This window comes from Myotis nattereri, assembly GCF_964212035.1.
Source record: "Myotis nattereri genome assembly, chromosome: 2".
Lineage (NCBI taxonomy): Eukaryota > Metazoa > Chordata > Mammalia > Chiroptera > Vespertilionidae > Myotis > Myotis nattereri.
In genome coordinates this window covers 196898520-197014167 of record NC_138076.1, presented here as the reverse complement: position 1 = coordinate 197014167, position 115648 = coordinate 196898520, and the positions used below count along the sequence as shown (strand labels likewise).

General features: G+C 47.1%; 1 protein-coding gene across 1 annotated transcript; it reads right to left on the bottom strand.

Moving 5' to 3' along the window:
- Positions 1 to 2483: 2483 nt before the first annotated feature.
- On the bottom strand, positions 2484 to 63768 carry ELK3 (ETS transcription factor ELK3). The gene is made up of 5 exons (XM_081084458.1): positions 63505 to 63768; positions 38402 to 38610; positions 17543 to 18322; positions 9435 to 9557; positions 2484 to 3236 (listed from the first exon to the last, which is right to left on the bottom strand). Exons 2-5 carry the CDS (start codon positions 38606 to 38608, stop codon positions 3138 to 3140), a joined length of 1209 nt encoding a protein of 402 aa, XP_080940584.1. The 5' UTR covers positions 38609 to 38610; positions 63505 to 63768; the 3' UTR covers positions 2484 to 3137.
- Between the last annotated feature and the right edge of the window lie 51880 nt (positions 63769 to 115648).

Here is a 115648-nt window from a genome sequence, read left to right as displayed (position 1 = left end):
GTGTGACAGTCAATTTGCATATTACCTCTTTATTATATAGGATATTGTAGCTAGAATGGTTTTCTTAAATTTTTCAGGTTTTTTGTTGCTAGTATGTAGAAATACAAATTATTTTTACATGTTTTGTATCCTACAATTTTGCTCAGTTTATCAGCTCTAACTTTTCTTTGGTAGATTCTTTAGGGTTTTTTACATATAAGATATCTACAAATAGTTTTATTTCTTCCTTTCTCATTTGGATGTTTTTGTGTGTTTTTTTTCTTTCTCTCCCCTCTTCCTCCCTTCAGGCTAGGACTTGCAGTACTGTGTTGAATAGAAACAGCAACAGAGGATATCCTTATCTTGTTCCTAATATTAGGGGAAAAGAGTTCAGTCTTTAACCATTGAGTATGATACAAGTTGTAGCTACAAGAATAAAGGGTAATTTTTCCCCCTTCTCCATCTCAATATAGAACAGTTGCTAGAACTTAAGATTTTAAAGACCAGGGGACATTTTTTAAACCCATTTCCTTCTCTCCAATTCATTTTCAATAATTTTGTTTCCTTAAGTATCTGTTCAAAGCAGATTACATATACATAGCATGTTTTGATAATATACCTTATTTTAAGTCTAGATGACAACTCATTTTCTAAAGTGTACTCATATGGAAAAGTGAAATTTGAATTATCCCAAATAAATGGAAGTAAACTGACCCACCTGCCTTTTATCACAAAGTATTTATTGAACAAAAATAATATAACAGTAAAAATGATACATATATGAAAGGGAATGAAGATTTGCAGTCAGAGAAATGATGTGTACAAAGAGACCAATGTTTAGATTATAGTTCTATAAAACTTGAGCCTTAGCAATTTAACACTGATCAAGCAGACATATAAAAAGGAAGAAAAAATTTAATATGTTCTTTGAAACCTATTGTCTAAAATAGTTGATTAAAAAAAAACAAACCACACACATACACACACATGTAGAATGAGGCAGAGCTTTAAGGGTTATACTTCAATACCTCTAGTTCTCTATTCGTGTTATAGTGAGTTTTTGAATTACGGTATTTTTCCATTTCCAATAAATGAAGCTAGGTTGTATGTTATAGTATTTGGAGGAAGGGAATACAAGAATCAGAGATAGTCATTTGAATTTTCCAGTCAGTATTTACATTTAAAAATATTTTGGTTGTGATATTTGTACATAGGACTTCCTTTTTAATTAGTTTCTCTAAGACTCTTGCATTTGGAGTGCATCCTTCTCTTATCTGACAGTTTTTTAATGCTGTTTTTTTTTGCCTAACATACAGTTTTGGATTGGTAGTTACAGCTGAGATGGGGAAGCAGAACTGGTCTGGGCTCTGGGCACTGTTACCTCCGGTGAGCTATGTGGTCTTACGCAGCTTCTCCTGTGCAGCTGTCCGCATCTGGAAACCTGGGTAGGACGCATTCTCAGTAAATATCAGCTGGACCAGCTATTTTGTACAGAATTATCCTTAGCCCATGACAGTCTGTTTGTGGATTCTGGAATCAACCCCATTATTTTATTTTCAAAGGTGCATACTGAAATGTTTGGGGTTTTCCTCCAAATAAGGGCATACATCCCTCACATAGAGATGCTCAATTCCAATTGAAAATCTCAACATTTATATCATAACAGAATTTTAGATATTTTTGAAAATCCAAGGAATGTGTTTTTACAAGCTTTGTTTTATTTATCCCTGCTATTTAATGCCTGGTTTGGAGCAATGAATTATTTAGCCACATGTTAAATTGGTTTCTGTTACTTATAGTTAAGGATGATAATTAATCTGATCTTGAATTGCAAGCACTCGGCACTTTCCAGTTCTCTTACCATTAGAACTTTCATAATGTACAGAAAGATGCCTTAGATGGGTGCCTGCTGATTTTTTGAAGGAACAGAAAATACATTCCTATTGTCCCTGCTCTCCACTACACAAAAGAATTAGTTTAGTGTTCCACATTGTTACATAATCAATTCAACACTGATGAGGTTTCTGAAGAATCTTACATTTGTTGCATCAGGTTTCCTTCATTCTCACCCTAAATTTAGCAATAACCTCTCAGGTTTCCACAAGCAAGGCCATACCCATACACATGAAGATACCTGGTATTACAAGATTGTTGCTTCATTTTTTGTTTTCATCACGAGTCTGTGAGCGTCTTTCAAAGGATAGGCTTTTTAAATGTTAATAGTTCAGGGGGTTTAGAGAAACCTTACCTCATAACGATATAGGAAATGTATTGGAGGGGTGTGATTCTTTATGGAAAACTGGAAGAACCAGGGCTAATTTCTTGAACTAAGGATATGCTAACCTCGGAAATACTCCAGGGGTATGGATAGAATAAACTTGTAGCTTTTCCATCAGGTGGTTTTGTTTGGGAGGAGTCTAAAAGATTGTAAACAGCTGGTAAACAGCTGGGAGGCTAGCCTTTCAAAGTTCCTTTCTTTAAAAATGCACTTTCGAACATTTTCTGTCATGAATGTTTATTGTCTAAATATGGCTTAGTTTTTTCTTATAAAAACATTACTTGGACATTACATTTATTGAATTTCAGTTCAAAAGAGGCTCTAAGGCAATTCTTATAATTGAAAGCAAAAGAGAAAAAGTAATATGAATATGCTTTCATATTGCCTACTTGTGAAAAATAATGAAATTCTACTAGAGAGCTGTTTGATACTAATCTTTGTCTTTCAAACATTTTATCTAAAAAATATATAAATCATTTACATTAAACTAAATGCAAGGGAAGGCACAGCTGGTTATAGTGTATAAGCACAGTTCAGCATATGCAGAATTAAAGCGAAAAAACTTCACATCCTTATTAGTTACACTGAAAGCCATTAAGAAAAGTTCTTCACTGTCAACAGTGTTCAACACTTAAGAGCTAAGAAGATATAAAAACAAAAACATTAAAATTCACTTAATGCAAAACAGATTTTCATATATACTTGAATATAAAAAAAAAGTTTTAAAAATGCTAACATATATCTAGACCATCCATGTTATGAAAAGTGCAAACCAAATTAACAGGGTTTCACAAAGTCCTTCTCATGACACAGGTAAACTAGCCCATGGGGACAAATTTGCTTCATCAGTGAATGAGTCTTTCATTGTGGCCAGATGTCATCAGGACTTCTGAGAGGTCGAAGAAAGCAGTACTGGAGAAGCAGCTCTGTCCAGGCTGGGGATTGGCACTGGCATGTGGCCATTGAGCAGTGTTGGGAACTGGTGGGGACAAAAGATTTTCAACAATTACAAATCTATTGGGAAGAACTTGAGTTCTTTACATTCCTAGATAGACTACAGTGGCTCAGTTCTGTCATCACCGTTGTGATAAAGGTAAGTTGCAAATGAGTAACTGGAAGAGGACAATGAGATCAGGATTATGTACAGCAAACAGAAGGGCACAGAAAATTATTTTTTCATAGTAGCCTAGGTATATAAAATACGTACTTCATTTGTTGAAGTATGTTCTAACACTATTTTTTAAAGACTCCAAGCTACTGCTCTAGCCAGTTTTGCTCAGTGGTTGGAGCGCTAGCCCGTGGACTGAAGGGTCCTGGGTTCGATTCTGATCAAGGGCTTGTACTTCAGTTGCAGGCTCAATACCCATCCCTGGTTGGGGTGCGTGTGGGAGGCAACCAATCAATGTGTCTCTCTCTCTCTCTCTCTCTCTGTCCCTCCCTCCCATTCTGTCTAAAAGTCAATGGGAAAATAATCCTTGGATGAGGATTAACAACAAAAAGATTCCAAGCTACATAGAATGTTTTGTTTTAATATTTAAAAAATTAATTTTGAAAACCACAACTGACTCTTTACATATAAAGCAGTAATTTCTAATACTGTAATTTGAAATTAGCCATAAACTTTCCAGAATACTACAAAGTTGCTTCCCTGTAACTGTTAAAAATGAGGAATGTTTTTATCTTAAAAGATTTAGAGCCGAAACTGGTTTGGCTCAGTGGATAGAGCATTGGCCTGCGGACTGAAAGGTCCCAGGTTCGATTCCGGTCAAGGGCATGTACCTGGGTTGCGGGCACATCCCCAGTAGGAGATGTGCAGGAGGCAGCTGATCGATGATCGATGTTTCTAACTATCTCTCTCCCTTCCTCTCTGTAAAAAAAATCAATAAAAAAAATGTAAAAAAAAAAAAAGATTTAGAGAGCAAGAATCTCTTTATTTGGGGGCTGAGAAAGTATTCTTTCTAATTAAAAGCATAATATCAAACTTCACAGCGAGGTCACCCATACATGATGAAACTTAAAGAATAAAGTTTGCCGAAACCGGTTTGGCTCAGTGGATAGAGCGTTGGCCTGCGGACTGAAAGGTCCCAGGTTCGATTCCGGTCAGGGGCATGTGCCTGGGTTGCGGGCACATCCCCAGTGGGAGATGTGCAGGAGGCAGCTGATCGATGTTCCTCTCTCATCGATGTTTCTAACTCTCTCTCTCCCTTCCTCTCTGTAAAAAATCAATAAAATATATTTTTTTAAAAAAACAATAAAGTTAATTTCAGTATTACTGGTAACTAAGATGACAAACAGGATAAAGGTATATATGCTTTGATAACTTTCAGGTCTGAAAGAAGTACAACAGCTATATTCCAACTGAGCAAGAAGAATTAAAGGCCTCAACTAGATGTTCATTGTCTCTAGGATGACATGTGTCAGAATGATCTCCCGGGGCCCTCTTCTAGTTTAATTTATCAGGACTTAATAGGAAATTAATATTAAGCTTCATTTCAACAGTAAATATCAAACTACAGAGTCCGGTACACATTACAAGTACAATAAATATTTGTAGAAGAAGTAAATGTACTATCGTAATTTTCAAGCTACTTTTGTGACAATGTGTCTGGTGCCTTACAGTTTATCAAAGGTTGTCATTTCATTTGCTATCTAGAGCCTGTAAAGTTAAGTTTGGTTTTCCCCATTTTAGGGAGAAAACAAAGAATTCAGAAAAGTTCGGAATTGTCTAAAGGTCATAGGTAATAATCAGTAAAGCTAAGTTTTAAACTGCTTTCTGTGCCAAACTGCCCAATTTGTTTTTTGTAGGGCTTGAGGAGGGGAGTGTTGTCTAATTACTGTTTCAGTTTCTTCAATGGTTATTGGCATATATAGGTTTTTGTTTTCTGATTTTAGGTTTTTTATAGAATTTGATCCATTTCAACTGGGTTATAAAATCTACTTGCAAATCTGTGTTCCTAACCACTGATCCCACCTAGAGTAGTGATTTTCAACCTTTATCATCTCATGACATACATAAACTATCTTAATTAGTAAAATCCTGAGGTACTCCAAAAAAAGATACAATTTTGATTCATTCACACCGGACAGCTACTGTTGTATTGGCTCTCTTCATTTTATTGGACAACCTAAGGGAAAAGGGGTCAGTGCCTGCCCCTCACTAGCCACATCTTGATGCTTTAAAAATTCTTGCATCATACTGGTTGAAAATCGCTGACTCAGGTAAACATTGGAAAAAAGAGGTTTTGAATTTTCATTCTCTTAATTTATTTGTACCTCTTAGTGGTTCTGTCCATCTTAATGGTGTTTGCAAAAGAGTCAGCTTTTGGGTTAGTCTTTGTTTTTAAAAATATATTCGTGATTTCTGCCCTTTTTTCTTTATTTCTATATGCTCAGTTGTCACAGTTTCTCTTGGTTAGCCTGCCTTTTCTGGCATGTGTCATAGCCATCTTTATTGGCACTAAACCTACCCCCTTGTCCCTTTTCTTAAATTTGTAACATTCCTCAAACTTTTCTCTTATACTGGACTTAGCAATCATTTCCTGTTGTTAGAAGTACCACCAATGTCTCTTCCCCACAAAACCTGCTCTTCTGTGTGTGCTTTTAAGTCAGTGAGGATGGTGGTTATGAGTAGTACAACCCTAAATTTAACTTAGAGCTTTGCCACTTAATAACATGTGATCTAGGTAAATGGAAGCAACATCTCTGGGCCTTAATTTCTTTAAATATTACTATTTTGAGTATTAAATGAGAAGCCACAAAAAGTGCTTATGTCTGTTATTAATAGCACTTTTTAATCACTTAGTGATCTTTCTAGAGATTGTCTTACTACCTCCAGCTTTAAAAGACTTCCATTATCACTTAAGAAATTAAGGTAGGAACTCCGGAGCATACTATTCAAGTCCCACAGCTACTTTTCCAATCTTGACTCCTACTACCCAGTACTTTCCTGAACAGACTGTGTACTTCCATATTGAAAAGCTCTATTCATCTAAAATGTGCTTTACTCTTTGATAAAATCCTATCCCTTCTTAGCTTAGCTCAGGTACACCTCCTTGGAGCATTTGTCCACTACCCAGCAGAAAAGAGCTATTATTGTTGGGTTCTTATAGAACTTTGTTTACACATCTATTATTCACATACTATATAAACCCTAAGTCCCTGCCTCAGAGCATTACAAATATTTGCTGGATTATATTTATTGAATTTAAAATTATAGAAAACAATCTCAGTGAAAAGTTAATTAGCTTCACCTTGTCTCAAGATCTAGTTGTACTTGGTCGACTTACTCCAAATTTGATCAACATCTATTTCAAAAGTGGAACAGACATCCTACAGACAAACATAAAATGCTCAACTGTCCAGCTGAAACTGATGTCACTTTATTTGTACATCAGGGTTGTATTTTTAGATTTAACACAACATGTCTTTGTCCTCTCTCTCCAAGACATGTCTCGATTACAAAGCATGCCTCTCCCAGGAAGGGAGATACCTTCTCTCCTTCCCCTCAGTTCTTCAGTATCTGCTATAACAGTTCTATCAGGGGACCTTCTGTGCAAAGACTTACAGCTCTGTCATCTGTCACTCTACGGATTCTGATCTACTTTTCTAATCATCACAGCAGGAAACTTTCCAGCGCCATTTAAGACTTAACTTCCTCCCACGCATTTTCTTCTTCCTCCCACGCATTTATAGCATATGTGAAAGAGGCTTGTTATTTTTTAAAGAAAATTATTTCCAATAGTTGAAAAGAGACACTGTTGATACTCATGGGAATTTTGAAAATCTATCATTTGAAGTGTCTAATTTTAAAAATCAAAGTATAGGGAGCATTTGAGATCTTGCTCCCTGGCATATGTCATGTTTGGCTCAAACTCTTATAAAAATTCTCCCCCCAAAAAGTATTATTCCTCTCACTATGTTTTGTTCTTTACTATATTCAAAACTGCTAATGTCAACTTTTATCTGCTTAGATACTAAACCTTTTCTAGCCCATACTCAACTGCTCTTATTATAGGAAGAGTAATAATATTTGAAAAGATTTTTCCTTAGTCTCATGGACCCAAACCAAAAAGAGGGTCCAAGGCCCTGTCAGCAATCCAATCATGGTTGCATGGGTTGTACAGGGTGGGCAAAAGTAGGTTTACCATTTATATGGAAAATAATACAGTAAATAATAATACAAGAACAAACTTTTGTGTATGCACAACTGTAAATGTACTTTTGCCCAATGCAGTTTGAACAGCTGCAGAAGAGGGGGCAGGTGCATTTTGTAAAATTGAAATTGTGACCAGGTAGCCTTAAAATGCAGCAGTTTCTTCTGCAGAATTCTAAATGTAAATAGGGAATGACTGGTCTGCAGCGGTTCTCCAAGTGTGGTTCCTGGAGCAGTAGATATGCTGATTGATAATGCACAAAATCACTGAGGACACGACCCATTGTTCCTGTGGGGAGTATGGGCTAGAAAAGGTTTAGTATCTAAGGAGGCAAGATATGCCAAACAACTTCCAAGTAATAGTTTCCCATGGCTTCCCTGGGAGGTCACCACACCCTACACCAACCAGGTGGCAGACTTTCCAGTAAGGAGGAAAGTCTACTGAGACATCTACTGAGTCCCACAGAGGCCCTACGTCGGAGTCTCAGGTTAGAGTAGTACTGCAGCCCATGCTGCTGTGGAGGGCACTACACAGACCACACAGCTCCTTTCTGCTTTACTCCAGAGCTCTGACCCGAGACACTGCTGCTCCAACTGCTTGCAGGAAGCAAGGTCTTAGCTTTCCATCAAGTTGCTCATCTAAACTTACTGAAACTATATTTGCTCACTGCTGTTTGCTTGCTTTTTCTAGTTTGTTTCCCTGCCTGAGGTAAAATGGCTATGAATCAACCTGTTGGCAAAACCATAGCTCAATTTCATGTAACGGGAAGAAGGGCCAGGAAGAGAAACCTTATTACTCCAGGGATACGGTGTCATCGTGACACTCTACCTCCTCCCAACTAGGAAACCAGAGAAGCGAGATAGCAATCAAAACCACCCTAGCTCCACCTTTCCTCAAAGAACACCCTAAATCCCACTATGTACAGCTCCTTGCACCGAGGAGGTAACTATTAACCCTGACAAGCAAAATGACCCACTCGACAAAGCAGGGAGACCAGAACTTTTTAACACTTACTTTCTTAACAAATTCTTAGACATCCATCCAGTCAGTCAACAATACTTACTGAGCATCGTTTGTGCGCCAAGCAATGTCCTAGATGCTGGTGGCACACCACAGTGAGCAAGGTACAGTTATGGCCTCCTGAGGGCCCACAGTCTATCATAGTACAAACCGGCGAGTGCCAGATGCAACAGGATCAGAAGAGCTGTAAGTGACGTTGGGTGAGCCACACTAGGGGCAGGTATGGGGTGCAGGGTGGATGAGACAGGTGAGGCTAGAATTAGGTAAAGAGGGAGCTAGCACTTTGTCCAGTTTGCTCCATTCCTGTCCCTGTCACGTATTCAAACAGTAATATCTTGGTCAGTGAGAAACAGCCTGGATCTCAAAGAGGAAATAGTGATTTCCACTTGATAACAAGTGATGCTACTGCAAGATCCTAGTTTGTTAATGAATAATGAATGTGCTTACCTAGTTCAGGGAGTTTCACAAGATAAAGCCCTAAGACTTAGTTTTAATCAAATGCCCTGCATACTCCTTTTTTTTTTTTTTTTTTTTTACTATGGAACAAGGAGAACTTGATTATGTATCATGGAATTATACAGGTAACTTTTCTATTGTAGCATGGAAAAAAACTGTTCACTATTTTTTATTTTAAGTGATCTCACTGTTGACTAATACAGTAATATTTTTAAGTATGAGATTTTTATAAGATATAATTTTTAAAGTTTTGCCTTTTCCTTAATAAATTTCCAGTTTTCCTAGTCAATGAAAATTCCAGAACCCTGCGCGAAGGCGTTGTTCCTTCCATTTATGGCTGTCGGGCCTGAGGACTCCATTTCTGCCCCAAAGGAAACGCCTGCCTTTGAAGGTTGTCTTTTGCGTGCAGCCCCATTAACGAAACTCCCTTTGGAAACTTAACCTTTTAACGAAACACAGAGCAGAACTCACGGCTACCTCTGCAGGGTTTATTGGGGAGCATAGCTCTTAGACGTGCATTGTGTATAAGTTCTTTTCCAAACACTCACCTGGAACAGCGTGTTTGGCCCTTGCAGCCGGGCAGGGCTCAGTGGAGCAACTGGACTAAGGCTGCTCCAGAAATGTATGCTGGAGAGCAGTGGACTCGGGGTCAGGAGCAATCCATTTGGTGTCTGAGAAAGAAAGCAGAGACAGTTTTTGATACAGGTGTCACCTGACTTCTTCCAGCGGGGTGGCTAGGTGCGCTCGCCACGAACCAAGAAGCCAGCCTCACCACCTTAGGAAAACCTGACAACTCTTATTTCTGCACGGCTGCGCACTGTTTACTTGTAATTTTCTTTAATGCTAATAGTATTAGCAATTTTTAAAAGGAGAGAGGTATGGACAAGTTACTTCCACTTAAACATTCTAGTGGAAAACTCAAGTTTGTAGCAACTTTTGTCCTAATTCAATTTGCCCCTCCCCCCCCCCTTCCCACACCACCGCCCAAACATTAAACTAGACTTAAGTGTACAACAAAACAGGATCCCATTTCAGGCTCTATTTTTTTCTTATCTATATTTTTGTAGTTTTCTGTAGTGGACATCCATTACTTGGGTTACAAACGTATTTTTGAAAGGGCCTCCCGAGCGTCCTTTTCCCTATCCATGGCCCTTAATACTTTAGAATTTGCTGCTAAAATACCCCTGACCAGCTTCTTCAAAAGCTCTGAACTGGGTTTTCCAGATTCCACTCCGGATGTGAGGCTGATGAGAATTCGTCTCCCTGGCAATGGCTTGAGGGGGTAGAGGGGGGATCCTTTCTTGTCAGATTGGGTGTAAAGCCAAAACTCTGGGTTTCCCGGGAGAGTGCCAAGGGCTGCATTTGCTTGCACACAGGCAGCAGGAGTCCCGCCTGCCCGCCAGCCCGCCAGCCAGAGGGCAGAGAAACCTGCCGAGCTGTAAGTGCCTGGCTTGGATTCTCGCGAGGGCGAACTCCCTTGCCCAGGGTGGTTCTGCACCCTGGGTGACTGTGATGTCAGTAGGTGCTTTGTGTAAGAACCACAGCAAAGGCAGCCGCGGCTCAGATTGCATCATGCTGGATGCTACAGTGTTGTTTTTTCCTAGAACTGGCCTAAGCAGCTTTGTTAATTATCTCGAGCATTTGGCTTAAACCGAAGTTCAAGTTCTGCTCTGCTCAGTGCACTGGATTCAGACAAAGGTTCTCAAACGGAAGCTGCTGAAAGGCAAACTAATTTATACCAAATTATTTGATTCTTTGGTTCCACGGCACGTCTACAGACTGCATGAGCCGCCAGGTCACTGGGATAAATACCTGTGTTTGGATACGCTTCCCATTTGTTCTAATCCGAGGCAATGTCAGGAGGGCGCCAGGCCATCTGGCCTAACGGTAGACTGAACAATTCAGCATGAGTTCTGCGAGGCCTCCCGCCTCAGGACCACCCCCTATGAGCCAGGCCAACTGCTCTCCACCTCCAGTTCCTACGCTTAAAAGTGGGGAGGAAACATGCCTGCGCTACAGGATAGTGGGGAGGATAATGTGTACCTGGCACAGCAAAAGCGCAACAGGCATTTAAAGACTGCTGTCGGTGATTAATTAAAAGTCTACCTGACACACTAAATGTATTTCACCTTTTCCTGGGAGACATTCAGCTGTATATAGAAAAGGACTTCATGTTCTACAACAGACAAGCCACTCTTGGCGGCGGGTCCTTGACGGCTCGGCTCCTCTCAGACCTGAGACTCCAGTCCGCAGGCTCAGGTGGCCTGAGAACTGATATTTGCATGTCACTCAGGAGCCAGGTTCCAGCCACATTAACATTTAATAACCGGTATGTCCAAGCCTCCTCATTTACCCACCAGTGACGATCTCTTAAGTTCTAAAGAGACCATGAGTCTTCTAAACTACAAAGTCTAGCCATCTTTCATCTGTGGCCATAAATATATACCCATCCATTTTTAATCCTTTGGACTATATATTTTCATAGTCCAAAATGTGTACCGATGTCAGGATTTGAGATGTTTGCACATACGTTTTCTAAGTGTTACAAAATGATTCAGAATACAGTAGCTAGCCCTCTGTTTCTCATGCTTAATGTTTGAAATGCCTTTCATAATACATGCAAATAAATATTGTAAAATGACTTCCATCCCTCCCATCTCTGATCTCCCTAAAGACTCTGCGGCCTTAAGGAAAACACTATTTGGTTGCTCTTTTTTTTAATCCTCACCCAAGTAGATGTTTATTGATTTGAAAAACATCAATGGGATTGCCTCCCGCACCCCGGCTGGGGCTATCCGACTGCTCTGTTGAGGAAAGTTTCTGAAGCCTGCTCTGGGTTATCTCAAGTACAGTGTGAGCTTTCAGAGCCTCTCTCCTCAGGCTCCAGGAGTCAGGCAGGGAGGGCTGCGCCCGAGGACTAAGGGCTCACGAGAGAAGTTGCAGACGGATGCATGCTTCCTCTTCCGGGCCTTTCTGAATGGCAGAGTTCCCAAGGCTGCCAGGGAGGGAGAGGCCCTAAGGCCCAAGGGCAATGAGCACTCATTTTCCTCCATCCTCCCAGCTTAGCTCTTCCACTTAACAGTGTGTTTCCTAGACAGCTAACACCTCTGAGCTAAGCCTGGTGAGCTGTGTCCAGACATGCCACACCTGCGTGTCCTCTATGCATGGCCCTCCACCTGGGTCATGCCCTCAGATCTCCTCCTTCCTACCCCTCTCTGCCCATCGAAGTGCCAGCACCTCGTGGGAGACTCTCCTGCTCTCCCCTCGATCAGGTGGCACTTCTCTTGTTTCTGAATCCTTGGAACACTTTATATCCACCTTTTTTAAATTCCTAGAGTTGCCTGAATTCAAATAAAAATGTGGTTTTAAAGCCTGTAAAAGAGAAGCAGAATCACACAGCAGAGTGTGTGGTACTGAATGAGTGGTACTCATCGTAAGGAAAGGGGGTCAAGATGGAGAATTCCGTGGGGGGCTAGGGCAGGTAGAGTAAGTGGTAAGGGAACCAAAGGAGTGAGGGCAGGAGCGGGAAGAGGTAGGAGAACCATGAAGGAGAAGGGAGAGGGTATAGGTCTCAAGGGGAAAGAGGGAGAGATGGGTCCTAGGTGGGAAGAGGGTGAGGAGATGGGTCCCAGGTAGAAAGGGAGAGAGGATGGGTCCCAGGTGGAAAGAGGGAACCCAGAGCCTGGGGAAGCAACGTTCAACAAGCATGTCAAGTCACACAAAACTCCCGGTGACATCTGCCAATGGGAAGCTCCTGGAAGGACAATCTCTGCACTCAGGTCAGTGTGACAAGGCAGCAGGCTGGGCAGAAGTGTTAAGAGAGAGAGAAGAACCCCTTTTATGCTTCTGTGATAATGGCAAGATAGACAATAAGATGAGAAACCCCCCAGGGCTGGGCTAGGATGTACTACACCTGATCTCTCCTCAAACACACACATCCATTTTACTCAATTCCCACCTTATGACTTGAGCTCAAAGTTGTTACACCCACCAGTAAATGCAGGAAGAGGGTTTCAGCATTTCAGTCCTCAGCCAACTGGCTCCACTCAGTTGGTGCTAATCCAGGTCTGAAGCTAACAAACAGCCTGGGGCATGCACGCTCAGATTCAGGGTGAGTTCAAGCCCTAGTGCCTGCACATATCTGAGCTGAGCATCTTAAACATCACACGTGAGAGGAACAGCGGTCTGGGCATACCAGAAGAGCAATGCAATGTGCCGGCCTCTGATTCTGAACCAACTTCACACTGTTAGATGGAGAGAGCAAACAGAAGAGGGGAATGGAAGGAAGAGGGGCAGGCGCCACAAGGTGCAGAGGATACAGAGGATCAGAAGCTCCTGCTGGCACCGCTTGGGCTTGCATGGTGCCTGGCTAGGAGCCAGGAGGGTTTCACAGCCTGGCTGCTCCCCGTCTCCGTCTGTGGCTCATGCCATCTGAGATAACACTCTTGCTCCTCTAGCCACAGTCCAATATGACCTTGATACTCTGGCAGCCATTCCCCTTGGCAGCTAAGCTCCTTGGTGCCCAGCTGGCTTTTGAATTCCCTTTTTTCAGTCCCCCATAGTCCATGCTTAAAGTGCCTTTGGGGGATCATCATGTCTGTCTACATTATTAATCTGGTTTCTTCAACACTCATACAAGAGTCATCTCAACTGTACTTCGTACAGGTCCCAGCAGATGCCCCACAAGTATTTTCAATGGGAAGGGAGGTGATGGTGTTGAGGAGGTTATGGTGTTGGGGAGGCAATGGTGTTGAGGGAGGTAATGGTGTTAAGGGTGGTTATGATGTTGGGTGAGGCGATGGTGTTGGGGGAAGTTATGGTGTTGGGGAAGGCGGTGGTGTTGGGGAAGGCGATGGTGTTGGGGAAGGCGATGGTGTTGAGGGAGGTGATGGTGTTGAGGGAGGTGATGGTGTTAAGGGTGGTTATGATGTTGGGTGAGGCGATGGTGTTGGGGGAAGTTATGGTGTTGGGGAAGGCGGTGGTGTTGGGGAAGGCGATGGTGTTGGGGAAGGCGATGGTGTTGAGGGAGGTGATGGTGTTGAGGGAGGTGATGGTGTTAAGGGTAGTTATGATGTTGGGGGAGGCGATGGTGTTGGGGGAGGTGATGGTGTTGAGGGAGGTGATGGTGTTAAGGGTGGTTATGATGTTGGGGAAGGCGATGGTGTTGAGGGAGGCAATGGCGTTGGGGGGTCGGCTGATGATTTTCACGCACATCATTTTGCAGATGAAATTTCAAATCTGAATTGAAGCTTATACAAGGTATGTGGTTTAATAAGGTCCACAGAGGGCACTGTAACTACAAGACCCAAGTCATGCCAGGACTCTCCTAATCCTAACCCTTCCTCCTAATCCTACCTCCCCGCATCCTCCCATGTTTCCAGCTGAAAATAATTGGGAATTATTCTTAGAATAAAGAAGGAATATATAAATAATAAATAAATAAAAATAAGCAAGTAGTTCTTGGAATACACTAAATTCTTGGGGATTTCACTTTCAGGGTATGAAATTGTTACAGCACAGCTTTCACCTCTTCTAAGGCCAACTGTTAAAAGTTTATAGGAGGTTCCTATAGGTGAGCAAACTGTCACGCTGCACAGCCCACAGAGGGGAGCAGGGTTTCGGGGAGGCAAAGTGCTCAAGTTCCTATCTGAGCTGTGGGAGTGAGACGTCACTGTGCCTGTGGGAGGAAGGCTCCAAGCCCCCCTCAGGTGGAGAGGGAACCCCCAGAGCAGCCCGAGAGCAAAGCGAAGTCTCACTCCTGCCCCAGGAAAATGGGTCCTCCCCGGGCTGTGGCCGGTAGCCTTCTGCAGCACCTGGGCTCCTCAGAGCAGATGCTGCTCTATCCAATGGGGCGCACACAGCAGTTCCTGGGGTGGGTCCTCAGGATCCAAATCCTGCACTGACTCAGCCCCCCGCCCCCAAATCCTCAAAGCCCTGAAGCTTGTCAAGACAGAAGCTCATGATTGTCTAACCACATTCCCTACAGCTGCAACTAATACAAAATAAGATTCAATGTAAACTAATGGGGGGGTGGGTGGTATTTTTTTAGCTAAAATTCCATGACAGTCCCGGCTGATCTCAGAGAAACCAGCTGGGTGGACGCCCCCAATGCTGGAGCCCCACCCTTTCTCTGCTCTGTTTTTCTCTCCCTCCTGGCAGCCACTCTTGGCCACATACACCCATGCCAGGGGCAGAGCTGACCCTGCTGGAAGGTGAGGGGTTGTCAAGTCCTCAGATGTGCCATCACCCAAAGGCAGCCCTTGACTCCCCTGACCCTGTTCAGAGCACTATGTGCTGTGCTTTCTTCACACCCCACCCCATCCACAGGCCCTTTTCTGCCCAGGCCCCACTTCCACTCCTGTCCTGTCCTGGTTCAGACCTGGCCCTTTGCCTCCATCCTTCAGGAAGCCCGGGTCCCACTTCTGGGACTCCTGCTGCTCACTCACAGGTTGGCTGAGGACTTCACTCCCATCTGCCCTAGATACAGGTCATCTGGCTTTCCTACGCTTTCCTGCCCTGGTTTTAGGCCATTTCTAGAAGGATCTCTCTGCCCATCCTGAGCTTTGCATCCACCGTCTGCTCCCTCTCAAGTCGAGGCCCCCTCCTCCTCTCACCAGCCCAGCCAGACCATCCTTCATCCCACTGAGTGGAGCCCCCCTACATTCAGTGTCCAGGCCCAAAACCACAGGACTCGCCTGAGCCGATTGCCTCCGAGATGACTGCAGGGCTGGCAACCGTCCCAGTCTGTTCGGAGACAGTGAACGGGCGCTCAGGAAAGCAGATACCGAAATCAGAGTTGGCCTTGGCCTGGCTGGAGGCCTCTCTAAACCTTACATTGTAAACACAAAGTCGGCCAGGGGAGGGGATCTCTAGAATGTCCACCCTGCCCCGCTTCTCACGTTACTTCTCAGAGCTACTTCTCAGAGCTACTTCAGGCCACTGTTTCCGAGGCATTTACTCGGCCGTTCTTGCTTGGTTGGAAAATGCCCGATTGAAGAGCACAATTCTGCCCAGTAACTGCCTTAGCTCTCCCCTCCAAGGGGGCAGCCTCCTTAGCACCAGCTCACAAGCCTGAGCTGACACCAAATCCCTGGCCCCCAATGTGGCGGGGAGAAGCCATGGAGGGGAGAATGGAAAGAGCTGCTTGCAGATGCTCTGCAGACTGTTATGATCAAGGACAACTGGGCGTTTTCCCGGTGAGCACCAATGTCCGGAGCACGGATTCCGGAGCAGATGAACAGGGTTCAAATTCGCTTCCACCACCTATTAGCTGTGCAGCCTTGGACAAATTACTCCAGCCCTGTGCCTCAGGTACCTCAGCCGGGAAAACGGGGCAATAACAGTGTCTACTTCATGGGGCTGAAAAACAGCCAAGACAGCGCATGCGAAGTGTTAGTGCCTGGCCCACGAGAAAACTCCAATATAGGATGCTGCTGCTGCTGCTGCTGCTCACGCCAGCAAGGACATCACCGCGATGAGTAGAGGCAGGAGACAGAGTTCCTGCTCCCACCTGGTGCCACAAAGCTCCATGATGACAGCACCTGCCAGCTGTAGCGAGCTCTCGTACACGCCGCTCTCCCATCCAGTCCTCACAGTAACGCATTTCACAGGCGTGCAAACAGGCTCCAGGGCAAGTGCCCAGTCACATTCCACCACGCGGCCCCGCCAGGAACGCAGCCCAGGTCTGTGACCCCGAAGCCAAAACGCACCCAGTTACCCAGAGGAAGCAGAAAACACCAGGCACCTGCTTTGCCTTTGCCCGGCAACTGCCAGCGGGACAAGAAAGAGCATCTGCCTTCTCCTTCGAGTTACTCGCGCCGCAGACGTCCCAGCTCCACACGTCTGCTGTCTTCTCCCTCCGGACACGGACCTGGGCTTCCTCACGGTAGCTCTGCTCTCCCCGACTCTTCCTCTCAGTGCTGGGCTGGCCCTTGTCATCCTGACTGTTAGTACTTATAAGGGACCACAGGACCCACAGCTCCACGTTGACCATCGCAAGGGCCGCAACAGTTAATATATATGTATTTTTTAAATCCTCACCTGAGGATATTTTTCTATTGATTTAGATACAGTGGAAGAGAGAGGGAAAGACAGAGAGAAATATGAGAAATATCGATGTGAAAGAAATGCATCGATTGCTTGCCTCCTGCACACGCCCTGACCAGGGCACAGGCCAGGGAGGAGCCTGCAACCTCGGTACGTGCCCTTGACTGGAATTGAACCCGGGACCCTTCGGTCCGCAGGCCGGCGCTCTATGCACTGAGGCTAACTGGCTAGGGCTACATCTATTTTCTCATCAACAGAGAACAAACGGCTCCTTATCAAGTTCCCCACCAGAGAGGACGCTGGCATCAAAATCTCACAAAGCCCCAATGCCATCTCAAGTGACACTTGGCCCGTTCCACCTTCCCCAGGACATCACTGGACCTGCTCTAAGGGCCACAAATAGCAAGAAACCAACCAAGCATCCCCTGTAGCCCATCTCCCGCCTTTTCTCCTGTGGATACCTTGATCTGGGGGTGGGAAAGTAACTTCCCTTCACGTTCGCACAGGACTTTGTCCCACGGGCCCTCGGATTATTCCTTGAAGGCAGAAGGAAGGTGGTCTGGTGGCCCTTCCTTCCCGTCTGCTGAGCCGAGTCTGGCGGGGCTCTTACCTGTGCGGTGAAGAAGGCTGGGGTGAGGGATCCTGAGGGCAGGGCCGGGCTGTTGAGGGCGATGGAGCCAATATCGGTGCCGGAGAGCAACAGCGGAGGCGCGGAGATCTCCAAGCCTTTGGGTTTTTTGGCTTTGGGGGGGAGAGACGGAGACCTGGTCTTGGAGCCCGATGACAGGTTCAAGGGCTCCAGGGAATCCGAGTCATGGCAGGCGGCCTCCAGGAAGAGGCTTCTGTGTTCAGAGGGGAGGGGCGAGTTGGGGGACAGGGACGGGGACCGGGAGGAGGAGGGCGAGGCGGACGAGATGCTGGCGGCGTTTGGCAGCATTAAAGAGGAGATCTTGGCGGAGACGGACGAGGCCAGGAAGGCCTCGGACGTGGAGGGCAGGGACACTACGGGCCTGCTGATGTGCTTGTCGGTTTTATTGGTGACAAACCTGATGACAGTCCTGACTTCTTCCACGGGAGGGCTGTCCTCCGGCGGCTCCTCCAGCTTCTCCGTCTTGATGGCCTTGAAGGGCTCGGGTGGGTTCTGCAGGGAGTTGATGGTGAAGGACGAGTACAGGCCTGAGTGGATGTACTCGTTGCGGCTGGTGCTCTTGAGGGCTGAGAGGCCGTGTCTGTGCGCCTCGCGGCCCTCGGGCGGCGCCTTGCAGTCCCGGTCCTGCAGCAGCAGGCTCTCCCGGCTGATCTCCACGGCGTGGGGGTCCATTTTCAGGATCTCCGGGAAGGAGACAAACTTGTACACAAACTTCTGCCCAATCACCTTCTTGATGATGTTCTGTGGATCACACAAAAGAAGACATCGGAAAGGTCAGTGCCCCAGCGAAATGGAGGAAGGGCCTCCTCAGAATGGGACTGTGCTGGCCCTGGCTGGTTTGGCTCAGTGGATTGAGCAGTGGCCTGTGGACTGTAGGGTTCCAGGTTCGATTCCGGACACGGGCACATGCCCAGGTTGTGGCCTCTATCCCCAGTGGGGGGCATGCAGGAGGCAGCCAATCAATGATTCTCTCTCATTGACGTTTCTTTCTCTCTCTCTCCCTCTCCCTTCCTCTCTGAAATCAATAAAAATATATTTTAAAAAAAAGAAAGAAAAAAGAATGGGATTATGCTGAATACTCTCATTCCCACAGCCTGGCTACGGTGTCCTGCAGAGAGGACTAACGTTGGGGACAGAATCAGGTTTGCATTGAAGTTTGGCCGGTTACTAATGGTGTGATCGTCGGCAAACTGATTGTCTCCTCACCTGTGTTGCCTCGACCTAAATGCAACAACAGCTGCCACTTACTGAGCACTTGCTCTGCAGCTGGCACTGCTCATGCATTATCTCCTATATCTCCACAGCACTCCTCAGAGGACGGTATTATTAAACTCCCATTTAAAACTTAGGAAAGTAAGCTCAGAGCGCTTACATAACCCACACAGCCACGTGGTAGGTACGTGGTAGAGACAGGGTTTCCTCCACCATAATACAGTATTGTCTTACCTACCTCTGGGACTCGTGAGAATTCAATGCAATAATAATGGGAAAGCATTCCGTACGCTGGGAGGCATTATGGAAACGTAAGTTATTATCACCAAACCCCACAATGTTTTCTTAAATCATGCAGCCATTTCTTCCTTTTTAAATTTTCTGCCAGGAGAGCCGCTGGGGGGGAAGCAAATTGTCTGCTTTGATATTTGCGGCATTCATCCTGTATTCTAAGTTGCTAGTACCTGCTTCTGGCTCTTCGGTGTATGGCTCCCGTCCAAACACACGAGGGTTTAAATGTAAACCAATAATTACTGCGAACGTCTTCCTGCCCCCTTTGGGCGAACCGACTTCATATTAAAAGCTGTGCTAAATCGGAACAGTAGCAAACCTCTCTCAAATGCTCACGGGGGTCCGAGGTGCTCAAGGGAGACGGAGGTGGTCTCCCTCCAGCACTGGGAGCTAGCAGCGCCATCCCATGGGAAAGGACTCGGTTTCCTTACAAATGGTTCCTCCTAAAACTTGGGTATGAGTGAAGGTTAAAAAGAACCATTTGGGGGAGAAGAGCTTTAGAAGGAGCTCCTGTGGGTGCCCCCTCTGTCCCGGTGTTGGACACACGCTACCTCAGTTGCTCTCACACTGACCCTCTTGTAGGGTGGAAGGCCTCATCCCTATCACCTGAGCTGAGAGGTGGGGCGTTCTCTGCCCAAGAACCACCAAGGTCTACTCATGCCAAAGCCCAGGCTATTTCACATTCCCACACACATTTGGGGGAATCAAAGAACCCCTCCGTAGAGATAAATCTTGTTTTAAATTGAGCTATAGCTGACATATAACATACAAATCACCACTTCCTTTCTGTGGGGAGAACATTTCAGACGTACTTACTGCCAGGGGCACAACATGATCTGATATCTGCACATAGTGCTGAGTGATCACCACAAGACTAGTTAACAGCCGCGTGTAGTCACAAAACTAGTTATCCTGGTGATGAGAACTTGTAAGATCTGCTCTCTCAGCAACTTTCCAAGATACAAGAGAGGTGAAATTCAATTAAATTTTGATGTTCCTTTTACAGTCCTCGTTTGGTACATAACTCTTTTTTTCCTTCCCTGTGGTTACATTAGGGCATGCTAACTTGCCTGCTCTTAACTGGACCCTACGTCTCAGAAGAGAATTTAGCGAGCAGTCAGGAGGGAAGGGCATCTATACCACGCTACAGAGATTTCCAGAAGGAATGCCTCAGGGCAGGCATTTAAGGAAGCGACACATGAGTCAGCACTGGAAACCCCAACAACACAGATCCCGGCAAAATCACTCCTCACCGCACGCCGGAGGCTCACCGCCTGGCACGCCAGAGTCAAAGCTGAACAATTCATCCCAGCACCGGGGCCTGCCCTTGACCCCACCGCATCCCGCCTATTCCCTCTGACCTCATCCTACACGCAACACCAGAGACCCTGAAAACCACTGACAAACCTTCAGAGACATTTGCGAACTTAGTTCCACCGGGGCCTAACTGGCAGCATCTCCATGGGCGATGCACCAGGCCTGGGAGAAACCAGCCTCCAGCAGGAAAGGGTAAAATGAGGGCAACCTCCTTAAGTGCCACCGGATCCTCGCCTGGTGTGCTCCTCTGCTAAAATTCTAACGTATTTTTGTTCTTCGCTCATAACATTCTTCCTCCTGAGGGAAAACTTTACTTTATCCTCAGCCGGGGGAGCACTCATCTAAACTGAGCGAATTGTTAGAGCCTAAATAATTACACAGAAGAAAAAAGAAACCACAGTCGGAATCATTTCTTCTGGCAGGTCTTGTAGACTGTTTTGTGTGTGTGTTTAATACCAGCCCTTAATTTTATTATGGGATTCAGAACACAATGTCTGAGCAGGTGTTACCTTCACAAGCAAACCAGGAAGTAATTTGGGGCTGAGAGAGAAACGACACAAATGCCTCTCCTCCTCAAAAAATGGTTGGGAATGGAAAGGCATCGCAGGCAGAGAGCCAGGACTTGGTGCATCAAAAAGTACGTACAGAGGCCCAGCCGGTGTGGCTCAGTTGGTTGAGCAAGAGGTCACCAGTTCGATTCCCCATCACTGCACATGCTCTGGTTGCGGCCTCAATCCCCAGGAGGGGGCGTGCAGGAGGCAGCGGATGGATGATTCTCTTTCATTGATATTTCTCCCTCTCCCTTCAGCTCTCTCTCTAAACATTCGTAACAACAGGTTAAAAAAAAATAAAGAACAACCCCTAAGACTGTCAACTGACAAGTGGACAAACAAAATGGGGTATAGTCACATAATAGATTCTCCAGTCTTCAAAGGAATGAAGTTCTGACACCTGTTACGACTCGGACGCTCCCTGTGTGCCAAGTGAAGAGCCAGACACAGAAGGCCACATGTTATACGGTTGATTCTGTTTCTATAAAATATCCAGAAGAGCCCTAACTGGTTTGGCTCAGTGGATAGAGCATCGGCCTGAGGACCGAAGTGTCCCGGCTTCGATTCCGGTCAAGGGCCCTGGTCAGGGGAGAAGCCTGCATTGATTTCTCTCTGTCTTTCCCTCTCTCTTCCACTCTCTCTAAAAATCAATGGAAAAATATCCTCGGGTGAGGATTAAAAAAATAATAAAATTAAATAAAATATCCAGAACAGACGGATCTATAGGCAGAAAGTAGGTTAGTCTTCTCCTGGGTTTTGGGGGTGTGATGGGGGCATTGAGGGAGTAGTGGAAATGTTCTAATATTGTGATGCCGGGCACACAACTCTGTGGATATACCCAAAGCCCCTGCATCGTGTACCTTGAATGGGCGAACTGGGAGATATCTGAATCATACTCCAATGAAGCTGTTCTGAAAACAGGACATGAGGAATCTGCCCCCCACACACACAGCTTTATTAAGATATAAATTGACATATAACATTGTGTGCACTTAAGCTGTACAGTGTGATCATCTGATGCACTTATATATTGCAAAATGACTCCCACAGCTGGGTTAGTTAACACCTCCATCACCTCACATAGTCACCACTTCCTTTTTGTGGGGAGAACATTTTAGATGTACTTACTGCCTTAGCAACTTTCAAGTATATTACGGTATATTGTTAACTGGTCACCATGCTGCACATTAGATGCCTGGAACTTATTCACTGTATCGCTGGAAGTCTGGACCCTTTGACCAACCACTCCCCCAGCCCTCCAGTCCCTGGAAACCATCAATCTATTCCCTGTTTCTATGAGTTTTGGTTTTTTAAATTCCACATACAGTATGCGTAACATTATACAGTATCTGTCCTTCTCTGACTGACTCAGTTCACTTAGCATAATGCCCTCAGGGTCCATCCAGAACATGAGAAATCGTAAGAACATTACAGGTTTACATGAAAGACGTGCGAACCTTCCATGGCTGGGTGGTGACTGCCTTAACAAGCCAAACCTCCTCTGTGTGCAAAATAAGGAGATGCCTCAAACGGCACTGAACTCGGCCACAGCAAGAAGGGCCCGTCAGTAGCCGGGGCCTCCGCCAAGAGAGCTTTTTAGGGAATGGTTACAGTGACAAGATGGGGACAACTTACAGAGCTGACCCAGAGGAGGAAGAAAGGGGGGCGGGTGCCCAGTAGGGTTACCACTGTGAGTACGCAAAAGACAGAGTTTATTCTTGTGATTGGGAATTGAACCGTGACCTCCTGGTTCATAGGTCAACACTCAACCACTGAGCCATGCTGGCCAGGCTTTTGTCCCCACTTTAGAGAGGAGCAAATTGAGGCTTGAGGGGGGGGGGGTATAAATTACCGATGGCCACACACTAGCTAGCACTTGGGCAGCCTGACCCCAGAGCACTTGGCCACAATGGAAAGCGATACAAGACTCAGGCCAAGTGAGATAGCTCAGGATACGAGAGCACATGGGAATGGGCTCTTATGATGGAAAGTGATGAGGATGTTTAGGAAAAGTCTGATTTGCTCACCCCTTCCTCCCAGACTCACAAGTATTTGTTGCCTACAGTTGCCTGGTAACCTGATACAACGCTGTCTGTCTGACGAGCTGAGTGGCTCTCTCCAGCGTGGTTTCAGGGGGACAGCTGCACATCTGCTTCCCTTCACACACACAGGACCAGCTCTTTGGTCATCATTTCCCAGGAAGTGCGTATTCACAACCAGTGTGGACTGCTGACCCGCATTCGTGTTGCGGTTACAGGCGGCGAGGACGGGCCACCTTCGGTGGGGGCGACAGTAACAGCTACTGTGCAGGCCCAGGCGTCAGTGGAAGCTCGGGTCCGGAACTGCTCCCGCCATCCCCATGTCCCAGTGGGTGCTCTGAGGATGCAGGAGCTTAAAGGGGAAGCAGTCCGTGTGAGCAGGACGGTGGGCGGACTTAGGCAAAGGAATCCTGCCCGACTCACCAGCTACCTGTGGCAGTGGGAGGATCTCCCTGTGTTACTTCGCCCGAATGGAATGCAGGACACTGGGAGCACGGGTCCCCTTTCCATCCCCCCCGATGCCAGTCACAGACCTAGGGATAAAAACCGATGCGTCCTGGGGTGTGCTCCAATACATGTACACACACTGACTGCCTCCTCCCACTGCCTTCTCCTGTCCAGCAATCCCATGCAGTGGATACATCAGAAATGTCTGTTAACTACTGTGATTTAAAAAAAAAAAATTGTATACAGTACTAGGTAATGAGAGATGCTTATGGAATTGAATTTACCTTTTAATTTTGACGTCATTGAGGATCATGTTAGCTGCATGTTTGTTGGGTGAGTGACTCCCCCCGGGGAGAGAACTGACCCGGGCAGGAAGCCAGTGGCTTCACCTCTCGAGGGCCCCGATTTTCTGTGGCTAATCCCCAGGCTGGTCACAACCCCATGTGACTGCGTCCTGTTCGTACACCTGCGTGTGCTATTTTGCTGGCCTTTAAAAAATGAAAACCCCCATTCAGACAGCGGGGCCATATGCAAACCCCTATCACCTCACACCTGCTACAAGAGCTTAACAAACTGTAATTCCACATCGGCTCTGGCCTGGCACTGGTTTTGATCTAAGGCAGCGTTTCTCAACCTGTGGGTCGCGACTCCTTTGGGGGTCGAACGACCCTTTCACAGGGGTTGCCTAAGACCATTGGAAAACACATATATAATTACATATTGTTTTGTGATTAATCACCATACTTTAATTATGTTCAATTTGTAACAATAAAATTGGGGGTCACCACAACATGAGGAACTGTATTAAAGGGTCGGGCATTAGGAAGGTTGAGAACCACTGATCTAAGGTCACGAGTGGGCCTTCCTGTGCTCAGACTTCTTATCCCAGCTCTCATTTCCACCAGTGCTCCATGCCCCCAGGCTGCACCTGCCCCAGGAGGAGCTGGACCAGTCATGGGTCCCTACCAGTACCGCTACAGCCCCCCTGAATTTTCCACCTTTGAGGGCTCCCAGGAGCTGAAGGACTCCTTTTCTCTGATTTTGCATCTTTCCTATCTTGTTCTCCAAGCTGAGAAATGTCAGCAGCTCACTAGGCAGGCAGGAAAGGACATGCAGAAGATGATTCCAAGCAAACAGCCCAGCCCTTTCCTAACCCAGCACCCACTGCAGGGCTCGATACAGGGGACAGGGGGGTGGATCTTTCCATAAATACCCGCTGGACCCTGTCACAAGAGCGGCCACTGCCTGAGTCACTGCCTGGGTGCAAATGCCACCCCTGTCTCTTAGCAGCTAAGTGCCTCAGTTTCCTCATCTACAGAATGGGTACTGACCTACCACCTGCCTCATGGGAGATAATTCATAGGACGCTTACAGCAGAAGGCCTAAGACAGCCACGCACGATAAGCCCACAATATTTATTTGCTCTTAGTAGTAGTATAATTATTTCTATTCTCCCCTGTAAACAAAAGCAAAACAAACCACCCTCTATCAGCTCCAATGACAACTGACTGCTCAAAACCAAACCTCCCAGAAGGCTGTGCAGCCCTCTCCCGCTTTATCCAGTTCTGGGTGATGAGATGGGCCCATGGCAGGCACAATTACATCTGGTTTACAGGTCTCGACCAAGCAGGGGAAACATGATGTTTTATTTAGTTGGGTTCAGACAAGGCTTACAGTATGACATGCCTGGCGTGGCCAGCGCTTGACATCCACTGTGAAGAAAACCTCACACATTCCAATTCATTCAGGGGTGGGGGCCGCAGATGTGAACAATCGCGGGATCCATGTGCCCCCCGTCCAGCCCGACAAGTGGTGCAGACACTCACCAGACACCGGCTGATGTCCACATTCCCGGTGCTCGGAGCAGGAAACGCCTGCCCAGACGGGAGGAGCACCCCAGCTCTGTGGTGTCGGCAGTGGCCCAGTCGGGCTCAGCCTCGGGGGAGTGCCATGCGGGCTGCTGCCCTGATTGCCTGCCACCGAGATCCTGGGGTGGGGAAGTGGGATGGAGTTATTTTGGGCACATTCATTTTCCTACATGAAAGGAACCAGCGGCCAGAAAGGGCAAAGGAAAGAAGCATTTACGGGGGCCTGGATGTACTGTACACACACATTGCCGCATGGGCACTATGATCCCATTTTAAAGATGAAGAAGTTGAGGTTCTTGGTTGGAAGTGAGGTTATGCCCAATTCTCCACCCCATAGAGCTGGGTTAACTACTGGGTGGGCCCTCCAATGGAATACCTTGCAGCTACGTTAGAGGCTAGTGCATTGTTAACATGTGCCCATGTCTTTAAATATACATTAGGTTAAAAAAAAAAACATGCATGGGATCTTCTATTATTTTAATGAAATAAGTATACAGGGTGGGGCAAAAGTAGGTTTACCATTGTGAGTACACAAAACACAGAGTTTATTCTTTTTTGTATTTTTTTATTTTTTTAAATATATTTTATTGATTTTTTACAGAGAGGAAGGGAGAGGGAGATGGAAAGAGAGTTAGAAACATTGATGAGAGGGAAACATCGATCAGCTGCCTCCTGCACACTCCCTACTGGGGATGTGCCCGCAACCAAGGTACATGCCCTTGACCGGAATCGAACCTGGGACCCTTCAGTCTGCAGGCCAACGCTCTATCTACTGAGCCAAACTGGTTAGGGCTTTTTGTAATTTTTAAAAAATCATTCTTTATTGTTGAAAGTATGACATATATTCCCTTTCCCCCCCATATATGCATGGCCTCGTCCACAGAGTTTATTCTTGTATTATTGTTTAATTATTGTATTTTCCATATGAACAACTGTAAACCTACTTTTGCCCTACCGTGTATATTAAATACAAGGAGAAAGAAAAATTAATCTCAAAAGATGTGTAATAAAATTTAATGGTGGTAGGTTTACCATTGACTTGTAATTTCTTTTTTTGCTTATCTGCATTTTCACATTTTTAAATATATGTGTAATACATGTATTACTTATCAAATTCAGACTATATATTTTCATTTCTTGGCAATGTCAGCTTTACTTTTAAATATTTTTTAAATTGATTTTTAGAGAGAGAGGAAAGGAGAGGGAGAGATGGAAACATCGAGAGAGGAACTTCATCCACCGGCTGCCTCCTGCACACCCCCTACTGGGGATTGAGCCTGCAACCCGGGCATATGCCCTGACCGGGAATCGCACCAGCGACCTCCTGGTGCATGGGTCAACGCTCAATGGCTGGGCCACACCAGCTGAGAATGACTTTTATTTTTTTAAAGAAAAAGAATCAGTCACTGGTGGAGCTGAAGTCTGAACTCAATCCTATCCAGAGCCAAAACCGAGCCCTCCTGTTCCGCCATCACACCCTCTCCCAGAAAGCAGCTGCTGCTGGCTCAGAGGCTGCTGCTAACTCAACCCGTCAGAACTCATGGGCGCTGCATGCCAGAGCACTCGTGGGGTAGCCCAGGGTGCCTGGGAAACCAGTGTTGGGTGTAGGAAGCATGGTCCTTGTCATTCGGGTATTTCTAGCTCCTGGGAAGGAAGGCCGGCTTCCCTGAGGCCTGTTCTTTCACCAGGAATAGAACTGCCTCTGCCCACCCTCAGGTAAAGGAGGTGCCTGCTTTGATGGGGTACCCTGCACGAGGTACCAGGAACCTGGTGGTCCCACGCCAGAAGACTGAACATCGAAAGCCCACCTCTAAGTGGGTGACCTCCAAGAGGCAAGGACGACGTGAAAACGACCGGAAGCTAATGTCCACACACACACAGCCTGGTGATGGCCCCCAGGAGCGGCAGAGGTGCTCGCAGGAGCTCAGGGAAGCGCTGACCGGCTCCTCTGAGCATCCACCTGAGAGCTGCTCGCAAAGGGCACAGGCCCAGATGTGATGTGCACTGACCTGGGTTCAAATCCCAGCTTCTCTACTTCCTATGACCTTGGGAAGGGTACTGAACTTCGCAGGCCTCGGTCTGCTCACTTCTAAAAGGGAAATAAAGAAGCCTCACTGGGTACTTTTTTCTAAAAGAACAACATACGTCAGTGCCCAATTCGTGCAGGTCCTCAAAACGTGGCCCAGGGGAACTTCCCTTAGCAAGCGATGATGTCACTGCAGAGCACCCTCACTATGTCACACTGTCTGTCCATTTCATTTGGCCTTCAAGTCATCTCAGTTCCTGCCATGGGACCTGGCTTTGCCATTTACCGAAGGTTATGCACTATCTCCCGTAAGCCCTCACCACTCCGATGCCCACTTTCCAGAGGAGGGACCCTGGGCTCCAAGCTGCGTTCACAAACGAGTAAGTGAGCTCAGGCTGCCAGCTTCCCAGCCAACACCCTGTCTTCAGCGCCTCCTTTGGTTTCCCTCCCAGACCACGGTCTGACTCACCCTTTCCCGACACAAACCCCGACTGTCCTCTCTCCAAAGTCAGAACAAGAACTCACTGTAGGAGTCATGCTCAGCGTCCCTCCTCCCTAACAGGCCAACATTCTCTCAGCAAACACGGAAGATGCTCTCCTGGTGAGGCTCAGAGGAACAGGAGAGGAAGTGAATCCGGCCTCTGTCCCCGGAGCGTCCGACGGGTGCTGGCCCGGGCAGTGGCAGCCCCTGCCTCCTGTCATCCCCAGCCTTCTGGGCCTGAGGGGGCACGGAGCGGCTGGCTGGCAGCATTGGGCTCTGCTAGGAATTGGCTGTGGGCAAGGCTCACCCCACACCTGCCGCCCGACAGAGCAGCTCTGAAAGGGCTCCGGGGCCCATTACTGGAGCGGCCTCTCCCTGGGGCTGCCTCTTCCCGGGCAGTGAAGTGAATGTGCGTGCCCTCCCAAAATCCACACCCACCACATCCTCAGAATGCGACCTCATTTGGAAATAGGGTCTTTGCACATGTGATCAGTTAAGGATGTTGAGATGGATCTGACTGCAGTGAGAGTGGCACTCAATTCCATGATTGGCATCTTTCTAAGAGGAAAGGACACAGACTCAGTGAGGAGGCCTCGTTAAGACAGAGGCAGGACCCACCAGAAGCCAGAGAGGCCAGGAAGGACCCGCCCCAGAGCCTTCAGAGGGTACACGGCCCTGCCCACACTTTGACTTCAGACTTCTGACCTCCAGGACTGAGAATAAATGTGTGTTGTTTTGTTTTGTTTTTTAATACACTTTTATTGATTTCAGAGAGGAAGGCAGAGGGAGAGACAGAAACATCAATGATGATAGAATCATTGATTGGCTGCCTCCTGCACGCCCCCTACTGGGGATCGAGCCCACAATCCGGGCATGTGCCCTTGACTGGAATCGAACTTGGACCCTTCGGTCCACAAACTGACACTCTATCCACTCAGCCAAGCTGGCCAGGGCTAACGTCTGTTGTTTTGAGCCATCGTGTATGTGGGGCTTCGTTATAGCAGCCCCAGAAAACCTACGCCCTCAAACCTACTTGTTAAAGTCTCCGTCGACTGGGGCGGGAGGCACAGTGTCCTGAGGGCTCAGCCTGCTGTCACGTTGCCAGAGGCCCTGGGTTGGGCAAAGCCTGGGCTTCAGGTTTAATTTTGGAGCGTGCACACTCGCACACGCACACACACCCACTCACCCCACTTCCAACTTCTAAGAATAGCGAGCCGCAATAAAGGGCTCCAGCTCTGGCTCGGAACTGGCCAGCTCCCGGGGGAGGTTTCCTTGTGGTTTGAGTTGGGAAGTCTGTCTCCCCTGGCACCACAGGCTGCAGCGGGAGCCCGCCTCCACACCCCCTGGCGTGAAATCGCCGATGTTGACAGGCGCCTGGCGGGACTCACGGCCCAGGGGGGCTCGGGATGAACGTTAGCAGCATTTTTTTACCCTCACTGAACACTCCCGACTCTCTTTCAACATCCAAGGGTATTTTTATTAAAGGCCTCTGGAGTGTTAATAAATAAAACCGAAAACTGCTCCCCCAGTACGTCCTCCTCTGCTTTCCCTGCCAGGCAGGGAGCTGCCAGCAGCCAGCTTCCAGTTTGGAGTGGCCACCTGCCACCTGGCAGATGGCTGGGGGAGTCAGAGCCACAGGTGATCGGGGAGTGTGCTCTCATCCCCGCGGCTTTGCCACCAATTTTCTTGAAAATCACCTTCCATCTGGGTCCTCACTCACTCAAAGAGGGGCAGGCGGGCAGGATGGTTGGTTAGGTGCTGCCAGTCATGACATTCTAAGATGACAGACTTCCTTCTGTGCCACGGAGCAGCATGTCTGCTCATCCCCAGGCTCACTCACCTGCCTCCTCCACCTTCACTGGGCACCGCAGGCCCCAGGCTGCAGAGATGCTGGGCATGATAAGAAAGAAGGGCGCCGGTCAGTGAGTGCAGGCACCAGCGGGAGGAGTGGAGCAGAGAGGAGTGTGAGGATGAGTGGGGTGGCCGGCAGGAGAGGCAGAGGGACCGGTCAGGCAAGGATGAGGTCCCAGTAGATGCGGGTGAGGGTTGCAGGGCAGGTGGGACCCAGATGGTGCAAGGAGTTTGGAGTCTTTCCCAGAGGCCACAGGGAGCTAAGCTCCGGTCTGGTTTTCTTTAGGAAACGTCATCTGGATACATGGAAGTCTGGGGGGTTCGGAGGCCCCCAGAACCATCGCCTCCTGTTTTCAGCTGGCTCTGAGAGTGCTGCCAGGAGGTGTTCTCTTGTCACTTTGAACAACATATACTGGGGGGCTGGCCTCCTCTCTCTGCCTGCCCTGGGGTAATAATCAGCACTATTGGGAATATGGGGTTCAGGTTTGGGCCCATGGCTCTCTACCTATGTGATTCTCCTGCTTCATAATCCTGAGCATGGACTCGGGGTTCAAGGCTCCTAGGTGGAAAGCTCTGCCGCTTACCAGCTACTTCGTCTTGGGTCAGTTACTTAACTTCTCTGAGACTCAGTATTCCCACCTCTAAAATGGGCCCATTACCAACCATGATGACAGGCCTGTGAGCTCCCCTCCTTACGTCACAGACCTGGGGCAGGAACTGAGATAACTGTGTCTGGAGCCCAGGCAGGCGGCGGGGAGGAGCAGCTGGGCCAGTGGGCAGATGGTGGGTGGAGGGTGGTAAGATGTGAAGGTTAGTGTTGTCAGTGTGTTGACACAATCACTAAAATGTCCTGCAGCAAGAAGCCCAGAAAGAAGCAGGAACGCTCGTGCCAGCACGCCGGTGTGGGCTTGGGCCGCAGCCTGACGTCACTGGAGTTGGCCAGGCTGCCCGAGCGCTGGCATCTGAGCGCTGAGCACGGCAGCCTTATCAACCGTGTGGAAGGTACTCCCAAGACTCGGGGTGTTTCTTAGCAACTGCCTATTTGGGGGGAACACTGGGTGCCACAGGGAGGCTGGCTTGGAAGACTGTGCAAGGCAGGCAGCACCCTCCACCAACATGCCGGGCCCCCTGCAGCCCCGCCCCCTTGGGCCTGCTGCTCTCCCCCAGGCCACGTGATGAGACCGGAAGACCTCCATGCGGCCGCCAGCTCCCCGACAGGTCTCCAGGCAGCTCCCAGGGCCAAAGGCTTGCAGACAGGCCCTGGTTCTCGCCTCAGCCCCCAGGCAGAGCCCAGTTGCCATCTGTTGTGCTTCAGACCATCTGAGCTGCTGACAGGACATGGGGGACAGGGGGGAGAAGACACCCAGCAAAGCACAGCAGGGCCCCCCACATGTACACCCAGGGCTGGGCACACACAAGGCATCCTGAATGGAGTCCAGAAGAGATGGGTCTCCTTGGCAAACAACACAGGTGTTCTAGAAGGTTCCAGGATACAAACGCTTACCGGATTTGGGTTCTTTCTCCACTCTGGCAGCCAATACATCATTCTGTCTTTGCAAAATTTATTTTGGGGAATTAAAAAATTCTGCCCGGGTCCGGCTTCCTGGCACGGGCGGTCGCTATCAGGTATGTACTAGTCATGCGAACATCCTCCTGTCGCGACTGCACACCCCATTTTAAATGAATTATCCAATTCGGCTAAGAAGGGGATGCGTTCCACTTCCAGGAATCTGCTGCCAGTGGCTCTGTCTTGATTGCTCTCCCCCTAAACCCCTTCCAATTAAAACCAAGACTGTTTGGTACAGTGTGAGAAGGAGCAGGGACGTTGCTGTGGAGACGGGAGGATTTCTCATCATATCAACATTTCGATCTCCCGATGGGAGGGGAGCTGGCAACACTTGCCGCCTCCCGCCGGGATGAGTGTTCGCTGCCAACAAGAAGGACAAAAGCTCTGCTGGACGTTGGACCGAAAAAGGATGAGGGATGGTGTAAGCTTCCAGGTCTCCTTCTGCAGCAACCCGAGAGTCCTGGCTTCAGCTTCTATGAGCACAAGACAGTAGCTGGGCATATGCAAGAGGCAGGCAGACTCCCCCGTTTTCCTTCTCTGCCGCCCCCGCCCCCCCCCCCCAGGCAGTGCTAGAGAGGGGCTTGCCGGCCCTGATACTGGGTGGCGCCAACTCAGCCAGCAGACAGAGATCCATTTGTGGGAATTGGCCAGAAAGATCAGGGACACGATCGATGCCGAGAAGAGTAAGAGGAGGTAAAGATCTTTGTTTCTAAAATGCAGATCTGGTCATGGCATTCCCTTGCTTAGAGCCCTTCATTAGCTCTCCGTTGCCCTCGCCATAAAGTTCCAACTCTTTGGCATGAGGCACCTCATGCTCCATTTCCCACCCACTCTTCCACACCCCTCTCTCCCTCGTTCCCTAAATAAATCCTCCGTGGCTGAAAAGTCACACACCTGCCTGCCTCAGCACATGCTGTTCGCTGGCCTGGTAGATCCTTTCCCAGCTTTTGTCAGCCTGGTACAGTCACCCTCATTCCTCCAGATCTGGTTCCTGAGCTCCCGGTGGCCTTCTCTCCGCCTCCCCGTCTCTCCTGGAAGATGCTGGAATCACGACCCAGCTAGCGTCTGCTACCTCGCGCTCTATTATGGCTGGTTGGCATGTCTGCCTCCCGACCAGGAGCTGAGCCGCTCAAGGGGAGTGGGTATGTTTTAGAAGGAATGGCTGAACGATGGAGGAGAAGGCAGAGGTGAAGGAAAGGGGCCACGCCAGCTGGAGACGGGTGTGTAACTAAAACCACCCAGAGCTCATCTGGAAGCCAATGAATGCCTTGCACCCAGCAGTTCCTCGTGCCCCTCTGACCTGGGCCGCGAGGCGTGTGGGCAGCCAACGGGGCCAGTTCCAGGTGTGCTGTGGGCACCGACCCCTCTCCTCTCCACCTGAGCACCCCCGGGATGAGAGACTGAAGCACCCAGTCTGTCCGATGTGGTTAAGGAGCGAAAAGGGTTGTTAACATGTTCATAAATAAACCCTCTGAAAGAGATCAATACCGGGTTATAGAAGTACCTTCTGGAAGAGTCAGTTTAAACTTCAGGAAAAAAAATAAACCCTACCCCCAAATTCAACCGGTCAGAACCACAACGAACAAACCCACCTCCGAAGGCGCGAGGCTGAGACGGCTGCCTGGGAAGGAGGAACGGGAATGCTCAGGCACAAACTACATGACCCGTTAGGTCTCTACCAGCTCAGGCGTCTGCCCCTCGTGGACTCAGACACAGGCGTCCTCCCATTAACCTGCATGTTTCCAAGCTAAACAGGGACCTTCAGTCCATGCCCGGGCATAAAGCAAGGGGCATCCAGGGCTGGGAAGCACTCCTTTGCTGCCATTTATTTGGGTTTGCCCAGCAGCCTCTTCAAAAACGAAGTGGGAGAAGCAGTCCTTGGCGATGCTCGGCTGCAAACCCCAGGCCCTCCAGCCTTCCCTGTGCCCGGGAAATGAGCAAGCCACAGACACACAGGCTGGGTGGGGAACCTCAGAGGCCAGCACCAGGTCTCCGCCATGGCTAACCGGGGGCTGCAGCCACCAGGCTCAGCTCTGCTTCCCATCTAAGTCCTTTACCGCTGAGATCCCAGAGAGTCTGAATCCCTCCCAGGCAGGTCTCGGTGTCTTCACCTGTTTCCTCCCTGAGGACCCAGCACGGTGCCTGGCACACGGTAGGCACACTGGAACGTGCCTGTCACAGAATCTAGTTCCGTCCCTGCTGCTGAATCTAGCTGCTGCCTCTGTCATGGGGAGCAATTTTCCCCGAGGATTTGCTGGATCAAGCCATCATCTCCAAGGATCCCCCTCTGTGTGTACTCCTGAAAAGCTAAACGAAAACCCAGCAGTATGTGAACTAGAGGTATGTGTTATGGTTAGAAGGATACCCCCCAAAAAGAAATGGAGAAGTCCTAACTCCCATACCTGTGACTGTGACCTTCTTTGGAAGAAGGGTCTTTGCTGATGCAAACAATTTAAGATGAGGTCATTAGGCCAGGCCCTAGTCCAACAGACCTGGTGTCCTTATAGGAGGGAAATTTGAAGAGAGAGACACACAGGAAGAATACCATGTGAGGACAGAGGCGGAGACTAGAGCGATGCAGCTACTGGCCAAGCTAGACCGCCAGGAGCCAGGGAGAGGCAAGGAGGGGTTCTACCCAGAATCTCAGAGCATGGCCCTGCCGAGACCTGGATTTCAGGCTTCTGGCCTCCAGGTCTGAGACAAGAAATATCTGTTGCTGCAAGCCACACATTTTGTGGTCACTTGTTACAGCAGCCCTCGGAAATTAATACTGTACAATGCGTGTGTTTAACTGTAACACTTACTTAACGTCAACATTTATCTGAGTGATTTGTGTTTGGGTAGTGTCCACCACATTATGTGGTCCGCTGGCTCATTCATTTAACATGAACTGAGCAACTAATGCATGCGAGAGCCTGCGCAAGGTCCCAGAGCCGTAAAAGTGGGTGAGCCAGGAGACCACGTGAGGACAGCTTTGTGCGGGAGCCAGCTATATACACAGCCACGTGAAGGCCACGCAGCACGTTAATAAGCACGGATAGCAGACATGAGGAGCATTTATTGTGTGCCACCAAGTGCCTGGCAGTGCTGAGCGCCTCTTGTCACATTTAATCCTACACAAACCGACGAGGGAAGGTGCTGTTACGATGGCCGCTTTCCGATGGGTGAACTTCGGCTCAGAGACCTGGGGACAGCGGGGCTCCAGCCTGGACCACGCCGGCCACTCAGGAGAGATGGAGACTCGCTCCTACTGGGGTGTGCAGAACAGTGTGCGCTTTGGTTCAGAGGGGCGAGGAAGAGTCACTTAAATAGGAAAACATCTTCGTAGTTGAATTTTCAGAACAGCCAACACAGACAAAAATAGGCCACTGGGCCCGGCCAGTGTGACTCAACAGTTAAGCATCGACCCAGGAACCAAGAGGTCGCCAGTTCAATTCCAGGTCAGGGCACATGCCTGGGTTGAGGGCTCGATCCCCAGTGGGGGACGTGCAGGAGCAGCCGATCAATGATGTTCCTCTCTCATTGATGTTTCTCTCTCTCTCTCTCCCTTCCTCGCTCTCTAAAAATCAATAAAAAATATATTTAAAAAAAATAGGCTATTGGGTAAAGAACCTGTGGCCATCCCTCTTCAGTCATTAACAAGCACAACCCAGCGCTCCCGATGGCTCACAGGGACGCGAGCTGTCCTCTCTGTGTGGCCCGTGCCGGAAGGCAGGACAAAGGTCCCCATTTCCTCCCTTGCACCTGCCTGAGCTTTTCCGATGAGCGATAAGGAACAGAGCATCTCTGTCATTACTCTGGTTCATCTTTGTGGCACCTGATGTGTCTGGGGCACTGTTCTCAGCTAATGTGTGAACTCGGCTAATCCCCAGCACAGGCCCACAGTGCAGACTCTATTACACCCATTTTACCAAAAAGGACGCTGAGACCCAGCGAGATTAGGCGAAGCACCGAGTCAGAGCTGGATTCAAACCCGGACACGCCAGCCCAGAGTTCCTGCTGTCACAGCCTTGCTGGAGGAGGGTGGGGAGGTTTTGGGAGGAACGATGATTCAAGTGCCTCAGCCCAGCCTGACGCTATCAGCCCATCCGTTACCCTCCTCCGATGCCTTCAGCCAAGTCCTGCCCGTATTTTCCACTCCTTTTCTCTACCCACCTCTAGTATTCCGGAATGAGCTAAAAATATAACGTATACCATATAAAAATAATGGCACGCTCATGCTCGTCTACTGTGGCAGGGAAACTTCCCTATTAGGACAAACCCAGGGATGTGCAATTTCAGCCAAGAGTGAAGAGACGGTGGCTCGCAAATGACAGGGAAAAAAAACAGGAAGGAAGAACACAGCCGTCAAGGTAGGAAGTTACCTAATTTACAACCAGTGCAGAGCAGGTTTGGAATAAGTGTCAGGGGAGGGGGAGGGGGAGGGGGGAGGAGGGAGGAGGGCGAAGGAAGAGGAGAGGGAGTTGAAGGGGGAGGGGGACGTGGGGGAGGGGGAGGAGGACAGTAAATGGCAAACAAGGTCATGCCAGAGTGTTGGGAAACTGAAACACATGTGTGCTGCAGAGTGGGGCACACCAGGTGGCCAGGGCCCTCACATTCACAAAGACCCTCCTCAAGCCCATCTCTTAGGGGAGAGCCTGGATCACTTAAGATCGCCATTTTTGTGGGTCAAAAATGGCCAGATGTTGGCAATTTCATATGGTTCCATTTACACACAGAGTAACTTTGGCAAAACTGAAAGGTATTCACCTAAAACGTAAAATGCAGGGTACTTTTTGTAACCTTCTTTTGCCATTTCTTCTTCTCCTCCTCCTCCTTTCCCTCCTCCTCTTCCTCCTCCTCTTCTCTCCTCCTTCCCCACTCAGCCTGTCCTCTCTCCTCCTTCATCCTCCTCCCCCTCCTCCCTCTTCATCTCACTTTAAACTACGTCAGGTGTCTAACCATCACGCTTATTCATCACTTGAGAACATTTCAGGAGGAAGATGAAAACAGCCGTGTGTACATATGTGTAGACACATTCTTGTACTGTGTACCCGCACACATGCACGCAGGTCCATGGCTGGATGCAGGGCACCTTCTCCAGGGCCAAGCCTGCGACACACAGGACGAGAGCTGCCCCTGCACTCACTGTCAGCACCAGCTGCTGCTCAGAGGTCACGAGGCCAGACCTCCAGCTCAGCCCCAGCAGGACAGGAAAGGGGCAATTTCAGGGAGCAGGCCTCTCTGGCCACTGGGATCCCCAGCCTGGGTGCAGCCTGACACCCCGTGTGCAATGGATTTTTCAGTGCTGAAGTGCTTGATAATCAACAAAGAACGTCTAAGGTTGCAATACACTTTGCGCTGCCTGACGGGGCACCTGGAACTCAGGTGATTCAGAGTAAAAAAGGAGAGGCCCCGAAGGCGGGGCGTGGGCCTTTGGCCTGGAACGTGGGCATCCCAGCTCCTGGCTTCCTGGCTGCAGGACCATGGGCACGTTTCTCACCAAAGCCCCGCATCCTCACCCGAGAAAGGAGACGATGCCAGAGGGGCTGTCTTGGAGGTGTTGTAGTTTTAGGATAGGGAGCCCTCAGCCCAGTGCCGGTGACTGCGGCCTCTGAAATGGCTTTCCTTAGAGATTAAAAACATCTGCTCAGGGGAGACCAGGTGTGGTCTCAGCAGCAATAGCTTTGCCCGTCTCTTCGTGTCATTTCCAGCCCACGGTCTCCCTTCCTGCTGACGACCCGGGGTCCTCAGCCCCAGCGTCCAGAGGTGAAACGGAGGCCCAGACGCGGAGGCAGGACTCCTTTCCTTTGACACCTTATCTTAAAACAATGATTTCTTTTTAAAGCCTCAGGCTTTCGGGCACCCTGCCAGCCGGCGAGACGACTGTTTTCCTTCAGAGGGTCCCAATTCCCATCGTGCAACCTAGGACCTGGGTAAAAACCCCAAACAATAGACCGTCTGCCAGGCTTGCAGGCAGCGAGCGCCATTTGCAAGACGTGCTTTCACATCTTAGTAGGACCCTGCACTGAGCCGGGACTAATTAGTTGCCACACTAAAGGAAAGCACCTCGAACGTTTCAATGCCACAATCATGTGCCATTATGATTGCATGAAGGAACCTTTATAATTAACGAGGCCTCCACTTCCTGAAACGTGTAATCCTTCTGTCCTGAATTCCAAAGAGGCTGGCAGGAGGAATCGTTAAATATAGATCGGGAACTAATACTTAAGCCACTTTTTAATCCACCTTTCGATATGACCAGTAAAACCAGAACAGAAGCTCTCCCTCATTACGACCAAGTCTTTCTGTCGATGAGGCTACATGGTCAGCAACAACAGAGCCACACAGAAATGGTCAACAATCCCAGGCCTGAAGCGATTGCCCCTAAAGAGCAATGTTGTTGTTGTTTGTTTGCCCTAGTAGGCACACTGACTGCTTTTTCCAGAAATGATTAAAATGCACAACTGTCCTGGCTCTGGCAACGATGCTGTGACTTAAAAAGGAACATCGTTTTTCTTTGGATTAGGGAAGTGTCGAACTCCATGTACCGAGCACTGTTTTAAGCAAGCATGTCAAACTCGCGGGCAGTGGGCCTCAGGACTCCTGTAAATAAATGAGGTTTGTGGCCCATTGGCCGCGAGTTTGACATGCTTGGTTTTAAGTAACACTGACCACATGACACTTGCTGCGTCTTCACAGGGATCCTGAGCCAGGACTGGTAGGATCCTGGTTTATCAATGACGACCCAGAGGCACTAAACAAAACGCCCAAGCTACCATCCCCCCAGGAAAGGCCCAGGTGTGGGAACTACAAACCAGATGAGATCAACAGACTTTCTAGAGTTTAACATTCATCCTGTCACCCCAGCAGCCGTGAGGGAAGCCCCACAACCTACCCACATCTAATTTCTGTTGCCCACAGAGGCCTGCAGCTATGACAGGTGAAAATGCAGAAGGCATAGAATTGGACCTGCAGTCATACCCAAAGGGCTTCCGGAAAAAAAAAAAATCTCCATAGCCATTTTTCTCAAAAAAAACCACCCAAAACTGCATACATCGCTTCTATTTGATTTTCTAACTTGCTTCACAGTACATGGTTATGTGCTTTCAACCATGGACTATGGAGGCCCCCCCACCCCCCACCCCGCTCCAGCTCCCCACCACAGCCTCCAGTCCGGCAAGGGCCTACCTTGTCATAATAGTAGCGCAGGGCTCTGCTCAGCTTGTCGTAGTTCATGTTCGTCTTGTTTTTGCGGAGTCCCCACAGCTTGGCCACTTCTTCTGCTTTGAGGAGCTTGAACTCACCATCGTTGGAGGTCCAGCAGATCAGATGCTCATGTTTCTGGTCCAGCAGCAACTGCAACAGGAACTGCCACAGCGTGATTGCACTCTCCATACCTGGGGAGGGAGGGAGGGGTGGGTCAGAGCCGAGCACACGGCAAGTCTGGGGGGCAGGGGTGCCGGTGAACCCTCAGTGCCCCCTCTCCCCTCCCCGGGAACCCAATACCCTCACATTTATGTCCAGCCCACCAGGCCACTCTGAATCGGGTGCCTTGGGCTGCATTTTGGAAACAGCTAGGATTCAGAAATACAGGGCAGCCCTGTGGTCCTCGTATTCACAACACATCCCCACAGGTGACAGGGTTGCGTTGGAAATAAAGTGAAAAATGATGCCCGAACTGCCCACCTGCAGCGTTAGACCCCAAACGATTCTCCACTTAACACCCCCTGCCTCAACTAGTGTCTGTGTCCACCCATCCTATCAACTCCTTTGCTGGTCTGTCTCTAGTCCGTTCATTGCTATGGATGCCGGACCCCTTGATACGTGCATCTGCGTGGGGGCCTGGGATCATGAGGTTGGGGGTATCAGTCGGGGTGACTATAGGCTGAGCTTCGCGAGGAAGGGTCTTCGTGGGCTCACTCTGTCCTCCCAGCACTCTGACAACCCAGCACAGTGCCCGGATGCAGCATGCGCCAGCCGGCAGGTGTCTGCCACTGGAAGAGGCTTCCGCACTTTGCCAGGCATTTGCCAGCTTGCAGGTCAAACCCCACCGTCACTCGTGCGGAGGCGGGAACAGCACTTTTTTTTCTCCGCCATGAGAGGAAAACCTAGAAAATGTTATCTTTTCCCTTCGACTCGGGTGTGGACTTCGTAAGTGCTGTTCCTTCGGCCTAAAATGCTGTTCCCTGGCTTGGGAGGCTGGTGAATGCCTACTCGCTCACCGGGACCCCGTTCAAAGAGGGCCTTCTCGAGGACAGTTCCCCCCACTCCCTCGGTGCTTCCCCACCTTCAGGCGTTTGAGGACTTTCGTGGCAACGGGTACTGATTCTAAACCCGACAATAACCATGACAATATCCACTTCTCTTATCGACACTCATCAAACCAGAAAAGAAGAGGTGGTTGGGCTGCACTCAAACGCTTCACCTCAGATGAGCTGCGGGGACTGGACACAGGACGTGCGCTGGGTTCCCATGTGGGCAGGAGGGGGTGACCGTCGGTGCTGGGCCGAGGAGGCCAGGGACTAACAGAGGGTGGGAAATGAGCTTCGGGCAGGAAGAGAGGCGTTATGGGCAAGCTGAGAGCTGGGGACAAAGCCAGCAAGAACTGAGACAGCCACGAGGGGACAGTGACGTCCTAGGAGGTGTGACTGGACCCCAGGATCAGTGAGGGTTCCCGCCCTGGGAGGCCTGGGAGCCAGAATCATTGCTTCACACTGTGGCCATCTCCACAACTCCTCTCGTGCAACCCTCTTAAAGGGGCAGCTTTCAGGCTGGCCACTTGTTTTTCTCCCTTTCCACGTGGCCAGGGATGTGAAAACACCTAGCGATCCAACAAGTAGTCATTTCCTCATTGCCTGTCACATGTTTAGCCAAAGGAACACATTTCATTGTTTCTCTAAGCAACCTGGGTTTCTCAGTTGAAGGAAAGCAGATGAGGAGTGTTCTCAAATACCCACACGGCATTCTATGTATGGCCCTCTAAAGGGGAAATCAACCCTCCGCACAATGGCCACTCCGTCTGCGAGACTGCGATTCATTGTCTTGTGGGATCAAAACCCCCGTTGCCTCTCACGAGTCTTGTAAGCACAGCTGCTGTGATACGCAGCAGCTCATAGGCTCCAGCTCCTGACAAGAACCACCCTCCAGTTATCAGAGGACTAGAGGCCCAGCGCACGAAATCACGCAAGACCCATCAGTGCACCTCCTGGTGACCGGTCGGTTGGTCATTATGGCGTTACGGCCACTGGCCTTTTATTGTAGATGAGCCACAGGCGTTCCTCTCATCATTGGCACTAAGAATTGCTAGCAGTTGTCTCAAATTCTTTGGTGTGTTTTTAGCTACGTACTTCAGAATGTCACTTTTAAAATATCTTTGAAACTTGAAGGGGATGCTCAGAGGAACCTGCTCCAAAGGGCAGGGGGCTGCCAGGAGGTTTGAAGGTGAGGGCGCAGGGGGCCAGGGGAAAGTGGTTGGCCCCCTGCCCTTCCCCTCCTGCAATGGACATGAACCACTGTGTTCCAGATGGGACAGGAGGGCCATGGAAACGCCTCTCTGCATTTTACACTCGGTGCTCCTCCCACGCAGGCCTCCTCAGAGCTCCTTGAGCTTCCTGGAATCCCTTCTCATGGCGTTGCCACGGTGTGCATGGGAGCTATGGAGAAGGCTGGGTAAATGCCTTCCCTCCTTTCCCTGTTCACATAATTGTGCAATAGTGCCCTACACAGGCTGGGGTACTTTTCCCCATCCCACTGAAATTTGGGCGTGGCCAAGTGCTTTGATGTGGCCAATGGAATGGGGGTAGAAGCTACAACGTGATGACTCTGAGCTGAGTTTGCAGGGGCTTCCCATGTTTTTCCTCCTGTGCTCCTATCACCACTGTGAAGCTGCTGCTCCAAGATGTGGCACATGGGCCCAACCTGAGCTCAACCCAAAGCCTAGAGCCAAGCCTCAGGTCCCACAGTCTGAAGCAGCATCCCTGAAGCCAACCCAGGAGAAAAAGAAATGCTGTTGTAAGCCAGCAAGTCTAAGGGCAGTTTGTTACACGGCACCTTTGCAGCAAAAGCTGACTATTACAATGCCCGATGTCTTTGCTTTAAAAATTCTCTTTACTGGGGTGCAATGTCTTTACACTATAGTGCCTACATTTACAATCACCAGCACTTTACAAAAAGTATTCTACGAGATGCAAAGGGATTGGCTGACCATGTCTTTACTCAAAGGGCTCTTTTGGGCTCAGTATGACCACATGCACAATGGCCGTGGCCTAAGACAAGCAAGTGGTGGAGATGGGGACCTCCAGATCAGGGCCCCCCCTCCCCAGATTTCTGGAATGCAGGAACTGGGCCGAGGGGAGGCATGGAGCTGTGAACCAAGAACCACAGAGCTGCCCGCAAACTCTCACACGCCAGTAGAGCTTGGTTGGTGGCTGGGCGGGCTGTGGAACGTTCCTTTCCCTTCCCCTGGGTTCTCCCAGGCCGACATGTCACAGCCGGGCCACCACTGAAGGCTGGAGGCTTCCTCAGAAGAGTTAAATGTGAGTAACACGGTTCCACCGGAGGTGACTAAGGCATCAAGCCATTCCTGCCTAAGGAGGCTCATTCTGGCTTCCCCTGCTCTCTCCAGCCACCCCTCTGGCCTGGTTGGTCCACCAGTTTCGAGGACTGCACAGCACACAAATCTTCACTGTTGAAAATCCCCGTCACACATGACTCAGAGATGAGTCTCAGAAATATTTCCCAGTGAGCTAATAATCACATCTAGAAACATCTGTCACTCCCTTCAACACTTGGCAGAAGTAATCCTGGGATAGAGTGGGCCCCAAAGACAGCTGTGGACCCTCCCACACCCTCTGGCCAGAGCCCTAGGGGGGATTAAAATGTGAGAGTGTATGGGGGGGGGGAGCAGGGGCAGGGCGGTGGGGGTGTGTGACAGCAGGGCAGGGGCCACCAGCTGACGTCACCGCTGTGCTCTCCATGCAAGAGCACTCGCTGTGTTTCTTTGATTTTAATTCAAACCTTAACTCATTTTAATCGTGATTAAGTGTCATCATTTGCACAGTTGTTTTTGCATACAATCACGCTTCGCACTCTATCACGCCCCTGCCAGCTACAGATTTTGTTCCCTCTGGGACACTGCAAAAGGAAGAATCCAACATCGTGACTGGGGAGCATGCTCTTCCAACAACCGCCAGCACAGAACACATTAGCAAATTCATCCAAATGAAGCTCTCTCTCACCAGGAAAAAAAAAAATCTGTTTGTTTTTTTTGTGTGTGTGTGTTTTTTTTCCCCAGATTAATTCCTCAATGAAGCCCCGTGTCTTAACATGCAGGTGTTATGAGGAATATGAGTGACTCCGACAGTATACTCTGGCTCCTATTAAATAAAAAGTTGGAGAAAGTGTTGATACTTGAGATTTAGGCTGTGTGCATTATTATGCAAAGAGAGGCCAGCTTTAAGTTAAAATGTTTCATCAGCCTAGCCTCACGGAGCTCATTTGGAAAACTCTCCACTGAAAATACGGAGAACACATGAGCCCTGGCCGGTGTGGCTCAGTTGTTTGGGCATCATCCCATATACCAAAAAGTTGCCGGTTCGATTTCCAGTCAGAGCATATGCCCAGGTTGTGGCTCTATCCCCAGTAGGGGGTGTGCAGGAGGCAGCCTGGGTCATTGATGTTTCACTCTCCCTCTCCCTTCCTCTCTCTCTCAAAACCAATAAAAAATTTCTTTAAAAAAAAAATAAGTGAAAATACATCGAACACATGAACGAAATGCTATATAAATGCTTTAAAAACATTCCTCCAAAACAAATTTCTGCTCATTAGAAAATGCTTCTCCTTCCCCTCCCCCCTGTCCAGACCTTATTTTGAATGTGTGAGATTCTATCGGGTATTGTAATGCCACTCAAAGCCGACCTCTGCACTTAGATATCTGAGAGGATCACTCCACTCTAAGGCGTCACCGCTCTGACAGGAAGAGGGGCCCCTTAGCACTTGACAGTAACTTCACCTCGGTCGGTGGCATAGCCTGCAATGAATGGTCACCATTTCTGACACTCCAGAGCTATCCAAACAGGACAGTCACAGCAGCTGGCAGGCCCGCCTCCAGGCCTCTCCAGAGAACAAGGCTACCTCCTATTTGCCCCAACTGCTCTCCCTTTGTAATATATACCTTAGATCTTGCCGCAGTGGGTCTAGTTAGATCATCTAAAACAGGCTGTCCAATTTGAATAACACACATATCTCCTTTTAAAGGCACAGGGGGAAAATTAACAGGTTTCCCCATGTTGACAAATGATTTTCATTAAAATTGTTATTATGTTCTCCCTTCGATAAAGGCTCCTCAAGGTTTAGAATTCTCACAGGACGGTAAAATGAATTGCACAGACAACACACATCCCCCCCCCCCTCCACTCAGATTAACAATTCATTTTACATAGGATAGATGATGTTTTGTGGAAACGCATCCAACACGCCCTAAAGGTTATGTCAAGGACTGAGCCAACGTAGGTACTTGTAAGTAAAATGTGTTTACACTACTATGCTCTCCAAAACTCAATTCTCATCACTTCCTTCCTTTTCTTTTCTTTTTTTTGAGTGACCATTTCATGTCCAGACGCCGGGTATTTGGGACATATCAGTGAACAAAAGAGATGAAGATCACTGTCCCCACGGAGCGTGCCTTCAGGGGGAGAAGACAGGCCATACATCATAGCAAACGTGACTACTTAACAACACAGCAGGTTATTCTGAATGCACGAAATTCCACAGGGTATTGCAATTGCAAAATCAAACTCTGCACTTATACACTACGAAGATCAGTCCACTTTAAGGTGTCATGGCTCTGACGGGAAAAGGAGCCCCTTAGAACCTGATACTGACTTCATGGGAAAATGCAGCCAGAGCCGGTGAAGGGGCTAGGAGCCTGGGATGTGCGAGACGTCTTGGAAGGCCTCCTGGAGAAACTAGAGTTGAGAAATTCCTTTGCTAAAAAATAATGTTCATCCCGGCCAGTGTGTCTCAGTGGTTGATCATCGACCAGGAGGTCGCGGTTCCATTTCCAGTCAGGGGCACATGCCCAGGTTTGGGGCTCAACCCCAAGCAGGGGGCGTGCAGGAGGCAGCCAGTCAGTGCCTCTCTCTCATCATTGATGCTTCTATCTTTCTCCCCTCTCCATTCCTCTCTCGGAAGTCAATAAACAAATAATAATAATGATGATTTTCACACTAGGTAACATCCTGGCCCTCTGATAGATACAAAAATGAAGACGGTTAAAGATTTAATTTTACCCATTAATCAAGGAGGGAACCAGGCAGACGTTATAACAAGGCAGGGGTGGGAACAGCAGTGACAAATGCCAAGGAAGCAGCAGCAGCGTGGGGCCTGCAGTTTACACACCGACAGCCTCCCCCTTGAGCCTGAAGAACAGAAGTGTCTCAGGGTGACTGTGCTCCCTCGAGGGGCCGGCGGGAGAGTTAGCTCTACCCCAGGACCACCAGCATCGCCCTGTCACCTGAACCTGCACCCTGAGGCTGATTCAGGGACCACCACTTTGCACAAGTCTAAGAGCCCTAGTGATTACATTTCTAACTTCAGGAGGTTTTTTGGGGGGTTTTTTTGCACAAAGAGGGTTCCCCCAAATTGTTTTCAGCGTCAAGCCCGCAACACCTGGCCCTGCCGCTGTGGGCTGTGGGAGCCCCTTCTCAGGCTGCCTCCTCCCTCCTGCTCTCCCTCCTAGAAGCTGCTTTCCTGGTCTTGGAAGCAGGCATTCTTTCGGTCTGCCACAAGGTGGCGCCAGACGTCTTAATGTGAGATGGGGCTGCCGGAATCTTTATGCAAAGCATGAGGTTTTTTTGCTTCCATTCTTAGAAGTCAAATACCCACTAATTTGTTCTTCTTTCTATTGATGGCAACCTAACATTTCTCTTTGCGTGCTCCTGAGTTCATTTTTAAAGTTACACTGAGGTGGGAGTTGAGGAAGTAGAATTACTATCTTTCATTTTCTACGGCTTATGCATTGTAGGAACTAAAGAAATTAGCCGACTTAAACAACATTAGTCAGAAATGAGAGAGGCCAAGGAAAGGAGAACTGTGTAAGCAGTAAATAAAGCAGGCGCTCAGTAAGTACCGGTCTTTTTTGCTTGTTAAAACTTTCACATTAGAGAAATAAGGATGGATTTGAACACTTCATAGCAAAAATTCTCTTAAATTCAACTCCCCTGTCCAAGTCCTCTGTCTAGAGCAGCATCTACTGAGTGTTTCTGTACCATTACATTATCAGTGTTCAAGAGAAAGGGCAGAAACCATTTCCTTATATAAAACAAACCCTGCTCTTAAAATGAAGGAATTGGGAAACAACAATATGTATTACCCGAGGTCTGCGGTAACTCAGCAAAGACTAATTTTCAGGAATTACGTTAATAAGGATAATACCTGGTAACTACGCAGCCCATACTTGAAATCTTTATTTTTGTAGGTGGAACTAAGATTATGGAAATGTATTTTCAAAAATATTTTAATTATTGTCAATAACTGCATGTAAAAAAATGCTACTCTGTGAGGTCAAGTTCTTGCCCCTCAAAGCTTTTTATCTATTAACAAGTGTTTGTATTCTCACTCGTTCTGTGAATCCCTACAGATTGCCCATTTTCTAAAGAGTAAAACGCGCAGGAAAAGAGAGGGAAAGGCCCCATTGCGCAGCCTACTTATAGTATTGACCCTTCACAGTTTGCAATGTTTTTCAAATAACTCTTCCACCTGAGAAAAGAAAAAGCATTTTCAGGGGAAATCACTGAATGCCACTGTAATAACAACATAGTCGTTTACTGTGCTTGTGATCCACCCCTCTTTCCTTCTGAAACCCTGTGTTATCTCTGGGCACGTTAGAAACAAGTCAATTGGTTGGTTCATAGGTGACTTTTTTTGTGGGAATTTCCTTTGGAAAAGTAAAGCGATGGCTACATCAACTTGGGCTGGGAAAGTGTGTTTGAGCCATTCTACTTCCTCCCACATCCGTATATTCATGCCACTTCCCACCCCACCCCACCCCACCACACCACTGCCCGACCAGCCCTCTGATCCCACATGGGAGTGCAAGAGCACCTCTTCCCATCCTAGGCCCCACTCCGATGGGTACCTCTTTGATCCCTAATTCGGCAACGTCCCAAAGCTTCCTGGCATTCCTGGTACAACGTGTGTTCTTCCTGGGCTGGGAGATGAAGAGGGGATCAATCCACAGGGCAAACAAATAATTGGTTGTCCCAGAAGCCCACACCTCTTTCCCTGTACCTCGAAGAAGCAAGTTAACTGGAATGAGCTGGTGTATGGGACCAGCTCAGCCCTGGGCCCTGGCCATTATAAGCCTTTGACGAGGCTTATGTGTTGCCTTTTTATGCCTTCTGGAAAGCCTTCACCACGGCACCCACAACTGGAGCTCTTGATTGCTGGCCACCACTCCACCAGCATCAATAAGCATTCAAGAAAACGGTGCGCAGTGAATCAACTTCTCTGGATCTTAATTTCTTTACCACTGAAGTGGGGATTGTAACGTATGACTTCAGAGACTTCAGAGACTCTTCTACCATGTGTCAAGGAGCCTAGACACAAAACCATTTTCCTCTTTTTTTTCCCCTCAGGAGGATGATAGTTGTGTCCACTTCTCCGGTGTCTTCTGATCGCCTGAGCCCTGCCTCTCCTCACATCGGGTAGCGACACACACACACACACACACACACACACACACACCAAGAAGTGTGCGGTCCGCAGTCTTCAGCATACACATCACCATGTAATCTCTTCTCTGAAAGCATCAGGCACGATTTTATTGGGCAGTTAAAGGAACACAAGCCTGCTAGATCAAAGCAGCCAACTGGTCACCCAGCCTTCCCAAAGGGAGGCTGTAGTTCATTACAGCCCGTCGGTTAACCACATCCACCTCCCTCGTATATCAACATGGCCAGGAAACAGATTCAGCAGTCCTGGGCATGGCAGGGAAGATCTTTCCAGGTAACCCAGTGGATGAAAAAGCAGACCATGTCTTGAGAGATGAGTAAGGCTGTAAAAATCAGAGGTTCCTACAACCCGGGACAGCCAGCCCCCAGGCGCCCCCAGAGAGTCCCCTGTGGACATGCGGGCTCTGCTGACAATACTCTTTCATTTTTTTGTTGTGCGTTTTATTTTACTCATTGTTGACAGCATTACAGATGTCCCCCACGGGCCCCCACCTCTGCCCCTCTCCACCCCGCCCCCGCCCCGCCCCAGGCCTTCGCCACACTATTGACAATGCTTTTTCTTTAAACAGATGGGTTGTTCCTTCCCAGACATTCCTGGACTAAGACCCAAACGTTCACTTTCTTTGCAAGTGTCTTTGTTGTCCGTGCTGTTTGCGTGTGTCTCCGTTCTGGCCCGGAGCACGTCGTCCTGCAGTTCTCAGAGCCGGTAACACCCGGCTTCCTGTTCTGCAGGTTGCAGGCAGGAAACTGGAAAATGGGCCACAGGAAACCTGGCCTCCTACATCTGCCCCACTTTGTAATTGCAGCTCTGGTTTCATTTTGCCTGTGTGTCACCTCTGCTTTAACCCTCAACGCGACGGCCAGACCCTGCTCTCTGAAAGAACACCACTCGCTGCCCAAGAAATCTCCCCGAGGCAGGTTTGCTCCCCAGAATGATTAGCCCTATGAATTCTACAGGGGAAAACATACTGAGCAAGACTAAGTGTTTTTTAATTCTAAGTATTTTTATTCTAAAAAAAAAAAAAATACTAAGCAAATGCTCCTAACAGTAGTCATCGGGATCAAAAGAATACAGAACTAGAAAAATGACTCACACGATGGGATAAAGCTACCACTCAGTCTCCAGTGAAGACTCATGACTTTCATAATACTGTACACAGCAGGTGATTTCGGGTAAATACGGTGACTACTGGTACAAGGCTGCCTGGTGACTTCTAACTTGGGAGGCTTTGATACCTAACAGATGAACATGAGGTAGAGTCATAACTCATCACAGTCTCTCTCATCATCACACTGTGTCACCTTAGGCTGAACTGTGTGAAACTGTTGTTTTAGATAGACAACCTAGAGCATGTAACCACAACAGAGAAGATACAGATACACATGTACACACACACACACACACACACACACACACACACTGTCACACCCCCAGGGCAGGGTCTTCTTCCTGTGTTCGGTCCAGGGATGGACCTTTATGAGAATCTGAAATTCTCTAGGGGGGGAAAAAGAAAAGATATATTCATACAAAACATACACAACTTCAGCAGGGTTTATAAAACCCTCAAAGTAATTTATAAATTTAAAATAAAGAGCCCTACACTAAGGGAGATGCTAGCTACATTTTCCCCCAGCAATTCTGAGATTCCACGGAATTCTCAAAATGAAGGCTCACACCAAAAAATTTTTAAAAATGCACTGCTTCTTTCAATAGCTTTTCTTTTCAAATGCTACCATTTGGCGAACGTTCCCTATGTGCCAGGCACTGGGCCGAGTGCCGTCGATACGCTATCTAAATGAATACTCCGTGAGGAAGTTGGGACCGAAGGTGAAATGAGGCTCCTGGCCACAGGAGTAAATGGGCAGAGCCTCCTATCTCCTGCCCAGGCTCCGAAGTCCAGGTTCTTCATCACCACGCGCACTCCCTCCAGCAGAGGTCTCATTCTCATGCGCACACCTCACTGCTGCTGAGAGGAGCGTCTCCTTTTAACCTAGAGGGCACTGGCATTCCCACTCAAATCAGGAAATTTCCTCGTTTATTTCTGGCTTTGCCTCATGGGTGACTCCAACTGTCCCAATTGGCTGTTTTAAGAAACAGACTTTGAACCCATCCCATCATTTTGTTTTTAAAACAATTTCCCTTTTAAAAACATTTGTAGCCGGGTTGGTGCAGCTCAGTGGTTGAGCATCACAACCTATGAACCAGGAGGTCAGGGTTCGATTCCGGTCAGGGCACATGCCTGGGTGGCGGCTCAATCCCCAGTAGGGGGCATGCAGGAGGCAGACGATCAATGATTCTCTCTCATCACTGATGTTTCTATCCCTCTCCCTCTCCCTTCCTCTCTGAAATCAATAAAAAACATGTTTAGAAATATGTAAAAAAAAATAAAAAGATCTGTATATGGGTTTAGCTGTGCTCCAGGTACATCCAACACTAAAGAATGAAGGTGAGCTCTTGAGAGAAAGGACATACCCTCCCCCTTTCTTCCCCCCTGCCCCAACCCCCAACACGGTGTGTGTACACAGGACAGAGAAACAAGATGATAAAAGTCAGAAGTGGCCTAGCCTGGGCCCAGGGAGGGGCCCAGCGCCTGAGCCCATTTCACAGGATGAAGACATGAATTATGTATGAGAAAGACTTCCCATGGGGCAGGGACAGGCTGGGGACCGCACTGACACTACTCCACAGTTCCTAGTGAGGCACCTAGCACCCAGCAGGGCTCTGAGTGTCCCCTTTAATAGCAAACACCTTTGGCCCTGGCTGGTGTGGCTATGTAGTTAGAGGGTCTCAGGTTCAAGAAGAATCATCAATGACTCTTCTATTGTGTTGAAACCCAAGGGTCTCAGGTTCAAGTCCCGGTCAAGGGCACGTACCTGAGTTGCAGGTTCAATTCCTGGCCCTGGTCAGGATGAATGTGGCAGGCACCCAATCAATGTGTCTCACATCAAAGTCTCTATCTATCTATCTATCTATCTCTCCCCCTCTCCCTCTCCCTTCCACTCTCTCTAAAAACCAATGGAAAAATATCCTCGGGCGAGAATGAACAAAAATAAATAAATAAAAATGAATAAAAACAAACACCTCTGGGGAAGCCCTGTTTCAGGTTCTAAGAAAGAAATACCTGGGATTTCATGGAGGATCTACACACACACACACACACACACACACACACACACACACACACACTGTTGTGCATTCAGTAAAATGCACTTAAAATCTTGCTAACTGTCCTGAAATTTGAGCTCCATAGGAGCTGCTTCCTAATTTCCAGTGGGTATTCCCCCATCTCCTACTCCCCTGATCCTTACATTTCATAGGCTTTTGAATGGAAAACCTTTTACCTACATTTTTTCTTTTTACTATTCATATTAATAAAATTTGGTCCTGTGCCCAAGGGTAGGGGGTCAGAACACAGACACCCTCATCTTGTCCACAGCTTTACAAGAGTTAGGCGATCTCGGGCAGGGACGCCAGTTTCTCTCCGCCTCAACTTCTTTCTCTGTAAAGCAGGGAGATGGCCAACCCTCCCCCTCCACACCTAAGTCTTACCAAGCTAAAAGCCTTTTTATGATTAAAAGTATTTTGAAAGTAAAAATCTAAGTTATCTTCTGACCAATTATCTTGTGCAAATGATCTCTAAAATAAGAAGGGGGAAGTGCCTCCAACTTCAATAAAGCCTTAACAGACACATGTTTAAAATCTGATTCGTCTTCACATCAGATAATGTTTATTTGCTTAGGGACTTTGTGAGGATAATTCCACGAAAATTGAAAATAGAGGAAATCTTCCCTACCACTGCCACTAGGATGAAATCATCGTCTCTAGTGATGAGCGTGAACGCTGTTCTCTGCTGAAAAACAAGTTGGTGAAAGCCGAAAGGGTATGCCCCATGCGGCAAGGACACTTTTGCATGATACGAAATGATGGTGGTTTTTCCACATCCAGGAACGGAGCCGTTTCCTGCCAGAGCATCCTCCAGACTCTCCTATTGTGCTGGAACTGTAAAATCGTTCTAAATCAGGACTTCCGCCCATTATGCTTCAGAGCGTCTTTCTGGGAAGGGGAGATCCAAGGCAAAAGGTAGGAATTCCTGCAGCACCACCCAATGGAAACATTAGAAGAAAAAAAAGAAAAGAAAAGAAAAAGGCCAGATAAAATATGTTTAAGAGAAGGAAAGAAAACCCAGGTCCTACCTCTTCTCATTAAACATCTGGACACTGCTCTTTGTCCATCAACAGCAACCCGCAACATGTCTGCTTCACAATGGCACTCTCCTCCCTCTGGCCATTCCTGCATCGCCACCCGCACAGACCTCAGCCATCACTCTCACATGGGTGCACACACCCGGGGCTGATGCCACGGTCGGGCAGGAATAAGTCCCAGGTAGGTCAGGTGTGGGCCAGACACCATCCCATCCTCTCAGAAGGATCCGCAAGGGACCCTGGGGGCCGGGACATGTGCAGCGCGGTGCTGTGCTCGCATCCCCCTCCTGCTGCAGCGCCAAGCATTTCCGGACAGAAAGGTGACATCTGTGCACCCTCCCCTTTCCCTGGCCCCCCACCAACATCTGCACTTTCCTCCCCTCATGGCCCATATCTCCGGTTTCCCGCCCCAAACTCCCTCCAGGGTGAGCCCTGTTGCTGCTCCCTTGTCCTACCAAAGCCACCCAGGCCCCACAGCGCCCCCAGAGGTCCATGCAGTTGTTCTCTTCTTCATTTACTGCCATCAGATCATGTCTCATCCCCAGCGCCTGCTTCTCAGGCATGCCTGGCACATGAAGCTACTAAACGGGAACCCCTGACCCTCTGCCTCCAGCTTTCCCTCCCAGAAAGGCCCGGCGGGCGCCTGCAGAGGGTGAGGAGCCATGGTCTTCCCAGAGAAACTGTGAACTCTCCGGTCTTCTCTACTGAACTTAAAATGATAAAGTACCATTCCTTCCATCATTTCTGGATGGTTAAGTCATGAAAGAAAACTGTCCCCAACATCAGCATTCCTGGGAAAGTTATCTTTCCCTCTTCCCTGGAGTAAATCCACTGAAACTATTTTAGATGTATTTTATGGGGTTTTTTAAATTTTATTATTGATTTGAGAGAGAGAGAGGAAGGGAGAGGGATAGAGAGATAGAAGCATCAATGAGAGAGAAGCATAGAGTGGTTGCCTCCTGCACGCCTTTTACTGGGGACTGAGCCTGCAACCCGGACATGTGGCCTGGCCAGGAATCAAAGTGGTGACCTCTTGGTTCATGGGCCAACTCTCAACCACTGCGCCACACTGGCTGGATTTAGATGCCTTTTTAAAATAGTATATGCCAGAGAGCTGATCTTGACATTGTTTAGACATACATGATGTCTTAAAATTTTACAATATAGCATATTTGAACTGCTAATTTACAAATGGCTATTAGTATTTAAACCTCCCCCAGCCCTTTTTTTTTTCTGAAATTTAACATGTGCCATAATGTGCCGGTTTGGGCAATGTCAAGACTTAGCTAGATAATACTGACATCGGGTAATCTTTGGGTCCTACTCTATACACGACCCTTGCAAAAGCGGTATGGATTTCTGGTTTGTGACATCTCCTTTGGAGATTTTACAGAAGCAGAAAGAGCTACCTTGCAGGTGTGGTCACCTCAGCAAGACCTGGGCACTTCCAGGTGTCTAGATTCCACGGTCACATTAGCCTCACTGCTTTTCTTTGGTGTTCTTCTCAGCAAAACTCCTGTACAATTTAGGACATGGAAATTCTGGGCATAAACATGTATATATAAATCTGGCATGATAATATATGCACTTTGGAGGGATCTATAAAAAGACAGTGACTCTGCAGTCTTCAAAACATCATCACCTGCTCATGTGGTGGACATCTGTGGGCGTTTCAGCTGCATCGAGAGTCCTGAAGGTAGGAACTACCCCTCTTACTGCTTTTACTCTCTCCATATGCATATATTTCTCTCACATCTCTGTACATGGATATCAAGTCTAGATGCATAGGACAATGCCAAATGCAGAGTTTCTTCTAAATTAAAACAACTTCTATTAAAGTCCTCTTTCACAGGACACAAAAATATAAGGGCACTAAGGGGAAATGACAAGCAAAAGCCATCTCACTTTTCAACTGCATGTCTCTTTAACATTAAGCCTGATGTACAAGCAAACTCCACCCCCTGGAACACAGGAAAAAATATCTTGATGTCCCTGTTGAGTTCAGTTACTCCTAAAAAGAAACGGTGGCAAAGAGAGACAGTGCCAAAATGAAATGACCTTCTCCCAATGCCTTATCCTTAAAACCTAATTTTTAAAAACTGACCCCCAAACTGCATGAATAAATGAAGAAAATAACAAAACTGCCCATCAACTGGAAGACCGATGACCCGTCCATTCGTGTCACACAGAGAATGGCTGTTGGTGGCATTCACATCAAACATCAGATTCATAGTCCAGAGTGTGCTCATGGCCCTGAATTCCCAGGCAGGAACCTGCCACCCACTCACCTGGCCTGGTCCTTTTAGAAATGTCACGTACAACTTGTCCCCCTACCTACTCTTCCAATAACTGTACCACGTAATTGTATTAGCGGGACAAGACAACAGCCAGCTCCCGCTATAAATGGTCCTCCCCCCCCCTTCTATATTTTCATCATTTTGGTGCATGGATGACCTTCTACGTCAAGTTTCTATTTTCCTACAAACAAATTAGTTCTTAATATTTAGGTTTTAAAAAAAATAAAGCAAAGGATGTGGCGAAGCCTGGAGGAGGGTTCCGTTCTTGTGGTTCAGCTCTGATTTGAATCAAAACAGGGCCATCCTCACATCTGAGCGCGGCGGCTCAGAGCTTTGGAGAGGCCCAGGCCACGCGGGCCACTCCGTGTGGCTCGAGGCATCTTCTAACAGCACCCGCTTTTGTCATGGAAGTGATTCCCTTTCAGGAGTTATTAACACTCTTCAAAATTACTCAACTTATCCACATGTCGTACACGCAGAACAGAGAATGGGGCTAAAATGTCTACACAAGTGAATTAGGCACAAAGAACTCTGAGTGGCTGACTGAGCACTGCTTCCGGTTTTTGTCTCAACTATCAAAGATGAAGCCAGCCCATCACAGGCACCGCTGCCCTCTGCTACACTCTGAGCGCTGATGCTGATGACATAGCTCTGCCTGGCGTTTAATCAGTTCCAATCCTGACCCAGAATGGTACTTGGAGAATTTGTTCTAAAAGGCTTTAAAGAAAGAAAAAGAAAAAAAGCAGAGCCCTAGCGGGTGGCTCAGCTGGTTGGAGCATCATCCTGGATACCAAAAGGTTGCGGGTTCAATTCCCGGTCAGGTCACATACATAGGTGGCAGGTCAGGATGCCTATCAGGATGCCTACCGGAGGCAACCGATCAATGTCTGTCTGTCTGTCTGTCTGTCTCTCTCTCCCCCACTTCCTCTCTCTCTAAAATCAATAAAATCAATAAGAAAACATATCCTTAGGAGATAAAAAAAAAAAAAAGCAATGCTCTCCCATCTAACAGCCTCTGGTCTACATGCTCACCGTCTGGTGCTTGGAAAACAGGTGAGGACCTTAGCAGACATCACTTCCCTACCTACACTCAGGAACTCTAGATTCCAGAGAGTTCCCATTGCAAGGCCATACAAGATGGAAGGGCCACCTCTCCAGGTGGTCTTCCAAATAACACTGCAGGGTCCCTGTCCCTTCTTCTACGTTCTTAACAGGCCTTGCTGACATGATCAGGAATCCCAGCTTTCTCTTCTCCTGAAAATTATGCAAATACACCCACCCAAGTTCTCTCCTGAGCTCTTACAGTGAAGCAAAGATTCGTTGGGGCAATGTTTAACAAACATTCCTTTATGCTGCTGTCCCCTGCACAGAGCTAGGGCTCAAACCCTACAAGAGGGGCTCTGCATAGAGGAGTAACAACCGAGATCACACTGTCCCACTCTTAGACATCCCTCCTCTTTCTTTCTTTCTCTTTCTTTCTTTCTTTCTTTCTTTCTTTCTTTCTTTCTTTCTTTCTTTCTTCTTTCTTTCTTCTTTTTCTTTCTCTCTCTCTCTCTCTCTCTCTCTCCCTCTCTCTCTCTCTCTCTCTCTCTCTCTCTCTTTTCTTCCTTCCTTTCTTCTCTCTCCTCTCCTCTCCTCTCCTCTCCCCTCCCCTCCCCTCCCCTCCCCTCCCCTCCCCTCCCCTCCCCTCTTCTCTCTCTCTCTCTCTCTCTCTGCCAATGCTTCTCTCTTTCATTTTCAAATGAACAACAAAAATGAGGGCTCGTATATTAGGCTCTGAGGACATACCTTCCAAACTCCAATAAGGAGACACTTGAGAAGTAAGATTTCCAGTTCACCGAGTATTCACCAGAGGAGTGTTCTTCTTCACTATCAGTGCTGGGAGCTGTTCTAACATCTACAGCCCTTCTCTTGCCTAATGAGCATGCGATCCCTTCTGGGCCTGGTGCTGTCATTCTGAGGACGGTGAGAACTTACAGGTAGACAGCGTGCGGGAACCCCTGCAGTCACCCCCGGGATCAATTCCAGGGCTTGTTTTGTTGCTGCTGCTGTTGTTGTTCTTGTTTTAATCTCTCTCTGCTGACAATTAAGTGCAGGGAGAAAACGCTCCTTAGTCACACATTCTGGTAAACCAAGCTTTGATGATCAACCAACGGCTCCTTGGCAAAACCCAGTGAAATGAACAGGTCCTGCCCCACTTCCCCAAAAACAATTTAGGTTGTCACTCATCTTTTCATCATCTCCAGACAGAATCTTTTTTTTAAATTTTAAAACTCAATCAGAAATGTCATTCATAAGTTACCAAAAGTTACAGACAGAAAGACAAAAGCTACCCACACAGGTGTTAGTATAAACGAAGAAGAACTTAGAGCGGTGGGCACTGGGTGGGGCAAAAGTACGTTTACAGTTGTGAGTGCTGGACACACTTTACCCTTGCGTGATTATCTACGAATTACTGTGTTATTTCCCATACAAACAACTGTCAACCTACTTTTGCCCTACCCTGTATTATGGAATTCAGCCCAAGGGAACTATGAAGACTTGATCAATTAAAGTCTTGATAAAGGTTTAATGATGGTTGCTACAGAATGATTCATTTTACTACGGAAAGAACTTCTTTCACGCTATACTTTCCTATGAATTATTTAACTGTGAACCAACCATTCTTTGCGGAATACTGATATCAACAACAGGGCTAAGGTTTTTTAACAAACTAACCTGACCTCTGTACATCTACTATTCTTGAAAGTCTGGACAAAACCTCTAGAAAACGGGATATTCTCTATAGAGGATCTTTTTGGTTGTCTTTATGGGTTAACCAAAAGATACGCCTGTTATTAATCCAACTAATTTACTGTCTAGGAAAGAGCTGGATTTATGCATGTCGACAAAGTGCTTTGTCAAGTTCAATGGCAAAGTGGGGACCGGGGCGGGGGACGGGGAGGGGGGAGAGGAATGGGCTATTCTGGCAAGTTGTTTCCCCTTCAGATTGTTTTTAATTCAATGAGTGCCAGGTTTTGGACAAAGTGCTGGGATAAATACAAGAAGGAGTAAAACAGATGCAGGCCCAGAGGGAGCTTACAGACTGATGTGCGTGACAGATATGAAACCCATCATGACACCTACGTGTACAGGTATCCCTCCCTGTCTGAATTGAATGGATTCAAGAGTTTGGACAGTGACTTTGGATAATGAGGGATATGGCACTTGGTTCCTGAGTTGGAGATAAGAAGCATTCATGAATAATGAGGGACACCAGCCCTATTTCCAGAATCCCTATCTGAAACTGTTCAATACCTGTGTTTGGGAAGTAAGAATTTGGAGAGGGAGAATTCGGGTCATGAAGACACATATGACTAGACTGTGGTGAGGGCTTGGAAGACCAGGGACAGATGACCAGGGGAGATCTAGTCTGGGGGACCAGCACAGGCTTCCTCCAGGAAGAGATGGGTGAGCTGATGACTACAAATTGGCTGGACAAAGCAACGTGAGAAAAATTGATGGGAGCGGGGGGCACGGAAGGGAATTCCTAGGACAGAGAACAGCGCTGGGAAAGGCCCAGTGGACAGAGGCCGCATTACATACCAGAGGAACTGAGGAAGGGCTAGAGCGGCTGGCCCCAATCACAGCTGGGAGCTCACACTAAGGGCTTAGGTGTTCATCCTCGCTGAAGCCACGGGGAGGTTTTAAGTGGAGGAGAGCCAAGGTCAGGTCTGTGTTTAAAGGGCTGCTCTAGTCTGTGGGTGGAGAAGGGAATGGGAGGGGGTGAGAGGGAACGGAGGGGGGGGGGGGCATCAGACACTGCCGTCCAGGATGGAGATCGTTTCAAAGACTCTGGGAAGGAAGGAGTAGGGACTTCACCTGGTGATGAAAACCTTCCCTGGGCCTACTCAGCACCCAACCCAGAGTCAGTACCTGGTGTCCCCACAGAATTAGGCAACTGTGGTGCTTGTCACAACCCTCAAGAAAAGGAGGAGAGGTAAGGACAGCAGCTGACACTGACCCTCACACAGGTGATCCCCATTCAATAAGGGGCCAAAATGGGATTGAAGGGGAACCCCTTTTCCCACCCCAAAACAGCAGTTTAAATTGCTGTATATGTCTAAAAGTCAGCTGTTTGGGGATGACAGCAAAATTCACATTACACCTTCACAACTCTCAGAAGAATTCAAGTTCTTTACTCCAAAAAGGTAGTACAATCAGACTTTGCCTTGAAAGCCGCTCTGACTCACTTCATCCCCCAGCCAGGGAAACTGAGGTCGAGGAAGATGAAGTGATATCCTCTCAACCCAAGTGGTTTGGAGGCAATCTACTTTTCCCTGCAGCATGTATACAGGGTGTCCCCCCAAAAAATGTATACACATGTTAACAGCTGGTAGCTCGACTGATGTTTCTTTTCAGATTTAACCCTTTGGAGTTAATAATGGATTAAAAGTGTGTGTACATTTTTTTTTTGGACACCCTGTATTACTTTTGGCTAACTTAAGTGATAAAAAAATGTACAAGGGACACTTCCTCTTATCATATAATAAGGAAATTCACACCATCTCATGATTTATTTTTAACCATACAGATGAAATAAAAATACTGCATCATTTTATCAAGATGTTCTGGGGTTGAATAACCTACATGGTAGAATCATGAAATTGTCATAATATAATTTTTTAAAAAGCCAGCCAGGAATGTTTTGGAGTAACGGAAATATTCTCAGTTTGGAGGGAGGGGGTAGGGATGACACAAGTTTATACATTAACGTTTAAAATCGGTGTTTTCATGTGTGCAAATTATACCTCACATTTTTTTTATTTACCTCAACTTTTTTCTAAAAAGGGCACCAAGGGTCTCAGATTCCTTATTCTGCTGCTTGCAACAGAAGACCCCTAACACTAGTGATGGGGTAGGCCTGATGCATACTTATCAGATACTTTCTCTAGAGGTCTAAGAGGAAGCATCAGATAAGTGTGCATCATACCCCACCACTCCCATGTTTGTGCATGGAAACTTAGGTTCTGCTAGATATAGTAGCTCTAAGAATACTTAAGACAATGTGTGTGCATTAGAACTTTTTAGAGCATGTGTGTAATAAATAAAATTCATTTTGTCCAATTCAAATTGGAATACATTAGCATAACCAAAACCTTAATGTCTTTAAAAATATACAAATAAATCTCACTGCCATATTAAAAATAATCCCATTCAATTCTTACAATAATTCCGTAATTACTTTCCAGAAAATGGAATTAAAAACACATAAAGTAGTCAGTGAGCTAACCTCTCCTGGCAGTTCAGACCAAATTGCAATTTATCGAAATGACCAATTCAAAGTTTATTTTTAAACTGCTGACATGTATATAAGTTTCCAGTAATGGATGAAAGGCCATTTTTATTTTGGTGCAGATAGGAGTCATGCGGAGTCAAATATCTGCATGGAATCGTTACTTAAAAGACAAAATAATCTACCATTTTTGAAGGCCTTTAGGGTTTGTTAACAGAAGGTTACCCACACACAGGCTGACAACTCAATTTACTAGGGCTGCATGCAAGGTGGCAAAAAAACAGCGTTTTCATGGTCTCCCTGCCGTGGTTTCAACCCAAAAGCTGGATGATCTCAATTCAAACTGGCCATGGGCAATAGCAAACCTTGAGCTGAAAACCCACTTAAAATACCAACTTCAAAGTTTGAAAACTCTACTGGTATCAAATGAAACCGTGCTAAATAAAGAGTTGTCAATGTGTGCAAGAGGCACCTCCTCCCCCCTCCTATAGTTAGGTAAATTCAAGGTGTATTTTTGGTTTAACCTAGTTTCTTTTTTTCATCACTGAACATTCTATTTTGATGTGTAGTGTCCTGGACTTCCTGTTACTACATCTTGATATTCTCCTGCAAATCATGACTCATTCTTAAATCATAGAGAAACTCAGCAAAATCCCAAATTTCACACCACATATGAATTCAGTCTTTCAAGAGGAAAGCATTCTTAGAACATTACTCGGAGCCACAAAGACAAAAACACTGAACATGTCCATGTCGAAATTATGTCAATCTACTGTTGAATCAACACATTTATTAGATCAATAAATACAAGCTCTATGTGTGGTCACTTTGGTCTTCATACTAGTTATTAAAATGCTGCATGATACGTAAAGTGAAAATGAGTTACAAAACAGAAAGCATAGTGTGACTGCAATTAAAAAGGTTACACGTGTGCATGTGCGTGTATATCTGTGTATGTACACACACGCACATGCATTTATAAAACGAGAAAAATATACACCAAACGTTAACAGTGGGATTATGGGAGATATTCTTCTTAGTGACTCTCTAAATCTCCCTATGATAATTCACATTCATATTTTTATAACAGAAAAAACAACAACTCACCTTTCAAAATTATGTTATGCTAGTGTGGTCTCAAGTGTATTATAATTCAAACTATGAAGGCAAAGAGGAATTATGGATAACTAGGGCATTAAAAAAAAAACAACAACAACAACAACTCTTGCCTGAAACATACAAAAAAATCAGACAGGAGTGGGGGCCTTCATTCAAATGACCTGGGCCACTCACGTGTATGTATAGGTGCAGGCCCTTAAGAAGGGGCAGAAGCCAGCTGCCTGCAGCCAGGGCACAACCAGAACCGACAGAGAACAGATTTCTTCTAAAGTTTAATGGGGAACCCCAGGCCTGAGAAACATGGAGATGGCCAGGTCACTCTCTAGGGCTGCAAAGGAGCAAAGCTATTTTAAGTGTTTGGGTTTATCAATAGGGAATGCTCTGCAACCATATTGGTTTTTGAAGCAGATAGATCTATAAATATAATTGGGTAGCACAGAACATACAAAACTCATTATCTGACAGCTAGGAAAGGAGTTTTTTAAATTTATATGCACTGCCTGGAAGTCCTTTAAAACCAATTTCAGGAAAAGATCCAAGTTCCAAAAACTTATTACAAATATAAATTCCGATATATGACCTCAGAGTTACATTTACTGTATACTAGCACTTTTGAATTATTAAATTTTTTAAATAAGAAAGAGAGGAGGACTTTAGTAAGTGTTTAAGAAACTTTAAAATTCAAATGGGGCTAGAAAAAAAATATATCACTGCTCTCCCTTCTCTGGGCTATTGCCATTCTGGTCCAAAAAGCATTAGCACCAAGGAAGTGAGGTTCAGAGACGGTCTAACAGGTACACCGCCACAATGTCTTCACTTACATGTTGCGCTATTGCATATTACTGACCAAAAAGAGGGAGAAAAAATCCGTGCATATGTGTTATATATGAGGCAGAAAAGGGCAACTGATGAGTTTTACATGTCCTCTTCACTGAATGAATGCACATAAGAGTTATCATCATCACCGTCACTAATGGGAAACAAGAGTTGTTCAATCTGGAAACTACTGACAATTTGGGCTGGAAAATTCTTTTTTGGGGGGTGGGGTGGTGTCCTGTATGTTGTTGGCTGTGTAGCAGCATCCCTGACCTCTACCTACTAGATGCCAATAGCACCCCCGGATGGTTATGACAACCAAGATGTCTCCAGATACTGTCATATGCCCCCTGCGAGGCAAAATTACTCCCAGGTGAGAACTAGCCACATAATAACTTATTGGAATGAAGACTTCTAATTACCTCCTTTTAATTTCGAAGGAAATGGAGTCTTGAGAGAATATTTACAACCTCCGTCCTGAAGAAATGCTCATGCAGAATGCTGTTAGCTTCGCAAAGCTTCTTTTCTTATCTATTTATTGTAAGTCCTGTTATCCTACTCACGGCTCTCAATGCAACAATTTAGTGAGCACCTACCCTGTGCCAGGCACAGTGTTAGGGACATCCCGTACTCCTGTTCACTGACTCAACCTGGTCCGGCTGGTTAGGCTGTTTTTAGGACATGCCTTGCTACCATAAAAAAAAAAAAAGCCAACATCTTAGAAACCCTCAAGACAGCAGAACATCCTTGTCAATAAAGGAGCCCTACAGTTCCAATAGGGTTCCTTCAAATTCTTTACCCTTTTTAGTAACTCTACACATCTCCATCATATAAAGGGTTTTTTTTTTAAAAAAAAAAAGGGGGGGGGGAGGCCAGAAGGCCCTTGCTATATTTGGCATAGTAATACCATCAGGGGTTTTTGCAGGCAGGATCATTACTGGAAACTCTAAAAACACTTATGGACCATCTTCTTAACTGTCTGACCCATGTGCCCTCCTAACACAATTTGTATTTTATAATGCCCATAAATTGAAACTCATAACTGACCTTTCCCAAATAAATGTGTCACACAGAGAGAGAGAAAGGGAGGCAGATCAGAGGGTATTGTGTCTGGCAACAAGGCAATGAGGCTCAGAAACCGATTTGAGCTCATTAATAGATGCCTGGAACATGCTTGGTTTCCCATCGCTTCCGCGTCCTCCCCCCGCTCCCCCCCCCCAACAAAGACTGAAGCTCAGCCGAGAGAGGATGGGTGTGTAGAGCTGCTTAGGCAATAGAAACTTCACACACACAACTGGGAAAGAAAAACCTGTAGGTCCGAAATCCAAAGTGACTTCAAAGTTTTCAAAGACAGGACCCTGCAAAGGCTCGGCTGGCGGCTGCACCTCGAGGTAAATAAAGCCGTAGCTTGTCTCCCCTCTCCAGCGCAGGGCTCGCCCGCCCGACGGTGGCTGCACAAAACCCCTCCTGTGCGGAGCAGCGGAAACTCCTAATGAGATTAGTTGGTGTGTGTGCAGACATTACTTAGCAATGACTAAAGGGGCTCTCTCTTCCTGCAGCAGCCAGTGGAAAATTCAGGGAACTTTTTCCCCCTGCAGCAGCAGAATCCCTTTAACCCTCTCCCCAGCCAACTCCAAAAACAACTCGGCCTCCCCCTCACCCCCCTCCCGCCTGGGGTGCTGGGGGTGGGGGGGAGTTAAAGACCGGCCAGGGGCTTCCAAACGCGGGAGGCTGGGAGGGGGCCGGCGGGGAAGGGGCGGGGGACCCCTCCAACACTACAAAGGAAACTGTAAAAGGCACAAATACATAAACCTGAGAAGGAGCAAACCACAGTTTCTTTGTGAGCTCCTCTAGTGAGTCATTTTCAAGATGCTGTCTGCTGCCAGTTTCAAAGCGGAAGCGCATGGCAATTAGTCTTGCAGTTTCCAGACAAGCCAGAAACTCTCCCGACACTCGTTTTATTTTTTTTTTCCGAAAAAGCCCCTTTTGCAGTTTCTGAAATAACATTTCTTGCTCCCACCCCCACCCGCTGCCTAACTGCAGCTTGTCCTCAGATGATTCAGGTCAGAAAACATTAAAACCAAGACCTCTTATTTTTCTCTTGCAAAACTGTTCATTTCCCCCTCCCCAAAAAGTGCAGTGGCATTACAGGCCAACACTCCGCTGGAAGCCGAAGAGCCCCTTCCTCGGGAGCTGGAGCTGCCTAGACCAGCTACTGTCCCGTCCTCCACAACAGTGTCCATCAAGGCTCCGCCGGCTTTTAAAGGTCCGGCTGGGCGTGCGCCTGGGGCGGTGACCCGACGGGGGGTCACCTGCCGAGCGCGGGGACACGGCCTCCAGCCCTGCGCCTTCGCGCCGCACACCCTCCGCCGGCCCTCTCCACTCCCGTCTCCCTCCCAGAATCCGAGCATCAGTGCCACTGCCTCCCCAAGGGGCGCCCCAGCTGGCAGGTCAGCGGTGGTCCAGCCTCCGGGCACGCAGCCTGCTCCAGTCACCGTTCCTCCTAAGGTCCCCCAACCTCACCGTCCCCTACACCCCCAGCGCGCCCCTCCTCCGGGCTCTCAGCGCAGCCTCAGGGCCCGGGTACCGCCAGGGCAGGGTCGCGGCAGCCCCCGGCCCCGCGCGCGGACCGGCGCGGAGCTCCCGCTGGGTGGGCGGCGGCGCGGGCACCCGAGCATCCCGGCTGCGCCCCCTCCCTGCGGCCTCCCCCCGAACCCCGGCCCGCAGCTCATCCCGCGGCGCCCACCGCCCAACCCCCACCAAGCCGAAGAAAAGAAAAGGGGGGGAAAAAACCGCCCCCCACGAAACTTTGCAACTGTCCCAGCAACAGGCAGAAGCCCTGCTACCTACCCAGATGTGGGGGAGCTTTCGAGATCCTTCTTCGGGGGAATTTCTAGGAGGAACCGGGCGAAAGCCCCCGACTTTCCATGCTGACAGGCGTCTGCAGACGGTCTGTTGCTCTTGTAATGAGATCCTGATTTTTCCCCCCCTTTTTTTTTTCTTTCTCTCGCTCCTCTTTTTTTTTCCCCTCTGGTGTGTGTGAGAGCAGGAAGTTGGAGCAGTCAGGCCGAGCCGGCTCACTTCCTTTACTGCATTATTCCCCAGGCGGTGTGCAGTCTGTGTAAACAGGCTTTTCCGCCCCGCGCCGCGCGCCCCGGCCGCGGCTGTGCGCCGGGGCTGGCCGCCCAGGCCCGCGCATACTCCGCCGCCTCGGCCCCGCGCACTCGCCCGCACCGCGCCGCGCGCCCCCGCGCCCCCGCCCGCCGCGCGCCCCGCTTCCTGCTCGGCCACCCCAGGGGAGGAGCCACCAGACCCTACGATTCTCCCAGCGGCCGCAGCCCCTCCCCACGGGGGGCGGGGGTGCAACTCGGCCAGAAACCCAGGGAAGCCGCCCCCGACGCGCTCGGGCGGTGACCCTCGCTGGAGGCGGAACCGGGGATCCCTCTTCTCCCCCAGGAGTCCCTGCGCTGGGGACTGCGCTGGGCACTGGAGTGGGGTCGAGCCTGCCCAGTTGGCCTAAGTGGCGAGGCCCGAAGTGGGGAGGCCGCTGAACTTGCTGTTTTCTGTCCGCCGGGATGAAAGCGTTGGGGGAGGGAGTATCGGGAGTGGGGTTCAGGGTTTGGTTGCTCTGGGGAAAAGGCTGCTTTTGTCGTGGGAGGGGGTGTGATTGCTTAGGATGAGAAGATACTGGGTGTGCAGAAACGGAGACACGGTTTCGGTCTGGGATTTTTTTTTTTTTTTTAAAGCCAGCGCTCAGAGTAGGGGGCCCACTTTGGGGAAAAGGATGCGAAGCCATAAACTGGAAGCCAGGGTTCTCCTGGAAGAGACCTTTCTGGCCGTTCACTTTGGCCTACCCTTCCCCGCCTGCTTTGGAGCTTCGGAGGGAAACGACCGGTGACCACGGGGCCGAGTGATTGAGGCTTAAGAGGGAGGCTCGGTGGTCTCAAAACGGGACCCCTCGCCGCAATATCCTTCAGGGACGGCCCACCCCACAGGGCTCAGGCCCAGCTCAGACCGGCGAGCTTGCCCACGGCCCTGAGCCTGAGAAGAAGGGGGAGGGGGCCTAACTTCCGAACCCCCAGCCCTGTGCTCCAGCCCCAACTGCTCACCTTCCAGAGCCCTCCATTTCCAAGCCTCCACTCCTTGGCAGCTCGGACCAATGGTTCTCAAACTTGAGCGTGCACCGCAGCACGTGGGGCGGGGGCTCGTGAAAACACTGGCTGCCTGGCCTCAACGGCCGGAGTTCCTGCCTGATTCAGCGGGTCTGGGGACGTTTTCAGCCCTGGCTAATTTAGAATTACCCGGGGAGTGTTTGGAAACCAAACCAATTAAGTCAGATTCCCTGGGGTCAGGGAGTGAGTCCTTTAAGGACCGCATTCTCAGACTTCCTCCACTTATTTGTTTATCTTTGTAATCTTTCAGAGAGAGTGTTTGTTTGCCTACTGTGGGCCTCTAAAGGCCAGGCTTGTATTTTGTATCTAGTCTTATCTAACCGGGCCCCTACCCTGCGCTCCGGTAGGGGCACCTGCCTCAAAGGACAGGCCAGTTCACCTTTGCTTCCTGCTGGTGTGGATGTTCACGGAGAGGTGCGACCAGACCTCAGAGAAGGGCAGGGGGTAGGGCAAGGCAGGAGAACAGGGCCGAGGAGAAGCTATGGGGAAGAGGGCTGTTGATCACCCCCTGATTTTTCACAGCCAATTTTCCACTTTAGGGATTATCGCTTTAATCCCTAGTAGGCTTGTCCTGTCACTCAGCGGAGTTCACTCCGTGTCCCGGTACCACGCAGCTGGCTGTGGACTGGGAGAACGTATTTATTATCCTTATCCAGGAGAAATAAAATCTCACACACACAATGAAGAACGCCATGTTGCTTTATTTTTTTTTTAAGTATTTAACAATGCCAAACACGTATATTTTCAACCAGTGGCTTTCATGCTTTTTATTGCATTTTTTTTACAACAAATCTTTGTGGAATATTAATAAGTAAGACATACAGGGTGTATGTATGTGTTTTTATCAGGCCGATGAATTGTTTTGAGGAAATGCCTCCTTGTCTAAACTACTTCTGAAAGAAACACTTAAAAGTTTTTCTGGTGTTTTTAAATCAGCGATTTTCAACCGGTGCGCCAGGGCACACTGGTGTGCCACAAGAATTTTTAAAACATGCAATACCTGACTATTTAGTCAGGGGCACTGACCTATTTTCCTTAGGTTGTCAAATACAAAAATGGCAATAGCCAACACAATAGCCGCCTGGTATGAATGAATTAAAGTTATACCTATTTTTTGTCAGATTGGCAAAAATATATATTTTTGTGTGTCGCAATATTTTGATAGATTATATGTGCCATGAGATGAAAAAGGTTGAAAATCTCTGTTTTAGAATGTCCACACCCGTCCTTCATATGAATGAGGAATTCAGAGCTGACTCTGTTCTTCCTAAAGGCATGGGAATCACTTTTACTTTTAGGTGTCCACAGCTTCTGTCTTTTGCATTCTAAGGGAACACTGCTATCGTAGTGTGGGCTGCTATAATGAATACCATAGAATGGATGGCTTAAATGAGAGACATTTATTTCTCACAGTTCTGGAGGCTGAAAAGCCCAAGATCAAGATGCCAGCAAATTGGATTCTTGGTGAGGACCCTCTTCCTGGCTTGTAGATGGCCACATCTCATTAGTCCCCACATGGCCTTTCCTCAGTGTGCACACGTGGGTGGAGAGAGAGGAGGTTCACTTATAAAGGGCACTAATCTCATTATGGGAGCCTCACCCTCATGACCTCATCGAAACCAAATGGCCTCCCCAAGTCCCCACCTCCTAATACCATCACATTGGGGTTAGGACTTCAACATGAATTTTGGGGAGATACCACATTCAGTCCATAACAACTGCTAACTGCTTTTCATGCCTTCCTTCCCACTATCAAAAAGCAGCCAAGAGGGGTGGCATTTTATATTGTGTGCTCCACACTCTTCTCTCTATGGCTTTGTTGTAAAACAGACAGGAGTTGGGATTATATGGATTATCAGTAAGATTTCTTTAGGAGCCCTCTATAGCAGGTGACAGGGCCTAGGGTCATTCACTTCTGCTGGCCAAGCTCTCTCAGCTTTTATAAGAACAGCAGAGATCATTCCTGAGACTGGAGTTAGTGTGGTGTGTTGGAGGGTGCTTGGGGCAGAGTGGAGGATGGTCAGGCCAGCTAAACTCTATGGATGAAGAGTGGAGGAGGGCTGGGTCTCCAGAAGAAAAATCAAAGTCCTAGTTCCAAAAGAAGGGACGTATTAGCTTTCGCTGGGATAACACTATGTCACAAACAACCCACCACTCAGTGGCTTACAACAAGTGGGTCTGGGCTGCCTGGTTTCAGGTCTGCTTCATACATCTTCTCATTCTGAGAGACAGGCTGGACTTGGGGCAGCTGGTTCTCCAGGAGTGGAGACAGATGATGCCTCTTTTTTTTTTTTTAAATATATTTTATTGAGTTTTTACAGAGAGGAAGGGAGAGGAATAGAGAGTTAGAAACATCGATGAGAGAGAAACATTGATCAGCTGCCTCCTGCACACTCCCCACTGGGGATGTGCCCGCAACCAAGGTACATGCCCTTGACCGGAATCAAACCTAGGAGCCTTGAGTCCACAGGCTGACGCTCTATCCACTGAGCCAAACCAGTCAAGGCCAGATGATGCTTCTTAAAACCTCTGCTTAGGACTAGCACACGTTCACTTTGGCTACAATCTATTGGGGACAGCAAGTCATATGGCCAAGTCTAAAGTCAATGGGACAGGGAAAAGTACGGGGGTGGGGAGAGAAAATTCTGAACAAATAATACAAGGGGAAATAGATGCTGGGTATACAAAAAAACACATCTCAGGTCCCTCATACTTAAACATTCCACAGTGTAGAACAGAATGGGATGCTATGAAAGGTTAAAAAAATACATACAGATGAATGAGAAATAATACAGATTATATATACAGATGAATTAGATAGGGCGGAGAAAAAAAACTGAGTTTTAGAATATATCAAATTATTCTAGAACACAGCAAAACAAGTAATATATGAAACTAAGGACTTGGTGGTATTACATTTATGGATTGATGAGTTTTGGTAGAAATTCAAAAGTGGTGAGCCATCATGATTTCGAGGACTGCCTCAATATTGAGGGAATATGGGTTAGAGTTGGGAATGGATAGCCAAAGCCTGATGGGAAGGCAGCCCACTCTGGTGGAAAGTATACATTTGGAAGCAGGAACTTTGGGATCCAGTCCCATACTGACTTGTTCTAGTTACGTGACCTTGACTAAGTCACTCGCCCTCTATGAGCCCGAGTGAGCATCGGTTTTTACTGATTTTTACAGTGAATGCCAATTTTACATTAAAACAATATGTTATAGACTAGGACTCAAAAGCTTTCATGACCTTCTTTTTAAAGAGTATTTAAAAGAAATTTATAGACTTGCAGGCAAACGGCGGGGAGCCTGCATTCTCCCATTTGTGTTGTTAGCGGTCTTTCAGTGGGCACATTTGAGAAGTATTAATTTGGACCATCCCTTTGGCCCTCAGATTGGACATCCAGGGACCAGGGTTGACAAACTACAGCCCACAGGGCTGGCACCTGTTTCTATGTGACTTTCAAGCGAAGAATAATTGATTTTTCCTTTCTTAAAAAATATAATTGTGGTAAAAAACGTAACATAAACTTTACTATCTAATCTTCTTAACTACATGGTACCATAGCATGTTAAGTGTAGTCACAACTTTTTTGGCTTGCAAAACTGAAATTCTATACCCCTTAAACACAACTCCTCATTCACCCTTACAAGCACTATTCTACTTTTTGCTTTTGTGAATTTGACTATTTAGATACCTCATGTACATGGAATCATACAGTATCATGAGTTTTAGCTTATTTCACTTAGCATAATGTCCTCAAGGTTGACCCAGATTGTATCACGTGACAGGATTTCCTTCCTTTTCAGGGTGAATAATGTTCCATTATCTGTATATACCATAACTTTTTTTAACAATTCATCTGTTGATGGACATCTAGGCTGATTTCACCTCTTGATTATTGTGAACAATAAGAATTTACATTTTTAAATGGTTGAAAACAAATAAAAGGAACAATAATATTTTGTAACATGTAAAAGTTATAGAAATTCAAGCTTTATAGGCACACAGCACTCTCACTCTCACTCACACACTGTCTAATGCTGCTTTTGCACTACAGGGGCATGGTTGAATAGTTCTGTCAGAGACTGTATGGTCTATAAAGCTGAAAATATTTACTTTTTGGCTCTTTACAGACAAAGCATGTCAACCCTGGCATAGGCCATCTGAGACAAGTGAGATTCTGTCTTGTTTTCCAGTTTGATTTAAATTGCATTTTCTTTCTTATTCTAAAGAAGGTCCTTGGTGTCTATAACAAATATCACATCCAGGAACATTATCTTCACAGGAAATCAAGTCATTGTGCTTTATTTAATTCCTCTTACTTGGTCTTCTGATGAGGTGCAGAATAGCTGGCTTGCATTGTCCCAGTCCCTCCGGCAGCCTTTCAAGCCTTTCTCCAGTCTCTGAACAGACCTGAGCCTTTTTTTCTGATGGTTCCCAGCTCTAGTTTCATATCACAGCCACATGTACCAGGACTCACTCCCAAGATTCTGAGGTTGAGCCCAGGAATGGGTATTTCTCCAAAACTCTACCCAGGCAACCTCTCTCCTCAGGTAGCCCTCATAAATATCTTACTCATCCTTTAGACTCAGTTCAAACTCCACCTCCTCCAAGCAGTCTTCCAAGATGCACCAGATAAAGTGCATGGCCCATTTCTTTTGCACACTCCATTGCATAGCGTTTGAACCTTATCACTTAGCGTTATTGATATACCTATCCCCCATGCATCCTATATCTAAATCCCTAATGCCTGCCAAAAAGAAAGTGCTAATTTTTGTTGCTGAATCAATCAGTTCATTGATAATAATAGGAATCATATAAATAAAGTTTTGTAAATGATGTTGTATAGCACTAACTGAAACATGTGAACCATCACCAGGAGGCGATGTGAGTCATCAATGATATATGGAAGGAATTAAAGCTGATTCAAGTGAAGGATTAAGAAGTACAAACTGGCCGTTACAAAGCAGGGACATAAAGTCACAGGGACATAAGGTACATACAGCATAGGCATATGGTCAATAATACTGTAATAATAATACTGCCAGGTAGGCACTAGACCTATGGTGGGATCACTTCGTAAGTTACATAAATGTCTAACCACTATGTTCCTCCCCTGAAACCATATAATAAAAAGTGGGCAAAGTGCCGAAACCGGTTTGGCTCAGTGGATAGAGCATCGGCCTGCGGACTGAAGGGTCCCAGGTTCGATTCCAGTCAAGGGCATGTACCTGGGTTGCGGGCATATCCCCAGTTGGAGATGTGCAGGGGGCAGCTGATCGATGTTTCTCTCTCATCAATGTTTCTAACTCTCTATCTCTCCCCCTTCCTCTCTGTAAAAAATCAATAAAAAATATATATATATAAAAAAAGTGGGCAAAGTAGGTTTACCATTGTCATACAAACAAATAATACAACACCTAGTAAGTAATACAAGAATAAACTCTGGTCTGCATACTCACAACTGTAAACAGACTTTTGCCCCACCCTGTATTGTAGGTCAGCTATAATTGAACAACTTTTTAAAAACCTGATTCAACATTTAGATTTTTTTAAATTCAAAAATTTATTAAAATCCATTAATACTTTGTATCCATACATTCACCCCAAATCCACACTGTACCATTAGAAAGGAAGGGAGATGGCACCATGGTGATAGGGTGTCCAAAACTGTGAGTCGCTGCCATAATTTCCAGGATGAATACAACTGAGAAACTGTCTTTACCAGCTGCTGGTCAAAGTCAGATTCTGTCATAAGTGGGACACACACACTCATAGGGCCTCAGGTACCCACCGGCCTAGGAGGCTATGGGTGCAAACCAAGGTGAAGGAGAAGAGAAACTGCGTTCTGCAGGCTGCTTTCAGGAACCATGCACGTGGTTTGGAGATAAAGGAAGCTGGGGCGCTGTCTTGCTATTGAACTAGCTTTAGCCCAGCCAGTGAGGCTCTGTGGTTGAGCATCTATGAACCAGGAGGTCACGGTTTGATTCCTGGTCAGGGCATATGCCCGGCTGCAGGCTCGATCCCAGTGTGGGGTGTGCAGGAGGCAGCTGATCAATGATTCCCTCTCATCATTGATGTTCTTCTCTCTCTCTCTTTCTGCCTCTCTCTCTCTCTCTCTCTCTCTCTCTCTCTATCCCTTCCTCTCTGAAGTCAATAAAAAAAAATATATTTTTAAAAGAACTAGCTTTAAATGAACCCACTTCTGTAGGCCCCTGCAAGGGCTCTGAGGACAGAAGGGAGAAGTGTCTTCTCCCTGGAAAGTGTCAGTGAATATTCTTGAGGGGGTCAGATGTGGTAATATTACAGTCATCCCCTTGGTCCCCACAGCACTATCTATATCATGAATAAATGCCATGGAAACTCAAGAAACAAAGAATAATTATTAGAAAACAGGTACAGTGGGGCCTTGACTTACGAGTTTAATTCGTTCCAAGACCGAGCTCATTAAGGAGCTCGTTAACTCAAATTACTCTGTCAACTCAATGCAAAAAAATCAGCCGAGAGACAGCTGGTATCTCAAAACCTCGTTAGTCGGGACACTCATAAGTCAAGGCCCCACTGTATAATGCCTCAGAGTCGAAAAAGTGCTCTTAAATAGATACATTCAATTGTGGCATGAATCCTGTTTTACATGTGACACGACTGGGGAGTGGAGCTGGTAAGCAATTTGTGAGTTTAAGGCCACACAGCAAGTAATGGAGTTGGGGCTGAAATCCAGGTCTTCTGCTGGAGATGGGATCCTCCCTCCCAGTCTTTGCTGTGTCTCAATAAAGGATGAAAAAAAAGTAAAGAGAAAGAACCCAGGAAGAAGAGGCAGAGAAACTGCATGGAGGGCAGCTTCCTTCACTAACTGATCCTATTGCCTTTCTTAGATTCGGCCTGTTCCCCCATAAAACTGTAAAACAAGAGAGTGCCTAAGACCCTGACATGCTGTATAGGTCTTGGATGGTCTCAGCGTGGTTCACCTCCTACCGCAGTTATGCATAGCACTCTGCCTAGGAAGCCCATGTCACAGAGCCCGCTCGGCGGAAGGCGGGGCACTCGAACCTGCCATCTAGAGCAGTGGGTTGAAAACTCACTCCGACCCACAGTAGGAAATTAAGTTTACATCTAAACCCAATACACACACATATGCAATTGAAACAGGTTTCACAAAACAATCGTGTGTTTTTTTTTTTCTTTACATTTACTGTGTGACCTATTCCGATATTTTCCATCCTGTTGTATTCATTTAGGAAAGGTGGTTGCAGCCCGCCCATTTGAATTCGGGAGCCATGAATGGTTTGCGATGCACAGATGGGAAAGCTAAACACGGGGGGGGGGGGGGGGGGGGGACCGGGCGTGGAAAGACGGATCACAGGAGGCAGATGAGGCCCGTGGAGAGTTGGCATCATATAAAAGGGAGAGTGTCTGGCTGTCTATGTGTGATCAGTGTCCCTAACACCCCCCTACATTTTCACATTGTCTACCACTTCACCAAGCGCTTTCCCAACTCTGTCTTCCCCAAATGTGATGTTGAAAAGACACTCTTGAATGTCCTAGCTTTGTTTATCGTGGCTTGATTTATCAGCCAGTCGGGCAGCAGGTTTCTTGAGGAGTTCTCACTGTGTACACAGCCGGCTGCTCCACTTACCGTGGTGGGGCACGTGCTGTTGTTAAAGGAGGGGACATGACAAGGTCAGGGAGTCACCAGGGAAGGCTGATGTGGCTGGTGGCCCATGGATAACGTCACCTTGGTGATGGTCTGAGCCTCAGAGGACAGGTTCAGATGGACCCACACTTCTGAGCATGGCCATTGGCCTTGGGCCTCCCCACACAAGGCCCCATATTTAGCTCTGATATCATCGCGAAATGATCTGATTCATACAGAGACAGCCTGACAAAACTGAAAGTAGAAGGAAGCCATCACATATCTTTAAACACACATCCCATCCTCTAACCACACTGCTTACAAGGCACTGATAGTTCTGTAGGTCCTTAATGCTATTGTCACTAGCACAATAAATCGCATTGTGTTTTGAATGTTAGCAATTAAAATACACCTCAAGATTTATGATTGACTTTTGTTTAGTTTTTAATATACCCAGGCCCTCAAAAAATGGCAGTGGTCTATACCTATCTCAACTTTGAGATGCCTGACCCCCACGGAAGACCAGGTTCTTGGTGACACAATTTTCTTGGAACATCTGCAAGAGGATTTACTTATGACGGAGAGCATTTCTTCCTCACAATGACTGACACACTTCTTCTCCTGTCCAGAGGATGCCTTCGGCAACCAGAAAGCCAAATTAACATTTGAAAATTTGTTGCTTGGTGATTAACAATGAAAGCACCAGGAGGTGAAAATCTTAGCATAGAAGGTCCTCTCTAAAAACCAGAAAGTCCCTTTTCCCACTTGTCCCTCATTCTGGTGGACACTCACGCCAACGATGGCCTTTCTCTTCCTGTTCCATCCTGACCACAACCAGTTCTGTTTGAACATTGTTTCTTTAGATACTAAACTCCAGTCAAGCTCCTCCAGGAGACCTTAAAGATGTCCTTTCCCATCACATGCGAATTTGATGTGTTTAGTTCAGTTTTCTGAGTGAATAACTTACAAGCCCCAGATTGAACCTCCCTCTAGGCTCCACATGCTCCCAACATGGCATGCTACAAAAGAGACACTGGGCCTGACCTTGAGAGTTTGCCAACCTAAAGTAGTAGGTTAAAACCAACAACCTTGTATTAACCAGATAAAGTGGAGACAGCATGGTTTGGTTCAACAGCGCAGGCTCTCGTTCCACTCCTGCCGTGTGATTTTGGGAAAGACAATCTTCTGTTTTGAAAATTGTAGACCTGAGGTGGCGGGTGATTCAAAAAACCCATCCACCCATCCATCCATCCATACATACATACATACATTCTTTCGTTCATTCATCAGATATGTCAGGGACTATGACACAACTAAATGGCAAGATGAGCCCTGCCTCAAGGAGCTTCCAATCTGTAGCTTCCAGCTCTAAAATTTCACCCTTCAATACATGGTGATAATCAGAAAAATATATTAGCACAGGGGTGGAACCACCATCTTAGCAAGGCCACGTGCTACAGTGGAATTAGGTTCAAATCCGTTCGATGACCTTGGGAAGGTTCTTTTATCCTTTCAGTCTCCATTTCTGCATCCATAGAATGGGCAAAATAAAATCTACTTTGAAGTGTTGGGAGGATTAGAGCTAAACTACACAAAGTGCCCGACACATTTAGCATTCAATAAACCATCTTTCCAATTCCCCTCATCCAAGCAGTCAGATTGATCTTGTAAAAATGTAAATTGTGTCATATTAGAACGTATCCACTCAAGTACATGGATCCCTGACTCCTTATCATGGCCTACAAGGCCCTGCATGCTCTGGCCTCTGCCTCCCTTCCTTCTCTGTCTCCTTCTTCTCTCTTTACTGCTCTCTCCTGCCGGGAGCCGGTCCATCCTTGCTGTTTCAAGGGACCTGGCATATATGGCATACTGTTCTTAATATGTTTGCTCACCTTCTTGGTACTATGTGTTTTAACCAAGGTCACCTCTCTGAGAAAGGTTGTTTCCCCAGGTAGGGATTTTCCCCTGAAGTTAGGGAGGGAATAAAACCCCTTAACTAAGTGCCAGGCGGGTAATTAATCACTTTAACTACGAACAATCATGCTTAAGCTACATAATCTTTACTCCCTGGAATGGAGATAAGAAACGCCCTAACCTTTGGAATAGAGATTGATAGGATTGGAATCAACTGGTATAAATACAGATGTAACAAGACAACAGGACACAGAACCTAGACACAGAACCTAGAGACAGAAGAACTTCGCTGGAGAGAACATGGCAAAAGATCCTGGACAGAAACTGGCCACAGAACCTAGAGACAGAACCTAGACCTAGAGACAGAACCTGGCTACAGAACCTGGATAGAACATGGCAAGAGAACCTGACTAGAACCTGGTGACTGAACCTGGCTGGAGAACCTGGAGAACCTGGCTGGAGAACCTAGCAAGAGAACATGGACACAGAACCTGGCTGGAGATCCTAACCAGAACTTTGCTGGAGATCCTGACCAGAACTTGGCTAGAGATCCTGGCTAGGCTGCTGATCAACTGAACACTGTCTCCGTGTCATTCCTTCTTCGCCGACTCCGTCCACACCTTGGGGACCCCTGGACCCGCTGGGGCTGGACCCCGGCACTCTCCAAGAGACACATGCCTCTGCTCTGTGTTCTCAAATAAGGAAAGTTGGTCCCAACCACAGGGCCTTTGCTCTCTTCCTTTCCTGAAGAGCTATTGGCTCCTCTCCGATCGGGGATCAGCTCAAATGTCATGTTGTCTAAGAGGCCTTTCCTGATCATACATCCCCCAGTCCAGTCACCTCTATCCCATTTTCCTGTTGAGTTTTTGAAACACCAGTCTCTCGTTCTCTTATTTGTTTTCTTGTGTATTCTCTGCCATACCTCCCTCAAGAACATAAATTTCCTTTTAGGTAGAGTTCTTGTTTCTCTTTTTCACTGTAATTCCAAAACTGAGGCAGTGTCTGGCACATGATAGGAGCTCCATAAATACATTCTGAATGCGTGTTGTGGTTATTATTCCCATTATCATTTGGTGGTTGGAATTTATCTGAGGAAAGAGTCCACAGGTAATGTCTGAATCTTGAGCCAGAGGAGGAATCTGTTGTGCCTGAAACACTGAAACACCAGGCTGAGAGGATGAGTGAACTCAGAAATCAGGAGGAAGGAGGCTGTGGAACCTGGAGAGGACTTGAATGTAATACAAAGGACTCTGGATCGGGAGCTAAGAGGCCTGAATTCTAGGCCTAATTTTACCGTAAGCTCCTTCTCCTTAACATCTCAGGCCTTAGTTTCTCCATATGCATAATCTTTAAATACGCTGAACTAATTGGGCCTTAAAAGCTCCCCCAACTCTGAAACTGTGCCTTTAGGACAGGGTCATTTCTGAGGCAGATGCATGAGATACTACAGCAAAGCTGCTGAGAAGGGGTGATGGGTGACCCCTCTCCAGGCAGACCACTTGGGTCCTCACCCATCTGTTCCATGGCCAGACCTACCTTCACCACATCGCTTCCTCCGCTGGGCCAGGAACATGGCAGCTGCTCACACAGTATCACCTGAAAGAATGAATAAACATCGCCTGGAACCAGCAGAGAGAGGGAACTGGCAACTCAGTGGTTCAGAAGGAAGGACCACTGAGTCACCAAACCACTTACTACCTTGCTCAGTGTCCTTCAAGCCAAATCTTAAGAAAAGGTGGCAAAGAGTTTAAGGTCTAGTAGGTCCATAAACAACAGTGCAGGGAAGAGAAGGCCTTCATGCTCAACAGCTGGGGGAGGATGGGAGGAAATCAAATAGTCATATAACCTTTGAGTTCTCTGCAGCAAACACTAGCACACAAGTAATGACCTTACAGTCTGATTCCTTTTTCAGAGCAATAAAATTGGATTCTGGTCAGCTATCAAGGGGGCTGTATCAGCTATCCTATGTAACAAACCACCACTTATTGGGTTAAGGTATTTTTTCACGATTCTGTGTGTCAGCAATATTGGCTGGACTCAGCAGAGCGGTTCCTCTGCTGGTCTTGTCTGGGATCACTTCTGTGACTGAGCTCATCTGGCAACTTAACTGGGGTTGGATGATTCAAAAAGGCTTCATGCACATGTCTGGTGGTTGGTGCTTTCTCCTAGCTGAGCCTCCCTCTCACGTGATCGTTCCTCTCCAAGGAGACTAGCCTAGCTTGTTCACATGGCCACAGCATCATTCCATGAGAATGACAGTGGAAGCTGCAACACCTCTTAATGCTTAGACAAACACAATGTCACTTGTACTGCATTCTGTTAGTCAAGTAAAGTCACAGAGCTAGCCCAGATTCCAGGGTAGAGGAAATAGATGCCACCTCTTGACAGGAGAAAAAGCAAAATTACATTGCAAAGGAAGCAAACATGCAGGAGTGGGAGAAATTGTGGTCGTCTTTGTAAACAATCTGCTGCAGAGGCCTGGAGGCTCATGTAGTCCTCTCATTAGAAACATGAGGAGACTGAGACACACATAGGCTAAGCGACTTGGTCAAGTCCATGGAGGGAATGGAACATCCAGAATAGAAACCCAGGTCTCCTGCCCCTCAGGCCAATGTTTTCACACTTCAAGGACCTCTTCCCCCTGCAGCCTCTATCTTCTTTATCCAAACCTAGTGACAGAGCAGGCCTCTGGAGCCACGCCCCTTCTCAGGCAGGCTTCCTTCTTTGGATTAGTGACCTGCACAATCACAGCACCGGGGCTCTGTTTCCAGGGCTGGCTGTAGCCGCCTTAGTTCTATGAGTCTCCTTAATAGGAAAGGAGATTCCACTCCATCTTCTGGTCCCTTGGGAGCCTTTTGGGCTCCCAGGCCACAGCTAGATTTGACAGCAAAAATCTCATTTCACTGGGTTCTATTGCAGCCGTTTAATAAAATATGCTTTGTTGTCGTGGTAGTTTTTAAGGCAATACGTCTCTAGTAGGCCTTGGAAGGGTAGTAAGCCAATCTGTTAGACATAATAAGACCATAAAGAATTATTTCTCTCTCTCTCTCTCTCTCTCTCTCTCTCTCTCACACACACACACACACACACACACACACACACACAGAATTATTTCACCAAAATAGCTTCTGAAAGAGAAGGCTATCCGGAATAATAATCATCATCTAATATTCACTGAGCTTTAGTTACATCTGGGCACAAAGTATTAGCTCATTTAATTCTCCTAACTACCACATACATGACATAGGCATTATTGCTCTCCCTATTCCTAAAACTGTCTTTTAGATGTCACTTTTGTGTCTGATCGCCAAATCCAAGGTCTTACTTACAGTCATTAGTCTTTCTAACTCTGCAAAATTTGAAAATGCTTATTCATCCATCCATCCCTCCATACATTCTATTAGGTGAGAAGACCTGATCTGGGTGATAGAGTGGTAAACAAGTCAGAAATATTTCTTGCACCCCACCTGCATGGCTCAGTGGTTGAGCATCGACCTATGAACCAGGAGATCACGGTTCAATTCCATAGTCAGGGCACATGCCCAGATTGCGGGCTTGATCCCCATTAGGGGGCATGCATGAAGCAGCCAGTCAATGATTCTTTCTTATCATTGATTTTTCTTTCTATCTCTCTCTCCACCTCTGAAATAAAATATATATATTTTAAAGAAACATTTCTTGCACTCCTGAATCTTCCTGTCTAGTGGCATGGACAGGCATTGAATAAGTAGCAGCAAACAGGATGGTGTTGCAAAGAGGGAGGTGGGAAAGCCCACTGAAAGGTAGTTTCTGTACATAAAAACTCCAGATTCTATTTCTAGTTCCTATTTCTCTGACCACTTCTTTGTTGATTCCTTTTCCTCCGTATGCCCTTTAAACTCTGGCCTCCCCAAAGGATTTGTCCTTATAGCTCTTTCTTTCCTCTTTTCCTGGTGGCAAACTCACCAGTCCTCTGTCCATGTAAGAACGTCCATTCCTGCAGAGAATCTTTATGTTTATTTGAGCCCAAATGATGACATATGCCAGCAAACACGATCTCAAATGCTCCTGAGAATCATAGTTTTGCAGCTTCTTTTATGCATTTGAAACTAAAGAAGGAACCTAAGGAAGATTACATGGAGGTGGGGGGAAGTGGGTATTGGATTACAGGATAGTTAACAAGTGGTTAAGCCTTTGAGGGATATTACTTCTGACATCTTGAGGGTCTATCAACTTAGATGCAATGGTCAAAGCTTGCTTCAAAACCTCTCACTAGAGGAGTTATGGGCTTGGGGGGTGACGATCCACCATGACCTGCCCATTCCGGAATTTATGATCCGACCATCGTGTGACGTTATTTTCCACAGAACCCCCCCTTTTGTCCATACCTTCTGCTCCAGCCATCACTGCTGGCTCCACCCAGGGTTTGGATCTTGCCTTCTTCCCTCTGATGTTACATGCTTTACCTGCACTCGGTGGCTCACACCTGCCAAGGATTCCAAGCTTGGCAGTTACTGTACCATCAGGACATCATCACCAACTTATCCAGCATCACATCTTGGCCATTCACACCTCCTTGCTGATATTTTTATTTCTGCCTTCATCTCCCCCAGCCTTTTCAGCAGCTAATACCCATGCTTACCTTCAGGGCACAGTTCCTGGCCAGCTCCTTCCCACCCTCCTCAGGTGGAGCCAGTCACTTCTTCCTGGGAACTGTTCTCAGATTTCCTCCCGGCTGCTCTCCTACTTCTCAACTTGTAATTAGCCTTGTTCATCTCTACACACTCTGTGTTTTGCCTGGCAGTAAATGCCCAAATACTGTTTATTGAGCTGTTAAAGTCAATCTGTATCTAGAAAACTTTTTAACTTCCCCAGTCAAAAGCAGTGCTTTTTAGTGAGATAACACTTCTTTTAGTGTTTCTATTAAGATTAGCTGAGTGCACCTGCCTCAGTCACAAGATCATGGGCAAACAATCTATTTTCAGATACTCCCGCCTCCCTTTTTGTCTTCTGTCCATCAACACCCTCCAGTACCAATCCTATAATGAAAATGTTTGTGGTCCAGGGTCATTCCATTACTAAGACCCACGCAAAGGTTCATTCATCCATCCATTCATTCATTTGTGTATTCATGCACTTATTTAACAAGTATTAATTGCGTGCCTCCTTTGGGCCAGGCATTATTCCAGGTAAACACCCTGCCCTCAAGGAATATTCTAGTGAAGGTCATGGACAATAAACAAGCAAAGAAACATCAGATTGGTAAGTGCTATAAAAGGTGTAAGCAGAGCGATAAGATAGAATGTGAGTAGGAGGGGTGCCATTTTAGACAGAAGACACAAAGAGGTCCGGGGGAAAACGGGAAGGACAACAGCCCTGATGCAGAGAAAGAATGGACACAGCCGAGACACCAACAGGAGGGAATGTGCGTGGGTGGAATGAACACTTGGGACAGGATGACATTGGAGAGGTGAGCCGGGGCCAGGTCACTTGCAGTCCTGCAGGCATGGGAGGTCTCTTGATTTTGTTAAAAGCAAAATGGGGAGCCCTCGAAGAAGAGACATGTCTTTTTTCTTGTGTAAAAACAGCTCTAAAAAGAGAGAGTGGAGTGAGAGCAGAAAGACCATAATGGGATCGTTGCAATGGTCTCGGGCAAGTGTGCTGGTGGCTTAGAGCAGATGCTGGCCGCGGAGAGGAAGGCGGCTCGATTCTGTCTGCTCTTGCTGTTGTTCTGGACCATCACACCGGCCAGGAGAGTTCTCAGTGATGCCACCAGGAGAAATCCACACATGGTGGATGAGACATACCCAGAGTTGGCCAGGAGCCCGCATCCTCTTGTCTCTCACAGTCTCCTTGGCCCCTTTGCTTCTGGCTCAGCCCCTCTAGAAGGGGAGCCATGTTCTGTGACAGCCCTTCAGAAGTTTGGAGAGATTGGCAGGGCACAGGAATCCCTGAAAGCTCATAGGCTTTGGCAGGTACGGGCGGCAGCTGTGGTGGTCTCTACTGTCTTAGCTGTGGATGCCCACATTGACTTCTTGTGCCTGCTGTCCCTATCTTGACTTATTCTTAGGCTGGCCTCAGCCCACCTGTCCACCCACCTTCTGGGTCCTCCAGAGGACCAGCCTCCTTCTCCCGGGCCCTGTGCTCTCCCCAGCTCACCTGGCCCCTCCTCCAACCCTCTGCTGTCCCATCACTTCCTCCTGGAGGCTGTTCCTGAGGGCCGCCTGCCAGTCTGTGTTGTGTGTGTTGGGTGCCCTGATTAAGCGCACTCCAGGCACTAGGGGCTGTTTCCTCACAGGACTCGCAACGATTATAATTACATACTTGCCCAGCAGAGTGGAAAGATACACTACCGCTCAGGTGTTTTCAACAGTACTTTAAATTTTTTGGTAACTGGTTTCATCTGCTCCCTCTCTTGCTGATGGTGGGGGTAAAAACCAACCTTTAAACTTGCCAGTGGAAGGCAACAGCCTTTTCCAGTTTAAAACAAGCTATTTTCCCCCAAATAACCCGTTAATGCACCATTGAAACTTCCTACCAGGATTGCTTCCTTCCATCTCAAGCACTTTCCCGCAGTCCTCCTTCCGGAGGTGTGTCTGGCTGCAGGGAGGGTGGCTCAGGGGTCCTCAGGCATTGGGCAGGGCCCAGGCGTGCTGCCCTGCACGGAGGAGGCCCCCTCCCACCTGGCCTCGGACCCTGGGCCTGGGACACTGGCCTTGCCCAGGCCCTGCTCTGGGAGGGCCCAGGGATCTCCTCCTGCCTCCACACCCAGCTCAGTCCCTGCTGGCCTCAGGGACCCCATGACACCTGCAGCTGCACTGCCTCCCTGTCTGGGATTTCGGAGGATCAGCTCCACCCTCCAGCCATGGCAACAAGGCCATCTCCTAGCTTGCTGGGACAGGCTCACAAGCTGGCATGCTCAGCTGTCTCAGAGTGCATCCTGAGGAACTTGTATATCCTCTGGATGCCACACACAGGACAAGAGGAAGTGGGGAGCAACCTCAGTCCCATTCCACAGAAACCCACCAGACACCATTTCCACTCCACTGTGGCTGTCCCGCCCCCGGCTTAGGGGATGCCCGAGAGAGAGAATTTCCTTTGTGTTTCAAGCAGAAGGCAGAGCCCAGTCGGCTGTGATCTTTCTATCATTATAAAAACATACATTCTCACTGTAACACAAAGCTATAAAGAAATCTGTACACTGTATTTCTAACATTTAACATACTGCTATCAGCACTGAGTTCTTTTGAATGGATAGTAATAAAGAAAATAAAAAGCATGTGTAATCGTGCTACCCAGAAATGATGATCATTTATTCTGTGTATATGCTTCCGTGTACATGCTTTCTATTTGTAACCATATATACACATTAAAAGATAGAATTAGATATTTACTTTTCTCTTATCTGATTCCTTAAACAAACACATCAACATATACTTAAAAAAATAATGGCCTGCCTGGCGGGTGTGGCTCAGTGGTTGAGCGTCAACCTATGAACCAGGAGGTCACGGTTCGATTTCCGTTCAGGGCACATGCCCGGATTTCAAGCTTGATCCCCAGTGTGGGGTGTGCAGGAGGCAGCCGATCAATGTTTCTCTCTCATCATTGATGTTTCTATCTCTCTCTCCCTTGCCCTTTCTCTTTGAAATCAATACAAATATATATATTTTAAAATAATGGCCCACTTAAGGGGGTCACGTTGAGAGGCTATGTTCTATGTCCATGATGTCCCTGTCACTAATACACCTATGGAATTGCCTCCAAACATTGTTGCTAATTATTTTATTCTCAGTATGAACATATATTCATCCTTTAATGGATTTTAATTTAGAACAAGAGTATTATTTAAATAATGGTGAAAAGGTGGATGTTACTATTTTGGATCAAAAACAAGACGTGAATATAAAATAAGAAGATTGACTTTTACTCCATGGCTTATAAATTGCTTTGAAGATCAGCCCCCACCGGGAGTCCCAAAATGTTTCTTGCAGAGGCATCATGGGAGAAAGTGCGTATCTCCCAGGGGGGCCCCTAGAAGGTGATGGCTTGCATCTGTATGTGAAAATTCCAATAGGTGAGTTTTAAAAGCTAATTATATTGATTTATAGTAATGGTTTTTATAACATTGGACTTTTATAGAAATTTATTTGTAGGTGTAGGGAATTTAGCTTAGTAATCAGATTGTTTTGCTTTGCTTTTCCTTTGAAAATTTAGGTCTTAACATGATTTGGGTTGAGGAGATCAAGGATTTTCTTCCCAATGTGACAAGCTTTCTCCAGGAGTTGCTTTGAACTTGCCCATCACTGCTTTGTTTCTCTCCTCACTGCTATCAATTCAAGAGAAGGGAGCTCCTCACACACTTCTGCACGTCCTATTATATGTGTTATAGCAAAAGGATATCTTGTGTTTATTATTATTATTTTGTCATTATTATTCCTCACCGCAGAATATTTTCTCTGTTGCTTTTTAGAGAGTGTTGCGGCCAAAGGTAAACTGAGTGTGTGTGTGTGGCGGGGGGGTGGGGGGGGAGTGAAAGGGTTAAGGAAAGACAAATAAGAGAATGAAAGCTGGGTCTCGGTGGGACGCTGCTCCCTGATGAGGAGACAGCGCCAGCGCCCACAAGCCATGTCTCTATTTTATAGCAGATGCCACGAGGCAAAGTACGGGCGAGACCACGTTGTTTACAGCATTCTCGTGAGTTCCAACCCTACTCAACTACATGCACTCAACTACATGCAAGGCACGTGGGGCCACGTGTTCAGACCATAGGTTCAAGCTTACCACCACAGCCGTTGGCTATGATTGTGCTGAGAGGGCCCCCGCCCTCCAGCTGGGACTTGCACGTGGCAATGAGAGGACCCTGTCCTTTCGTTAGTCCGAGGCTTGAACCTGGCCAAAACACTGCAGCCGCACCCCACAGACAGAGTGGAAGGGAGGGAGAGAGAAAAAGAGAAATATCAGTGTGAGAGAGACACATCAATTGGTTGCTTCCCACGTGGCCCCACAGCAGGGCCAGGGATTGAAATTGCAACCCAGGTACATGCCCTTGACCGGGAATGGAACCTGAGACCCCTCAGTGTGTGAGTCGATGATCTAACCGCTGAGCACACAGCCAGGGTGGGCATCTTGTCTTTAGGAGGAGTCTAATTGAGGGTCACAAATGTCTACAGGGGCCAGGCAGGTCACAAATGAGTGAAGAGGGCCATGCGTAAGGAAACAACAGTGCTAGTCTGATGACAAACGGACAATGGCTGTCAGCCTCCGTGTTGGAAGGCAGCGGGGAATGGTGGGACCTGGGGAAATGCATCCCCTCATCGAGGGGGCTGACTTTTACCTCGAGGGAGCGTAAACTTGGGGCTGTTATACTAGTAACTGCTGATTTTCAATCTGACAAGCTATAAGTCTGGATCTTTATCTTACCGCTCTTGATTTTCAAATGTCGGCACAGAATTCAGACATACCAGGCAGGCAGAGGGGCATAGCGATCAACAACTTGTACTCTGAAGTCAGACGGCTTCTGTTCAAATTCCACTTCTGCCACTTATTAATTAACTGTGCCACTCTAGGCAAGTTACTCAACCTGTCTGTGCCTTAGTTTCTTTATCTGTAAAATGGGTATGGTAAAAATAGTATCTACCTCGCAGGTTTGATGTAGATTGAGTTAACATATGGAAAGCATATACATGCCTCTACCTAGAGTGCTACAGAAATGTTAGCTTTTGCTGTTTAAAGTGAGAAATCACTGTAGGGTTTAAATAAAACATCTGCAGGCTGAATTAGGCCCATAGACTTCTGATTTGGGTACCGTGGTCTAGAATCAGGAAAGAAAGCTTTCGGTAACCTAAAAGCTTGTATAAAACTATGCTCACCATCTCCGCGTATCCCCTTACACTAAGACTTTGTAAAAGTCAACCTGACCCTTAGTAACTCTCCAATTTGCTGATGAACACAACTGCCCCAGCAGTCACTCCGTGGCCCACAGGAGGGGGCACTTGTCCATTTCACCTGGGCAGGGCTCTACAGGTACGGCTGTCTGAGTTGTTGGCATATTCAAACACCCCCTTAATAGCCCATGAACAGATGCTATCCTAGCCAGCCCCATCCATGACTTGGCTATCCCAGCCCCTCTGTTTCCCCTGCCCCGCCTCCAGTGGCCCTGGCCTCAGACCTGCCTCTGCTCCACAGCCTGGCATCTCTTCTGATTGGTTAGTGTCCATGCCATGCTCGTTAAATATTTTGTTTACCACCTTTGCACTTAGGTGTAGCAAAGCCAAATAAGTTGCAGATTCAAACATGAAAAGGTTTTTTCCCCTAAAAAATGTTATTTAACCTCACCGAGTCTAAGTTTCCTTATCTGTGAATTGAGGATAATATTGTAACTAACTCTTGGGTTGTGATACATGAGAGGATCCATACAAAATGCTTAGCATGGTGCCTGAAACAGGGCAAGCCTCCTCTAGAAATGCTACTGTCAGTATTAAGTTAGGTCCCCCACCCCCCCCCCACCCCCCTACCACCACCGGGAGGAGACTGTGCCTTGAATCTCTCTCATCCTCAGGAAGCCTTAATCTGGTCGATGGGGTTGCTATTCAAGGCCTATGGATTTCTAACTATATATGTTCAAAGTTTTTTAACAATTAAATATATAAACAATACTAATAAAATTATAACAGCACAATTAGATATAATTATTAATGAAATTAGAATATAACAAGCACATAACATTATAAATAATTTGGACAATTAAAAAATGGGGAAAAAATGTCTAACATCTCAATCTAGAACACCAGCTTCTAAAGTATTATATTTAAACATGATTATCTAAGAAGAACTTTCAAGAACAATTTGTTACCTTTCTGTTATTTGGCCAAATTATTAGCCCCCTAAGGGCAGGGGCATGTCCACCTTGGTCACTGTTATATCCCCAGCACCTTCTGGCCATGACAGGTGCTCAATCCATAGTGAATGAATGAATGTTTGAATGATGAATGAATGAATGAAGACTGGGGAGAAGGCAGACACAAAACATTAGGGTCCAGGGGAGACCGAGCTGGGTGTCTGCTAACTAGGAGTTGGCCGGCAGGGATCAAAGATTCAGAATTCAGTTTCTGGGAAGGTAGAGAAGGGAAGAAAAGTTGGGAGTGAAGGTCCTGGAGTCTACCTGGGGACAGGCCTAAACAGGATCTCAATATGTGACAAGAAGCCCCAGCATTGAGGTGGGAGCTCAGAACAGAGTGATCCTGCTCACCCAACACCCCCTGCTCAGGCACCTGCTGGTCTCAGAGTGTGTCAGGCCCTTTTCCACAGGCAGCTACACCCGCACTGGGCCAGGTGGGAGACAGAGCACCCAGAGCCCAGGCAGTCCCTGGCCTGGTTCATCATTCTGAACACAACTCCACTGCTTGTCCCCAGCCCCATCTCACACCAGCCTTGATCAGAGGGGCCTTCCTGCCTCCTGCTGCTTCCCTTCAGTGAGAACCAAGAACATCCTGGGGTCTATGCAGGCCTTTAGGCTCAGGTCAGCTTGAGACTCAAAGCCCTTACATCGTCGATGTCTCTCTGTGAGTAACACCTAATTTAGAGCAGCGGGCCCTAGACTGTTGGCTTCTAGTGCAAGCATGTCAAACTCAAAGGCTAACACAGGCCAAATAAACAAGGCATTCCGGCCACGAGTTTGACATGCTTATTCTAGTTCATCATTGTATTCAGGCCTGTGTTAGCAACAGCTGTGGGGATTACTAACACATTGAAATGTAGCAAGTGACTAGCAGCAGTTCTCAACCCGTGGGTCCCAAACAATGAAAATATATCCTGCATATCAGATATTTACATTATGATTCATAACAGTAGCAAAATTACAGTAATGAAGTAGCAACGAAAATAATTTTATGGTTGGGGGTCACCACAACATGAGGAACTATATTAAAGGGTCGCGGCATTAGGAAGGTTGAGAACCAGTGGACAGGATTCACACCTGGCCCAGGGATGGGGCTCTCCAGCAGAGTGTCCAGCAAGGTTTTCAAGACCTTGAAATGTATTGACAACCACCTTGACTGTCCATAAAATGTAACCCCAGGTCTGGCACCTTATTAGATGGGGTGGGCAGAAGTAGGCTTACAGTCGTGAGTATGGAAACACAGAGTTTACTCTTGTATTATTATTTATTAATTATTGTATTATTTTCCATAGGAACAACTGTAAACCTACGTTCGCCCACCCCTGTATAAATGAATAAATACAGGAATAAACGAATGGGAGGGTGTAGGCAACAGCTGCTCCATCAATGTGTGTTGTGTGAACGGGTTCTCTCGTCAGCTGTTTTCTGAAAATTCCAGTGTCCCTTACGTGCGACATAGCACTCTGAATACATCTTAACCAGCGTTTGAGACTCGTTCCAGAGGTCAAGTTCACCCTCTCACTTGGACCCGGGCCTTTATATAACACACTTCAATCACCGGTCTGGGGCGGCCGTCAGTAAAGGTTTCTGCTGTGAGTAACACATCCGGAGCACAAGCCCTATTTTGCTTTACATACTTGAGTGAAGAATTGGTCCCTGGCTGGACATAATGGAAGTCATTTGTTCTGGAAAAAGCAATTCAGAAAAAGATATCACCTAAAAAGCTCGAGCAGTCCACTCAGAACTCTCTCCTCTGATGGGCTCTGAAAGATCCTTGGGCTTAAGAGCTATTTTGGGGGGGGTGGTAGGGAGTGATTTAGTTTCCCATAATGGCATCTTCTAGGAAGTCTGTCTGTTCGCTGGAATCATTGCTCCTGCAGTGTACAACTGGCCCGTCTGGGAAGTAAGGACGCTCCCTTCAGCGTCTGGCGGCCCCATTAGAGCCCTTTGGAAGCGGCTTCCACACTCCGCGGAGGGCTGTTTGCATCAGTGGGAAAAGTGGGGAGCGACTCCTTTCACTTCAGAGGCTGCCCTTGAGAAGACCCCGTCCCTGAGTCCCCATCGGGGAGCTGGTGACATTTTCCCATTGTTCTTTGTGGCCCATCCCTGCCGCCGGAGGCGAAGGGGAGCCTTGGGTTTCATGCACAAGGACTAGGAAGAGGGGGAGGGGTCCCCCCAAGCCGCTCTCTGTTCTCATCTTCCTTCGGACTTCACCATGGGATTGCTTCTCCCTGTTAGAGCTGTGGTGTTCATAACTCAGCCCTAAGACCAGAGAGCCCTGTGGCAGCAGAGATTCTGCGGCCTGGGGGGTGGAGGGTGCAGGGAGGTGGGAGGGAAAGTCCAGCCCTCACTAGAGCGGGAGGGACACAGTTCTCACCGTTCCTTGCAAGTGAGCTTCTCAAGGTGCACCTCTGGCCCAAACCGGGGGGAGCCGAACCCAAGCCTTTGCCTTGTGACAGGAAGCGGCCATTCAGCCACGTTCAGCTTTTGTTCAGAGCCTCCCGAAAGGGAGCCGCCCTGTCCCGCCCGGGGCTTCAGGGAAGCCGGACCCTCCCCAGAAATGACAAATGGAAAAGACAGACAGACTCGAGCCAGGCCAGGATACAGGCTCTGGGACGAGGTTGTTTGTGTCTCCGATGCCATAGAAAACACAGCCTTTTAACTTATTAAGGAGAAACACGGCACAATCACCCAGGCTGGAGGTTACCAAGGTGAACCCAGTCCCAAGATTACAATCTGCCAGCCCAGAGGTCCAGGGACGCATGGAGGCCCAGAGAGGAAGTCGAGTTCACTGTTGGTAAATTTTTTTGGATGCTGTTTATGTTTGAACTTTTCTCTGTTTTCCTGTAGAAACTTCCGGACTCTCTTCCTGTGTCCCTACAAAAGGCCCGGACAATGCGGTCCCAGCCCTGCTGTGGGACACGGGCGGGGCCCCACCTTCCTCCTTCCTGCAGGGATATCCTTTCCTATAGAAGAGGTAAGAATGTAAGGTTCGTGTGAACATGTTATTATATTCCTTATCTCAGTCATTTTGTGATTTGCTGGTTGGCGACGAGAAGTCAGCCTGGCCACGCTCACAATAGAGGTGGCCCCGGTTCCGAGTTCGGGCTCGTGCTGTTTTCTCAGCTGAAGAGGGCAAGCGGCCGGTGAAAACGCTGCTTGTTTTCCGGGATCTTATCAAGAGTTCACGTCTAAGGCCAGAGAGAGAAGGGAGGGCTCCGCTTTTTTTTTCTCTCTCCTCATTGTTTCCAACTGAATTGGCAGGAAACAGGAATCCTCTACCTGTCCCCCTGGGGAGCAAAATTGATTCGATTCCATTTTTCAGATGTATCCGCCACCACCAGAAGTTGGGGACATTTCCGCTCACCCCCGAAACGAATGTGTTCTGCGTTTACAACAAATGACATCTTTCAAAGTTGGCCATAAATCAAAGTTAAGTGAAGAGGTTTGGGATTGGTGACTGCTGTGAACTGCATCCCAGGAGCTCAGATTGATTTTCTCATTCACCCCTTTTCAGGCTGTGGACCCCGACTGACTCCAAATGCACGCACACGTGTGGTGCGTGTGCGTGTGCGTGTGAGTGTGTGTGTGTGTGTGTGTGTGTGTGCTGTCGATGGCAGACTCTCAGAATGAAAATCCTTCACACAGACTCTCACATAAAATCGAAGGGTTCATGTTAACAGCTGCCCGAGAGGGTATGTGGCTGGTGGACAAGGCAGACTCCACATGGAAGGTTAAGTCCGTTTCTCAAGGATCATGGTGTGTTTGTGGTTGACCCAGTATTTTCCACTTAAATCAGTTCAGCCTATTTAGTCCACTTGGACAAGAGTCACGGTCCACCTAGATCCTTCATTTTACACGAACTCAACCTCAGATCATTATATTCTGAGGAAATTGGTTGTTTTCCTGCCTATGGATAAAGTTTAAACATAGGAATTGTATAAATGGCAATCATCCACAAACGGAAGGAGCTTTCCTTCCAACGTCAACTCTTCACCTTGGAGCTTAGACGCAGAACCTCAGCTACTGGACGGAATCAGAAAACAACCCATTTTTAACTACCCTCCAGAGCACAGGAACCAGGAAAAAAGAAATTGGGTTCTGCTCTAGTGGGGTCTTGGTTTTCCCAGGCCACACCGTCTTCCATCCAGGGCCCTGCCTCTGTCAGAGGCTCTGTCCCCACCCAGTCTCTGAGAATATCCAGCTCCTCATACCCACTGCTTACCTGGTAGCTGTTTGTGGCTCTTCTGCTACGTGAGGATATTTGAGGGAGAAACTCTCCAGATTCCCTCTTCCTATGGGTCTTTGGTGGCCCACGGGGCAGCTGCTGCTCCCAGACCTGCCTGCTCCTCCACTCCCGTGGCTGTGTTTGGTGGGAGCCAGACCCTCTGTGCTCATCCTGGGGCACCCAACTGATGTTTCAGATACAGAAGTCCAGCAGGTCTGCCCAGAGTCACCCCAGACCGTTTTTGCACCCAAGTGAGACAACCACCTTGTGACCAATCTCTACCGCATTAGATTTATGGGAGAAAGATGTTTCACATCCTTGTATTGTATTAACCAGTGCGTTCCCGTAATCCCAATATTTCCTTTCTCGTCTTGGCGTTTCCCTCGTGTCCCTATTCCATTTGAAGCAGTTGGGCTCTTCTGTACGAACTGCCTCAGAGAAAGGATGTTACCGTGGAAAAAAAGAGCCTGGAAAAGACTCTTCCTGATTTTTTAATCCAAAAGCTTAGGCCATTAAGGAAATGGAAAAAGACCCACAGAAAGGATCAAACATTTGGCAGAAGTATCACAAGTGAGAACAAAATTTCTCACCAGCCCCGCTAAATGAGCTTCAAGAATTCAGGAGAACCAGAGTAGAGAGAATGATGGGTGAGGTCTGAGCCACAAGGGCCAGATCTGAAGGGGCTACAGAGCATGAGCAGAAACAGGCCCTTCAGGCCATCCGTTACCCACTCACATGATGTTGTATCACCCATGCCCAGGGCTACACTAGTTGACTTGTCCTCTGGCATCCAAGAAGGCATCTCATTGTCTATTTAGCTGGGAATAACAACTGACTATGCCCCCAGCCTTGGCTATGTTGTCACAGCTGAACTTACCCACTGTGATCAAACCACCAAACAATTTCCCAGGGCACTAGTAAGCCTCCAAGAAGGAAGGTGGTGTCCTTAGGCCAGTGATGGCGAACCTATGACACGCGTGTCAGAGGTGACATGCAAACTCATTTTTTTGGTTGATTTTTCTTTGTCAAATGGCATGTAAACATATAAAATAAATATCAAAAATATAAGTCTTTGTTTTACTATGGTTGCAAATATCAAAAAATTTCTATATGTAACACGGCACCAGAGTTAAGTTAGGGTTTTTCAAAATGCTGACACTCCGAGCTCAAAAGGTTCGCCATCACTGCCTTAGGCACTTGACAAGGAAGTGCTATGGGAGGAAAGTCCCTTGTGAATAGAACCAGCTTCAGATTTTTCCCTGACCAAAAACAGTGGTCAAGATCCACCTCCACCCAAGTCCTCTCTGGCTTTCTCAAGCGAACCACATTGCTCTTCCATGTTCAACAACTTTGAACTGTTTCCCCAGAGCCTGTTCCGGGGGTCTATTTGGGTTATTCTATCTTGTGTTGCCTTTCTAGCCTCTGACATGACCTTGACCTTGACCTCAATCTTGTGTAATTGCCTGGTTTTCCAGGTTCTCATCTCCCTTGCCACAGAGCCCTGAACTCCCCAGTTCCCTGGCCGGGATTCTATCAGCTTTCATCTCTCCACTTCACCGGGGTGTCAGTTCTAACACCCCAGCCATCCTCCTTCTCATGGCACATCAATCACACACCTAGAGGTTCTACAGCCTCTAAGGCCCTCACCCCCCTCCACCCCATTTCCCTAAGATGAGGTGAGTCACGGATCAATGGAGTCCACAGGGCCACCCTGTGAGTACAAGAAGGTGGAGGTTCTGCCTTGGATGAGTCAAGGTATCATATTAACAGAACAAGGTTGGTCTGAAGGCTGGTTTGGATCCCTTCTCATCAACATGCAGTCCCTTCTCCACTCTCTTTCCACCCATGTGACTGTGGTTAGAAATCCTGGGGACAAGCCTGCCCTCCTCCGCATTAGGGAAGGGTGGTAGGGTGGATCCAGACCCTGCATAGAGGCTTCCGTGTGGTCCAGAGGGAGGATCCAGAGGGCCACAGAATGGGCCGGAGGGGCAAGTGCCACAGCTGAGGTTTTAAACGAGAGAAGAAAGGGTGCAGGGATACCAATATGTCTTCAGTGCAGTTCTCTGGTTGCGTCTACACTGAAGAGATCAAAATGGAAAACATAAAGTGTAAGTCTCACTTCTGGTGTATGCCACACACCTAGCATATGGAGCATCTTCTTCTTCCCCCTAGCCTTTCCCTGCGTCACCGAGGTGCTTGAGGCTTAGCTAATGTTTATAAAGCCTTCTACAGGTCTCAGAGGAAAGTTAACTACAAAAGCACAAGCGTGAGCACCATCACTCACCCTGCCCAGATCAAGTCTAGTGACACTAGCATTAACTGGATTTAAAGGTAAGGAGAAATGTTAGTGTGTGTTTCAAAGGCTACCACTACCTGGTGGGAAGAAATGCACAATGAAAGGCCATTTTTCATGGTGAAATTATTAAAGTCTTCGGAGTCAACATTAAAAAGGAGAGGAGCAAACATCAAGGGATTAGGAGCGACCATGAAAGCAGACTCGTTAGCAAAATCAAAGCGGGTCCTCAACCACAGCGACAGCATGACTGATTTCTATGTAAGACTCTCAGATCTAGGCCATTACAGGACCTGCTGGCTCCATGAGCTTTTATTGTGGTAGCATTTCTCTGGATTGAATTCTGGCTGAATTAATGGAGCATGGATTGGGGGGTAAATTTTTTTTATTAAAAGACAGAGATTTTTGTGATCCATTATGGTAGCTAGGGGTGTGCAGGTGGAGGAGGGGAACATTCCAGAATGTGTCTTCTACCAGTTGCCCTAATGATCATTCCCATCTCTGGAGACTCACTGCCTGACTTCTAATCCTTGGTGACCTTGGGGCAAGTTATTTAACCTCTTCGGGTCTCAGTGTCCTCATTTATAAAAATGAATGAGTGGAACAGCAGTGGCTATGTCTGTGGGGTAAGAATCCACTTTTTACTGTATTACTAGGCCTCTTACGAGAAGCATTTATTACTTTTATGATAATAGTAATCACGGCTGTGGTTCACTGAGCACTCCTGTGTGCAAGGGATGTCACTAAGTTTGTATAATCCTCACACTATAAGACCATGGAGAAAGTATGTTTATTACCCTTGTTCAATGGGTGAGACAACCGAGGACAAAGACGTGAGGCGATTTTCCCAGAGCTAGCAAACGTTAAAAATCAGGATTTAAACCCAGGTGGTTCAGACTCTCAATCACTACACTACAATCAAAATAATCATGTTCTAAAGCCTGTTCTCCCTTCAAGACACAGTTCAACTCTCATTTCTGTGATGCCACCCTCTGACCACATCTGCTATTCATTCATTCACCAAACATTTACGAAGTACCTATTATGGTCAAAGGGCCAATTTGGGATCTTATAAAGTATACAAGTCAAATAAATCATAACCCTTGCCATCCAAGAGTTCATGGTCTAGCAGTGGAGGATAAAGTGACCGCAAGAACTAGAATGGAAAGGCCGTAGACAGAGACAAGATTCTGTAGGAGTTCAGAGACAAGGGAGGGTACTTCCAACTCTGGGAGGAGGAGTCACACTCTGAAGACAAGAAGAGCACAGACAAAGTGGCTGAGATGGAGGACTTGACAACCTGCTATGGGTGGGGCCTTGTTTGGTAGAAATGAGACCCAGTGAGAGAGTTTTGCTTAGGCCAGCGATAGGGTCAGAGAGCAATTTAATTTAAGCAAGTATTTATAAAATGCCTGACAGGATCGCAGGATGCTAAGTAGTTTTACATAACTCATTTCATCTGCAAAGCAACCCTAAGAGGAAGAAGATACTGATACTTCCCCAATTTTACAGAGAGCCTAGTTAGGTAGCATAGCTGGGATTAGAACCCAAGCAGTCTGGGCCCAAAGGCTGCATCTGTAACCACCTGATTAAACTGCCATTTTTATCCACCCGTCTATTCATGGGCACTTGAGTTGCTTCCATAGTTTGGCTATTGTAAAAATGCTGCAATGAATATAGAGCATAAATTCTTTCCAATTAGTGTTTCAGGTTTCTTTGAATATATACCCAGAAGTGGAATTGCTGGGTCATAAAACAGTTCCACTTTTAATTTTTTGAGGGCCATCAATACTGTTTTGCATAGTGGCTGTGCCAACTTACACTCCTACCAACAGTGCACCAGGATTCCCTTTTCTCCACATCCTCACCAACACTTGTTTATTGATTTATTATGGTAGCCACTCTCGCAGATGTGAAGTGATATCCCATTGTGATTTTAATTTGCATTTCCCTGGGGATTAATGACATTGAGCATATATATATATATATATATATATATATATATATATATATATAATGGAATATTACTCAGCCATAAAAAAAGAACAAAATCTTACATTTGCGATAGTTTGGATAGACCTAGAGGATATTATGCTAAGTGAAATAAGTCAGTCAGAGAAAGACAAACACCATGTGAACTCACTTATATGTGGAATCTAAAGAACAATATAAACGAACAAACAAAACAGAAACAGACTCATAGATACAGAGAACAGACTGATGGTTCCGAAGGGGAGGGGCACTGGGTGACTGGGTGGAACTGGTCATGGGGATGTGAAGTACACATAGGAAATACAGTCAATGATACTGTAATAACGATGTGTGCTATCTGTTGGGCACTGGAAATATCGGGGGTAATACTTTGCAAAGTATATGATTGTCTAACCACTATTCTGTACACCTGAAATTAATACACGATAACATTAAACATAAAGTATAATTGGAAAAAAAATAAAATTTTATTACCCCCACTCCTCAAAAATAAATAAACTACCTTTTGTTAGAGAAATGCCTCAGTTGCCAGTACATCGGGTAGGTTGAGGAGGAGAGAGTCTTAGGGGGCAGGAGGCTATTTCAGTACCCGCAGCACCACCCCAAACTTCCACAGCATTTTGTCCAAAGCTCTCATTTGGTTCTTTATTCTATGGTTAGCTTTTCGTATGTGTATTAGTGTTCTCTTCTCAAGTGAATGGGAAACAATAAAAAACATGTTGTTTCTATAAGCCATGTAACATATAAACATATGTCATACAAAAGAGTTTGAATTCATAATTTCTAATAATCTATCATTCTCTGATACCTTTAGGGAGTGGATCTTGATAATAGTTACAGTAACAAACTGCCACGCAGGGGACTCCCAGTGTTACACTTTCCTGCAGAAAGCCATTCTAACTCTGACCCTTAGAACACACTTCTGAGGTGGATGGAGCAAGCCTAACCTTTACACAGGAGAAAAACAGACCAGGTGAGATTAAGTGACCTGCCCGAAGTCACCCAGGGCCTAAGCGCTAGGATCTGGACTCCAACCCAGGTGTTCGATTCCAAGTCTGGTGCTCTTCTCAAAGCTGAAGACAAGTCTGTGATTCCCTCTGACAGCACAACCGAAGCTTCATGGTAAATGTTGCTTCTGGGACACTCGGTGTTTTAGAAATTGTGTCCAAAGGGGTGGGCTGGTAGGACTAACCCTGCTTTATGCTGGAGAAACCTTAGCACGATTTCTGGGCGCATCAGAGCTGAGTGATGAGGAGTGTGCTGCAGAACCAGGTGGGGCGCTGTCACTGGTTACAGCTCCCTAGGTTGCAGCTCCCCGCAGCTTCCGTTTTAAGGCCGCATTAATTTTGCTGCCCTTGCCTTCATCCATAAATACTTTGATGTGGATGGACGGTGGGTCTGAAGTCACACTCTCTGACTCACTTCTACTTCAAAGAAACTACTTATGAATGAACTCACCCAGGTATGTCAAAACACTGGAAATCATTGGCAATTCTCTGCTAATTAAAGAAACCCTCCTGGAAGTGATTACGTGAAACACTGTCTGTGGAAGTGTCTAGCACAGTGCCAGGCACATACTAGCCTTTCAATGACCAGTCCTTTCTGAGCACTGCTTGGGCCGGTCTCTCCTGTAGGAGCTAAGAATAGAGCAGCTAATAAAACAGGTGAGGTTCCTGTCCCCAAGGAGCCTCGTTGGGGAAGACAGAGAATGAATCAGCAAATGACCAAGAAGGTATGTCAGGTCCTGAAAATTTCAGTGAAGGAAACAAAACAGACAACATGATGGAAAGTGACTGTGAGTGACAGCTATAGAAGCCAGGGAAGGTCTCAATGCCAGGATGTCTTCCTTTTTCTTTTCTTTTTGGTTAATCCTCACCAGAGGATATTTCTTCATTGATTTTTAGAGAGAATGGAAGGGAGAGTAAGAGACAGAAAGAGAAACATTGATGTAAGAGAAACACATCAATTGGTTGCCTCCTGCATACAATCCAACCAGGGCTGGGGATTGATCCTGCAACCGAGGTACATGCCCTTGACTAGGAATCAAACCCTCAGCCCTGCAGTCTGAGAGCTGATGCTCTATCCATTGAGCAAAACCGGCTAGGGCAGGATGTCTTTTTTTAAAGGCCAGCCATCCAATGGCTGCAGGAATGCCATTTGGGCAGCAGCACATATAGGCTTAGCCTGTGGGTTCCGTAAGAAGTTCATGTGGCTGGAATGTGAACAAGAGGGAGAGGGCAAAGACAGAATTCTAGAGAGGAGGTGGCAGTCAGATCATGGAAGGTCTTCGTAGGCGGGGAAAAGGAGTGTGGGTTATATTCAAGTGTGAATGGAACTCGTTGGAGGCAGTTAAGGCCCAATGGCTGGATCTGACTCACACAGCTATCCCTCAGCGATATTGTGGGTTCAGGTCCAGACCACCACAATACAGCAAATGTTGCAATAAAGAGAGTCATAATCCTTTTGCTTCAATCTGTAAAACAATGCAAATCTATGAAGTGCAATAAAGCAAAGCGCAATAAAGCAAGGTCTGCCTGTATTGGTAACAGCTGACACTAGCTTCTGTATTGGAGTGGAGGGTGGGGGACATGTCTCAGTCAGCTCAGACTGCTACAACAAGATACCAGAGGCGGGTGGCTTAAACGAGAGACGTGTATTTCTCACAGTTCTGGAGGCCGGGAAGTTCAAGATCAAGGTGACATCAGATGTAGTTTTGGGGGGGACCCTCTTGCTGGCTTGCAGACAGACACTTCTTGCTATGTCCTCACGTGGTAGAGAGAGAAAGAGAGCTGTGCGCTTTCCTCTCCTTCGAGAGGCACTAATGCCATCATGGGGACTCCACCCTCATGACCTCATCTAAACTAATTACTTCCCAAAAGCTCCACCTAACACCATCACCCTGGGTGAGGGTTTCAACATATGGCTTTTGGGGAGACACAAATATCTGGTCCATAACGAGGCAGGAGGAAACAATTAGAGGAGCTGCCACAGAGGTCCAAGTGGGAGCTGGTGGGGCTGGGCCAGGGTGGGCTCAAGTGGGTGGAGAGACACAGTCAGATTCACCTGGTCCTTTGGAGGACAGGCCCGGAATAAATGTTTCCACACCTTTTTACTTTTCTTCATTTCCTCCCTTGCTGGTTCCTCACTTCATTTCATTTATTGAGCTTTGGCATAAAGTATTTCTTAGGTAATTTACACCTTTTTCTTTAAATGTGCAGATGAAAATTGTATCCAGAGCCAAGTAGATTCAAGTCGATTCAACAAAACTGTTTCGAAGAGAATATGTAGTGTGGGAGATACACAACCTTGTCTCATCGGATGCTTTTCTCTACTTGTTTCCATTCAGTTCCACAATGGGCTGTGATTGGCGGGTATGAGCCGGGCATTATCCTTGGTTCTGGAAGTTTAGAGGGACAAGACACCCACTAACCCCTCGGTGATCTCACAGCCCAATAGCAGAGAGAGAGAGGAGCCAGGAAACAAAATGCATTACAGAGAGGCACAGGACACACAAGAAATACGTAAGATGGAGAGCACCAAGCAGCACAGAGGGCGGGGTAACTCTGAGAGAGGAAGAGAAGAGCTCCCAGGGAGGTGCCTGCTGGCCTAGGTGTCAGGGAAGGGTGGTTCCCTGGTCGATGAGGGGGCCTTCTGGGGGAGGGGAATAGCATGGCAGAGACATGCAGGGATGAGCAGTAGGGTTGATGTGAGGAACTATAGGCCGATCTCGTCACGGAGGGAGACGAGGCCGTGAACATAAGCAGGACCCAGACCACGAAGGGCCTCGTTTACTACTATGGATGAGATTACACTATATCCTGTAGGCGACAGGGCTTCAGAGGCCTGCTTCCCACAGGGAGAGGCCATCCGGTTCATTCACCTCCACGCATTTGCCAAGTGTAGCTTTAAAACACACACACAAACACACACATTCTGCTTGAGAGTATTTGCGAAGGTGTGTGAATGAGAGACTTTCAAAACATGTGGCTCCAAGGAAATTGTATAATTTGGAAAGGACAGAAGATGAGGAGAGGGAAAATTCCAGCCCGCCACGGGAGAGCACTCTGTTATGTCTGCAGGCGTCGGAGGCAAGCCCTGCTCCTCCACAGAACGGGCAATTCATGCCGGGTGTAATGATAAGAGGTGCCCATTTTCCAGGGGCTGACATCCAATTACAGTTGCAGTGAGAAGGTGACGGGAGCCTGGAGGCCCAGCCGTGCCAAGGTACACATTTCCAGTGGGCACACCATTAAGGCATCTAGTAAAAAATCCTAATTGTGCTCGAAGGACTTTCATAGCCCTTGGCAGCTGGGACGCGGGTGTGGAATGTGAGGCTCCCAGGCCGGGCTGTGAGTCGTGTCCTGCAGCTTCTCAGAGGGTCTTGAGAGGTGGCATGCAAGTCGGCGGCAATGCATGAGAACAAAGTAATTTGGATTCCACTATATTTCTTAAGATGCCACATAAAGCTTGGGAAAGGGGGTGTTGCAAACCGAAAGCATGAAAGGACAGCGTCACCCCTTGACGTTCCTGCTGTGCAGAATGAGCTGGGAACGTCAAGGTTTCGACATGGAAACCCCCCGGGGCTTCCAGATGCTGTTGTTGGCTTTTCTGGGCTTGCTGGTAGACACTGCAGGGGTGCAGTCCCCGTGTTTGTAGTGGATACAGAAGCAAAAGGGGGCTCAGGGCAAGGCTAGGAAATAAAGTGGGAATTGTTACATTATTTGGAAAAGAAAATTCTCAGACATTCTCTATTGTCTGCTGCTACAAAATCTTACAAATCTGCCCTGCCTCACAGGGTAGCAGCTTGCTGGGTTGCTATTCAGACTTCAACTTGCACTGGCCACATATCAAGTGCTCAGGGATGATAGGTGGCTACTGACTGCCCTCATGGACAGCGCAGATAGGGCAGAAAGCTGTACTGGACAGCACTGTTTTAGATACCAGCTCCTCTGCTCTTCCCTCAGACCACAGGCTGTGGTTGCTGCTTCATACACTGTTGTGATGAGAGCAATCTATATATATAAAATGCTAACATGCAAATAGACTGAACAGTGGAACAACTGAACAACCGAACAACCGGTCACTATGACGTGTGCTGACCATCAGAGGGCATGCGCAGAACATGGCAGGCGTTGGCAGCAGGTGGCAGAGCACGGAACATGGTGGGCATCAGCCATGGCAGGATAGTGGAGCCGGTGAGCGGGGTCGCCAGACCAAGTGGGGCGCCGGTTGCTGTCATCAGGGCAAGCCTCTGGTGGTTACTGAAAATTTTTTGCTCCTGCATGCCATGGTCCCACCCGGCGCTCACACCTGCTGCTGGTGCTGGCCCCACTTGCACCCACTATCGGTGCCAGAGCTGCTGCTCACATCCATTGCCAGTGCCTGGCACCGGTCCAGATTGCTTGGTGCCATCAGCAGGTGTGAGAGGCCAGCCCTGATCGCCCCTGAGGGCTTCTCCACCTACCCCTGCTCCTGAGGGGCAATTAGGGCAGTAGCCGCCGCTTGCACCTGCTGATGGCGCCTGCCCTTCTTGCACCCGCTGCTGGCACCGGCCCCACTCGCTCCATATCATCAGTGGGTGCAAGTGGGGCCAGTGCCATCAGCGCATAGGAGCGGCGGTGGGGGGAGCGAGGCTGCCAGCAGACATGGGACCAGGGTCCACGGTGGGAGGGGGAGGGCGGAGGCGCAGAGGATGGGCAAAGACCCGCCCCTGTGACCACCACAGCCTCGTGGTCCACAGTTCCTTTCAAGGTGCACGAATCTGTGCACTGGGCCCCTAGTAATCTATAATAATGAAAGTGCAATATGCTAATTAGACCAGATGTCCTTCCGGACATCCTTCCGGGATGACTTTCCGGACGAAGCCAGGGCTGCGAGGGAAGCCCTAGTCCCGGGTCCCTGCCTGTGGCCGGAAGGAAGCCTGGATCCAGGGCGCTAGAGGGAAGCTGGTGCCGGCAGCCGGGGGAAGGAAGGCCTACTCATGCACGAATTTTGTGCATTGGGCCTCCTGTCACATTAATAAAAACAATGGTGGTCCACGTTGTTGAGCTCTCTCTCTCTCTCTCTCTCTCTCTCTCTCTCTCTCAGGCACTATGCTAACATCTTTCCGGATCTGGCAGGTTAATTCATTGAGAAGTTGACTTTTCCCCTCATTGCTTTTTCTCTCTCTCCACCCCCATATCTAAGAGAGAAGTGGCTGTGGGTCCTTGTGCAGGGAGAGGTCGGTGTTGCAGAGCCCAAAGCTGAAGTTGACTGAAAACCATGTATCTGCTTGTCTTTTACAAAAAGACTAAGCTCCTGGAGGAGACTGCGCAGAGGAGAGAAGGGAGGAAAAGGCAGGAGAGAGGGAGAATGGGCCAGCTCCCCAGACTGAAAAGGGGACAACGGTCAGAAAGTCCTTTTGGTAGTGGAAACAAAACCCCATTCTCTGGCAGCTGGGCTGCTGGTAAGACTCGGAGAGGGGAATGGTTCCCTGGTCCCCTGGGGGGGGTGGGGAGGGGGCGGGGGCGGGGGACTGGACCCAGGCCCTAGGTTTCTACCCCAAAGTGTGACACAGAAGCCTGGAATCACTGAGCTTCAAGGGACCACCAGCTGGGCCACCGCTAGTCCATCTGGTGTTCTTATGCTAATTAGAAAAAGGACTCCTCTTCCTCACATGAAACAATTTATTGTTAAGCTAGTATATTACTGATATGGGCTGAATTGTGTCCCCTTACCCAATTCATATGTTGAAGCCCTAACCCCCAGGACCTCAGAATGGGACTGCATTGGGGGAGAGGGTCTTTAAAGAGATGATTAAATTAAAATGAGGCCACAGAGTGGGATCTAATCTGATCCGACTGGTGGCCTTGTGAGAACAGGGACTTTGGACACACAAAGAGACCACAGGAACCCACACGCAAGAGAGACCACAGGAAGCAGCAGCAAGGGGTGGCCATCTGCAAGCCAAGGAGAGAGACCTCAGAGGAAGCCACCCCTGCCAGTGCTTTGATCTTGAACTTCCAGCCTCTAGAACTGGGAGAAAACCGTTCTGTTGTGTAAGCCACCCAGTCTGTGGTACTTTGTTATGGCAGTCCCGGCGAACTAACACCATTGCTGTGCAGTCGGAACACCTCTCCCTGGTTAGTCTTTCCTGAGCCTTTGCTGGGCAGCAGCCTGACTGTGTGCTCAGATAGCAGGACTCTCTCCTGTTCACTTATGCGCTGTATACCTGAGTAGGGGCTGCTGGTAGGTGAAGAGACTCCGTCAGGTTTAGAGGGACAGACACATAGGAAGGGGCCGCCAAGGACTGGGGGGCAGGGGGAAAATACCGCTGGAGTAAGCTGGGGCAGGGCATGGCCCTGTGTGCCAGCAAGTGTGTGTGTGTGTGTGTGTGTGTGTGTGTGTGTGTGTGTGTGTATACGCGCGCATGCTGTCCACCAAGTGTGTGCACAGCTATGTGTCCCTCACTGCTCCAGGCTTGTAGCCTCCGTGCCCACCCACACACTCCCAAAAACCTTAGTTTGGGTCTGTGATGTGAATGGTGCCCCTTTAGAGGAGACACTGTTTGGTGCAGAGCCTGACCTGCACATGGACTTGGACAAGGAGGGAATCAGCAGCAGAAGTGAGATGCTGGAGGCCAAAAAAGATGGTTGCACATTCTAGAAAGACCCTAGAGAAGAGAATTGCCACCACAGATCCTGCCAACCCAGTGGAAGGGGAGATTGGAAGCAAATTTAATTTCATGCAACAAAGAGAGACTACATGACTCTTCTTGCACATTTAACTTTGTGTAATAAGATTTGTGCTTTCTGTAAATGCTTTTAAATTTTAGTTTTATTATCTAGGACACCACCGTATGCAGTTTATTATCTGGGTAGTTATATTTTGGGTAAATATGTTGCTAGAAAAGACTACATGGAGATGATGCTACAGCAGAAAGATCACTTAGGCCTTGCTCATTCTTCTTTGGTCAGATTTATATATTTGTTTGAAATAGACTCTTTGGCTTTCACTGGGATCCTGAGTTTCAATGGATAAATGATATTTTAGTTTTTACACACTCACACAGACACAAGATTCACGCTTTCTGTATGATTGGGGAGCAGGGCTCCAGCAGGACACTGGTGGATGCTCAAATGGAATAGGGGGGAGGAGTAATGGAATGGTGAGATGTGGCAGGGAGCACTTTCTGGAAGGGCTGAAGCTGTAGGAGAGGGTCTCATGGTAGGAGCTTTGGCCACTCCTACCAGAGTCCAGCAGGAAAGGACTGGGGCATAAGTACCCCACCCCCATTTCCCCATCCTCTGGTCTCTACCAGGAGAGGCCTCATAGCTGAGCCCAACCAGAAGCCCAGAGCAGGGTGAGAAGAGTGAGGAGTGGAACTAGGAGAATAAACAGGAAAACCCAGCACACCTTCTAAACATGCGTCATTTCATCTAGACCTCCATCCACTCTCTGGTTAGGTCCAATTATTATCCATTTTATAAACACAGAAGCTTAGTGTGGGGAGGAGTTTAAGTGCTTTGCTCACTAGATTTAAAATGTAAGGCCTAGAGGGCATGACCTGTTTGTCTTGTACCCAGTTATGGCCCCAGTGCCTGGAAAAGTACCTAGAGTGCTGTAGGTGATTACTATGTGTTTGTTGAATGACTAAATGAGTGAACTCCTCCAGTATCACACGTGGGGATGCAAAATTTGAACCCAGCCCAGCCTGCATGGCTCAGTGGTTGAGCGTTGACCTATGAACCAGGAGGTTACGGTTTGATTGCCATTCAGGTCACATGCCCAGGATGCGGGCTTGATCCACAGTGTGGGGCGTGCAAGAGGCAGGGGATCAATGATTCTCACTCATCATTGATGTTTCTATCTCTCTCTCCCTCTCCCTTCCTCTCTGAAGTCAACAAAAATATGTTTTTAAAAAATTTGAATCCAGACTATCTGAGGGCAAAGCTCACAGGCCTAAGGATCACATCAATGTTCTCAAACCAAGATCTATATATCTCTGTAGGCCTAAAAGTTTACTGAGATAATTCTAAAATTTAGTCTATTTATTTCAATTTCAATGACAGCTTTAAAAATTTAGTATTAGCATATCCCGGGTCACCTCGATGATCACCTAATCCAGTGATGGCGAACCTTTTGAGCTCAGCATGTCAGCATTTTGAAAAACCCTAACTTAACTCTGGTGCCGTGTCACATATAGAAATTTTTTTGATATTTGCAACCATAGTAAAACAAAGATTTATATTTTAAATATTTATTTTATATATTTAAATGCCATTTAACAAAGAAAAATCAACCAAAAAAATGAGTTCGTGTGTCTGACACGTGTGTCATAGGTTCGCCATCACTGAGTCCTAATCCCATCAAAAGGGACTGTTGTTTGATGTCAGGGCCCAAGTGAGTGTTTGCATTCACTGTCACATTGGCACAAAGTAGTATCACTGTAATTACCTGGGGCTAATGAGAAAGGAACATGAGGGGGGTTAACTTCTAAGTGATTCATAAGTGATGCCTGTGAAAGCCACATGACACCACAGAACACTATGAACGAGCAAAGTAGGGGCCGCGCACAGAAGAACTGGCGGTGGGAGGTCAGAGCCATGGTCTCCTTGTGGCCGGTGATTTAGGTTAATGCAGACACCACCTCTCACACTAACGTTTTTAGTTTTATACAATTGGTTTTTTTAAAGATCCTCACCTGAGGATATGTTTTTTATTGATTTGAGAGAGAGGAAGGGAAGAGGAGAGAGAAAGAAAGAAACATTGATGTAAAAGGGAACTATCTATGGGGTGCCTCCCCATGTGCCCCTAACCAGGATCAAAGCCGAAACCTGGGTATGTGCCCTGATGGGGAATTGAACCCATGACCCTTTGGTGTACAGAACAATGCTCCAACCAACTGAGCCACACCGGCCAGGGCATCGTACACTAATGTTTTCATGCTGAGTTACAGTGATTGCAAGCATCAGTTTTGGTTTTTCTTAATTCAGTTTGGTTTTATAGTTGCATAGGAACTTAGGTATCACTTTAGTTTGGGGCAAAATATATTTTAAATCAACCCTTAAATGTTATTTTTTCTCACACTATGCCCAGGCATTAATCAAGAGTAGGAAATGCTTGTGCTATTTGCTACAAACTATGATATGAACTGCTTATGGCAGCAACTTACCTGAAGCAGCCCAGGCCCAACTAGGGATGTCTGAGAAAAGGGCAAAAATCCTGATTCCTCCCCACCCCCAAAGCTGGAAATAATTATCTATTGAGCACCTATGAGTAACTGTATTAAGTTTTTTACATGTGCTATGAACTGAATGTGTCCCCCTCCCAAAATCATATGTTGAAGCCCTAACCTCCAATGTGAAGATATTTAGAGATGGGGCCTTGGGGAGGTAATTAGGTTTAGATGAGGTCATGAGGGTGGGGCCCTCATGGTGGAATTAGTGTCCTTGTAAGGACACAGCAAGAAGGTGGCCATCTGCAGGCCAGAAAGAAGTCCCTCACCAAGAACCGAATCTGCCAACCTTGATCTTAGACTTCCCAGCCTCCAGAACTGTGAGAAACGCATGTTGTCATTTAAGCCACCCAGTCTATGGTGTCATTTGTTATAGCAGCCTGTATTATCTCAAAGGTTTGAGCTGTATTATCTCAAACCTTACTAACAGCTTTGCAATGTAAATATCATTTCCCCATGTCATAGATGAGGAGCTGAGGCTCAGGGAAGTGTGTAACTTGTCCAGAATAGAAAGAGGAGAACAATTAGTTTATATAAAGGTTTGTGAATAAAGTTTTATGCATTTTTAAAAAAATGCTCTACCTTCTATGTCTTTTTTAATAGGTGACAAAGGTTATTCCTACCAGCTACGGTGAAGGTCTTACTGCTCATACTGACAGAAACACTTCCCAGTCCCACATGAATACTGTCTAAAAATTTCCTCAACTTGGACCACTTATTATATAGGTGTTTACTGGGGTGAAGCTGCCAGTTCAGCTCTAATTATTTTAAATTTGAGCATCTTTGAACCTATGCTCTCTTCCTACTGAAAAACAATCCTGTGTGAGCAGAAAATCCTCTCTGCTACATGTCTTCTATAGTCACAGGGCTAACACTTGGATGAAGTAGGACTCTAGGAGCTCAGCTTCACATTAGATGAATCTGGGGCTGCCTCACTACTGTCACACCTTGTAATGAGTCTCCATATCACCAGTGCATCCAGGCTGATAGAGCTGCAGTCAACCTCACAGACCAAAAAAAAAAAGCAATTAATAACACAATCCCTTGCAGGAGTGCAGTGTTGCAAAGTCCAGAGAGAAAATTCATATCCATGAGTTGTTTAGACTTTCCATCAGGGGTGTTATTCTTAACTTAATAAGAAAGTTGAGTCTCAAAAAGGTTAAATGATGTATTGAAATTTTGAGCCCAGGTCTTTGGACTGACTCTAAATCTAGTGCCCATTTTTTCTATTTTGTTGATTCCCTTAAATTGTGGACTGCGCACGCCTCAGAGGCCACGGTGTGTTGCAAAGGAATCTATACCATGAGGGCAGAGGTTCTCCAAGTGGTTAAGAGCCCAGGCACGGGGCCCAGACTGTTGGATTCAAATCGCAGCACCTCTACTTGCTAGCTGTGTGACCTGGGGCAAGTATTTTTTAAAAAATATATATTTTATTGATTTTTTGCAGAGAGGAAAGAAGAAGGATAGAGAGTTAGAAACATCGATGAGAGAGAAACATCAATTAGCTGCCTCCTGCACACCCCATACTGGGGATGTGCCCACAACCAAGGTACATGCCCTTGACCAGAATCGAACCTAGGACCCTTCAGTCTGCAGGCTGATGCTCTATCCACTGAGCCAAACTGGTTAGGGCATGGGGCAAGTATCTTAACCTCTCTGTGCCCTAACTTCCTCATTAAGATGTCTACTATTAATATGTAATAATCTATAAAAATAAAAGCGTAACATGCTAATTAGACCGGACGTCCTTCTGGACGACCTTCCAGAAGAAGCCGGGGCTGTGAGGGAAGCCGGGGTCCTGGGTGCCAGAGGGAAGCCGGTGCCAGCAGCCAGGGGAAGGAAGGCCTACGCTTGCACAAATTTCATGCATCGGGCCTCTAGTTTATAATAATATTAATAGCATCTACATTATAGTGTTTTAGGAATAAATTAATGATACACATAAAACCTTTAACATAATGCTTAACACAATGAGTACCTAGAAAATACTCAAGCCCTAGATGGTTTAGCTCAGTGGATAGAGAGTTGGCCTACGGACTGAAGGTTCCCTGGTTCAATTCCAGTAAAGGTCACATGCCCAGGTTGCAGGCTCTATCTCCAGTAGGGGGTGTGCAGGAAGAAGCCAATCAATGATTCTCTCTCATCACTGATGTTTCTATCTCTTTCTCCTTCTTCCTTCCTCTCTGAAATCAATAAAAATATATTTTAAAAAAATACTCAAATATACCAACTATAATTATTATTGTTTACCACTGAATCATTTGGCATCCAGATTAGTGTCTGATACATAATGCACCCTCCAAATACTTTTGGATGAATTAAGTATCTAATAAAGAATTCTAAAAATAATATTGTAAAGAGGGAATCCTTAAAACATTTTTTACTTTAGGAAGTAAAAAGAAACTATCTTCTTGTGACACTGGCATCTAACCCTGAATTTACAACATTTCAAGGTGACTTCAAGTATCCAGAAGTAAGTGCATTTCAAATTGCTTTGACTTTTAAAAGATAATTTCACACCAGTGGTGAGCCCAATTGGGCGGCATGCAATAGGCACTCACTAAATATTTATTCTTGATGATAAATACGTTGTTTTGTGTCTGTTTCAGGCAGAAACAATGGAGAGGAGAGCATCACAGTTTCTGAAAAATCATTTCTCCAGAGACTTGACAAAAGGGACCGGGAGAGCTGGTCTGCACAGGACCCACACTGTTTGGACGCTCCTTGTTAAGCGTCAGTCCTATGAGCAGAGGTAAACTCCATCCTGAGGGTGGAATTTCCAGAAACTCTTTCCCCCCCCCGCTTTCCTAGATGCAGGAACTCTGCTTTTCTGCAGTAATGTGAGAAGCTGAGGTAGTTTTTCACCCCAGTAAGAGGCAGGAGGCTGGGCATGCAGCATGTCAGTTTATCCAAAAAACTCTTGGCTGCAGTGTTTGTGATTCAGACAGAGACTTGGACACTTGGACAGCCAGTGATCACGGATGTAAACTGCCAGCCAGCCAGCTGAGAGGACGTGCGCAACTTGTCTAATATCAAGAAATATTGCAGCTGGGGGTGTTGGGGGGGGCGGTCTGTGGAATGCTATTACTCTCTTTGGAATCAACTTTGCTTCCCTTTTCTTACTAGACATTTTTGACTCTTGCGAATTCATTTAGACAATTACATTCTATGAGAGTTCCTCCTTCCAGGATGCATTTGACCCTCCCGCCCCTCTGCCACTGGGAATTTTCCCTGAGACAGGTTTTCGAAAAAGCGCTTGGGTTCTTTTCAACGCTTGATGATGGTTCACAAGGCACAATTGTTTGTCTTCAACTGGGAATTCATCTCCATTGAGCCAGGAACAAAATCAAGGCGACAGAGGCTTTAAAATTCAGACAGGAAGTTCTGCCCTTTTGACTGGTGAAACTAAGAAGAAGGTGAGGAGGAAGACGGAAAAAGAAAAATACCAGGAGGAGGTCAGATATCAGCACCTCTCCTATACCTTCCATGTTTTCCCAGCACGTTTTTAAAGGTAGAAGTGGTCTCTGTAAAGACTAGTGATGAACACCCACTAACCAGGAGACACCCCCAGCCCCCATCCAGGCAGGCTCCTTGTCATAAAGCCCTTTTCATGCAGATGTAAAATAACCAAGGCAAGTAGTTCTAAGAGGCAGGGAAAGAAGCTGAAAAAAGAGCTGGTCCTGTAGCTCTTCCGACAGTGTTCTTTCCACACTTAAATCTTTCATCTCCCACTTTTTCTTCCCGTCCACACCCTCACATCTTTCCCTTCCTTCCTTTGTGCTTACTCTTGTCCCTTGCCTATTTCTGGCTGGTATTAACCTGCTTCCTCCTGCAATTTTTTTTTTTCTATTGATTTCAGAGAAAAAGGGAAAGGGAGAGAGAGAGAGAGAAACATCAATGATGAGAATCATTGATTGGCTGCCTCCTGCACGCCCCCTACTGGGGATTGAGCCTGCAATCCAGGCATGTGCCTTGACCAGAAATCTAACCGTGACCTCCTGGTTCATAGGTCATCCAACCACTGAGCCACACCAGCATGGCTCCTCCTACAATTCTTATTGCATCCTTCCTCTTTCCTCTGCTGTACCCCAGGCACCCCCTTCAAATTATCACCTCCTACCCCAATCAAATTATCTTTATTTAAACCACTTCTTTCCTTTCTGCCATTTGTTCTCAGTCGGATTTCCAAAAACATCTCCTCCCCATGTATAGCTACTTTGCAAACCGTGGGTTAGCAGGTCCAGGGCTTACACATCTAGGTAAATGTTCCACTGACATCTGGGACTAACTAGGCTAAAACTGAATCTGTCACCTCTGTCCCCAGTTCCTCTCGCTCCCAGTACCACTTCTCTGGTCCTTCTTCTTCTCATCTGCCTGGACAGCCCCAAACTAGATCCCTCCCTCTCCTCCTTCCCCAAAGCCTATTGCTATCACTGCAGTGCTTTGAAATGTTTTTCTTTCTCTGTGTTTCCGTTGCCCTAGTTCTCTCACCTGAGCTGTTTCCATGCCTTCTAATCCTGCTCCAGATTAGAGTCTCTAAAACACTCCTGATCACATCACTTCCCTTGCTTAAGAAGATTTCAGTGGTGCTCTGGCTGGGTGGCTCACTTGGCTGGAGCGTTGTCCTGTATATCAAAAGGTTGCAAGTTTGATCCCTGGTCTAGACAGGTGCATGGGAAGCAATTACTCAATCTCAATCTCTATCCACCACCCCCCCCCTTCCTCTCTCTCTAAAATCAATAACATATCCTTGGGTGAAGATATAAAAAAGAAAAATTCCATGGCTCCCCTGTCTAAGGACAAGTCTACATCCTATAGCAAGACATTCAAGGCCCATCCAGCTAAAATCTACTTTTCCAGCCGCATCTCCCATCCTATGCTAGGTCCTCAGTCACCATGCATGAATAAAAAAAAATGCTTTATCTGCCCGGCCAGTGTGGCTCAGTGGTTGAGTGCTGACCCAGGAGATTCAATTCCTGGTCAGGGCACATGCCCGGGTTTCTATCTCTCTCTCTCCCTCTCCCTCTGAAATCAATAAATATATATATTTTTTAAATGCTTTATTTTTGGATGCTTTATTCTGTGATTATAAGCAGCTGGGGTTCAGAGCCAGGGCTCCTGACCCAGGTAAACGCTGAGGCACGGCTGCCTTGAGGTATTAATCTGGGTCCTTGCCAGGCCCCCAAGACTCACTAGCTGTGTGACCTTTGACCAGCCCTCGCTTCCTCAGGCCCAGGTTTCATCGTTAATACCATGAGGCTTAGATGGCTTTAAAATTACCCTCCAGTATTAAAGACGATGGATGAGATGTGCAGTCTCCGAGCTAGACTTCTTGGCTGTGATACTTTGCTGAGTTACCCAGCTAGAAAGTTCTGGTCTCAGTTCTGTCCATCGGAAGTCATCATCTCATTCAGGGATGAGATCAGACCCTGGGAGAACTGACTCATTCTCCCCAGGCTCAGACAGGTCAGATTTGTACCAGAAAGCTCCTTCATGAATATGGAGTAGCAAGAAGACCTCCATCTGCCATCCAGAGCAACTCTCCCCTACATTAATGGTATCTATGTGTGAATATATTATCTAGAGCTTTTTTCTTGGTAAGTTAAGCTCGTTAGCAAGAGATTATTTGGGCACATGGATTCAGAGCCAGAAGGGCTTATGATGCAGAAGCTGGTGTTTCCAGGCTGTGATCAGATCTGATGAATTCCCTTTCTTTCATCGTCTGTTAGGAGTGTTTGAATGCAAGCAATGGAAACGGACCCTTCTATAAAGAAAGGATTGCCCAACCAGTGTGGCTCAGTGGTTGAGCATTGACCTAGGAACCAGGAGGTCATGGTTTGATTCCTGGTCAGGGCACATGCCCAGGTTGTGGGCTCCATTCCCAGTAGAGGCCATGCAGGAGGCAGCCAATCAATGCTTCTCATCACTGACGTTTCTCTCTCTCTCTCCCTCTCCCTTCCTCTCTGAAATCAATAAAAATATATTTTAAAAAAGAAAGAAAGAAGGATCATTGGGAAGATTGTGGGTATCTCATTCAGATTTCCCCTACCCCCTGTCTACAGTGGCCTCCCCAGCTGGTCTCTATCATACCACCCTACTTATTTCTTTCATAGCACTTGTCTAGTGTGCAATTATTTTTTAGTTTGCTTATCATTGGTCTTCCTATTTAGACTGCTCATTCCATGAGACTAGGAATATTGTCATTCTTGTTTGTAGCTCTATCTCTAGAACAGCCGTGGGCAAACTATGGCCCGCGGGCCAGATCCGGCCCGTTTGAATGAATAAAACTAAAAAAAATAAAAAAGACCATACCCTTTTATGTAATGATGTTTACTTTGAATTTATATTAGTTCACACAAACACTCCATCCATGCTTTTGTTCCGGCCCTCCGGTCCAGTTTAAGAACCCATTGTGGCCCTCGAGTCAAAAAGTATGCCCACCCCTGCTCTAGAACTTAGGCCAGTGCCCTGCACACACAGTATGCCCAGAAATATTTGGGGGCTGAATAAGTGAGTGGTAAGGAGGAGCTGAAAAATGAAGCCCTGGGAATGGCTGGAGGCAGGGATGACCAGTAGCAGGAAGTTCTGAATTTCTCTGTGGGCATTGCCATAGAATGACATCTCCAACGCATTCACCCCTCTGTGCTTCTGCTACAGGTTCACACCCAGGATGGAGAATTCAACTGGCTCAGTGAATGGTCACACATCTACCCTAGAGGCCATGACATTGGAGTCTTGGAACTGACTGCAGAGCAGAGCCTCATAGGGCAAATAGGAAGGCAGATGCTCAAAGAAAGGCTACCAGGCAGACACCCATGGCATTCCAACACTTTTCTGAGAGACCAGTCAGTTGGATATTAATTCTTTTCGGTAGAGACATCGCCATAAATGCTTGCTTGCTATTTTTCCCTTTTCTTGCCTCCAGGATGCTCACCTGCTAGAAGAAGGCACACACTCATTCTGCAGATGTGATCTGTGTACTCTCTGCCTCGCATTTCCCAGTACATCTTTTTGTACATTTGTTTCTTATTTTCTAGCTCATGAATAAAACATGCATCTACTTTACATTTTAAAAATGTGTGTGCTTTCACTTAACCCAAATCCCTTGATTTCTGTAAGCCCATTTTTGGATTACTTTGTTGTGGCTAACACTGTGGGTTGTCCACCTAAAAGCAGCCCCAGGGATCAATCATAATGGAAGCCTCTTGCTTTTCACCCATAATTGGACCAACGCTGACATGTGACCCAAATCTGGGCTACGAGAAATAATGCAGAGTCTACTGGGGACTTCTGGAAAAGATTTGATTCCCTGATGAGAGAGTCACATGAAGTGAAGGTGGGGTTTTTTGTGCTTTTTCTCCCACCTCCTTTCCTTCTTGATGGGGATGCTGTCCTGCTGGGACAGGATACTTGGAGCAGTGGCAGCCACCTTGCAAGCATGAGGAGATAAATGTGAGAACAAGATGCAGAAGATGATTGAGGAAGAGAATGTAAAGGCCTGGGTCCTTGATGGATTTTATTGTCAAAGCACAGACATCAATCCTGGATTTCTTAAATAAATGATAGGTGTTCTTATGCCTTAAGCCACTTTGTTGGCCTTACTGTAACTTGCAGTCAAAAACACCCCTCCCTGATAGACCTGTGACAAACAACTCCTTCTTGTCTTAGCTCCTACTCCTCCGCTTCATCACACTAGAGATGCTTCTGTTGCCAACTATAGGGGTCTACAGAGCATTAGTGTAAGAGTAAGTCTGAGGAAAGGCCTACAAATTCACTGTGTTCCTTTATAAACACTCTTCATTATTTATATCTGCTTCTTACAAAGTGATCATTATGAATATCTACTTGAATGAATACTATGACTATTCATATAGATATCTCATATGCATAAATATATATTTTCTAATTTTGGTTCAATTTCACATTACAATTTAATAGACTCTAATCTGGTATGATTTTAGAATTTCCATTCAGAAGGGATTTAAAAGTAGCAATTAGATGGGAAGTTGGTATGACATCTTGAAATTGTATTTGCATTGTACTTTTAAGATTAAGAAGCATGTAATTGTCCATATCATGAATGGGAAGGGCTGGGGCAGCCTCACACATCCCCATCTGCTCCTTATCACTTCTACCCTTAAAACCAGCTGCCTGAGGATTTTAAATTCCCTCCTAGAAGCCGAGGTAGCAGTCTCAAAGTATGGCCCTCCAAGATAGGAAGCCTGGTGGAATAACATGACTTCACACCTGCGTTGTCATTGATGATGTAGAAATCACTTTCCTGCATGGATTATTACTAGCATTTCACGTAAAAAGATATTCAGGCTCAAAGAGTGTAAGTAACTACTCAACATACACAGCTCACCAGCAGAGCCAGTTCTATAACCTTGGCCTGCTGATCATCACCCTTCCCACTGCTTCACGTTGTTCTCAGTTCAGGGATGGGGTCTTTGGGATCTAGTACGGTGTAGCTAGAAAGGAATGTTCCTGGTTCCTTAAAAGGAGCCTTTTTAAGAGCATACCTTTTCCTACCAGGGAAGAAGATAAAACCAGAGTGTTTGGGGAGAAAATGGCTGTCCAATCACTCAGTGGATCTGGAAGGTGGCTACCCACTAAATAAGCAGCCCTACGTTATCGCCATATATTTCTCCAGAATATTAACTGCCTCCTGTCCCCTAATTGCCCAAATGATACTGACCAGCCTTACCCAGAGCGAGCACACCAGGCGGAACGTTAGATCTCTGAGCAGGGTGGGTAAGGAGCGGGCATGCCCCACACGTCTCCCTGGGCACGTGGTTTGGAGGAACGTGTTTCCGTTCCTCCACAGGAGTGTGATCTGATAGAAGGGTGCTCTGTCCTACAGAAAGGGAAGGGTGTCTTCAGGAGCAGGCTGGCAGACCGAATGAGCAGAGGGTTTCTGGTCAAAGTCAGCCCTGGGTTTTCCAAGCCCCAAGGGAAACCGAGCGCCAGAAGAGACATGGAAAGTTAGAAGAGGGCCAGAATGGGAGCAAAGGGGAAATACAGCCAAAGGAAAACTTATGTTGACAGGCTGACTGACTGAAAAGGTTTACACATAAATGCGAAGAGAAGGAGATTCTGAGTTAGCTCAGGACCAGGGTAGTGATGTAATCAGCAAAGTGAGACATAGTGGCTTGGCAAACATGCCAAGAATGTGGGCCAGAGGGACTTGGGTTATTCCAGGTTGCCATGGTTTTTAGCCAAAAGTAATAGTGCCAGGCAGGGAAGGCAGGCAGCCTTATGCCTCAAGGATGTCCACGCATACTCTGAGGCCCAGGACAAAGGAGCCTTGTCCATTCCCTTACAGTATTGGCCAATGAATAGAGCAAGCAGTAGAGTGTAGCCTTTAAAGGCATAAAATCTGGAATCAGACAGACTGGAGTTCAAACCCTGATCCCATTGTTTCCTTGCTGAGTGGCTTTGGCAAAATGACTTAACTTCTCTGTGCCTTATAGTCTGTATCTGTAGGCTAATCAGAGCACCTAGCTGATAAGGTCTAGAGCAGCGGTTCTCAACCTGTGGGTCGAGACCCCTTTGGGGGTCGAATGACCCATTCACAGGGGTCGCCTAAGACGATCCTGCATATCAGATATTTATATTACGATTCATAACAGTAGCAACATTTACAGTTATGAAGTAGCAACAAATATAATTTTATGCTTGGGTCACAACATGAGGAACTGTAGTTAAAGGGCCAGAAGGTCGAGAACCACTGGTAGAGCCTGATACATGGTAAGAACTCAATATTAACTTATTCTTTTTCATAAACAAGTAAGTATATGTTGAGGTAAACAATGAAAGAATAAAAGTAGCAAAGTGGTAAATACTGACTTTAAACACACTATTAAAATGCATCCAATGAATAGATGGGAAAGAAGTCAGGACTAAGAATAGGGTCCTGACCATCAGTGATCGAGAAGAAAGCAGAAAGTATCATCTCGGGTAATGTCACCAAGGAACTTTTGGTTTGTATTAGGTTACAATCAGGTGAGAAATTTTGAATCCCCGAACTATCACTTGGAAAAAAATACTGCATCACACAGATTTTCAAGTAAGTGCTCACATGTGGAGATAATTTCTTTCCTCATAAACAACAACGATTGCAACATTTTTATCCTATTCCAGTGAGGGCTGTACCATTTACTGGTGTATGACCGAGGGCAAGGTATTATATTTCCTCACACCTTCCTTAACTCATCAATAATAAAATGGGGGATAATCACAGTACCAATGTCATAAGGTTGTAGGGAGGATCAAGTCAGTTAATACATGTAAAGCTCTTAGAAAAGAAGTAGTAGATGCAGAATGTTAACCCCATTTATACTACCCCCCTCCCCCAAATCCCTGGGTGTTGTGTAACCTTACCAACATATCCATTATCCTACCTAATAATAGCCACATTTAATATTTTATACAACCTTCCCCAGGCACATAGAGTCATATAAATATTCATTGGTTTCTCATGAAAGGGATTGTTCTGTAATGTTTTCTTATGATCTGCTTTTCCACCTAGCAACATATGGTGAAGGTCTTTCCATTTCTCAGCCTCCACCAGCTTTGGGGATCATAGTCCCCCCTCTCTAGTGATTTACCCTGGGTCTCAGCAGGTCAGTCCCCATTTCAGCGGTTCCTCCTTCTTTCTCATGCCTTCTCCCTCTCCCAGGTGTGCCTCACACCTGCTGCTCCTGTCCTGGTTCTCCAAGCCTACTGGCCACCACCCCGAAGGAGTGCAGCTCCCCCAAAGGAGGGCTCTGTCAGGGAAGTTTTACTTCCTTTCATTGCTTACCTCTCAATTTTCCAAAATAGCACCAACCAAAGCTTTGTGTATTTAACCAACTTTTCCAAAGGCTTAAAAATTAAACGTAAAATGTTGAGAGAAAAAAAGATGTAACATTTGTCATCAACTTTGTTTCTTGAGTCCAAGTTGGGGGGAGGGGGGAATTATACCCTTCATAGGAAATCCCCCTATTGGGACACCCCAGCTCCCTCCTGCGCCCCCATTTCCAGGATGGAAAACAAGCTTTCTCCTTGTTCTCCCCCACCCCGTCCCCACTATCACCCAGGCAAGCAGGTAACCCACAGGTGAAATTCAACCATCAGAGGTCACGTGGCCAACAGGTGCTGAGCATTTTCTTTTGAATGAGTTGTCACCATTTGAACATTGGGAGACTCTATTTCCAAACTTAGGTTTCTGGCTTCTCTTAAATGATGAAAAGCTCTGGCAACCCTGAGTCCACATCTCTGCATGGAAACAATTTTGGAGCTGAGTACTCTTGTCTCACGGAGATCCATCACGTGTCCATCAGGTGGCCTTGGGTCCCAAGAGTTTCTGTCAACGACACTGGGTAGCATCACTTGCTTATTTATCTGCTTGACTCCGATAGGAATTTGAGTCCAAGTGGGAAAAACTATTTTAAGCTCTCAGCTCCCCACATTCATGCCTTAGAGCAGCCATGGGCAAGCTACGGCCCATTTGAAATGAATAAAACTAAAAAAAAAAGACCGTACCCTTTTATGTAATGATGTTTACTTGGAATTCATATTAGTTCACACAAACACTCCATCCATGCTTTTGTTCCGGCCCTCCGGTCCAGTTTAAGAACCCATTGTGGCCCTCGAGTCAAAAAGTTTGCCCACCCCTGCCTTAG

Bases quoted from the DNA above. Each gene is read 5' to 3' on its own strand.
- ELK3 (XM_081084458.1), bottom strand. From the start codon at position 38,608: ATGGAGAGTGCAATCACGCTGTGGCAGTTCCTGTTGCAGTTGCTGCTG. The intron at 18,323-38,401 runs GTAGGCCCTTGC...TGTGATCCACAG, and splicing joins TGCGCTACTATTATGACAAG to AACATCATCAAGAAGGTGAT. The intron at 3,237-9,434 runs GTGAGTGTTTGG...TGTCCCCACCAG, and splicing joins GGCCAAACACGCTGTTCCAG to TTCCCAACACTGCTCAATGG.